We start from the raw sequence: 116,524 nt of genomic DNA on the forward strand, positions 1-116,524 counted from the left end.
TTGCCAACGCAAAAACTTCATCGAAAAAACAGAGTTTTGGCAAAATTATCGTTTTTCCTTTAGACAAATTTTTATGCGCAAGTTATATTCGTGCAAATTGAGGGTCAATGGAAAAGCAAGTTATATTAGCTATTGCACTTAAGAACCCTATTGTTAACCATCAACCACCACTGAGGCCAAATACTGACTAGTCTACCTCTATTTTCAGTCAAACTTTCATTTTAACTAAAAGAAGTGATATACAGTAGTTGCAACAAAAATACAGAATGATTTAAGCCACACAAACAAAGTTACTGTCTGCAACTGACAAAAATGAGGATGTGTCTGCACATGGCACCTTGTTCCTTTTAAAACTCTTCTTCTTCGTTTGTTGTAATGTCCGTCAGTATCCATGTTTTTTGTTCAAGTGACTCTAGTTGCAGAAAAAGGTCTTTCCATTGCAGTTTTGTGTGATATACCAATTGCTCTACAGCCGAAAAAAGCACCTCCTGCCAGCGCAAAAATTTGTAATTAAAAAACGAGTGTTTTGGTGAAATTGTCGTTTTTCCATTAGGTAAATTTTCATGCACAAGTTATATTCGCGCAATTTGAGGGTCAATGGAAAAGCGACTATTGAAGCTAATACGGGAAATATTTTAAAGCAGGGGTGTCAAACATACGGCCCATGGGCCAAAACCAGCCCTCCAAGGGTTAGATGAGACCCACAGGATGAATTTTCAAAGATAGTAACAGTCGAGTGTCACAGAGTCTTGAAATGTTGTATTGATCATAAAGTTAATGCTATATTTTTCAGTTTTAACATGTGTCAACATCCAGGTTTTTTTGTTCATGTGACTCTAGTTGCAGAAAAAGGTCTTTCCATTGCAGTTTTGCGCGATATACCAATTTTGCCATCCCCAAAAAACTACCTCTTGCCAGCGCTAAAACTTTTCATCGAAAAACAAGAGTTTTGGCAAAATTATCGTTATTCCATTAAGCAAATTTTTATGCGCAAGTTATATTTGTGCAATTTGAGGGTCAATAGAAAAACAACTAGTGAAGCTAATAAGGGAAATATTTTAAAGCAGGGGTGTCAAACATACGGCCCATGGGCCAAAACCAGCCCTCCAAAGGGTCCGATGAGACCCACAGGATGAATTTACAAAGTGCAAAAATTACACACAAGAAATTAACATTCGAGTGTCACAGAGTCTTGAAATGTTGTATTGATCATAAATTTAATGCTATATTTTTCAGTTTTAACATCTGTCAACATCTGAGTTTTTTTGTTCATGTGACTCTAGTTGCAGAAAAAGGTCTTTCCATTGCAGTTTTGCACGATATACCAATTGCACTACGCCCAAGAAACCACCTCTTGCCAACAGAAAAATTTTTCATTGAAAAACGGGAATTTTGACAACATCATTGTTTTTCCATTAGGCAAATTTTTATGCGCAAGTTATATTCACGCAATTTGAGGGTCAATGGAAAAGCGACTTATGTCAGTTATTGCACTTGAGAACCCTAATGTTAACCATCAACCACCACTGAGGACAAATACTGACAAGTCTACCTTCATTTCCCAGAGTTTCAGTCGAATTTTCATTTTAACTAAAAGAAGTGCTACAGTTGCACAAAAAATACAGAGTGATTTAAGCCACACCTCCGTAAAGTTACTGTCTGCAACTGACAAAAATGAGGAAATGTGGTTGAAGAGATGAAAAGGGAAACAGGTTTTAGAGACGGCAGTAAAGCGATAAGGAGACTGTGAGTCACAACAGGAAACTGGTGAAACTCGTCCAAATCTTCCACAAGGAAAATATTTTTCGACTGGGAGTCACCACAAAAATACTTCTAAGTCTTTAAAAGTTCACGACCATTAAAATTAAACTATCTTCTAAACATATGTGAAATATTAGGGGGTTGAATTGGGTATGATTGTGACAAATTTCCACAAATCAATAATCCTAGTCCGTCCTGTGGGTCCACATCCACCCATGAAAACACCTTCAGTGGAGCCTTATCTCCAGACATCACATGACCTGAGCATCTGACTGATGATGGAAGATAAAGTCGAGTGGATCTGACGTGTTGGTGTATTATTAGACCATATTTAAAGTTATGTAACATGTGGATGTGGTTCACATTTACTCCAGTGATGTCCCTCCAATATTTGTTTGCAGAACATATTAAGATTTAACACCATTTTCATGCTTAATAAGACGCATATTTTCATTTTTACTATTTCATGACAAAAATTCCGGGCTTTATTTTTTGCAGAATTCAATGAAATTCAGTCCAGAACTAAACTATTTACTATTCGGCTAAAATTTACTTAGGGGGTCAAATGAGTGGTCGTTTTTGTCAACAAAACAAAACAAAAATTAGTAATAAATGTATAGAACTGTGTTGAAATAATGCTAATCCATTTGTGCACAGACTACTGATATTATTTGACAGTGGAAGCGATATTTTCAGAAATATTGGATTTTCAATAGCACGTGTATGTGAAAACTTTTGCTGGTGGACAGACGTGACATTACCCATGATGCTCTGGTCAGTACCAGTACTTTATTAGTAATAAACTTATAGACTTACTATTGCTAATTCTCCTCTTATTCAGAAATGTTAGTATTAGGGCTGTGTGTTGGTAAGAATTTGGCGATACGATATAAATCACAATACTAGTATCACGATACAATATATCACGATACTGTTAATGAGGTGATATTTTTTGTTTTGTTTCTTTTTTTTTTTAAAGTTTCTTTCCTGGAAAAACTTACATTTCAGCATTTGGATCAATTAAGTTGTAACACGCGGCTTTACCAGAACAAAAAAAAAACAAAAACAAAAAAAAACACACAAAAAGAAATAAATAAATCAATAATGTTTTACAGACATTACAGTTTAAGATCCTGCTTAAATGTTCGTATTCTATTGCGAAAAGAATCCATAATGTTCAGTCCCTGAATTTTCCAACATCAGAACATTATTTTTGTGCATTCCCAATTTAAAAAAAAAACATTTTTCTCTTTCAGACAGTAAAAAGTGCTTTTAGGATGCTTGAATTATCCATTGTTTAACAAAACAGCGTTATCAGTTTCAAAAAACTACATTTATGACCTGCAGTATCACAATAGTACTTTTGTAGTATACAAACAACAGAACAAAATACCCATGTGAATATAGAAATAAAAGAGTAAAATACCCATGTGAATATAGAAATAAAAGAGTAAAATACCCACGTGAATATAGAAATAAGAGTAAAATACCCATGTGAATATAGAAATAAGAGTAAAATACCCATGTGAATATAGAAATAAAAGAGTAAAATACCCACGTGAATATAGAAATAAGAGTAAAATACCCATATGAATATAGAAATAAAAGAGTAAAATACCCACGTGAATATAGAAACAAAAGAGTAAAATACCCATATGAATATAGAAATAAAAGAGTAAAATACCCATGTGAATATAGAAATAAGAGTAAAATACCCATGTGAATATAGAAACAAAAGAGTAAAATACCCATGTGAATATAGAAACAAAAGAGTAAAATACCCATGTGAATATAGAAACAAAAGAGTAAAATACCCATGTGAATATAGAAATAAAAGAGTAAAATACCCATGTGAATATAGAAACAAAAGACTAAAATACCCATGTGAATATAGAAATAAAAGAGTAAAATACCCATGTGAATATAGAAATAAGAGTAAAATACCCATGTGAATATAGAAACAAAAGAGTAAAATACCCATGTGAATATAGAAACAAAAGAGTAAAATACCCATGTGAATATAGAAACAAAAGAGTAAAATACCCATGTGAATATAGAAACAAAAGAGTAAAATACCCATGTGAATATAGAAATAAGAGTAAAATACCCACGTGAATGTAGAAATAAAAGAGTGAAATACCCACGAGAATATAGAAATAAGAGTAAAATACCCACGAGAATATAGAAATAAAAGAGTAAAATACCCATATGAATATAGAAATAAAAGAGTAAAATATCCACGTGAATATAGAAACAAAAGACTAAAATACCCATATGAATATAGAAACAAAAGAGTAAAATACCCATGTGAATATAGAAACAAAAGAGTAAAATACCCATGTGAATATAGAAATAAAAGAGTAAAATACCCACGTGAATATAGAAATAAAAGAGTAAAATACCCATGAGAATATAGAAATAAAAGAATAAAATACCCATGAGAATATAGAAATAAAAGAGTAAAATACCCATGAGAATATAGAAATAAAAGAGTAAAATACCCATGAGAATATAGAAATAAAAGAGTAAAATACCCATGTGAATATAGAAATAACAGAGTAAAATACCCATGAGAATATAGAAATAAAAGAGCTGGAAAAACAAAAAAACTAAAAAGAACCTCCGCCATGTCTGCATTTGAATAAATACCTAAAAATATCGATACAGTATCGTGAAGTGAAATATCGCGATATATTGCGATACCGATATTTTCTTACACCCCTAGTTAGTATTGCGGATCTAAAACAATAACAGCTGACACAAAAACACAAAATGTGGCAGTGGACGGATGTGACATGGTTGTTCTGGATCCCATCATACTGATGCTCGGCAGCCACGTCACCGTTTACACTAATGATCCCTGTGCAAAAACTAGGATCAGAATTATTTATTGTATAGTTTATCATCATACTAAAACACAGGTGTCAAACATGCGGCCCGGGGGCCAAATCCGGCCCGCCAAAGGGTCCAGTCTGGCCCTTTGGATAAATTTGTGAATTGCAAAAATAGATATTAAGAAATTAACAATCCTTTTAGTTCAGGTTCCACATTCAGAACAATTCAATCTCCAGTGGGTCAGACCAGTAAAATACTATTATAATAATCTATAAATACTCACAACTCCAAATTTTTCTCTTTGTAAATGTAAATATTTTCATGTATTTACTCTAAAACAAAGTATAATTTTTGCAAAAAATGTGAATAACCTGAACAAATACGAACAACCTGAAATGTCTTAAGAGCAGTAAGTACAATTTTAATAATATTCCACCTGTTACGAAATGTTTTGTGTATTTGTAGATCCAGTACAATCTGTAAGTTATAATGTACATGTGTAAATGACAAACTGAGGCAGAATATTGTTAAAATTACACTTATTTTTTCAGTTTGTTCATGTTATTCGAATTGTTTGAAAGGATAGTTTGTAGATGTAAACATTTTCGTAACGTAATTTTACTTTTTTTACTCTAAAACATAGAGGAAAATTTGGAGTTGACATTATTTATACATTATTATATTTTTATTTTACTAGTTTGGCCCATTTTAGATCAAATTTAGCTGAATGTGGCCCCTGAACTAAAATCAGTTTGACACCCCTGTACCAAAGAGTAAAAAACAATATAGAATTGTTATTTCTTTATAAAAATGAAAACTATTGATTTAAAAAGTGACATGTGACATTTTTAATATATGTATTGGCGTAACATAAGCAGGATGGATCAGCACCATACTCCATACTGCAACCTGTAAAAATAAAACATGTGATATGTAGGATAGAATCTTGTAAGAAAAACTGGGGAATCTAAAAGAATAGAATATTTGTTTTTCAGGTAAATTCAGTTCAAATATAACTTGTCCATTTGTGACATGAAAATATAGCATTAACCCTTTCATGCATAGTGGTCACTACAGTGGACAGCTGATCAAAGGCGTTTTCTTGAATATTTATGGATTTGTTGTTTTGTGCTTCATTGCAAATACTGCAATTCATACCATCACTGTAACTTTACTGTAGATAAACCTGATCTGCAGTAACATGTTCGAATGGAAAAAATTGCGAATTGTTACTAGACTGAAATAAACAGTTTTGTTTTTTTTGTTTTTTTTCTAAACAAAAAGCTGTTTGTTTTTTTGCTTATTATCTCCATGCAGGTATGTTAAATGTGAGAACACATCAGATTAGCAGAATTAAAAATGTTTTTTATTTCATAGTTTTCATGTAGTTCTAAAATTAAACGGATGGTGTCCAGTTGAGTGGACATTTTTGTAACTCTGTGATTAACCCTTTCATGCACAGAGGTCAGTACAGTGGACAGCTATTCTACAGCTGTTCTCTTGTATAATAATAATAATAATAATAATAATAATAATAATAATAATAATAATAATAGCTTTATTTATATACAGTCTACTCTCGTTAAACCGCCCGCCGTTATACCGCCATTTTCGCTCACCGCCGACCAAAACCATTGCACAAAAATCCCCAATGCATTATTCCATTAGCTACCGCCGTTTCCGCCTATCGCCATCCGCCAGCCCAGTTCCACGCACAAACAACACTTATACCATTGATTTCCCGACCGTTATACCGCCAGCGTGATTGCCATCGAGTACACATAAATTTTAACAATGCACTGAAACAAACGCGCCAGACGCTGATCGCGACAAGCTACGAGTAGGTCTACAGAACGGCCACCGTTCATTTATCGCAGAACACTCAGTAGGTCAGGATGTCGGGAAGAGGACGTGGGATTAAGCCAAAGCCTCAAGATGATGGGGTGTCATTTCCCGACACAGTATAATAATGCTTAAAATGTTTCCCCACTTTAAATGATCCCTTACAACATAACAGAATCAAGATTTATTTAGAAACGCAATTAGAACGGGTTAACGGAGGCAGCATAGACATCATATAGTAAAGACATGCACATTATGGACGCAACCCGTTGTAACGCCATTTTCGCTATACCGCCAATTTGGCCGTGAACGGAAGTTGGCGGTATTACGAGAGTAGACTGTAGCACCTTTTAAAACAAAGTTTACAAAGTGCTTTGACAAACAAGTAAAGGGCACAACAGCAGGATACACGATGTAAGTAAAAACACTAAAATAGAAGCAACATAATGGGAGAGATGTGTACAACAATGCAGAAACAAGACACTTTGAAGAGATTAAATGAATCGGAATTAGGAGGGCAGGGGTAACGTAACATGATGCTGTTAAATCAATGCAAAAGTAGAGGCGTGAGATAAAACAACATCATGTATAAGAATATAAACCAACAATCAAACAGGATAAGATTCCAATTTTTAAAAAAATTAAAATTTAAAATTAAAAGGGGCAAACATCACATAAAAGCAAGTCTATAAAAGTATATTCATGGGTTTTATTGTTTTAGTTCCATATCAGTTAACACAGTGGACACTTACGCATCATCCCATACAGTGCATTTCATACCGTTACTGTAACTATGCTGTTCCTGATAAACCTGATCTGCAGTGACGCATGTTTTAGTGTAAATCAACAAACAAAACAGTTTTTTTTTTTTTTTTGCATATTATCTTCATGAAATGAATAATAACTAGTAGTAGAGTAAGTTAAAATGTGGGAAAACATCTGATTAGCAGCATTAAAAATGTTTTTATTGCATACTTTTCCATATCACTTTCTGATATTAGGTTTTAAAAACATATTTCTTTGCTTGAAAAATTAAATGCATGGGGTCCGGCTGAGTGGACAGTTTTGTAACTCCTTAAAAAAAAGAAACAAACCTAAATCGCATGGTTTTTTCATGCCTAAAGAGCAATAAAAACACACAAATATTGTGACCAAGGTTCTCATAATTGCATGAAAGGGTTAAAACGATTCATAAAAAATCTGTTACTTTTTTTTTTCATGCCTAAAGAGGAATAAAAACACTCCAGAAAAAAATCTTGATTAAGGTTCTCATAATTCATGCATGAAAGGGTTAATTGGGATGAAATTAGACATTTTTGACCTGAAAACATAGTTCATATGACCATCAACATGTTGCAGCACAACTGAAATCCTGTTAATTTGCAGAACTTGCATTTACCAACACAAAGTTCCTTTGTGGATTCACTTATATTGATTTCTTATGTACAAAGACATAAATAAGATAAGACCTCTACACAAATTTTAGCCGTAAACTACATTTAAAGGTAACATGTGGATGTGGTTCACATTTACTCCAGTGATGTCTCTCCAGTGTTTGTCTGCAGAAAACATTGATATTTGAATTATTATTATTATTATTCAATAAGTATAATTCAAATAGAGCTAAGATAATGTGTGGGGTTCCTCAGGGTTCGATTCTTGGGCCTCTCCTTTTTTTGATTCACATCAATGATCTCCCTATGGTATGTAAACATGTCTTGCCTGTTTTATTTGCTGATGACACGTTTGGTTATATCACATGAAAATTTCAATACACTGATTAGAGAAGCAAATGAAGAACTATCGTGTATTTCTAGATGGTTTCAGATGAATAAACTCTCTCAATACCCAAAAATCTCATTACCTCCGCCAAGGAGGTTATGTTTTTGCCAGGGTTTGTTTGTTTGTCTGTTTGTTTGTTTGTTTGTTTGTCTGTCCGTTAGTGTGCAACATAACTCAAAAAGTTATGGACAGATTTTGATGAAATTTTCAGGGTTTGTTGGAAATGGGATAAGGAAGAAATGATTAAATTTTGGTGGTGATCGAGGGTGGGGGGGCCCACGGGGGGGGCACAGACCACAAAATTTCATCAAAATCTGTCCATAACTTTTTGAGTTATGTTGCACACTAATGGACAGACAAACAGACAGACAGACAGACAAACAAACAAACAAACCCTGGCAAAAACATAACCTCCTTGGCGTGGGGGGGCCCACGGGGGGGGCCACTGATCAGCCTTGGCGGAGGTCTGTGCTCTCCAAGTGCTTCTAGTTTTATCATATTTTGTAACAAAAATTAGAAGTATAACAAGGAAAACAACAAAATATTCATAGATAACTTTGAAATAACCCAGGTATCTTATGTTAAATTTTTGGGTGTTATTGTAGATGAAAAATTGAACTGGAAATCTCATATTAATCTTGTCTGTAAAAAAATCATGAAGTCATTTGGCATTTTGAACAGAGTTCGTTCATTGAGAAATCATTCTTGTTTCTTGACTTTTTATTATTGCTTAATTTATCCTTACATTATTTATTGCAATACTGTTTGGGCGGTAACCTGTCCCACGTATCTCAATAAGATTCTCTTAATTCAAAAGAAATTTTTAAGAATGATCAGTTTTTCTAAGAGACTCGACTCATCTGCTCCTCTTTTCCAAAAATTCAATCTTCTCTCAGTTTTTGATGTGAACGTTTACCAGACCTGTCTTCATGCACAAATACGTTCACTGAACTCATATTCTTCCTAAAGTTTTTCACAATTTCTTCATGCTGTCTTCTGTTATTCACAACTTTCCGACACGATTTTCAAGCAAATTTTCTCTTCCGTACTGCCGAACTTCAGTCTGTCGGTATTCTCTGAACTATCATGGACCAAATCTGTGGAATAATCTACGACCTGAACTTCAATCAACATCTACTTTATCATTGTTTAAAAAGCATCTGAAAAGGACTTTAACTCATGAAAAAATGTAAGGCTGTGTATCACTTGATTTGTATTTGATGATTTGTCATGTGGATTACATTTTTATTGTTTTTACTGTAGTTTATTATTTCAGTTATATTGTATTTTTTAATTCTTTTTTTTGTGTATTGTTTATTTCGAGGGAGGTATTCATATAAGCCTTCTTTTGGGCTTCTAACCTCTCCTGCACAATTTTGTTACTTGTTTAAATGTTGTTTTTTCTATTGCTGTTTTTATTTTGTGCAAAAAAAAAAAAAAAAAAAAAAAAATTCAGATTTAACCCCATTTTTAGGCTTAATAAGCCGCATATTTGCCTTTTTATTATTCCATGACACAAATTCCAGACTTTATGTTTTGCAGAATTCAATGAAATTCAGTCCAGAACTAAACTATTTACTACTACTTATGCTCAAACCTAACTCTTAGTGCATGTACATTTGACTAGTGCATTTCCAGTTTGACCACTAACTGTCTGCAGCTCCTGCAACAATCTGGCTGTGTTGCATTCACAGACCGTCTGAACACACAGTACTTCTTTCCTAAACTGTCAGTCAGCAGCTGGTTTCCAGGCACAGATGTGTCAGCCTGAGGTATCTTATCTATGCACCGACAAATGCTCAGCTCAAAACTCTGTCTTCCTATTTTCTGAAGCGGAGCTAGGTCACAGTTGTTCGGTTTTTACTCTAACTTTTTTTTTTTTTTTTTTAATGCTTTGTGGAGCAGCAGATGGGTGGGCGTTTCCATTTTGGGCAGCAACAAAAGGCCGTGACAGATACAGGATATGCAGAATTTGGATGGTATTTTAATGTTTTTACTCTCTTACTTACATAACCGCCCACCCTTCCCGTCGGACAACAACACTTAACGCAGGGGTGTCAAACGGATGGCCCTCGGACCAAAACCGGCCCCCCCTTAAGGTTAGATCCGGCCCGCAAGATAAATTTAACACCGACAACATTAACCCATAAAGACCCAAACATCCACCATCTGCTGATCTAAACAGTTTCATACCTGTTGATCCACTAATACTATTAATACATGTAAATAATTGGTGTAAAATACAGTTTGTCGTCTTTTCATGGTCATCAGATATGACCCATTTGGACGTTCAGAGGCTCCGTAGTTACCGTGGAAACACTGTCATCTTCTACAACACTGATTCACCAGTAAAACCCATGGAGTTGGATCAATGACAGTGGATGGAGACACTTGTTTTATGTTCAGTTGATGATAGATTTGAGTGAAAAAGTTGTTTTTCTGCAGTTTTCTCTGCTTTTAATACAATAATATACAACTTTAATCTGAGCTTTTATGAACATTTACATGATCAGTGAATTAAATCCAGGAAAATACCTGATTTATACTGATAAAATGCAAAATACAGAGGATAATATTGTAAAAAATGGTAATAAATCACTTAAGAAAGGTTCAATATAGAGAAAACTGACATAGAAGTAGCACTTAGTAACAGGCAGAAAATTGTTAAAACTGTGCTTGATTTTCTTTAGACATTTAAGGTTGTTCATATTTGTTCAGGTTATTCATATTTTATTGTTTCAGAATAGTTTGTAAATGTAAATATTTTCCTAATTTAATGTTATTTTTTGCACAAACAAAGAAAAAAAATGTGAAGTTGTTAATTTAAGATTTTTTTGCTTAATTCAATATTTTTTGCTACATTTAAGATTTTTTTTGGCTTAACTACAGATTTTTTTTTACTTAAAGATTTTTTTTGCTTAATTCAAGATTTTTTTGCTAAATTTAAGATTTTTTTTGCTTAATTGAAGATTTTTTTTGGCTTAATTGAAGATTTTTTTTTTTTACTTAATTGAAGATTTTTTTTTTTTTTGCTTAATTCAACATTTTTTGCTAAATTTACTCTAACTTTTTTTTTTTTTTTTTTTTTAATGCTTTGTGGAGCAGCAGATGGGTGGGCGTTTCCATTTTGGGCAGCAACAAAAGGCTGTGACAGATACAGGATATGCAGAATTTGGATGGTATTTTAATGTTTTTACTCTCTTACTTACATAACCGCCCACCCTTCCCGTCGGACAACAACACTTAACGCAGGGGTGTCAAACGGATGGCCCTTGGACCAAAACCGGCCCCCCCTTAAGGTCCGATCCGGCCCGCAAGATAAATTTAACACCGACAACATTAACCCATAAAGACCCAAACATCCACCATCTGCTGATCTAAACAGTTTAATACCTGTTGATCCACTAATACTATTAATACATGTACATAATTGGTGTAAAATACAGTTTGTCGTCTTTTCATGGTCATCAGATATGACCCATTTGGACGTTCAGAGGCTCCGTAGTTACCATGGAAACACTGTTATCTTCTACAACATTGATTGACATTGAAATTACAGCGTCATTTATCATGTACGGACCTGATTGAGACCTAGACCCCTGAAAAATCTACTAAATACTCACGTGAAGGGGTGAATACTTCTTTAATCACTTATTTTACGTTATATATTTTAACCCATAAAAACCCGAACATCCACTGACGACCAAAACCATCTACTGATCTAAACTGTTTAATACCTGTTGATCCACTAATCCTATTAATACATGTAAATAATTGGTGTAAAATACAGTTTGTCATACGGGAAAATACCTGATTTATAGTGATAAAATACAAAATACAGAGGATAATATTATAAATAAATGGTGATAAAGACCCAAAGCATCTACTGATCTAAAAGGTTTAATAACTTTTTAACTAATAATTCTATCAATTCATGTAAATAATTGGTGTAAAATACAGTTTGTCGTCTTTTCATGGTCATCAGATATGACCCATTTGGACGTTCAGAGGCTCCGTAGTTACCATGGAAACGCAGTCAACTTCTACAACATTGATTCACCAGTAAAACCCATGGAGTTGGATCAATGACAGTGGATGGACACACTTGGTTTATGTTCAGCTAATGTTAGATTTGAGTGAAAAAAGTTGTTTTTCTGCAGTTTCCTCTGCTTTTAATAATAATAATATTCAACTTTAATCTGAGCTTTTATGAACATGTAGGAAAAAAACAAAAACTAATTAAAAAAAACTAGCAAACCTACTCTAAAAACTCATTAAAACTAACTGAATTAGAGAAAAAACTAATTCAAAACTAAATAAAACTAAACTATAATGAAAAATCCAAAACTATTATAACCTTGCATCAGATATGACCCATTTGGACGTTCAGAGGCTCCGTAGTTACCACGGAAACGCAGTCATCTTCTACAACACTGATTCACCAGTAAAACCCATGGAGTTGGATCAATGACAGTGGATGGAGACACTTGTTTTATGTTCAGTTAATGATAGATTTGAGTGAAAAAGTTGTTTTTCTGCAGTTTTCTCTGCTTTTAATACAATAATATACAACTTTAATCTGAGCTTTTGTGAACATTTACATGATCAGTGAATTAAATCCAGGAAAACACCCAATTTATACTGATAAAATACAAAATACAGAGGATAATATTGTAAAAAATGGTAATAAATCACTTAAGAAAGGTTAAATATAGAGAAAACTGACATAAAAGTAGCACTGGATCTTTATGGGTTAAACATCAATGGTGTTGAACTCCTTTTATTTCAGGGGCCTGATGTGATTAAGTAAAACCACAGCATAATAACTTATAAATAATGACATTTTGTTTTCTTGGTTTAATGTGATAAAAGCAAAATTACATTATGAAAATATTTACATTTTTCACAATAAAACGGAATAACCTGAACAAATAAGAACAGCCTGAAACTTCTAACGAACAAGTGGTTCCAGGCACAACAAACCCCGCCCCTCGCATGCATTGTATCTTATTTTGGCATTGATCCAAAGAAAAAAATTTGAAGTTGTTAATTCAAGATTTTTTTTGCTTAATTCAAGATTTTTTGCTAAATTTAAGATTTTTTCGTATAATTCAAGATTTTTTTGTCTTAATTGAAGATTTTTTTTTTTTACTAGATTGAAGATTTTTTTGGCTTAATTCAAAAATTTCCCTTAACCCTCCGGTATCCGGGTGCGTCTTTTAGGCACACTTTGCACTTCGTGTTAAAAAACTTCATATTATTTTTCACAATTTAAATAAGGTTAGAATTCAAAAGTTTTTCATTTTTGCATGATCTTTAAAATTCTGGCCACCAACTAAAATGTGCACATTGTAAACAAAAGAAAATTACAAGACTAGCATCTGTCTGCCAAGTGTACCTAAAACGCACTATTTCTTCCATTTGATATGTATGATTAGGACTGACCTGGATTTACAAAAATAAAATCAAATTACAGCAGAAAAATAAATCAATAAATACAATTTTATAGTTTGATTTATAGGTGTGCATTTTTGGCACACTTGGTGACAGATGCTAGTATTTTTGTACATTTGACCTAGCGCCAAAAATAATAATGCAAATTAACCAATGTTGGAATTAATCATTGACATATGCCAGGATGAAAAAAATCAAATAATATGTGATCCACTTTTTATGTAGTACATTGAAAAAATATATTTTTTTGTGTTTTTTGCATCCAAAAAAATGGTTTGTTTACATTACAAACATGGCATTTAAAGGGCTAAAAAATGTGACAATTATTGAGTATTTGGTATTTTTATTTACGGCTCAAGTTGATGAAATAGAAAAAAAGTGTAAAAGAATTAAAAACAAACTGTATGAAATTTTTTTGACATTATTCCACCAGTGTACCAAAACAGCACACTTGGTGCTTAGTAAGGGCCTTACTGGACGGGATACCGGAGGGTTAATTCAAGCTAAAATTTTTTTTTTTTTTTTGCTTAATTCAATTCCAGACTGTGGAATTTTTGACTTTGCCAAAACATCCCACGGGCCAGATTGGAACCTTTGGCGGGCCGCATTTGGCCCGCAGGCCGCATGTTTTAGACCCCTGTTGTATATTGTCCCTGTCCGATAAGAAATAAAGTAAAGTAACCCTGAACTAAAATGAGTCTACCACTCCTGATTTAGCACCTATTCTGACGTACTATCTGGACCCGGCCTGCATCAGCTGGGGTTAACATGAGACTGCGACTGTGTGCGTGGTGCCTTCACTGTCCCCTCTGATTCAGGATCGTGTCCACGGCTCGGGCCAGGTCATCCACGGTGCCGTCGGCTGTCACAGTTGGGTGTTTCTCGTCGCTGGGTCTGAGGGTGGAGATGCAAACACACACACACACACACACAAACACACACACATACACACAAATACACACACTTCAGGATAAGTCGTGCAGGAAGAAACAGGAACAAACAGCATAAGGGCTGGTAAACAACAGGGCTCAGCAGTTTGATGCTATCACACACACAAACAATGTAGAGTAGAAACTGGAACAGAGCAGCAGGAAGGCGGAGAGACGCAAAAACTAGACAACAAATGCACAAAATAACTCTAAACCAAAACTGTCAAACACAGTTTAGCTCAGGGGCCACATTCATTCTAATCTGATGTCAAGTGGTTCAGACCAGGTAAATAAATAACACCAAAAAAGGAAAATAACTTTACATCTATGCAAGGCAAGGCAAGTTTATTTATATAGGACATTTCAGCAACAAGGCAATTCAAGGTGCTTCACACAGGACACTGAAATACAACGACAAGGGAAAAAGAAACACATTTAAAATATTACAAAAGAAACATGTAAAAAGGTGATTAAAAATTACCGGCCAAATTAAAAGCTTTGGGAAATGTATCCAGATGCCATTTATTATCACCCAGTTCTGTGTATTTATTCTATTACAGAAATAGCCCATGTTTTGCTCATATTCCAATCAGATCTGTAAAAAAATTCAAATTCCAACTTGATATCATTGATACTGATTTATTGGATCAATCCACGTCCTATCTCTTATAATGGGAACATTTTTCAAAGTTGCACCAAATCCAGAATCAGATCCGGATCGAAATAATTTCACTACCTTGTGCTGACATCATCATACAGAAGCTGTATACCAAGTTTGAAGTCAATCAGAACTGGAGTTTGGGAGAAAAAGACGATGGAAATGTTTTCCCCATAAGAGCCCATGTGAAATTTTCCGTAAGTTCCCGGATCCAGAAGAAGATCCTGATCAGCATGTGGACATTATGTTTTGGTCATCTCCCCATCAGGGCTGAACTGTAGAAATTTACACTGGATATCATTTATATTTACTGAGTTATTGCATCGATCCACTTCCTAACTCTTATAATGGGGAAATTTTTCAAAGTTGCACCAAATCCAGAATCAGATCCGGATCCAAATAATTTCACTAACTTTTGTTGACGTCATCATAAAGAAGCTGTATACCAAGTTTGAAGTCAATCGGAATTGTAGTTTCAGAGAAGAAGACGATTGAAATTTTTGTAAGACAGACAACGCAAGCTACAAACTAGCAAACCTGCTCTAAAAACTAATTAAAACTAGAAAAGCACTCTGAGAGCGCAGACCTCCGCCAAGGCAGATCAGTGCCCCCCCCCGATCACCACCAAAATTTAATCATTTGTTCCTTGTGCCAGTATCAATATTTCCTGAAATTTTCATCCAAATCTGTCCATAACTTTTTGAAAGATCCGGATCAGTCTTTGTCATTTGATAGAACACCTCATTGTAAATCCCTGAGTCAAATTGCATGAGATTTGCACAATTCCCCCATATTGTGATTTCCACCATAAATATTAGTCCCATATTTATTTGACCTATATTTTAAGATTCCTTGACCATGAAAACATACCATTAGCAACTGGATTCATAATTATATCCTTATTAGTTCAGTAGTTATTCACGAAAATCACATTTCTCGTAATGGCGGTTTTCTTCTGGATCTAGCTCCTTAAGTATTAAAGCTACATGAAATCCGGTGGCATACTCCCGATGCGGAACTGACTGAGCTACACGATGGCGCTTGTCAGAAATTTCTACCTTTAATATTAAAGGCACAGTAGGCCAAAAAGTAAGGGCACCCCCATTTTTTGTAGAAATTGAGATAAAATCCGCCTTCTGGATCAGATCCGGATCAGCCTTTGAAATGTGATAGAGGACCCCATTGTCAATTCCTGAGTTCAATTTCATGAGTTTTGGTCTCTAATTAAGCGAGATATTGGGAAACAAAAATTTTGGCCCCATTTACCACAATGTTAACGAAAATTTCAAAGTGATCCAGAATCCAGGATTTTTTCCGGATCACCCCCAAAAGTTAATCATTTCTTCCTTATCCCATTTCCAAAAAAACCCTGAAAATTTCATCAAAATCTGTCCATAACTTTTTGAGTTATGTTGCACACTAACGGACAGACAAACAGACAAACAAACAAACAAACCCTGGCAAAAACATAACCTCCTTGGCGGAGGTAACTAACTGAACTAGAGAAAAAAAGAGTCAAAACAAAATAAAACTAAACTATAATGAAAAATCCAAAACTATTAGAACCTTGGCGTGTGTGTGTGTGTGTGTGTGTGTGTGTGCAGCTGTTTTCCACAGCTCCTGCAGTGCAGTGCATGTTTTGTGTTTCTATCACCAGCTGCCACATTGTATTTCACACTCTTTCAGGAGACTAAAACAGACCAACCAGGGACTTTAATTAGCACCGCAGAGTCCAAAAACAAGCTTTAAATAGAAACAAAAACTCATATTTATGTTACGCTTTCCTAACCTTTGTCCAATATTGTTTTTTTTCACACATCTTCCCACCGCTGAACTCGTATTATTACACAACGTGTTGAAATGTCGTCAGTTTTCTGGAACCGATTTACCGATTTGAACATATGATATTAACCCTTTCATGCATTAATTATGAGAAGCTTAATCAAGATTTCTTTTTCCTTGGTGTTTTTAATTCCTCTTTAGGCATGAAAAAACAAACAAACAATGTGATTGAATTTTTTTATGAACATATTTTTCATGGTGTTACAAAAATATCCACTCAGCTGGACACCATGTGTTTAATTTTAGAAGCAAAGACACATGTATTTACTGACATACTGCATAAAAACTATGAAATAAAAACATTAATACTGCTAATCTGATGTTTTCTCACATTTTAACATACCTGCAGGGAGATAATTTGCCAAAAAAAAAAAAAAACACAACCTTTTTGTAAAACTACCAGAAAATATCAGGTCTGCTGAGAGTCTGAGTTCTTTTAAGTCCAGGTTAAAGACTCACCTGTTCACTGCTGCCTTTGACTAAAAGGCTTTTGACTTTTTAAATTTTATATTCTCTTTGAAACTCTGCACTGCAACTTTTACTTTAATATGTGTGTGTTTTTATTTTTATTTTATTCTATTTTCTTTTCTTTTGATTTTATGTGTTGTTTTCTTACTTGCTGTTTTTAATCACCTTTTACATGTTTCTTTTATAATGTTTTAAATGTGTTTCTTTTTGTTTATTTTATTTCAATGTCCTTTGTGAAGCACCTTGAATTGCCTTGTTGCTGAAATGTGCTATACAAATAAACTTGCCTTGCCTTGTATAAAAATAAATAAATAAATAAAAAAAAAAGGTTATTTACAGTCCAATAACAATTAGAATTTTTTTTACACTTAAATATGTTTCTGCAGATCAGGTTTATCTAGAACAGCAAATTTACAGTAATGGTGTGAATTACAGTGTATGGGACGATGCATACGTGTCCACTGTGTTGGCTGATATGGAAATAAACCAACAAAATCCATAAATATACAAGAGAACAACACCTTTGAACAGCTGTCCACTGTAGTGACCACAATGCATGAAAGGGTTAATAACCAAGCTGATAAAAGAGAAGAAAAAGAGATTTGATCCTCGTTTTAACGTCTCATGACCCAAAAATATGACTTGTAATGTGGGGGTTGGGTGCACGAAACCTGTTTGCAATACGACCGGTATTGCAGGAAATGATTCCTGCCTGTGGCCACGAGACGGTTTATATGAGGGACAAAAAATAGGCCCATTCCCACCGCAGGAACTTTTGCAGGAACTTTCTATATTACCCTGAACTTTCAAAGTTCCTGGTGCGTTTCCACCGAAAATTACTCTGGTAACTGACCCTCCCCCGGCCCCGAATTTACCCCGAAGAAGTTCCTGGTTAGGAGGTAGTACTTTCCAGATTACCAGGAACTTTAAGGGGCGGGGCTGTGTGCTGCAGAAGGCTGAGCGGTGGACTAGACTGGCAGCATTTCCGCATTCTGTTCACCGCCAATATTTAACTCATTTAATTTCCACAAGCTTTGAATTTTGATAATTCGGAAAATGGACCAAAAGAGAAGCTACAGCAAGTGGATGGACGACGAGGAAATTCAGACGGACTTTGAATCGCCAACACGAAACGAGCGAGTAAAAGCTGTTCGGAGCCAAATATAAGACCCAAGTCTAACGAAATATGAGAAGAAGAAGAAGAAATTTATGCAGAATTAAAAGAAACTAAAGGACCACAACGGTTGCAGCGGATCTGACTGTCGAACAAACCAATGGTATATACAGGGTGGGGAAGCAAAATGTACAATATTTTGAGGCAGGGATTGAAAGACAGTGTATGACCAATTAGTTTATTGAAAGTCATGACAATTTATTTGCCACAAGAAAATGTACATAATAGAAAATGTTTTTATTCTATGTGTCCTCCTTCTTTCTCAATAACTGCCTTCACACGCTTCCTGAAACTTGCGCAAGTGTTCCTCAAATATTCGGGTGAAAACTTCTCCCATTCTTCTTTAATAGTATCTTTAATAAAGTCGACATTGCTGTGTGATGTTCTATTGGTAGCATGTTCTAAAACGCCCCAAATAGCAGAATCCAGAGGGTTTAGATCTGGGCTAGAAGGCGGCCATAAACATGATTCCCAAAAATTGCTAAAGTTGGATTTGTTGCTGTTGTCAACAAGTGTTTTGGTGTTCTTGTGTAAGATTTTAACTTCCAATCCTATTTTACTGCATTTCTAACGCTCTTGTTGTCTACCTCAAGTTCAATTGCCATTTTTCTCATGGATTTGGTTGGATCCTTTAGGATTTTGGATTTGAGAGCTTTAATAAAAGCTTTGGTACGCTTTTTGTTGCTTCCTCCACTTCCAGACTTTCTCGTAATAGTTTTGCTCATAGTCATTCTCTTCTTTCCATTATAAACAGTCTTTATGGACACTCCAACTATTTTTGAAATCTCCTTTGGTGTGACGAGTGCATTCAGCAAATCACACACTCTTTGACGTTTGCTTTCCTGATTACTCATATGGGCAAAAGTTTGTCAAAAGGTATGGATAATAGTGTTAGGTATGATTATGACATCAATATATGTTTGGTTTCAAAACAATTGACGTAGTGCCTGCTGAGAAAAAACAACTAAATGTTCATTGTAAATTTTGCTTCCCCACCCTGTATATCAGAAATATTCACTGTTTAGTTGGTTCCATGCTGTAACAGTAGTCAGAGGCATCAGCTGTTTAGTCCAAAGTGAAGTCCGGTTCACCTAATACTAACTGGTCAACAGTCTGACACTAAACCTAAATCACAGAACTGGATGGATTTGTCTTGTCCCGGTGAGCTGAACACTGATTTATTCTGTACGTTTGTGATTTCCACCTGAAATGGACCGGACAGACTCGCCTCTTTTTCTGAACCTGCGGCTCATTTGTGTCCTGGTCCATCGTCTACTGCTGTTTACAACGGCCCAGGTAAGAGATTGGACATGTCACATCACACTGGTAGGAATCTGTCATCATGTGTTCTGTTATTCATTTATGCATTTTTATTACTTTTCCTGTAGGAAAGTGAAAAAGGGACCGGGACCATGGAGTTCCACACCAGCTGTCCTGGACTAGCTGGACCAGACCCTGGTCCAAAAGCCTGAACTTTTCACACATGTTTGTTTCCCTTTTAATCTCAAGGCACCTTTGTTTTGTTTCGATTTTTAATAAATAAATAAAAAAATCTAACCTAATACTGTCTGTTCATTTACAGCGCATCAAAATATGAGTATAAGTACTTTTATCAGTAACATGCAGTCAAATTCAATGCAGGCATTTGAGTAAATCTGTCTGACTTTAGGGTTGAACCTGGACTAAATCTGTAAAACAACAGAAATGAAACAGAACCATCCATCACAGAAAGTTAGATGTGATTTATTTTAAGGAATGAGAAGTTGAAAATACACGTTCTGCCATTTTTAAATACAAATTAAGGATCTGTAATGATGGCTAACTTCATTTAAAATGTATTCCAGATGGATTAAGTGATTCAAAAACTAGTAAAATGTTAAACCCAAACTCTCCACTTAAAGTAGTGCGTCATTTTATTGAACTAGAGGTTAGTTTGTGAATGTACATGAACTGGACGACAGTTTCTTTTACTGTTACCTCATACATCATCAATCTGATTTGAATAAATTACCCTGAACTTTCAGGTGCGGTGGAAACGCAGTTACCAGGAACGTTTTTTACCCAAAAAAGTTCCTGGTAAATAAGTTCCTGGGCCTTTTGGTGGGAAAGGGCCTTATGACATAATTAGAAAGAAAAAAAAAAGTGCAAATAAACAAATAAATGCAGAAATACATGTGTAAATAACTAAATAAATACTTGAATAAATAAATAAATAAATGCACAAATACATAAATGAATAAATAGATAACTAGAAAAGCACTCGGACAGCGCAGACCTCTGCCAAGGCAGATCAGTGGCCCCCTGCCCGATGTTTGTCTGTCTGTCTGTGTGCAAGATAACTCAGTTACGGGCGGATTTGGATGAAAATTTCAGGAAATGTTGATACTGGCACAAGGAACAAATGATTAAATTTTGGTGATCGGGGGTGGGGGGGGCCACGGGGGCCCACTGATCTGCCTTGGCGGAGGTCTGCGCTCTCTTTCCTAGAAAAGCACTCGGAAATTTACTTTGAGCTCCAACAAAAATCTACATATTCAGTGCATTAAAAATAGGAAAATAGTGGAATTTGACAAAATAACAGTGGGCGTAGACATTTGTTTTATGATCAGTTAATGATTCAGTCACTTTTTCTACAGTCTTCTCTGTTTTGATACTGTTTACTCTGAGCTTTTATTTAATATCAGTGAATTAAATATTTGGAAAAAACATGATTTTCACTCAAAAATGCAAAATCCAGATGCTAATGTTATCATAAATTGTAATAAATCACTTAAGAAAGGTTAAATGGAAAGCGAAATCCACCAGTGAAACAGTTGCAGGCCTTTCAGGGTGACATCAGTCACTATTATTACTTCTTCGACATCAAATTGGAGTATGAACATATTTGTTGTTTTTATGCTCTTTTAATGGAATATTTTGCTGAAAAAGTCAGTTTTGGTTCAGTTTTCCCTGTTTTGTTATATAATGACCTTCAAATTTACTTTGAGCTCCAACAAAAATCTACATATTCAGTGCATTAAAAATAGGAAAATAGTGGAATTTGACAAAATAGCAGTGGGTGTAGACATTTGTTTTATGATCACTTAATGATTCAGTCACTTTTTCTTCAGTTTTCTCTGTTTTGATATAATAAGCTTCGGATTTACTCTGAGCTTTTATTAATATCCACATGATTAGTGAATTAAATAATGGAAAAAACAAGATTTTCCCTCAGAAATGCAAACTCCAGATGCTAATGTTATAATAAATCACATTAAGTCACTTAAGAAAGATTAAATGGAGAGAGAAATCCACCAGTGAAACAGCTGCAGGTCTATTATTAGTACTACTTTGCCCACATGTTGGAGTATGAACATATTTGTTGTTTTTATGTTCTTTTAATGATATATTTTGTGGAAAAAGTCAGTTTTCCCTGTTTTGTTATATAATGACCTACAAATGTACTTAGAGCTACAAAAATCTACATATTCAGTGCATTAAAAATAGGAAAATACTGGATTTTCACTATAAAATGAAGAATAGTGGAATTTGACAAAATAACAGTGGTTGTAGACATTTGTTTTATGACTAGTTAATGATTCAGTCACTTTTTCTACAGTTTACTCTGTTTTGATATAATAACCTTTGGATTTACTCTGAGCTTTAATTAATATCTACATCAGTGTTTTTCAGCCTTGGGGTCTGGACCCCACATGGGGTCGCATGGAATTTCTAGTAATTGATAAAAATAAAAACTTAAACATTAATTTTAGACGACATTTAGGGTATATAATGTATATTACTATGGACAGAGGGAGTTTGTCATGTCTTTTATGTATTGTCATTGTCTCTCTCGACTCACCATATTACATGATCAAAAACAAATTAATTTTAGCAAAAAAAAAAAGAAGTCTCCGTTTTGAATGTCTGGGGTCGCCAGAAATTTGTGATGTTAAAATGGGGTCATGAGCCAATAAAGGCTGGGAACTACTGATCTACATGACCAGTGAAATAACCTCCTAAGACCCACTGTCCACATTTATGGACTAGAGTTTCACAACTTCATACAAAAAAAAAAAAGAAAACATTCCACCTCAAAAGACATTCCATGAAAATGTTAAAAACCTCATCTGAAAAAACTATTGCATCATGATGTTTCCAATATAGGCACTTATTTAAAAAAAAACAAAAACAAAAAAGCTTGTACTTTGCTGACATGTCCTGGGTCTTAGGAGGATAAATACAGGAAAAAACATGATTTTCACTCAAAAATGCAAAATCCAGATGCTGATGTTAATATAAATCATAATAAACTTAAGAAAGGTTAAATGAAGAGCGAAATCCATCAGTGAAACAGTTGCAGGTCTTTCAGGGTGACATCGTTCACTATTATTACTACTTGGACGTCATGTTGGACTGATGGCTTTGGCTGGTGTTGGCTGTGATGATGAGAGTATTTTTACTGCCAGGACAGTTCAGTATGTGCTCATTAATAGCAAAACATATCATCAGAAGCCAGAAGGGAAAGGAAACAGGCCTAATCTACACGCTTTCCACCTGGTTTCCTAAATAGTAAAAAAACTATAGGGGGCTTTTCTGCCTGCCCCCACCTCCCCCCCACCTCCCTTCCCACTTGGCCTTGCCATTATACGTCCCTGGCTCCAGCGATGGATGCAGATATGGCTGTTTAATCAGCTGGTAGGGGAAATGTGATCCATTTGGCGTGGCACCAAGCCCCCGTCCGGGCACACAAGACCCCTTTTCCTCCCCGTCAGATCAAAAGACAAGAGACGCCCACTTCATTCAAATGCGGGACAGCCCGGGACTCATTTATGATGCCTGTAGATCCCCTCTGTGTGCTAGCGCTGTCCCCCCGGTCATGGTGTTGGAGCTCCAGATGGGCCGGCTTTGTGTGGCCCCCGGGCGTGCGGCACACACCGCCATTAATCCTGCCCTCTGAGAGCTCGCGAAGGACCACGACAAATATTTGTGAGCCGCCCAAGTGTAACGGCCGAAAGAAGAGGAAGGTGGGGTGGGGGGGGGATGAGGAGAGGTGTTGAATACTGAAGCGGCGGTGAATACGTGGAAGCTGTGCCATGTGTTTACGCACGTCTGTCAGCCGCCGGCGTTGGGTTATGTGAGCCGCTCCGCTAATGGTCGGGGTGTTATGTCTCCTGTGCTGGATTACTCCCGCACCCTTTTTTTTTTTTTTTTTTGCTGGAGGACTGATTGAGTTCACACGAGTACCGACGCAAGCGAAGATATCTGCAGATAGACACATCACCGCTCTAATGTTTCAAGAGGTGAAGTCGACGGCATCAACGGCGCTGTCTCGCTAGCCCGCCTCCGACCCCGACGCTCCCCTACGTCTCCGCCGTTAGATATGCATGCATGTGTATTCATTTTGCTGCTTTCCTCCCGTTGCCATGAATAATGAAGAAGTAACCAGGTCAATGTGACCATGCAAAATTCAGCACAATGCGGCTTGTGTTACCGATGAGGTAATGTGCGTGTCCTTCGTGGGTCGATGCAATATCAATACACGTGAACACAGATAGGTTCGAGTTCGGTCGCCGGGTCTGAGTGACGGCGCGCGGCCTTCGTGTAAGGGATGAGGTCAGCTGTGAGGTGGGAGGTGGACGACGGCCAGGAATGGAGTTGGACGCAGCTGCTGCCAGACAAGACAACTTCATCAGAAAGTTAAGGAGGAAATGACTCAGGGTTAGGATGAGCAGAAAAGAACGGAGCGGTGTCCAATTAGAGAACAACACTGGAAATCCAACAACTCATGTGGAGTGGAAAAGAATATCGCACTCCACAGGAAGCGTCCCGTGAAGATGACTAGAATCCATTCATAACTTTTCTAAACTTAACCCATAAAGACCCAGTGCTACTTTTATGCCAAATTTTCTCTCTATTTAACCCTTAAAGCACAGGTGTCAAACATGCGGCCCGGGGGCCAAATTAGGCCCGCCAAAGGGTCTAATCCGGTCCGCAGGATGAATTTGTGAAATGCAAAAATTACACTAAAGAAACTAGAAAAGCACTCTGAGAGCGCAGACCTCCGCCAAGGCAGATCAGTGCCCCCCCCCCCCCCCCCCCCGATCACCACCAAAATTTAATCATTTGTTCCTTGTGCCAGTATCAATATTTCCTGAAATTTTCATCCAAATCTGTCCATAACTTTTTGAAAGATCCGGATCAGTCTTTGCCATCTGATAGAACACCCCATTGTAAATCCCTGAGTCAAATTGCATGAGATTTGCACAATTCCCCCATATTGTGATTTCCACCATAAATATTAGTCCCATATTTATTTGACCTATATTTTAAGATTCCTTGACCATGAAAACATACCATTAGCAACTGGATTCATAATTATATCCTTATTAGTTCAGTAGTTATTCACGAAAATCACATTTCTCGTAATGGCGGTTTTCTTCTGGATCTAGCTCCTTAAGTATTAAAGCTACATGAAATCCGGTGGCATACTCCTGATGCGGAACTGACTGAGCTACACGATGGCGCTTGTCAGAAATTTCTACCTTTAATATTAAAGGCACAGTAGGCCAAAAAGTAAGGGCACCCCCATTTTTTGTAGAAACTGAGATAAAATCCGCCTTCTGGATCAGATCCGGATCAGCCTTTGAAATGTGATAGAGGACCCCATTGTCAATTCCTGAGTTCAATTTCATGAGTTTTGGTCAATAATTAAGCGAGATATTGGGAAACAAAAATTTTGGCCCCATTTACCACAATGTTAACGAAAATTTCAAAGTGATCCAGAATCCAGGATTTCTTCCGGACCACCCCCAAAAGTTAATAATTTCTTCCTTATCCCATTTCCAACAAACCCTGAAAATTTCATCAAAATCTGTCCATAACTTTTTGAGTTATGTTGCACACTAACGGACAGACAAACAAACAAACAAACAAACAAACCCTGGCAAAAACATAACGTCCTTGGCGGAGGTAATTATCAATCAATGTTCTGCCTGCAGACGTTTACACCCACAAAGGAGACACCGTCGAGGTCGTGCATTCTTGCCTTCTGGTGGCTAATGCTAGGTTTACTCACTGCAGATTCACCGGGTTTGTGTAAATCTGCAGGATCCAGAATGAGGTTTAAGATGAACGATTCCTGCTTTCGCCAAAGTGCAAGGATGTAAACTTTGGTCAGCATCTTGGAAGAGTCACAGTTGGCCTTTTTTTGTGCCTACATGAAGAATTCCAGACAAAAACATGACTGAAATATAGTTTTCTGCAGCAAAACTACAGGTTGAATACACTGGTTTACAAGGAAAATGCTTCCAGAATAAAAGTAAGGAAATTTTACCACATGAGAGTCACTGATAAAGAAAAATCAAGTCAAAAATGCTGGTTGGCTGAACTTTCCAAGATACAGCCTTGGGTCAAAATGTGACATTCAAGAATTAACGAGAGAATGGGTTTGACTCAAAAGGAATATTTGTCTCAGAGCTACAAGATCTACTTCAAAACACTGTCTGCACATTAGAATACATTCACTTTACAGGTTCTATTTAGTGGAAGATTTATAAAACTATTATATAAATGGACATAAACCAGTATATATGTGTAATAACAATTAATCATATACCTTGAAAACATCAGCAAACCGGCACTTTTGTCATTTATTTTCCAATTAATCTTATTAAAATACGTAACATTTAGCACATTTAATCTCTGAAGCAAACCATTTCTAAAAAATTGTAGACCAGTGATATAAATGAAAGTCCATAAATGACTTCCTACCAGTGCTCAATAGGACCTATATTGATATCTGGGAATTTTATCCAGAATTTTTATATGTTTTAGTTAGTTTTGTAAGCACACAATACAGTTTCATTTAGTTATCGTTTTTTTCTTTTAATTATAGGTTTTATTTATTTCAGTTAACGAAAATGTTTTTTCAATTCCAGTTTTCGTCATTTCGTTAGTTTTTGTTAACGATAATAACCTTGGACAGAACACTCCAGAATAAGCCAACCAAAAAAAGAAAAAAAACTGAAAAAACAAACATACAACATAATGTTGTTCTTTGATTGTGGCTCCTTAACAATACTTTATGTCCAAAATGGAGGAGGAAGAAGCCGAGTTTATATTGTCTTACCCCAATTTTACATATCTAATATAAACAGGGTGGGGAAGCAAAATTTACAATGAACATTTAGTTGTTTTTTCTCAGCAGGCACTACGTCAATTGTTTTGAAACCAAACATATATTGATGTCATAATCATACCTAACACTATTATCCATACCTTTTCACAAACTTTTGCTCATATGAGTAATCAGGAAAGCAAACGTCAAAGAGTGTGTGATTTGCTGAATGCACTCGTCACACCAAAGGAGATTTCAAAAATAGTTGGAGTGTCCATAAAGACTGTTTATAATGGAAAGAAGAGAATGACTATGAGCAAAACTATTACGAGAAAGTCTGGAAGTGGAGGAAGCGACAAAAAACGTACGAAAGCTTTGATTGAAGCTCTCAAATCCAAAATCCTAAAGGATCCAACCAAATCCATGAGAAAAATGGCAATTGAACTTGAGGTAGACAACAAGAGCGTTAGAAATGCAGTAAAATATGATTTGAAGATTTAAATTCTCATGACTTTCAATAAACTAATTGGTCATACACTGTCTTTCAATCCCTGCCTCAAAATATTGTAAATTTTGCTTCCCCACCCTGTACATGAAAATGTTTACATTACCAAACTATACTTTTACAAAAAATGTGAATACCCTGAACAAATATGAACAAACGGAAAAGTCTGAAGAAAAGTAAATGCAATTTTATCAATATTCTGCCTGTTACTAAATGTTTTGTGCGATTGTAATGCACATGTGTAAATGATAACCTGATAAACCGTGGCAGAATATTGTTAAAATTGCACTTAAGACAATTCAAGTTGTTCATGTTATTCAGATTTTTAAGGAAACTTTGTACATGTAAACCTGATCAGAATATAATTTGACTTTTTTCACTGTTATTTTACTGGTCTGGACCACTGGAGATCAACTTGGGCTGAATGTGGAACTGAACTAAAATGAGTTTGACACCCCTGCTTTAAAGTGATTTATCACTATGTATTACAATATTATCCTCTGTATTTTTGCATTTGTCAGTGTAAACCAGCTATTTCAAGGCCAAGGTCAAGATAAACCTTATTATCCCCGAGGGGCAATTTGTTCTTCAGCCAGCAGTTTCACACGGACAACAAACCAACAAGAAATACAATAAATAATCCATTAAATACAATAGCACCAACACTACAAAGAATTATTCAGCAGAACAATGGCTGCCGGAACCAAAGAATTCCTCATCCTATTGGTCCTACATTTAGGAATACTGTATCTGGGACCTGACGGAAGCAACCTGAACACATCATAAAGGGGATGACTTTATTTTCCCCTATATTAATTTACTGATTGTGTAGATGTTCATGAAAACTAAATTTAAGGTTATTATTTTCCAACAGAAAAAACTGAAAAAAAAAAAAAAAACCCTGACTTTTTCAGCAAAAATATCAATGACTGAACATAAAAACAATCTTAAAATGATTTATCACCATTTATTTATAATGTTATCCTCTGTATTTTGTATTTCATCAGAGTAAATCAGATACTTTGACGTTAACTAAAACCAGTGGCGGCTGCTCGTCTTTCAGACAGGGGAAGCTCATTGTCGGCTTACATAAAAAAAAATTGTCAAGTTATTTAAACATAAATTCGGCCCTCCGTTCCATTTGCATTGTCTGCCATCATGTGCACCTTACTAGATAGCTAGTTCACTCCGACCTAGCCAACAGTATGATTGATTTAACTCTCTACGAAATGATATTAAACTTGGGCAAACTTGGGGTAGGGACTTATGTTAAGAAAGGCAGTAAAAATGTACACATTCTATGATGCATCCACGTTATGCTGTTGAAAATCCACAAATAAAATTATAAAAATTAAAAAAACATGTTTTCTTTTTTTTCACAATTTTTTTCTCATTTCAAAATACATTTCCCTGAAAAGTAATTACCTACCCAAAAATATAAGTTTGGTGTAGATTATTGTGATTTCGTTTTTTCTGACCAGATGCTAACCTTCCCTTGACTTCGCCCTGGAACGATGGGTAAAACTAGGTCAAAGGACGAGGTCAAAAAATATAACTTTATGCCAAAAAAGAAAACTAGCGGGTGCTCGGAAATAGAATCCAGGTACATTTTGATCTTAATCTTTGTGCGACTGTCTATAGATGGGTATATTTATGTGTCTTGTAATTCTTTGTAAATCTCCTTCAATTAAATAAAAGTCTTTTAAATTTAAAACTAGGTCAAGAATATTTACGTTTTTCCAGGTCGGTTCTTGCTTTTGCTCTCTTTTCAAGCAAACAAACAAACAAACAAAAAAACCCCCACGTCAGTCAACAAGTGATGAACAGATATAAGCGTGTCTAATCCCCTTCGAGTGCGGTGACATGACAGTGGATTAAACATTCGTGTCAGGTGCACTTGAGTACATGAGTATCAAGTTTATACTGGACACGCAATATAAGATTATAGTGGCTTACAGTGTCATATGGGACGATATATAACATGATCCTTGGCTCTATATAACACAGAGATACATTTTATAAGGGCAGACAGCACCTGCACTGAATGAAAGAGGACACCCATGACTCATCCAGTCGTAGAGTGTGTTTGTGTGTGAAAGTCAGCTGTTTGTCAAACAAAGACACGCACAAGGCGAAAGAAAGGGAAGATGTGGGTGTTTAACGTTTGGATTTGAGCGCGACTCCACCTTTGTTTAGCTGGGGAATGCAGATGGGTGACGAGCGAGAGGAAAAAAACCCGCCACTTCTGTGTGTTGACTCGGTTGCGAAGGTAACTGACCGCGAGGCCGCCGGCACCGCAACCTTCCCACGGGTTAATACTTAACGCTCGACACAAACTCTAAAGACAAACATTAGAGCAGAGGAGGAAGCAAAACTGTCACATGTCTCAGTTTTCGATTTCCAACCCCCCCCCCCCCCCCACGGTCTTCGTTTTTTCGCTTTTGCCGAGTAGGCGTTTTTTTTTTTTTTTTTTCCTCTGACGCGGCAGAAGTAACGCAGATAAGAAGCAGATGAGGGAGAGGACAGAAAGACAGTTGTACCTGAGACGACGGTGTGTGATGTACAGACAGGGAGGATGTTCGGGGTGAAAAGAAGCGACACATAAAAGACTGATACAACGCACACGAATCTTGTTTTTGGGAAACAAGTTGTGGTTGTGATTATAAATGATCGACAGTACGTACACAAAAGGATCAAAATACAGGGTGACACAAAAAAACGGGAACTTTTTAACAATCCAATAAAACCTAGAGTGATGGAAGAAAAATATTTTATTCATAGTAATTGAAACCTTAAAACATGCCATTTAAGAAACAATGATGGAATTTTCATTTTCTAAAAATGACTTCCTGTAGATGGCGTCCTCCTGTACGAATGCATTCTTGAAATCTGCTGTTGAGATTCCTCACTGACTGCTGCAACGTCTCAGCTGGGATACTGTGAATTTCATCCTGAATTCTCTGTTTTAACTCATCCAGAGTTCTTGGTCGAGTCGTGTACGCTTTACTCTTGAGATAGCCCCACAAGAAAAAAATCACAAATGGACAAACCTGGCGATCTAGGGGGCCAGGGAACGTTACCGAATCTTGAGATCACACGGTTACCGAACAATTCTCGCACAGCCGCCAATGGTTACTAAAATGGGGGTGTGTTTACTTGCTCAAGGTCACTGTCTCGCAGTGCTGCCACTTGCTCATGTCTGCCAATACGCACTTCAAAAATTCCCATTTTTTTGGGTCACCCTGTACTTGTACAAGGTGACCATTGTAACCATTGGCGGATGTGCGAGAATTGTTCGGTAACCGTGTGATCTCAAGATTCGGTCGGCAATTATGAGAACCTTAGTCACAATATTTTTCCTGGGTGTTTTTAATTCCTCTTTAGGCATGACAAAAACATGCGATTTAGTTTTTTTTTTTGTTTTTTTTTTTTGTTTTAAGGAGTTACAAAAATGTCCCCTCAACCGGAACCCATGCATTTAACTTTTGAGGCAAAGAAACATGTATTTAAAACCTAATATCAGAAATATGGAAAACTATCCAATAAAAGCATTTTTAATGCTGCTAATTAGATGTTTTCCCACATTTTAACATACTCTAATAGTAGTTATTATTCACTTCATGGAGATAACATGCAAAAAAAAACCCTGTTCTGTTCGTTGATTTACACTATAACATGTCACTGCAGACTAGGGTTATCAAGAACAGCATAGTTACAGTAACGGCATGAATTGCAGTGCATGGGATGATGGTGCATTAGTTTCCACTGTGTTGGCTGATACGCTACTAAAACAATAAAACCCATGAATATACAAGAGAACAGCTGGAGAAGAACTGTCCACTGGAGTGACAACTATGCATGAAAGGGTTAAACAAAAAAAACAATGAGTGTTGTATGTATACCAAGGGACTGCAGCTCAACATAACTCAACATGTGGTGGTGGTGTTTGTGAGTGTGGCTGTGGGCACGGCCATCACAGTGGGCAACAAACGTCCTGACCCCTCAGATAAAAGTTTCTGTAGGTAGTGGAAAGGAAATTGAGTTGCACAACAGTGGGAGACAGAGGTAGGGCTGCTCGATTATAGAAAAAAAAAAAAAAAAAATCACAATTATTTTAGCAATAATTGAAATCACGATTATTAAAAACGACTATTCGTTAACCTTAAAGTTGTTTATTTTTTTCTTGCAAAACAATGTAAAATATACTCCTTAAACATAAATAAAGCTTTTAACCACTAAAACAAAGTATGTTCACTTTTGTACGAAACAAAAAAATCTTTGAACGCAAATAAGTGTACTGTAAATTCAAGTATGTTTCCTTTTGTAAACAAATAGTGCACTGGAATTAAACTGCTACAGACTTGCCATAGAACTGTAGCAATTTAAAAAAAAAAAAAAAAAAAAAGCTCATGTAAAGTGCAAATTATAAATTCAAGTATGTTCAATTTAGTATGAAACATAGTAAATTCAGTGGCGTGCCGTAAGGTTTCAGTTAAGGCCTTCTGTATACATCAGCCATCTAGAATACGTACGTTAGGGTTATACGGGTTAGGTTAGGTTAATACGGGAGTTGCAGCGTAAAGAGATTCGGAGACTGAAGATTGCATTGCGGATGAAGTTGTTTTTATGTGTTTTAGTTTTTCATAAGATTACGATAAAGGTGGCGGTGGTTAAACTTTAGATGGTTACAAAGGTTTGTTGTGTTAGCGGTCGGTGTGGACACAACGACGAAACACTTTTTGCACGTGATGTGTTTTTGCTCTTCGTCTTCTTCATCAAACCCAAAGTGATTCCATAAAATTGAATTTGACTTGCCTTTTTTGTTTACCAAGCACTTCTGCTGTGATTCTCCTGCTATTTTTCCAGACCGCTAGGTACAACTTTCCTCTTGGGGTGGACCTGCCGGCTAGCAGGCAGCAGTAGCTTAGAGGGGGGCGGGGCAGAGCAGCTCCTGGTAGCTTACGTGCGCGTGAATTAAAACAACTCAAAATTAATAATCGTTTTTTTCTCGATTACATAATTTTTGTAATCGTTGCGTGTAATAATCGAAATCGTAATTGAATTTCGATTAATTGCACAGCCCTACATAGAGGAATTAGTAAAACATCTTAAGTTTCAGTTTTACTGTACAGTGCAACCCCCACCACCACCACCACCACCGGGCCCGGCGTCATCTATTATTATTATTTGTACAGACTGGATATGTTACATTTTCTGTGGAAAAGGAAATGAAGTGCACAACAATGGGAGCGGAGCAGAGTCGAACCGGTTAGAGGAATTAGTAAAATGTCTTTTGTTTCACTTTCACCATACCCCCCCCCGGCGTCATCTGTACATATTGTATAGTTATATTTTCTGTGCAGAGATGGAAATACAAAAGACAGTTGATGCAAACACACCTGTTTGTACTCTTTTAGTCCCTCACCCAATGAGAATCGATAAGGAATTGGATCGATAAGCAAAATTGATAATGAAATTAATTGGTAGGGATGCACCGATACCACTTTTTTCCAGGCCGAGAACAAGTACTTACATTTGAGTACTTGCCGATACCGAGTACTGATACGAGTACTTAATATTCCCATTCCAGTTGTTCGTTCCTTTTGTAAATGTGCTTTATTGTCGTTGTCATTAGTCTGACTGGAACAAAGTGCTGCTACTGACATTTAATGTGTTGGAATGAGCGTTTCTCAATTAATCCACCAGAGGGCGCCGCTCTTAATTAACCATACTGGACAAATACCACGAAGAAGAGAAAAGTTTTTTGAGAAGAAGAAGAAGAAAGTTAGTAATAACAAACATGGAGACGACAGAGGTAACACTAATGTGATACTAATATTGCAGTGTTTTCACTGGTAAGGTTTAACAGCTTAGCTTCAGCAGGAAGAGAAAAGAGAAATGAGTGATACGTTTGGTTTTCACTTCCGCTGGCGGGGGTCCGCACTGCTCCGTACTCCTGCTGGTATTCTCCGTCTGGGTACGCATCCGCCAACACCTGGAAAATGGATGGAATGTACGCAGAGGACGGACAGAACGCTGCGTCCGTATCTGTGTCTGTAACGTTACTTGCAGTCAGAGTTACTTTTATCACCGTCATTTATTTTGAAAAATCTCCACTCTTCACACATTATTCTACCTGTTATTATTGTACCTGCTGCACTGAACTGTGAATGTCAGACAGCCGTAAGTGGTATTGGTGCATTTGTATTGGATATCTTTTACGAGCACAAGTACACACACTGAGTATCGGAGCTGATGCTGATACTCGTATCGGTATCGGTGCATCACCGCTCTGAATTAACCATACTGGACAAATACCACGAAGAAGAGTAAAGTTTTTTGAGAGGAAGAAAGTCAGTGATAAGAAACATGAAGATGACAGAGATAACACTAGTGTGATACTATACTCAGTGCCAATGAAAACACAACACTTGAATGTGTTTTATTGTTCCTGAGCTGCATCAGTATGTTTCAGTTTCACCTGTATAAGATAATTCCAGACAATTTCTTAACAACCTGAGACGGGTTGAGCTATCGTCACGCTTGAATGAACTTGTCTGCATTCATAAGACTTGTTTTTCTCATTGCTCAAGAATGAACTGTTCAACTTAAGGAACTGTGGTCAGTTAAGGAGTGGTCATGTTCTGTATATAAAGCCAAGCTGAAAAGCACCAAAATCATTTGCAATAACTCAGCGATGCCCAGACTGACACATGACCACAGATGCCATGCTATGGGGCTCCTGGAGGCCGGAATCTCTGCTCGGCAGGTGGCGTGCCGTTTTGGATGCAATGTGTCCACCATAGTCAGGATGGAACAGAGGCATGAAGAAACTGGACAACTGCAGACAGACCTCGTCCTGGACGAGCACGTGTGACCACGCCACAGCAGGATCGCTACATTGAGCTGCAGCACCTCCGGGACCGCTTTGTGACTTTTGGTTTTGGGGGTCCTTGAGTTTCTTTCTTTATCTTTATTTTTTGTCAACAAATTTGGATGTGATTTTTTATTTTTACTGTATAGAAATGGCCTATGATTAATTCCAAAGAGCTTATGGAATAAAAATCCTCATCGATTTAAAAAAATATAAGAATCTTCAAGTGTTGCGTTTTCATTGGCACTGAGTATAATATTGCAGCGTTTTTGCTGGTCAGGTTTAAAAACAGGTAGAGAAAAGAGAAATGAGCCATAAGTTTCGTTTTCACTTCCGCTGGCGGCGGTCCGCACCGCTCCGTACCCCCGGCCCAGCCCTGGGTAGTTGTCATAAATGTCAGTAGTTTTTCTCTAACTCACACAGTGGCTCTTTGAACAGATCCTCTACCTCCACAGTTCCAAGTGGTATTCTCTGTTTGGGTACGCATCCGCCAGCACCTGGAAAACAGATGGAATGTATGCAGACGACGGACAGAACGCTGCGTCCGTATCTGTCCGTGTATTTAACGTTACTTGCAGTCAGCGTTACTTTGATCACCGTCATTTATTTGGAAAAATCTCCACACATCATTCCTCCTCCTCGTTACTGCTGCACTTAACTGTGAATGTCACACAGCCATAAGTGGTATCGGTGTATTTGTATCGGATATATATTACGAGTGCGAGTACAAGTACACACACTGAGTACACTGGTCTACGAGGAAAATGCTTCCAGAATAAAAGTAAGGAAATTTTACCACGAGAGTCACTGATAAAGAAAAATCAAGTCAAAAGTGCTGGTTGGCTGAAGTTTCCAAGATACAGCCTTGGGTCAAAATGTGAAAGTCAAGAATTAACGAGAGAATGGGTTTGACTCAAAAGGAATATTTGTCTCAGAGCTACAAGATCTACTTGAAAACACTGTCTGCACATTAGAATACATTCGCTTTACAGGGTGGGGAAGCAAAATTTACAATGAATATTTAGTTGTTTTTTCTCAGCAGGCACTACGTCAATTGTTTTGAAACCAAACATATATTGATGTCATAATCATACCTAACACTATTATCCATACCTTTTCAGAAACTTTTGCCCATATGAGTAATCAGGAAAGCAAACGTCAAAGAGTGTGTGATTTGCTGAATGCACTCGTCACACCAAAGGAGATTTCAAAAATAGTTGGAGTGTCCATAAAGACTGTTTATAATGGAAAGAAGAGAATGACTATGAGCAAAACTATTACGAGAAAGTCTGGAAGTGGAGGAAGCAACAAAAAACGTACGAAAGCTTTGATTGAAGCTCTCAAATCCAAAATCCTAAAGGATCCAACCAAATCCATGAGAAAATGGCAATTGAACTTGAGGTAGACGACAAGAGCGTTAGAAATGCAGTAAAATATGATTTGAAGTTAAAATCTTACACAAGAACACCAAAACACTTGTTGACAACAGCGACAAATCCAACTTTAGCAATTTCTGGGAATCATGTTTATGGCCGCCTTCTAGCCCAGATCTAAACCCTCTGGATTCTGCTATTTGGGGCGTTTTAGAACATGCTACCGATAGAACATCACACAGCAATGTGGACTTTCTTAAAGATACTATTAAAGAAGAATGGGAGAAGTTGTCACCTGAATATTTGAGGAACACTTGCGCAAGTTTCAGGAAGCGTGTGAAGGCAGTTATTGAGAAAGAAGGAGGACACATAGAATAAAAACATTTTCTATTATGTCCATTTTCTTGTGGCAAATAAATTGTCATGAGTTTCAATAAACTAATTGGTCATACACTGTCTTTCAATCCCTGCCTCAAAATATTGTAAATTTTGCTTCCCCACCCTGTACAGGTTCTATTTGGTGGAAGATTTATAAAACTATGATATAAATGTACATAAACTAATATATATGTGTAATAACACTTAATCATATACCTTGAAAACATCAGCAAACTGGCACTTTTGTCATTTATTTTCCAATTAATCTTATTAAAATACATAACATTTAGCACATTTAATCTCTGAAGCAAATCATTTCTAAAAAATTGTAGACCAGTGATATCAGAGCCGATGCCCGATACTGGTATGGGATCGGTGCACCCTGAGAAATCGGACTTGTTAAAATCTTATCCCTCCACACTAGGGTTGAAATGTTGAATTTCTGAGTATTTCAATGAGTGCCCTATAAAGGGTTAAAACCAACTAAAATGAAATTCAAGACTTTTTAGTATGTGTTCGTGCCTTTTTTGAGGAAAATCAATGACACTTTTAATATCGCCGCAGCCGCCACAAAGTGGGCGCAAATCAAAGGGAGTTTGACAATGACAAATCCACACGTCCCATTTATCGGCGCCATGTCAACGCTGAAGGGGAAGGAGTCAGTTTGCCGACCACGGAGGCCGTATAAGTGCTTTTTTTTTTTTTTTAATACTAGACTTGTTGAAAGCACAATCAGCCAAAACATTGCCGTTTCTCACACTGGAACAGACTGCACAAACCCCAAGGAGAATCTGGCCTGACAGTAACTGCAGCCTTTAAGTTGAGCCAAGCCTTGTGGGTGACATAAGACACCGACACAAGACAAAGCTTTCTCCCTGGCCTCGGGGTAGAAGGTGTGTAACGGCATGTATTTTCTGCCTCTGTGTGACGTCGCAGGAGTCTGGGCCTCCAGGGTGCAAATGTGATCACAGATTGACTGGCTGCGTTATAAATAAAAGGTCATGGGACGGATTGATGGTGTTTCAGGAACCTCAGAAGAGGACTGGAGCTGATCCAACATGGATTAGATGATGATGATGATGATGATACACTTTATTTTAAACATAAGTAGAAATAAAATATAAAGGCAAACAAAAGGCAAAGAGAAAGTACAAATCTAGACAGAACAAAGGTTATAATAGTTTTGGATTTTTCATTATAGTTTAGTTTTATTTCGTTTTGACTTTTTTTTTTCTCTAATTCAGTTAGTTTTAATGAGTTTTTAGAGCAGGTTTGCTAGTTTTTATTAGTTGTCATTTTTTTTTCTAAATGCTTAGTTTAGTTTTAAAACTAAACTAAAACTAAGCATTTAGAAAAAAATGAAATAGTATTAATTTTAGTTTTGTCGTATCTTTTCTCTTCTTCTCTGTCGTATTCAAATAAATCCCGTACAGGACTCTTAAGGACACGGTGCCGAGTCAGCCACCAGCAGCAAACCAACGCACACTGCTGTGCCTCACCAAACTCCCTGCCAAGCATGGATAAATGTTTAAAACTTAATAAATGTGAAAAGGACATGTTAATGTCTGCATTTGTCATTCTGTCGTGCAAATCAGACTGGAAGAGATCATGAGGACCCTTTGTACACCTATAGATTGAAGCAGAAATCATTATGAATCAAACTGTTTTGAATCAAAAATCATTTTGAATCAAAAATCGATTTTGAATCGAATCGTAGCCCCAAAAATTGGAATCGAATCGTGAGATAGGAAAAGAATCCCAGACCAAGGTTATAATAGTTTTGGATTATTCATTATAGTTTAGTTTTATTTAGTTTTGACTTTTTTTTTTCTCTAATTCAGTTAGTTTTAATGAGTTTTTAGAGCAGGTTTGCTAGTTTTTATTAGTTTTCATTTTTCTTTTTAAATGCTTAGTTTTAGTTTAGTTTTAGTTTCTTTATATCTTTTCTCTTCTTCTCCGTCATATTCAAATAAATCCTGTGCAGGACTCTGCTGCTTTCTCCCAACTTTAGTCTCCATGTTTCCAGGTAGAGTGGGGACCAGAAGACGACTGTAGAAGCCAATGATGTAATAACAACCGATAACGTAATAACGGCCGATAACCTAATAAATTTGCCATTTTTAAAACGTAATAGGCCAATAACATATTTGGCCAATAATGTAATAAAAGTCCTGAACCGATAATGCAATAGCTTTTGGCCAATAACGTTATAACTTATTACGTTACTGGCTCAGTTATTACATTTGCAAAGAATTTTTTTTTACAAGGCCAATAATGTAATAAGCAGCCAATAAGTTATAATGTTATTGGCCAAAAGTTATTACATTATCGGTTCAGGACTTTTATTACATTATTGGCTAGATATTACATTAATGGCTTATTACATTTTAAAAATGGCAAATTTATTACGTTATCGGCTGTTATTACATTATTGGCTTCTACAACGACTCTAAACCACAAGTGACGAGAAGTGACAGATCATTAAGTACCGTATGGTGCCGCTAGCTAAAATTGCTAGAGCGAAATAAATCGTTTTCGTATCAATCTGACACTGACAAAGACGAAAACGAAGGGAATTTTATCCATAATTTTTATATGTTTTGGTTAATTTTGTAAGCACACAATACAGTTTCAGTCAGTTATTGTTTTTTTCTTTTAATCATAGTTTAAATTTATTTCAGTTAATGAAAATGTTTTTTCAATTCCAGTTTTCGTCATTTCGATAGTTTTTGTTAATGATAATAACCTTGGACAGAACACTTCAGAATAAGCCAACCAAAAAAAGAAAAACAAAAACAAAAAACATACAACATAATCTACAACTACCTCATTGTGGCCAAGGTTATAACTAGGGATGTCCGATATTGGCTTTTTTTCCAAAAACCGATATGCTGATATTGTCCAACGCTTAATTTCCGATTTCGATATCTACCGATACCGCTGCCGATATATGTGGGATATTAAACTAATTTTCGGTAACATCACATATCTCCTGTCATGGAATTAACACATCATGCCTAATTTTATTGTGATGCCCCATTGGATGCATTCTCAAATGCAACAAGGCTTTCAAAATGTAAACACTGTCTGTGCACAGAATACATACTTCAACTGAAGTTGTGGAAAAAATGCCATATTTATTTATTTTCTCTCCCTCCCTCCATGAGTCTATTACAGTGTGGCAACTCTACTGTACAATTTTGAAAACTGCACATTTCTTTCAGCTACAAACAATGCTTCATTTATGCGTTGGTAAATGCCGGCGAAATCAAGGCATTATTTTATTGGTTTTAATGATAGGCAAAAAAACCGATAACGATATTCACCGATAATACATTTTTATGCCAATATCGGGCCGATAATATTGGTGGGCTGATATTTTAGGACATCCCTAGTTATAACAGTTTTGGATTTTTCATTATAGTTTGACTTTTTTTTCTCTAATTCAGTTAGTTTTAATTCATTTTTAGAGCAGGTTTGCTACTTTTTATTAGTTTTCATTATTTTCTAAATGCTTAGTTTTAGTTTAGTTTTAGTTTTGTCGTATCTTTTCTCTTCTTCTCCGTCGTATTCAAATAAATCCCAGACAGGACTCTGCTGCTTTCTCCCAACTTAAGTCTCCATGTTTCCAGGTAGAGTGGGGACCAGAAGACGACTGGAAACCACGAGTGACGAGAAGTGAAGGACCATTAAGTGCCGTATGGTGCCGCTAGCTAAAATTGCTAGAGTGAAATAAATTGCTTTCGTATCAATCCGACATTGACAAAGATGAAAACGAAGGGAATTTTATCCATAATTTTTATGTTTTAGTTAGTTTTGTAAGCACACAATACAGTTTCAGTTAGTTATCGTTTTTATCTTTTAATTCTAGTTTTCATTTATTTCAGTTAACGAAGATGTTTTTTCAATTCTAATTTTCGTAATTTCGTTAGTTTTTGTTAACGATAATAACCTTGGACAGAACACTCCAGAATAAGCCAACCAAAAACAGAAAAAAAACAGAAAAAAAAAAACATACAACATAATGTTGTTCGTTGATTGTGGCTCCTTAACAACACTTTATGTCCAAAATGGAGGAGGAAGAAGCCGAGTTTATACTGTCTTACCCCAATTTTACATATCTAATATATACAGGGTGGGGAAGCAAAATTTACAATGAACATTTAGTTGTTTTTTTTCTCAGCAGGCACTACGTCAATTGTTTTGAAACCAAACATATATTGATGTCATAATCATACCTAACACTATTATCCATACCTTTTCAGAAACTTTTGCCCATATGAGTAATCAGGAAAGCAAACGTCAAAGAGTGTGTGATTTGCTGAATGCACTCGTCACACCAAAGGAGATTTCAAAAATAGTTGGAGTGTCCATAAAGACTGTTTATAATGGAAAGAAGAGAATGACTATGAGCAAAACTATTATGAGAAAGTCTGGAAGATACTATTAAAGAAGAATGGGAGAAGTTGTCATCCGAATATTTGAGGAACACTTGCGCAAGTTTCAGGAAGCGTGTGAAGGCAGTTATTGAGAAAGAAGGAGGACACATAGAATAAAAACATTTTCTATTATGTCCATTTTCTTGTGGCAAATAAATTCTCATGACTTTCAATAAACTAATTGGTCATACACTGTCTTTCAATCCCTGCCTCAAAATATTGTACATTTTGCTTCCCCACCCTGTACAGTCCATAAAAAACTAAAAAAAAACAACCTGTCAGACACTAAATTACTGAAAAAGTGCACATACTATAAATTAGAATATACCACAGAGAACAAAACCAAACAAACCAATCACGCTGTATTTCCGTCTTCAAACACTTCCATGACCATCCTGGATTAAACTGCTGTTCCTCATCCTCTTTATATTTATTTAAACATTTTATTTTATATATTCCTTTAAACTGATTTATATTTTTTACTTTGCTTTAAACTCCTGAGATCCCGGAAATTACAAGTTTTGCCTTTTTTTAATTCAACGATTGCCTGTATTTGAAACATCATAACGCAACAGTTTTTTCAGATGCATTTTTAAACATTTTTATGGATTATTCTTTGTGGCAGACTGGTTTTTTTGGAGGGGGGGTTTAGTATAAAGCTGTGAAACTCTTGTCCACAAACATGGACAGAAAACCCATAGCTGGACATTAGGAGGTGAATTCATCAGGTCTTTAATCCAGATGTTGAATGTCAGTGGACTTCTGTCTTTCCATTTAAGTAGAATGAGCTGAGGAGGTATTAAAGTTGTCAAGGCAATGATGTTCTTAAATTCTTGTTGAGGCCTGTATTCTGTGGAATCGCTCCAAATATCGCAGTGAGTACATGACACTCTATTGGGGTTTCAAAGATCTCTGACAAGAAATTAAATATTGGTTGCCAGATATTGCTCAATTTGGTGCAAAGGTTAAAACATGTGTGAAAGACTTCCTTTTTACATCTGTCACATTTAGAACCAGTAGTCAACTTTAGTTTGGCCAGTTTGGCTTTAGACCAGCATTCTATTCTATTCTATTCTATTCTATTCTATTCTATTCTATTCTATTCTATTCTATTCTATTCTATTCTATATTTATGAAACTGCCACAGAACACAGATAACACCCTTGAAATAGGCTCAGTCTCTGCTAGTCCTTAAATCACGTCTAAACATGCACTTTTTCTCATTGGCTTTTAATCAATGAGTGACTTGTTTCGTTTTTTATATTTTTTTATGCTGTTTTTATCAGATTTTAATTTGTCTTTGTTTTTATGATGGTTGTATTTTGTTGTTCTTAGCCCGCTTTGCACCCTGTGTTATCACTGTTTTTACTTACTTATTTACTTATTTAATCCCTTGTTTTATGTTTCGTGCACGGCACTTTGGCCAGCTGTAAAGTTCTTAAAGTGCATTATAAATAAAGTTGGTATGGTATGTATTATTATAGGTTCAAGCAGAATGAGCTGATGAAGTATTAAAGTTGTCAAGGCAATGATGTTCTTAAAATTCTTGTCGAGGTGTGTATTCTGTGGAATCACTCCAAATATCACAGTGAGTTCATGACATTCTGTTTGGCTTTCAAAGATCTGTGAAAAGAAAATAATATTGGTTTACCAGATATTGCTCAATTTGGTGCAAAGGTTAACCCTTTCATGCATAGTGGTCACTACAGTGGACAGCTGTTCAAAGCTGTTCTTTTGTATATTCATGGATTTTGTTGTTTTAGTTCCATATCAGCCAATACAGTGGATACACTTACGCATCATCCCATACACTGTAATTCATACCATTACTGTAAATTTGCTCTTCTAGATAAACCTGATCTGTAGTAACATGTTTGAGTGTAAAAAAAATTGCTATTTGTTATTGGACGGACAAAAAGTTTTTTTTTTGCATAGTATCTCTATGCAGGTATGTTAAAATGTGAGAAAACATCAGGTTAGCAGCATTAAACATGTTTTTATTTCATAATTTTCATGCAGTATGTCAGTAAATACATGTTCCTTTGCTTCTTTAGCTGAGTGGACATTTTTGTAACTCCATGAAAAATAGGTTTATTTTATTTTATTTATTTATTTATTTATTTATTTATTTTTTCATGCCTTAAGAGGAATAAAAACACTCAGGAAAAAATATCTTGATTAAGGTTTGCATAATTTATACATGAAAGGGTTAAAACATGTGTGAAAGATTTCCTGGTTACATGTGTCACATTTAGAACCAGTAGTCAACTTTAGTTTGGCCAGTTTTGCTTTAGACCAGCATTCTATTCTATTCTATTCTATTCTATTCTATTCTATTCTATTCTATTCTATTCTACGAGGGGCGACTGAAAAGTCTTGAGCCTAACATGGAAAGGATTAAGATATGAAGCCCAAATTTGGTCCATGAAATCTTTCACACATCTTAATCCTATCCACTAAATTTCTTGGTCGTGGCAATCTTTTTCCCTTTTTTCACAGGTCCCGGAACTTTCTGTATCAGGTATTTCCTGAAAAATGGACAAACTTGAGTATGGGGCTGTCATCAAGTACGCGTACGACCTTTGCCTTCTTTGGGGTTGATGACATGTGATGTTTCCTTTGTTCTGACTGCTCCTTGGTCTCAGGCTGATAGTGACGGACCCAAGTCTCATCCATAGTCACAAATCAGCCCCATACTCAAGTTTGTCCATTTTTCAGGAACCATTTGATACAGAAAGTTCCGGGACCTGTGAAACAAGGGAAAAAGATTGCCACGACCAAGAAATTTAGTGGATAGGATTAAGATGTGTGAAAGATTTCATGGACCAAATTTGGGCTTCATATCTTAATCCTTTCCATGTTAGGCTCAAGACTTTTCAGTCGCCCCTCATATTCTATTCTATTCTATTTTACGAGGGCCAACTGAAAAGTCTTGAGCCTAAGATGGAAAGGATTAAGATATGAAGCCCAAATTTGGTCCATGAAATCTTTCACATATCTTAATCCTATCCACTAAATTTCTTGGTCATGGCAATCTTTTTCCCTTTTTTACAGGTCCCTGAACTTTATGTATCAAGTGTTTCCTGGACAAACTTGAAAATCGGGCTGTCATCAAGTATGCGTACGACCTTTGACTTCTTTGTGGTTGTTGGGGATGTTTTCATTGTTTGGACTGCTCCTTGGTCTCAGGCTGATAGTGATGGACCCAAGTCTCATCCATAGTCACAAATCAGCCCCATACTCAAGTTTGTCCATTTTTCAGGAAACATTTGATACAGAAAGTTCCGGGACAGGGAAAAAGATTGCCATGACCAAGAAATTTAGTGGATAGGATTAAGATATGTGAAAGATTTCATGGATCAAATTTGGTCTTCAAATCTTAATCCTTTCCATGTTAGGCTCAAAACTTTTCAGTCGCCCCTTCTATTCTATTCTATTCTATTCTATTCTATGAAACTCTTGTCTACAAACATGGACAGAAAACCCATAGCTGGACATTAGGAGGTGAGTTCATCAGGTCTTTAATCCAGATGTTGAATGTCAGTGGACTTCTGTCTTTCCATTCAAGTAGAATGAGCTGAGGAGGTATTAAAGTTGTCAAGGAAATGATGTTCTTAAATTCTTGTTGAGGCCTGTATTCTGCGGAATCACTCCAAATATCGCAGTGAGTACATGACACTTAAATATTGGTTGCCAGATATTGCTCAGTTTGGTGCGAAGGTTAAAACATGTGTGAAAGAGTTCCTTTTTACATCTGTCACATTTAGAACCAGTAGTCAACTTTAGTTTGGCCAGTTTGGCTTTAGACCAGTGCATTCTATTCTATTGTATTCTATTGTATTCTATTCTATTCTACGAGGGGCGACTGAAAAGTTTTGAGCCTAAGATGGAAAGGATTAAGATATGAAGCCCAAATTTGGTCCATGAAATCTTTCACATATCTTGGGTCCATCACTATCAGCCTGAGACCAAGGAGCAGTCCAAACAATGGAAACATCCCCAACAACCACAAAGAAGTCAAAGGTCGTGCGCGTACTTGATGACAGCCCGATTTTCAAGTTTGTCCAGGAAACACTTGATACATAAAGTTCAGGGACCTGTAAAAAAGGGAAAAAGATTGCTATGACCAAGAAATTTAGTAGATAGGATTAAGATATGTGAAAGATTTCATGAATCAAATTTGGTCTTCAAATCTTAATCCTTTCCATGTTAGGCTCAAGACTTTTCAGTCGCCCCTTCTATTCTATTCTATTCTATTCTATTCTATTCTATTCTATTCTATTCTATTCTATATTTATGAAACCATCACAGAACACAGAAAACACCCTTGAAATAATACAGCTGCAGCCTCTTCTGAAAAACACCTTGGCATGAGTCGGGGGGGAAACCACCATGTTATTTGCATGTTATGGCAACAGAACTGACAGATGCAACACAGCAACGTTCACATCCTTTGCCGACTGTGTGACCACACATGCAACGTTTATCGTTTTACTGCACTCAGTCTGTAGAATGTTGAGTCATGCTCGGCGAACAGCTGCAGTGCGCTTTCTCAGCGCAGATCAACGGTTCTTTCCAATCCAGAAAGCGCACAAAGGGGATTCCCTGTTCACAGCCTGATGAGACACTTGATTTTCTTTCCACTCTGCAGCTCTATGAAAATCTCCTGTGAGCGATACTGCTTCTGCTGCTAGTGTGTATATATGTTTGTGTGTGTGTGTCCTGAACTGTCAAAACCACCCACTGGAAACTTTCTGCCCCCCCACTGACCGCAAATACATCCGATACTAAACGAACAGGAGGTAAACTGTGAGCATACGCTTACAAGACCTGACTCTTTAACCCTTTGTTGGGCAAGTGACTATTTTTGGTAATTTCCGCAGGCATTACAAGACAGTGACATCAACAGTTCCAGTGAGGACAGTGAGTCAAGCTCAGGTCCAATGTGGTCTCCAGGGTCTGTAAGGTCCACCTCTGCACCGGTACCATGAAGTAATGGTACTAACGTAAGGAATGATGTTCAAAGGGATCATGCGGATGTGGACAGGGGTCTGGATCAGCACTGATGTTGGTCTAATGTTTGAAAATACACACTCCTTTCACCTTACATGTGTATTTTTTTGATATTTACTTCTTGGATTTTTTGTTTGTTGCCACTTATAGGTAAGGAACCAAATATGGTAACTTCATTGACCTTGATTTTCTACATAACAATACAAATTTCGAAAAAATTCACAAGTAATAAAGTCTTGTTATGTCCTCCAATAACACACTGAGGTTGAAATTTAGGATTTTAGAGTATTTCTACGAGTGACCCATAAAGACCCAAACAGCCTCTGGTAGCAAAACCATCTACTGATCTAAACTGTATAATACCTGTTGATCCACTAATTCTGTCGATACATGTAAATAATTGGTGTAAAATACAGTTTGTCATGTTTTCGTGGTCATCAGATATGACCCATTTGGATGTTCAGAGGCTCTGTAGTTACCATGGAAACACCGTCATCTTCTACAACATTGATTCACCAGTAAAACCCATGGAAATGTCACTTTTTCTTCAGTTTTCTCTGTTTTTAATATAGTAACCCTCAATTTTACAGGTGCGGGAGACTTTTGTGACCAATTTTTCATCAAATCTGTCAAACCTCAGTCATATCCTCAGTATCACGAATCTGTAAGTCTTTCTGTGATTACTCACCTAAATCTCTTGCACTACGGTGAACAATTTCGCAGTGACATCCACCATAAACAAACCATGTGTTTACAAACAGAGCCGGTAGGTAACTTGGGCATCTTCAGAATTTTGTTGGGACGCATTGTGGGAAGCGAAGGCTCACGCAGCCACCTGACAGACACAACCTGGAAGTGGCAGGAGCTCCCTTCCCTCCATGCATATTCCTCCACCGTTTCCGTGTCGTATTTGTTTCATCCATATAATATCATACTGTTATGCTGCTGCTACAGGCTGCTGCGTGAACCTCCCTTTCCCACAATGCATGTCGAGATATGGTTTGTTTACGGTGGATGTCACTGCGAAATTGTTCACCGTAATGCAAGAGATTCAGGTGAGTAATCACAGAAAGACTTACAGATTCGTGATACTGAGGATATGACTGAGGTTTGACAGATCTGATGAAAAATTGGTCACGAAAGTCTCCCGCACCTTTAATCTGACCTTTTATGAACATCTACATCAGGGGTAAAATGAGTGAAAAAAGTAAAATTACATGAGGAAAATGTTTAAATCTACAAAGTTTCCTTGAAAATATGAATAACATGAACTACCTGAAATGTCTAAAGAAAAATAAGTGCAATTTTAACAATATTGTGCCTCAGTTTATCATTTACATATGTGCATTATAACTTCCAGATCACAGTGGATCTACAAATACACAAAACATTTATTAACAGGCCGAATATTATTAAAATTGCCCTTTTCTTTCAGATTTTTCAGATTTGTTCAAGTTGTTCACATTTTTTTGTGAAACGATAGTATGTAAATGTAAACATATTAATGTAATTTTCCTTTTTTTTTCTTTTAAACTCTAAAACAAGTGTAGTTGTCATTATTTATAGGTTATTATAATAGTATTTTACTGGTCTGGTCCTCTTTAGATCAAATTAGTTTGTAAGTGGAACCTGAACTACAATAAATTGAACATCCTTGATCGTTATTATCTTCAATGTAATTTTTGCATTTCACAAATTCATCCGACGGGCCGGATCAGACTCCATGTTTGACACCTGTGATCTACGTAATCAGTAAATTAAATATAGGAAAAAACATGATTTACATAAAAAATGCAAAATACAGAGGATAATATAAGAATAAATATTGACAAATCACTTAAAAGAGATTAAATAGAGACATAAATTCATTTGGGAACTGACACAAAAGTAGTACTGGGTCTTTATGGGTTAAACATGCTACAAGTCTGTATTTTGAAAAAGAAAAAGTACATGTTGAGTTGTTTTCTTGGGCTGAGTTGAAAGAGTATGTAATCACAGATACTTTGTTGTACAGTTGAGGTTGGTTTCCTGGTATAGTCGGCCTTTAATGCTTAATGTGATGGATTAAACAACTCTGGTAAACTTCAGGAGATTAAAGAGATCCAAAGGAATTTCCACCATCAAAAGATTAGCTCCGATTACTTCAAGTGGGTACTTATGCACGGTCAATGTCTGATCAACAGTAGGTTTGCATAGTGGAGAAGCAGAAAGGACTACTCTCACTAAGCATAATGATGACTTGAATCTGAAAATGCTACGTTTAGTGGGTCATTACTTTTCAAATATTCATCAAATTTTCAGAGGTTGTTCTCAAATATACAGGGTGGGGAAGCAAAATGTACAATATTTTGAGGCAGGGATTGAAAGACAGTGTATGACCAATTAGTTTATTGAAAGTCATCACAATTTATTTGCCACAAGAAAATTGACATAATAGAAAATGTTTTTATTCTATGTGTCCTCCTTCTTTCTCAATAACTGCCTTCACACGCTTCCTGAAACTTGCGCAAGTGTTCCTCAAATATTGGGGTGACAACTTCTCCCATTCTTCTTTAATAGTATCTTCCAGACTTTCTCGTAATAGTTTTGCTCATAGTCATTCTCTTCTTTCCATTCTAAACAGTCTTTATGGACACTCCAACTATTTTTGAAATCTCCTTTGGTGTGACGAGTGCATTCAGCAAATCACACACTCTTTGACGTTTGCTTTCCTGATTACTCATATGGGCAAAAGTTTCTGAAAAGGTATGGATAATAGTGTTAGGTATGATTATGACATCAATATATGTTTGGTTTTAAAACAATTGACGTAGTGCCTGCTGAGAAAAAAAAACTAAATGTTCATTGTAAATTTTGCTTCCCCACCCTGTATAATGTTTTTACCCTTTGCAAAAGAAGATCCACAGCTGCAGATTTGAATTGCAGCTTGAATGAATTAAAAAAAAAAAAAAAATTCAGACCAATTTCATCCTGTTGTATCTGCAGATTACACTGGGTTACAAAAAAATGTTTTTTGCAAGTTGTCTGGGTTTTTTCAACTGAATTAGGACCATTTTGCACCACTAAATCCAAAAATGACATCTGTTTTTCTCAATCAGGTCAGGTTTTTTTTGCTAATTTGATTTTGAAAAATTTGATCTTCTCACAAAATTGATTACATTTTTGTAAACTTTATCTTGGTCACCAAGTTTAATACCAAAATAAGATTGGTAAGCACACTTTATGAAACTTGTGACTTGATTCCTGTTAGGTACAATGGTGTATTCAGCACAGATGTAGCAGAATACATCAGGCTTATTTTTGCAAGATCTTCTAGTCGAAGCCATTTCATTCACCTGTAATATTAAAAAAAACATTAATCATAAATTGGCAAAAGTAAAATCTTCAGAACTCGTTTATTGCAAGAAATATGAAAGAATTTTGTATCATATGATGTGAAAATGCCCATAAATGTAAGCAAAAATGTTAAAAAGCCAATACGTAGCATAGTTCAGAAAGTTGACCTGATTGAGCAAAATTAATGTGATTTTTGGATTCAGCACACCAAAATTATCCTAAATCAGCTCAAAAAACTGAAACAATAAATTTGTTGTTGACCAGTGTAATAGAACATCAGATCTTCAAAATTTTTAGGTGCTTCTGGTAGTGATTAAGATTTTTTTTTTTTATAAAAGCAATAACATTTTCAGATTTATGAGGCCTTAAAAATGAAACAAACAAAAAATTAATACCTATATTTCAATGATTAATGCTAGTGTATTACAGTAATGGCTTTTCCATTGGACATCTGCGCAAAACTTTACCGATATTTGCTAAATGTTGAAAAAAACAGAAGTGTGTAATGTCCATTTTTCTATTAAATCATTTATTAATTTAATTTATTATCGCAAGATGACACGAGAAGTCATTCCATAAACATGGCGACGAACATAAATATCATGTTGATTTACAGATATACTTATTATTATTATATATTACCCCTCTATCCCGTACTAAATCAAAAAATTATTGGGTTTCCTGGTGTGTCCACACATACCACCATGTTGCTTTTAAAACTCTTCATCTTTGCTTGTTGTAACGCCCGTCAACATCCGTTTGTTTTTTTTTAATTCACGTGACTCTAGCTGTGGGTGTTTCCATTGCAGTTTTGCTTGATATACCATTTGCACTACGCCCAAAAAAACCCCACCTCGTCAGTGCAAAAACTTTTAATCGACAAAGGAAAGTTTGGGAGAAATTGTTGTTTTTTTCCATTAGGTAAATTTTTATGTGCAAGTTATATTCGCCCAATTTGAGGGTTAATGGAAAAGCGACTAATGTCTACAAGAAAAACCAATTAAAATACTGGTAATGGCATTTCTGCATTAATATATACACAAAATATAAAGTTGGTACCTTTAACCACACTGTATTTATTAGAGTTTCGACAACACGTGAGTCTTGTCTTGTTTTGGGGATTTTTGGTTGAGACTGTTTATGATCTGCAGCACGCACAGGTATGTTCAGGTTAACAAACAAGCAAAACTATTTTAAAGGATCTATATGTAGTATTTGTACTTTCAAATATTGAATAAACCACCTAAATTACACTGGTCAACAACACATTTATTGTTTAAGTTTTTTTAGCTGATTTAGGATAATGTTGGTGTGCTGAATCCAAAAATCACATTAATTTTGCTCAATCAGGTCAACTTTCTGAACTATGCTACATATTGGCTTTTTAACATTTTTGCTTACATTTATGGGCATTTTCACATCATATGATACAAAATTCTTTCATATTTCTTGCAATAAACGAGTTCTGAAGATTTTACTTTTGCCAATTTATGCTTAATGTTTTTTTAATATTACAGGTGAATGAAATGGCTTCGACTAGAAGATCTTGCAAAAATAAGCCTGACGTATTCTGCTACATCTGCGGTGAATACACCATTGTACCTAACAGGAATCCTGTTAGAAAATGATTTTTTTTCTTCTCTTAAAACCTATTTTGGGTGAGAACTATATAAAAAATCAACTGATAAAGTCACAAAAATGTCATCAATTTTGTGAGAAGATCAAATTTTTCAAAACCAAATTAGCAAAAAAACCTGACCTGATTGAGAAAAACAGATGTCATTTTTGGATTTAGCGGTGCAAAAATGCTCTTAATTCAGTTGAAAAAACCCAGACAACTTGCAAAAAACATTTTTTTGTCACCCAGTGTTATCATTAGAATGTTTAGAATAAAGAGCTCTGAAGGTCTGGCAATTGTAGAGATATGAACTGAATGTTTTTTTAAGCATCAGAATTGACATGAGAACCATGAAGAAACAACAGAAAGAGCTGCTAAAAGTGATTTGGTGATAAAACATAGAAGCATTGTTGTTTTCTCCACTGGACACAGCTGTAAATGAAAAGAATGGAGTTTGATGCTGAAATGTCAGTGTTTCTACAACACAGATGAGTTTGATTCTGAGGTTTATGAAGGTGGATACTGGAGGTGGATTTCCCCTGTTGTCAAAACTAGTGTGATACCTGTTTATTTCTTAAGAACACTAGCTTGACTAACTCCTGTGTTACGTCATGCTACTTTCCGCCGTTTCACCTTTGAACTGAAACTCGAACAAAAATACCTCCTGATGCCACTTAAGTATTTTTGTACCTACTTAAAATATAGTCTGTAGACCAGTGTTTTTCAACCTTGGGGTCGGGACCCCACATGGGGTCACCTGGAATTCAAATGGGGTCGCCTGAAATTTTTAGTAATTGATAAAAAAACCAAAACAAAAAAAAACCTAACTAATAAAAAATATATGTTGAGTTGACAGAGGCAACCCCAATCCATAAAAGACATGACAAACTGTGAAGCTAAAACTGAAGCACTGTGGTTCTGTTTATCTGTCAAATGTTCATTGTGGTCAGTTTCAGATGCTGCAGCTCTTTCATAATTCATAGTTTGAGTTCTTGTTTGTTCAGTATTAATTGTCAGCCTTGTAAATACAAGCTGGACTGACTGTACATATCCTGACCAAGGAAAATCAAATTCTCACTTTGTGCAGTAATCTACACCTACATTTTCTGCTTCTGTCCATAATAATATACATTATATAGGCTTAATGTCATCTAAAATTAGCATTTATTTGCAACGTAATATAGCAAATTATTACATGATCAAAAACAAATTAATTTTAGCAGAAAAAATGTCTGGGGTCGCCAGAAATTTGTGATGTTAAAATGGGGTCATGAACCAAAAAATGGTTGGGAACAACTGCTGTAGACCATTTAAGACTGTTCATAGAAATACATGGATATAAATACTGTTATTCATGCTAATACATACTGTTTATACTGTTCATAGATACACATACTGTTTATACTGTTAACTGTGCCTATTCATATTTTATCCAGTTTTGTTTATTATTCTACTAAGCTCTATTCTTAAGTTACTTTGTTATCTGCACATTTTTAAAACTATATATTTTTTGTAATTTCACATGAATATGTAATTTCATATTCAATCTTATCCTATCTTATTTTATCTTAATCTATTGTTATTTCTGTAGCATGGGTGTCTGTAAATATTGCTGCACTGATTGGAGTTGGACTCCTAATGTCATTGTACACACAGTGACAATAAAGGTTATTCTATTCTATTCTATTCTATTCTATTCTATTCTATTCTATTCTATTCTATGACCAACAAAAAAGGCAAATGTGTATCTGTAATTGGACTAAACTTATCATCATCATCAATCACTAAATTTAAAAGGATGTTTGTCCAATCTAATCCTGAACATATTTTACCAACACAAAGTCTCCAAAGTGCTGCACAGAGTACAAATTAACAGTAATTGCAAAAATAAATAAATAAATAAAAACATATTCATATGCATACGATCAACAATATATATTTAAAACAAAGGTATTATATTAAAAAATATTAGGATAAAGTAAGCCAATTTTAGTATAAATCTATGATTTTGCTTAGATTTATATTATTTGTTTCATTTATATTATTGTTTACAGCTGTTCTTTTCCTCCATATTCAATGAGTACCGGTTGCATTGTAACAATCTAGAAACTAATAACTTTTTTTTTTTTGCCTTTTTTTTTTACCAGTATTTTTATTATTTTTTATATATATACAATACTCTATTTTACAAGTGTGTATTCGTGTTTGTCTGTGCAATAACTGTTTTTATATGTTTTAGCTGTGTTTATGTTTTGTTCCTTTTTTTTTTTTAATTATTATTATTTCCTTTTATTTTGTGCTCGAGAAAATATTGTGTCAGGGGTAACAAAGACAAACAAACAAAAGAGAATTCATAAGACACAGACATTAAGTAAAACAAAGATGGGTGCAAAGAAAGGGCTATTTACAAGTGTGTTTGTGTGCATGTGTGCGTGTATTAGGGCTGAACGATATGGACAAAATTTCATATCTCGATATTCATGCCGGATATCTCGATATCGATATGATACGATACGATATGACTACGGGTTTGGTGAAAACCAAGCATTTTTCAGAAAAATACTAACATCATAATACAAAAGAATGTGGAAAGTGCAGTTTTATTTATAAGAACTCACTGCCAGTCATCAACATTAACATAAAGTACAAATAAATTAAATTTGTTGTGACTTCCAGAGCTGTACATGCAAGGCGAGCACGGGGGAAATCTATATCGTTTATATCGTTGCTTTTTCTATATTAATGTCTTGAATGTTCATATCTCAATATCGATACGATAACAATATATCTTTCAGCCCTAGCGTGTATGTATGTCTATATGTGTGTGTTGTTATTGATTTATTTATTTTGTGTGGGTTGTGCATATTCAGGTGAAAACAGAAGAGAGAATGAGAACAAAATTGCAAGTGTAATAAGTAAAAGGGTTAAAGGATATGCGTATATAGAAGTGAGAAATCAGAAAAGGGTTTTAAATAATAGTATAGAAAGAAGCTTAGAGGGACAAGGAAATAAATAAATAAAAATAAAGTAAAGAAATTAAAAATAAATAAATTTGTTATAGTGCAACCGACACTCATTGAATATGGAGGAAAAGAACAGCTGTAAACAATAATATAAATAAAACAAATAACATAAATCTAAGCAAAATCATAGATTTATACTAATAATTGGCTTACTTTATCCTAATTTTTTTTTAATATAATACCTTTGTTTTAAATATATATTATAAAGTTGATTGTGTGTATACGAATATATTTTCATTTATTTATTTATTTTTGCAATTACTGCTAATTTGTACTCTGTGCAGCACTTTGGAGACTTTGTATTGGTAAAATATGTTTAGGATTAGATTGCATAAACACCCTTTTAAATTTAGTGACTGATGTGCATAAGTTTAGTCCAATTACAGATACGCATTTGCCTTTTGTGTTGGTCATAGAATAGAATAGAATAGAATAGAATAGAATAACCTTTATTGTCACTGTGTGTACAATGACATTAGGAGTCCAACTCCAATCAGTGCAGCAATATTTACAGACACCCATGCTACAGAACTAAGAATATACTGAATATGAAATTACAAAAACAGCAAAATCAAACAGCAAAATCAATAATCCCAAATACAACAATAGTTACAATCTTTTCTCTCTTCATCCCTCGCTCTCCTTTATGTTAAGTTTTCTTTCTGTTTTTTTTCATGTTTTTTTTTATTTTTTTCCTTTGGATTCCGTGACTCAGAGAAACGCACAAGAACTCCAGTGTACCTATACTGCATTGTATCTGTGCAAATGGCAAATAAAGTCTATTCTATTCTAACGGGTGAGGGGTGGGGTGTGTGAGTCATTCCAGAGCTTTAAACCCTGGTTCTCACCTCCCAGCTGCCCCTTCTCTGTTCAAGCTCAATATGCAGAGCTCAGTATGACCTAAATCTAAGCACAGTCTGTTCATCAGCATGTTATTCTTAGCCCTGCTGATGCACACTCGCAGTCTTTGTGTATGTGTTTGGGTGTATCTCACAGGGCTTTGTTAGAGCTGAGGCAAGACTGAGTCACCTGCTTCTGATACTGAGAACACACACACACACACACAACACAACACAAGCCATTAAGAGGAAAAATGGCTCCAGAAGAAACCAGGCAAGGGCCCAAGTCCCCCCAGCCAAGAAGCCCCGTCTATGGGTAATTGCAAGAGGGATTGGGTGCCCATTGAAACGGCTAAGGGCCTGTGTTCATGTGTTTAAGAGGCAGTGCTATGTTTCAGTCTGCCATCTGTGGGCTTTAGCTCTCAGTTTCTCTCCCACTCTCACTCACTTTTCTTTCTTTCTCTTTCTCTCTCATGGGTGGAAAAGTACTGTCGAGGGGCTCGGTGACCGGGGCCCGGCCGGCTCCTTTGTCTCGCCGTGGGAGTCTGGTCTCGCTGTGAAAAAAGCTCTGGTTAATTATTAATATCTCATTGACTTATAACGCACGGCAGGCCTTAGAGGAGCCTGCAGGCAGGGGAAGCTGTCACCCCGGGGTGCTGAGGGATGGTAGGCCGGGCTCTTTAACCTCTTTGTGCACTTACTGACACATTCATTTTAGACCTGCAGTCGGTCTGATAAGGTCCGGTTGCACCTCAGACCGTAGGACGCTGTAAATACAACGGGCCATTAGTCCCAGTTTGAGCAACTTCTGTCACGTTACGGTCCGTCCTTTACATCAGGGAAGTCAGAGTCGTTTTAGTTCCACATTCAGCTCAATATGATACAATAAAATAACACTGGGTGACAAAAAATTTTTTTTGCAAGTTGTCTAGGTTTTTTCAACTGAATTCGGACCATTTTGCACCGCTAAATCCAAAAATGACATCTGTTTTTCTCAATCAGGTCAGGTTTTTTTGCTAATTTGATTTTGAAAAATTTCATCTTCTCACAACATTGATTACGTTTTTGTGACTTTATCAGTTGATTTTTTATATAGTTCTCACCCAAAATAGGTTTTAAGAGAAAAAAAATCATTTTCTAACAGGATGTATTTATCATTTATTATGTATTCACCGCAGATGTAGCAGAATACGTCAGGCTTATTTTTGCAAGATCTTCTAGCTGAAGCCATTTCATTCACCTGTAATATTAAAAAAAAACATTAATCATAAATTGGCAAAAGCAAAATCTTCAGAACTCGTTTATTGCAAGAAATATGAAAGAATTTTGTATCATATGATGTGAAAATGCCCATAAATGTAAGCAAAAATGTTAAAAAGCCAATATGTAGCATAGTTCAGAAAGTTGACCTGATTGAGCAAAATGAATGTGATTTTTGGATTCAGCACACCAAAATTATCCTAAATCAGCTCAAAAAACTTAAACAATAAATTTGTTGTTGACCAGTGTTTTAGACCTGCAGTCGGTCTGATAAGGTCCGGTTGCACCTCAGACCGTAGGACGCTGTAAATACAACGGGCCATTAGTCCCAGTTTGAGCAACTTCTGTCAGGTTACGGTCCGTCCTTTACATCAGGGGAGTCAGAGTCGTTTTAGTTCCACATTCAGCTCAATATGATACAATAAAATAACACTGGGTGACAAAAATTTTTTTTTGGAAGTTGTCTAGGTTTTTTCAACTGAATTAGGACCATTTTGCACCGCTAAATCCAAAAATGACATCTGTTTTTCTCAATCAGGTCAGGTTTTTTTGCCAATTTGATTTTGAAAAGTTTGATCTTCTCACAAAATTGATTATATTTTTGTGACTTTATCAGTTGATTTTTACCTCCGCCAAGGAGGTTATGTTTTTGCCAGGGTTTGTTTGTTTGTTTGTCTGTCCGTTAGTGTGCAACATAACTCAAAAAGTTATGGACAGATTTTGATGAAATTTTCAGGGTTTGTTGGAAATGGGATAAGGAAGAAATGATTAAATTTTGGTGGTGATCAGGGGTGGGGGGGCCCACGAGGGGGGCCACTGATCAGCCTTGGCGGAGGTCTGCGCTCTCCGAGTGCTTCTAGCTTTATATAGTTCTCACCCAAAATAGATTTTAAGAGAAAAAAAAATCATTTTCTAACAGGATGTATTTATTAAGTGTTACAAACTGTAGCAGAATAAGTCAGGCTTATTTTTGCAAGATCTTCTAGTCGAAGCCATTTCATTCACCTGTAATATTAAAAAAAACAATCATAAATTGGCGAAAGTAAAATCTTTAGAACTCGTTTATTGCAAGAAATATGAAAGAATTTTGTATCATATGATGTGAAAATGCCCATAAATGTAAGCAAACATGTTAAAAAGCCAATATGTAGCATAGTTCAGAAAGTTGACCTGATTGAGCAAAATGAATGTGATTTTTGGATTCAGCACACCAAAATTATCCTAAATCAGCTCAAAAAACTTAAACAATAAATTTGTTGTTGACCAGTGTTTTAGACCTGCAGTCGGTCTGATAAGGTCCGGTTGCACCTCAGACCGTAGGACGCTGTAAATACAACGGGCCATTAGTCCCAGTTTGAGCAACTTCTGTCACGTTACGGTCCGTCCTTTACATCAGGGGAGTCAGAGTCGTTTTAGTTCCACATTCAGCTCAATATGATACAATAAAATAATAGGTCAAGGTCAGATGTATTTGTACAGCACATTTACAACAACCAACAATGCCCAAAGTGCTTCACAACCATAAAGTGCCATTGCAAAAGTTAAGAACACTAAAACAGTAAATCAAATACAATAGGCAAATAAAACCAAATAAAAACACCCAGAATGTCCTGCTCCGCTTATGTAAAAGCCAGCGCAAACAAATGAGCTTTTAGGTAAGAGGCCTAGTGCAATTTAGCTGTTGCAGCTTACCTCTAGTTCCCTTAGCTGTAGGACTGACTGCCCATACTGTCCACGTCTGGTCAACCAATTCCTGCACCAAACACATCGTCGTCTTTTCTTCTTTTTTGATTCCCCGCAGATAATGGCACATGTTGCCAAAGCAGCTTGTTGGTTTTTGTTTAGCACTACCATTTCGTGACTCACGCCAATACACAATCGTCTATGCACTTCCAGATTCCTTGGTATTTTACCGTTGTATTTCCGGATACAACACTGGAACGTGTGGTGCGTCCTCTGGTGTATGGTCCTACAGTGTGAGCAGTCAGGTCGCATACGAGCATCGGTCCGTACAGTGTGAGAACATGAATCATGAGCCTGACTTAATGATTGATTCGCACAGTTTGAGATGGAGCTGCGTGCAACAATCGAAATAATCGCACAGTGTATGGCCGCCTTAAGACATTTCAGGTTATTCACATTTTTTCCGAAAAATTGGATGTAATTTGACTTTTGACTAAAACGAAGAGAAACATTTGGAGTTCTCATTATTTATAGCTTATTATGATAATATTTGACTAGGGATGTCCGATAATATCGGCCCGATATTGGCATAAAAATGTATTATCGGTGAATATTGTTATCGTTTTTTTTGCCTATCATTAAAACCGATAAAATAATGCCTTGATTTCGAAGGCATTTACCGACGCATAAATGAAGCATTGTTTGTAGCTGAAAGAAATGTGCAGTTTTCAAAATTGTACAGTAGAGTTGCCACACTGTAATAGACTCATGGAGGGAGGGAGAGAAAAGAAATAAATATGGCATTTTTTCCACAACTTAAGTTGAAGTATGTATTCTTTGCACAGACAGTGTTTACATTTTGAAAGCCTTGTTGCATTTGAGAATGCATCCAATGGGGCATCACAATAAAATTAGGCATGATGTGTTAATTCCATGACAGGAGATATGTGATGTTACCTAAAATTAGTTTAATATCCCACATATAGCAGCAGCGGTATCGGTCGATATCGGAATTGGAAATTAAGTGTTTGACAACATCAGCATATCGGTTTTTGGCAAAAAAGCCAATATCGGACATCCCTATATTTGACTGGTCCAACCCATTTGAGATTGAATTGGGCTGAATGTGGAACCTAAACTAAAATAACTGTTAATATCTTCAGTGTAATTTTTGCATTTCGCAACTTTATCCCAAGGGGCCAGTTTGGACCCTTTGTTTGGCCCGTTTTAGCCCATGTGCTGTATGTTTCACACCCATGCTTTATATATTGTGAACCTTACACTGGAAAAGAACTCCAAGGAACAACCACAGATGGGTGACAAATGGGAGTGGTCTGAAAAGTGAGTATGAAAATTATGCAAATCCTAACTTCTCATCATGGGAGATTTTGGAGCGACACATCTAACAGCACTCTCCACCAGCATCATTAAAACTGTACAGTTCACAGACTTGCAGAATCCATGCCAAGGAGCACTAAAGCTGTTCTGGCAGCACATGGCGGCCCAGAGAAAATGAAGTGAATATGAAAGGTTCTTAAATTGTACTATAATGGGGACTAAATGCTGGCTCCAAAAAGCCCAGACTCCCTCAGACTTCCACTGAACTTTCCTCTAGAAAACCCTCCTGACACCGGTCTGGTAGAACTTAGGGAAACTCCACGTTGTTGTTTACTTTACAGACATTTTACCCCAGAAACCATGTCCAGACTCATTAATAACAGGCATACATGTCATTGATCTGATGGATTTGAGCTTGGCCTTTCTGTGAATGGGTCTCAGTGCTGTGCTGTGCTGTGACATGAGCTTTGTAAATCTGCAAGAAAAATGCATTTTAAAGGCTTATTTATGCTCGCGTTATATACGTCAATAGGTACGTCTGTTTCTAATGTTATCAAGCATCACTGCCTTCATACTTCCATACGTCCAGTGTGTTGGAATGAGTGTTTTTGAATCAATCCACCAGAGGGTGCCGCTCATAATTAACATGCTGGCCAAATACATGTTCCTCTGTCCAAGATTGTTATGATTGTTGAAATTTGTATTATTACCTCTGCCAAGTGTAACAGCAGAGGTTATGTTTTCATCGGGGTTTGTCTGTCTGTCTGTTTGTCAGTCTGTCTGTCAGCAAGATAACTCAAGAAATTACCGACGGATTTTCATGAAATTTTCAGGAAATGTTGATACTGGCACAAGGAAGAAATGATTAAATTTTGGTGGTGATCGGGGGGGGGGGGGGTTGTTTGTTTGTCTGTCTGTTAGCAAGATAATTCCAAAAGTTATAGACGGATTTTCACAAAATTTTCAGGAAATGTTAATACTGGCACAAGGAAGAAATGACTAAATTTTGTTGGTGATCTGGGGGGGGGGGGGTTGTTTGTTTGTCTGTCTGTTAGCAAGATAATTCAAAAACTTACAGACGGATTTTCATGAAATTTTCAGGAAATGATACTGGCAAAAGGAACAAATGACAAAATTTTGGTGGTGATCTGGGGGGGGGTTGTTTGTCTGTCTGTTAGCAAGATAATTCAAAAAGTTACCGACGGATTTTCAGGAAATTTTCAGGAAATGTTGATACTGGCAAAGGGAACAAATGACAAAATTTTGGTGGTGATATGGGGGGGGGGGGGTTGTTTGTCTGTCTGTTAGCAAGATAATTCAAAAAGTTAAAGACGGATTTTCACGAAATTTTCAGGAAATGTTAATACTGGCACAAGGAAGAAATTATAACATTTTGGTAGTGTGTGTGTATAGGGGGGTTGTTTGTTTGTCCGTTAGAGCAACTTTGAGTTTGTGAAAACCTAGCGACATATTTATGGCAGCTACCCTTCTCAATATTAACATTAATATCCACATTAGTCGCCATGTTTGTTATTACCTCCGCCAAGGGGGTTATGCTTTCATTAGGGTTTTCAGGAAGTGTTAACACTGGCACAAGGAAAAAATGAGGGGGGGGACTGATCTGCCTTGGCAGAGGTCTGTGCTCTCTGAGTGCTTTTCTAGTTATTTATTTTGCTTGTGCGCATATGTTAAATTTCATTGCATGCTCGGAAAAAAAAAAATCAGTAAAAAAAAAAAAAAAAAAGAATACCTCGAAGAATAGTAAAATGTTTTGACAAGAAGAAGAAGAAAGTCAATAACTAGAAAAGCACTCGGAGAGCGCAGCCCCCCCCCCCCCCCCCTCCCCTCCCCCCGATCATCACCAAAATGTAATCATTTGTTCCTTGTGCCAGTGTCAAAATTTCAAGAAAATTTAATCAAAATCCTTCCATAACTTTTTGAGTTATTTTGCCCGCGGACAAACAAACAAAAAGACAGACAAAACCAGATGAAAACATAACTCCCTTAGCGGAGGTAATAACAAACATGGGAACAACAGAGGAGGTTTTACTAATGTGGATATTAAAGTTGATATTGAGAAGGGTAGTTGCCATAAATATGTCGCTAGGTTTTCACGAACTCACAGTCGCTCTAACAGACAGACAAACAAAACCCCCTCCCCCGATCACCACCAAAATGTAATCATTTCTTCCTTGTGCCAGTATCAACATTTCCTGAAAATTTCCTGAAAATCCGTCCATAACTTTTTCAGTTATCTTGCTAACAGACAAACAAATCCAAATGAAAACACAGCCTCCTTGGCGGAGGTAATAAAAACACTTTGAACAAAAAAAGAATAGGGTTTAGGTCAATGAATAATTTCCACTCATCACTCTGGTCTCATTCACCTTGGACTCTGATAAGTGTAGTTGTGGTCCATTTGTGAATTTCTGCTCTGTTGGTACGATTTTACGATGAATGAAAGCTTTGACATCCATTATGTGGGATTTGACTGACAGATGAACTGCCTGCTGAGTTTGAGTTTCCCACTTGTTTGCACCGATATTGAATAATAATAATAATATACATATTTTTTGCTAAAAGACACCTCTACTTTGATAAAAAAAAAAAAAGTCACAACATGTTTCACAAAGGTTATCATTTAACAGTTATTTAGTCATCAATTTACCAGGAGCATTAACTTTCCTTTTGTAATTTCCCAACTTTACCCATTTGTCCAAAAATACACTGTAAAAAAATCTGTATTTTAACAGAATTTTCACTGTTTCTTTTACAGATTTTTCCTGTATTTTTAAGATACAGGAAAATATCAATGAAATTACAAAAGTAGACTGCTATTTTACATGTCAAATATAAAATAACACGAAAAAACTGTAACTGTGAATAACCATAAAATTTAAATTTTTTAAAATAATTTTTTTCCTTTTTCACAGAAAAAGAGTTAAAATACATTTGCAAATGTATCATAATTTCACACATATTTCTTTTCTATTTATGAGATTAAACTGTTAATTTAAAGTTTAATACTGTAAAAAAAATTAATAAAACGAGATAAAAATTACTGACAATTAACCGTAAAAGAAGTATTTGTTCTGTAAGTTTAACAAGACTTGTTTGTTAATTGACAAATATCTTGTGTAATTACGGGAGGTTTCACAACAAAAATGTTGAATAAATGTATTTTTGTGAATGTATAACATGTATAAGCACTGATAAACTGTCCAAATACAGTTTTTATCAGTGGATTGTACAACTTAGTCTCATTGAAAATTATTTATATACATATTTATAGATAATTTGATTGTTTTAATACATGAAAATATTCTTTATCAAACATTAAAAAGTCAAAAAAATATGCAAAATCTCATGTGAAGTTAGGGCAAAAAACTGTATTTGAATTATGGAAAATTACCGTATTTTTATGAGATGGTTATTTTCCGTTATTTTACAGTGTTTTTTCAGCACCCCTGCTGCCAGAATATTACCGGTTTTTTTTGTTTTTTTTACAGTGTATATAAAAAGTCAAGATAGTGACCGTCAAAACAAATGCTACTTTGTCCACTTTTATACAGATTTTACCTGGTTGTATTTAAGACAGCATGGGCTACAATAAGAAAAAGATATTAGTACATGTACAAAAACCACTCCTCCATGTTTCAGCCTCTGCATCCCTTCAGCCAATCAGAGGTCGTAGTTCAGATGGATATTTGTAGAGAAAAACGAGCAATTGCTTGTTGCATAAGGCTTCTATTTCCCTCCTTTTTAATAGATCACAGCTGGGTTTTCCTCACTGGATCATGATTCCACCTTTTTTAACCCTCGTCTTTCTTCTCCAGATGACAGTGATGTTGGTAATTTCAGCGTTCACATCATTACCAGTGATTAGACCGTTGGATACGTACGAGTTTAGACAGTTTAATTCACTTTGCTAATTTAATTTTCTTCACCGCAAACATGTAAGCTGAATTACATAAGAGTTGAAGTCATGGATCCCATTTACCGTGACTCCATACAGTTCAGCTAATTAACTTAGAGACTCGTCTATGTTCGCATCCAATTCCCATGGATTGGAATCGGCAGCTTTGTGAGGAATGTAAACATAATCAATTCTGGGGATAATTTCCTGCAGCAGCCAGTGCGCTATTGTTGGCTTTAGATCCAACACTGGATTGTCTTTTTTTCTCTTGGTCTCTGTTTTTTTTTTTTTACACTTACTTTTATGTTTATAGCTTTATATTTGCAAATGAGTATTGTCCTGAAATGTTTGAAGCTTTAATGCCGGTAAAAGCTTGATCTCAGCAGGAAATGTTTATACTCAGAACAATTACACTGGTCAACAACAAATTTATTGTTGAAGTTTTTTGAGCTGATTTAGGATAATTTTGGTGTGCTGAATCCAAAAATCACATTAATTTTACTCAATCAGGTCAACTTTCTGAACTATGCTACATATTGGCTTTTTAACATTTTTGCTTACATTTATGGGCATTTTCACATCATATGATACAAAATTCTTTCATATTTCTTGCAATAAACGAGTTCTCAAGATTTTACTTTTGCCAATTTATGATTAATGTTTTTTTTAATACACTAGTCAACATTTGCTAGGGATCAGGACTATAACTTTGCTATATTCGGGGGTGTAATTCTGGAAACTTGACAGTTTATTTTCCCAGTGGAGTACAGCCTGCGGATGCGGATGGTGGCCACACACATTATTGACATCACACCGTATGTGTTTCAGAACATTCTGAGTGGTTTCAGTGAAAACAAAATTGGAAGAGTAATTGTTGTGAACTCTAATTTCTAGGGTTGTATCACCCTTTTGCCTGAAAATGCAATAAAAATTTATGTTTTTTTACCTTTTGGTCCATTTTTCTTTACATGACTAGCCAAAGTACACACATAATATATGAAGTCACCCAAAATATTATACAACATCAATTATTGTGCAAATATAAAACTGATCCTTAGCAAATGTTGACTAGTATATTACAGGTGAATGAAATGGCTTCGACTAGAGGATCTTGCAAAAATAAGCCTGACGTATTCTGCTACATCTGCGGTGAATACACCATTGTACCTAACAGGAATCCTGTTAGAAAATGATTTTTTTTCTCTTAAAACCTATTTTGGGTGAGAACTACAGGGTGTCCCATAAGTCTCCATACATAGGAGACATAATACATATTGTTCTAACATGTATTTCTTTATATTTCTTCTTTATAGTTCTTCAGCAGTGGAGGACACGCATTGAAATGTGTTCCCGACAAAATGGCAGTCATATAGAACATATTATATAAATAAAAATGGTTTATGCCAAGAAACGTTTCCAAGGGAAAAGCCACTACTGTCATACATTAGCATTATGCATTGAAATAGTTTTTTTTTTTTTTTTTAATCCTCAAATCAGAAAATGTTATTGCTTTTATAAAAAAAAATCTTAATCACTACCATAATACTACAACATGAGAAGTGCATAAAATATTTTGAAGATCTGACGTCTTCTAATCTGCAGAATGATTTAATGGAAAAACCAATATTACACACTTCTCTTTTTTCGACATTTAGTAAATATCGGTAAAGTTTTGCGCAGATGTCCAAGGGAAAAGCTGCTACTGTCATACATTAGCATTATGCATTGCAATATAGGTTTTTTGGGTTTTTTTTAAGGCCTCAAATCAGAAAATGTTATTGCTATTATAAAAAAATCTTAATCACTACCATAATACTACAACATGAGAAGTGCATAAAATTTTTTGAAGATCTGATGTCCTCTAATCTGCAGAATGATTTAATGGAAAAACCGACATTACGCACGTCTCTTTTTTAGAGATATAGTAAATATCGGTAAAGTTTTGCGGAGATGTCCAATGGAATAGCCACGACTGTCATACATTAGCGTTATGCATTGAAATACAGGTATTTTTTTTTTTTTTTTTAAGGCCTCATAAATCAGAAAGTTAAAAAATTCTTAATCACTACCATAATACTACAATATGAGAAGTGCATAAATTTTTTTTTAAGATCTGACATCCTCTAATCTGCAGAATGATTTAATGGAAAAACCGATATTACCCACTTCTGTTTTTTCGACATTTAGTAAATATCGGTAAAGTTTTGCGCAGATGTCCAATGGAAAAGCCACTGCTGTCATACATTAGCATTATGCATTGAAATATAGGTATCAAATTTTTTTGTTTTTTTTATTTTTAAGGCCTTATAAATCAGAACATGTTATTGCAACATGAGAAGTACATAAAATTTTTTGAAGATCTGACGTCTTCTAATCGGCAGAATGATTTAATGGAAAAACCGACATTATGCACTTCTCTTTTTTCGACATTTAGTAAATATCGGTAAAGTTTTGCGGAGATGTCCAATGGAATAGCCACGACTGTCATACATTAGCATTATGCATTGAAATATAGGTATAATTTTTTTTTTTTTTTTAAGGCCTCATAAATCAGAAAGTTATTGCTTTTATAAAATAATTCTTAATCACTACCATAATACTACAACATGAGAAGTGCATAAAATTTTTTGAAGATCTGACATCCTCTAATCTGCAGGACGATTTCATGGAAAAACTGATATTACGCACTTCTCTTTTTTCGACATTTAGTAAATATCAGTAATTTTTGCGCAGTTGTCCAATGGAAAAGCCACTACTGTCTAGAGGTGGGTAATCCCAGCTCCATAGAGTAAAAATCCTGCCATGAATTGATTCTACCTGTTCACTTAACACAGGTGATTCCATTAACTATCCCTTCATCTACCTGGATGAGGAGTTGTGCTCATCAAACTGGCTGGTTCAGAGAGTGGTTGGAACAAATACATGGCAGGACTTTTACTCTATGGAGCTGGGATTACCCACCTCTGCTACTGTCATACGTTAGCATTATGCATTAAAATATATGTATTCATTTTTTATTTATTTATTTATTTTTTTTAAGGCCTCAAATCAGAAAATGTCATTGCTTTTATAAAAAATCTTTATCACTACCATAATACTACAACATGAGAAGTGCATAAAATTTTTTTAAGATCTGACGTCCTCTAATCTGCAGAACAATTTAATGGAAAAACTGATATTACGCACTACTCTTTTTTCGACATTCAGTAAATATCAGTAAAGTTTTGCACAGATGTCCAATGGAAAAGCGACTACAGAGTCAGCAGACATATGCAAACGGAGATAACTTCACTTCCTTCCCACAACGACCAAACTAACGCCTACAGCCGTTTACAGGGCAGGGCGCAGGACTGAGTCGTTGTAGTACACATAATAAAATACCTCCTGTCTGAAGAGAAAACAGGTCGACAAAGATGAGTGCGGCAAAACTGTAATTGAGGAGCGTGGAGGAAAAGTTGTCAGTCAAGCATAACCTGAAAAGAGGCCCGACTACAAACAAAAACAGATCCCATAATGGGAAATAATAAATCATTATCACGTCTAAAGGGAGATTTCATAAGTGTCTGGGTGATCTGTACAAATAAGGCTTTGAAATACAGTCTGTTGCATACTCCCTGTCTGACGGGCACACACCTGAAACCATGTACATTATCACAGCCATTGGGGCTATAGGACACCGGTCTGAAAGATAAGCTTGGCTGAAATACAGTATGTACCTGAGAGCCATCCCAGGGGCAGCTTATGAAGGAGATTAAGCTACAACCAAAGCCATCCACAGAAGACACAGTCAAGGTTCAGTGTCACAGATCTGCGAGGACAAAGCCCATCCATACACCCAACACTGCCGGCCGTTAACTCCGATCTCCGTTCTGTTCACAACGACTGAGATCTGATAGGTTGTTTATGTCAGTGGCTTTTCTGCAAACACATAATGCATTGAAATGTTGACGCTTTCAGTCAGTCATTCAACCTCTATTTACACAAGGCGGAGAGCTGTTAACTCTGTTTTGCATTGGCACCCTGTGTACGCCGGATAATAAAAACACAGGTATAGTGTGTCGCAAATAGTGTCAGTACAAATAAGATAAGCAAACTGATAGTAAGACATGCAAAGCAGCAACTGGACCGAAGAGAAGAACTACAGGAGTTCATGACAAGGGGATTTAAAAAGGGCGATGTGTCGTATTTTTTTTTACAGAAAACAATAAAAAAATTAGCTAAAAATCTCAACTGTTAAACTTTCATGATATGTAAAAGAGATCATTGCTTTGTATTGATGATGAATTCAGAGGCCAATTATGTAATAACAACCGATGATGTAGTAAATTTGCTATTTTTAAAATGTAATAGGCTGATAACATAATAAAAGTCCTCAACCGATAACGTAATAACTTTTGGCCAATAACATTATAACTCACAGGTGTCAAACATGCGGCCCGGGGGCCAAATCCGGCCCACCAAAGGGTTCAAATCCGGCCTCTTGGATGAATTTGTAAAATGCAAAAATTACACTGAAGATTTTAATAATCAAGGATGTTAAAATCATTTTAGGTCATCTCAATCTAAAAATGATCAGACCTGTAAAATACTATCCAAATAACCTATGAATTATGAACACTGTCAATTTTTCTCTTTGTTTTAGTGTAAAAAAAGTTACATTACACAAGAATATTTACATTTATAGACAAGCCTTTTGGTAAAAAAAAAAAAAAAAAAAAAAAAAAAAAGTGAATATCTGAAATCTCTTAAGAGAAGTATGTGGAATTTTAATAATATTGTCCCTGTTCTTAAATGTTTTGTGTATTTGTCGATCCACTGTGATCTCTTACGTTGTGATTCACATGTATAAATGATAAACTAAGGCATAATATTGTTAGCATTGCACTTATTTTTGTTAAGAAGTTTCAGGTTCATATTTGTTCATGCTATGTTCGAGCACAATTCATACATGTAAACATTTTCATTACGGAATTTTACTTTTTTCACTCAAAAGTTCTTATCCGATTATTTATATTATTTTACTGTTCCAGCCCACTTTATATCATATCAGGCTGAATGTGGCCCCTGAACTACAATGAGTTTGACACCCCTGTTACAACTTACTACATTATTGGCTGGTTATTACGTTATTGGCCTGGTAAAAAAAAAAAAAAAAAATCTTGGTTTGATGCTGAAGTTCAATGTACACTGAACAAAAATATAAACGCACCACTTTTGTTTTTGCTCCCATTTTTCATGAGCTGAACTCAAAGATCTAAAACTTTTTCTATGTACACAAAAGGCCTATTTCTCTCAAATATTGTTCATAAATTTGTCTAAATCTGTGTTAGTGAGCACTTCTCCTTTGTCCTTTGCTGAGATAATCCATCCACCTCACAGGTGTGGCAGATCAAGATGCTGATTAGACAGCAGGATTATTGCACAGGTGTGACTTAGGCTGGCCACAATAAAAGGCCACTCTAAAATGTGCACTTTTACTGTATTGGGTGGTCCAGGGGGGTCAGAAAACCAGTCAGTATTTGGTGTGACCACCATTTTCCTCGCACAGTCTTCTTCATGAATTCTCTGAAACAGCTTTGGAGATGGCTTATGGTAGAGAAATGAACATTCAATTCACAGGCAAAAGCTCTGGTGGACATTCCTGAAGTCAGCATGCCAATTGCATATTCCCTCAAAACTTGTGACATCTGTGGTATTGTGCTGTGTGACAAAACTGCACATTTTGGAGTAGCCTTTTATTGTGGCCAGCCTAAGGCACACCTGTGCAAAAATCCTGCTGTCTAATCAGCATCTTGATATGCCACACCTGTGAGGTGGATGGATTATCTCAGCAAAGAAGAAGTGTTCACTAACACAAATTTAGACAGATTTGTGAACAATATTTGAGAGAAATAAACCTTGTGTGTACACAGAAAACGTTTTAGATCTTTGAGTTCAGCTCATGAAAAATGGGAGCAAAAACAAAAGTGGTGTGTTTATATTTTTGTTCAGTGTATGACCAACATTTTCCCAGTATCTGTCACCATGTCAGTCATAATGTAATAAGTTATTACGTTATTGGCCAAAACTTATTATGTTATCGGTTCAGGACTTTTACTACATTGTTGGGTTATTACATTTTAAAAATGGCAAAGTGATTGCGTTGTCTACCATTATTACATTATCAGCTGTTATTACAGGGTGGGGAAGCAAAATTTACAATGAACATTTAGTTGTTTTTTTCTCAGCAGGCACTACGTCAATTGTTTTGAAACCAAACATATATTGATGTCATAATCATACCTAACACTATTATCCATACCTTTGCAGAAACTTTTGCCCATATGAGTAATAATAATAATAATAATAATAATAATCTTTATTTATATAGCACTTTTCATACATTAAAAACTGTAGCACAAAGTGCTTTACATATCAGTTTAAAAATCAGTACCGCCCCCCACCCACACCCACCCACTCACCCGCACACACACACACACACACACACACACATATACATGCAAACCCACAAGCTCACACATACTTAAGAAGACTGACTAAGCACGGGTAGACCAGAACAAAAATGTACAAGTAAAGGTAAAAGATCAATTTAGGAGGCGCTGTCTCAGGGAGCCATCCGCACCAGGAGGCAGCCGCCGACCCCGGCGACCAGGCACCAGCAACCCAGCCCCGCATCCCAACTAGTGGGAGAGGGCCAACTGGGACCCCCACCCACCAGAAAGGAGCGGACCCCAGTGAGAGAAGGTGCCACAGCCCCCGGAGTCCACAGCCGCCCCCCGGCATGGAGGGCTCCCTCTGATGAAACACCGGAGAATAAGAAACATTAAAAAGATATAAAAGAACTGATTAAAAGAAGCTAAATTTAAGACATATATGAAAATAATAAAAATATTAAACATTAAAATGATAAAACAGAAGCACTGGTTAAAAGAATCTTAAGATATATATATTAAATATAACTATAAAACCTTTGCGTAGATAAAACAGAAGCATCAGTTAAAAGCCAAATTAAAAAGGTGGGTCTTGAGCCTGGTTTTAAAAATTTCTACATTCTCTGCGGCCCTGAGGTTCCCTGGCAGGCTGTTCCAGAGGCGAGGAGCATAATGCTGAAAAGCTGCCTCTCCATGGGTTTTTGTATTGGCTTTTGGAACTGTTAAAAGGCCAGTGCCAGAGGACCTCAGGGTCCGCGAGGGTTCATAGGGTAAAAGCAAGTCTTAAAGATAAGAAGGCGCAAGACCATTAAGACATTTAAAGACTATTAAAAGGACCTTAAAATCAATCCTGAAACACACGGGGAGCCAATGCAGTGATTTTAAAACCGGTGTAATGTGAGCCCGCCTTCTGGTCTTCGTCAGCACTCGAGCGGCTGAATTTTGGAGAAGTTGGAGTTGTGAGATTCTGTCTTTGGGAAGACCAGAAAGCAGGGCATTACAGTAGTCAATCCTACTGGAAATAAAAGCATGCATCAGCATCTCTGTGTTGGCTCGAGAGAGAACTGGACGGACTCTGGCTATGTTCTTAAGATGGTAAAAACCTGTTTTTACAATAGATTTAATGTGTGGGATGAAAGTGAGCTCAGAGTCAAAGATAATGCCCAGGTTTTTTACTTGTACCGATGGGTTGAAAGAGTATGCTTGTAATTTTGGTAAGTATTTCTCTCTCGTAGCCTCAGGACCGATAACTAAAACTTCAGTTTTGCCCTGGTTGAGCTGTAAGAAGTTTTCTGCCATCCAGGTTTTAATATTTAAAATACAGTTAAAAAGGGCATCAACTGGCCGAGTGTCTTCAGGAGACATGGCAATATACAGCTGTGTGTAGTAACCAGGAAAGCAAACGTCAAAGAGTGTGTGATTTGCTGAATGCACTCGTCACACCAAAGGAGATTTCAAAAATAGTTGGAGTGTCCATAAAGACTGTTTATAATGGAAAGAAGAGAATGACTATGAGCAAAACTATTACGAGAAAGTCTGGAAGATACTATTAAAGAAGAATGGGAGAAGTTGTCATCCGAATATTTGAGGAACACTTGCGCAAGTTTCAGGAAGCGTGTGAAGGCAGTTATTGAGAAAGAAGGAGGACACATAGAATAAAAACATTTTCTATTATGTACATTTTCTTGTGGCAAATAAATTGTCATGACTTTCAATAAACTAATTGGTCATACACTGTCTTTCAATCCCTGCCTCAAAATATTGTACATTTTGCTTCCCCACCCTGTACATTATTGGCTTCTACGCATGTGGTCTGAATATATTGCAAATTTTAACAAAATTTTCAGCGATTTTAAGCTGTTATAGGAATATAGTCAGGGAAAAAATTATTAGACAAACAAAAGTCATCAAAAGCAAGTTATGCAATCAAGTTCTAACTCCTGTGTGTATCATGTGACTAAAACAGACAGAAAAAAAAACATGGAATGCCTAAAAGCACTGTTTTTGTCAGTACAATGCCATAGATATTGATGTAAGAACTGAAATGATTTTGGTTATTATCAAGAAAACATGGAAAATGGATAGACATCACCTCTGAAATTAAACTACTACGAGCTATTTTTAATGTTATCATTATATTTGTCCAAACAAATGTACCTTTAGTTGTACCAGGCACAAAAAAGAGCAAGAAATTGAAGAAAACAAAAGTGGTCTAATAATTTTTTTCCCGTGACTGTATTAAGAGCTGGTTCTTCATCATCGCTTTTTAAAGTTTACTCAACAGATGCACTATGTTTTTCAATAGTGCACTACCTGAGCTGTTAATTGAGGCATTGATAGATATACAGGGTGAGTCAGAAAAAAACGCTCTTTCCATTTAAAGAAATTGTACTGCTAAAACGGAAACACTGATTTTTCTTTTGACCATACAGTCATATTGATGTGGTTATTGAGCATGTCTGGTGATGTAGTCATAGATTTATTGCATTGCATAAGAGAGAGAAGGTCCATTGTTTATTGGGCACTGAAATACCTGCCAACACAATGTATGCCACAGTGAACAAACTTGAAATTGACAACAATTACAGGAGTCGGGGCTTTGCTTTCACACTCAGGACATAGGCCTACATGAAAGTGCCCAGGGAGTTTTCATCATGGCAAGACCACAGCGATTGCAGGTATTATTTCCTCATCGAGTTGTCTGTTTGGGTCAGGAGACAGAGTGGCCACCTAGATCCCCGGACTTGACCCCCCTTGATTTTTTCTTGTGGGGGTATCTTAAAAACCGTGTGTATCAGACTGTTCCACAAACTCTTCAGGAACTCCGAAATCGCATCACGGCTGAAATCCAAGCCCTACGATGAACACAAATGGCGAGAAGAGCTGTGTTAGAGATGCGACAACGAGCACAGATTTGCATCAATCTGAATGGTAGCCAGGTTGAAGGTCGTGCCGGACGACTTCGTTGAGACAAAACATTTTGATGGCGAGTAAACATGCTGTAATGGTTGACAATTTCAATTTCATTCACGGTGGCATAAACTGTGTTGGCAGATATTTCGGTGCACAATAAACAATGGACATTCCCTCTGTTATGCTATGCCATAAATCAATGATTCAATCGCCAGACATGCTCAATAACCACATCAATATGACTGTATAATCAAAAGAAAAATAAGCTTTTCCATTTCAGTGGTACAATTTCTTTAAATGAAAAGAGCGTTTTTTCTGACTCACCCTGTAGTTCTGTAAATAAATGATTTTCTGTACCCTGTATAATACCATTACAAACTCAATAAAGCTTTCTTGTTTAGCGAGTCTTTCTATACCTCTTCATACATACATGTATTCCACTGCTGTTTTCCACCTTATATAATCTTTCAATTTCTCAATTTAAGTTAAAAAATTGCTGCAGTTTCCTCATTGCTCCATGTGCAGACACAATTATTTGCTAAATCTTTTCCCATTGCACTTATTCTATGTATCTTTTATCAACATTTCAGCTTTTCCGCAGCTACATTTCAAGGTCTGATGTTAAGCATTTGGGATTTTTTAAGACACAAATTGCTAGATGGAAACATACCTACAATAGCATTGAGTTTTCCCTCAATCCAACATAAGGAGGAGTAGCAAACAAAGAACATATACTGTAAAAGCAATGACACTGAAATCACCAAGGGCACCTGTTCTTACTACAAAACAAAGTTCAATAGCAAAGAAAAGCAGAAAAGTTTACATTGTGTTGCTTTCCACTGCTGGAGGCAGCTCTTGGAAAGTAAAGGAATGAAATCTGATGTTGAACTTGCAATGATTCTTCTACAGTGGCAAGCACATAATGTAACAGTAGTTTCTAAAAAGGTACTTACAGTTGTTACCTGATATGTCAGCCGGTTGTTGATGGGCTGTACAGACAAGTCATCTCGCAAGGTGAGGTAAGCAAATACACCAATCAAGTCGTAATCGATAGTAGTCGATTATCTCATTGCAATGGAATCTTTCAGTAGGAATGATAACACTAGGTTACAAAAAAATGTTTTTTTGCAAGTTGTCTAGGTTTTTTCAACTGAATTAGGACCATTTTGCACCGCTAAATCCAAAAATGACATCTGTTTTTCTCAATCAGGTCAGGTTTTTTTGCTAATTTGATTTTGTCACAAAATTGATAACATTTTTGTGACTTTATCAGTTGATTTTTTATATAGTTCTCACCCAAAATAGGTTTTAAGAGAAAAGAAATCGTTTTCTAACAGGATGTATTTATTAAGTGTTACAAACTGTAGCAGAATACGTCAGGCTTATTTTTGCAAGATCTTCTAGTCGAAGCCATTTCATTCACCTGTAATATTAAAAAAAACAATCATAAATTGGCGAAAGTAAAATCTTTAGAACTCGTTTATTGCAAGAAATATGAAAGAATTTTGTATCATATGATGTGAAAATGCCCATAAATGTAAGCAAAAATGTTCAAAAGCCAATATGTGGCATAGTTCAGAAAGCTGACCTGATTGAGCAAAATTAATGTGATTTTTGGATTCAGCACACCAAAATTATCCTAAATCAGCTCAAAAAACTGAAACAATAAATTTTTTGTTGACCAGTGTTATGAACACTTAGTCATAGAAGTTGATGTGTTGGAAAGAGCAAACAGGGTTCTAACAGGTTCCTACAAGTTAAATTCAAGACTTTTTAAGACCTTTTTAAGACTACTTAGAACAGAATTAAATGCCTATTTCATGGCCATATCGGCAAAAATTCGTGACTCCTAGAATCCTACCATATAATGCATGTTCTGTGTCCATCCGTCCGATCGATGTCTGATCGATGTTGCAGCACAGGAGGGCGTTTGTATGGATTTTCCTCAGCCTTCACACATCCGACCACCACCAAACTCGCCAAATGAATAGAAACATTACCTGACTTTCTACTAGGCACAATTTTATGTCCGTATTCAAATGTTGTGAGGTATGCTAGGCGATTTTAGCCTCTCATGCTATCGTACAATGGCACCACGGGTACAATGCCGATAGTTTAGGAAAATGTAGTTATTTACTCCAATGTCTTGATACCCAATATCCTGAGTAATTTCTCACCAGGGGGCTGCAAAGTTAGCGATAACTGGTTCCTAATTTCAATATATATTATTGCGTTGGAATGAGTGCAACTGAGTCGACTAATGTTACTTTCTGTGCAGCTTGGACATTTTCCAGACACATTTAAACACAACACAGCCAACAAGGTTATGGCAACAAAACTTAAGACCTACCATATCAAACTGAACACATTTTAAAGACATTTTTAACCCATAAAGACCCAAACCGCCAAAAGCATTCACTGATCTAAACTATTTAATACCTGTTGAGCCACTAATCCTATCAATGCATGAAAATAACTGGTGTAAAATGGAGTTTCTCAGCTTTAAATCATATTCAGATATGACTCATTTGGACGTTCAGAGGCCCCGTAGTGAACGTGGAAACACAGTCATCTTCTACAACATTGATTCACCAGTAAAACCCATGGAGTTGGATCAATGAAGTGGATGGAGACACTTGTTTTTACATTCAGTTATTGATATCTTTGCAGAGAAAAAATGACTTTTTCTTTAGTTTTTTTCTGTTTCTGATATAATAACCTTTGAATTTTCTTTAGGTTTTCATGAACATCTACATGATCAGTGAATTAAATGTAGGAAAATACATGATTCACATTGAAAAATGCAAAATACAGAGAATAATATTAGCATCAATGGTGATAAATCACTTCAAAATGGTTAAATATAGAGAACATTTTATTTGGGAACTGAAAGAAAAGTAGCACTGAGTCTTTATGGGTTAAGGTAATAAATGCAGATTTGTAAATTCAAGACTTTTAAGATTTTTTAAGACCCCGCAGGAACCCTGGGCCAAAAAATGTAAGCATAAGAAACAGAGGGACTTTGACAACGTCCATACTGGTGATGACTGGGTCAGAGTATCTCAACAATTACAGGTCTTGTTGGGTGTTCTTGGTCTGTAGTGGGTAGAATCCATTCAAGGACAAAACCATCCGATTCCAACTGAGCATGTGTGAAAGGTGGGGGGTGCTGCTGGACACAAACACCCAATCGATGGAGGCCTCATGTCACAACTTAGAGCATTATATGGATTTTCTCGTAACATCTTGATGCCAGACGCCACAGATTCGGAGGTCTTGTGGAGTCCAGGTTTCGGGTCAGAGCTACGGGGACCAACAAAGTACCAGACAGGTGTTAATGATGTCATGTTCCCACAGATGCTCGACTGGGTTGAGGTCCAGTTGTCCTACTTTTGGTAGGATGTGAACCGGTGCAGACCAGGAACACCCAATAAGACCTGGAGTTGTAGAGATGTTCTGACCCAGTCATCACCGTTACAATATGGACTTTGTCAAAGTCACTCTGTTCCTTATGTCTACCTTTTTTTTTTTTTTTTTGCTGTTTCCATCACATCAACCTCAATGACTACATGTTCATAACCATTCCTCCTATTAAAACATTTCACTGTAATGAGATAATCAACTACTATTGATTACAACTTGATTGGTGTTGGAGTTGGAGATGTTGTGTCCCAGTTATTTGACCATCAAAAACTGGGCCATGTCATGGTCGCTTAAGTACTTGTGCTGCCAGTTTTGTGACATCCAAGGCAACAATTTCATCAACCAATGCCTTGTCCACTGTAATATGGATATTTTTTCAAATAGGTGTTTTTCTCCTCTGTTTTATGCAGTTAATATCCTGATTTATACACCTATATCACCTATATTTAATGTTTGAGGTCTTCTAAACTCGTAATTTTCCATGTTCACAAAGGTACATTCAAACCAGAATTGTTGTTGTACCTTTGGCGCCTTCATCTGCAATCACTCAAATGTATAAACTGCAGCAAAAGCAAGCACATTGATAGATAAATAAGAGTTTTAAGAGTTTTTATTACCAATTCAGAGACAATATAGTCGTCCTGTTCATGTCACACCATATCAACAAAAACAAGTGATTCCAGGCACAATAAACCCCGCCCCTCGCATGTATTGTAGCTTATTTTGGCATGGATCCAGCTGATGTCATCATGTCTATGTGGTGATGTCAGCATATCAATTGTCTCTATATATGTGCCAAGTTTAAAGTAAATTGAAAGAAAATTCATGTTTGTACAGACATTTGAAATTTCGCCCATTATAAGTAAATGGGCGAAGAAAAAAGATTTGTTAAAAAAAAATCAAAACAAATTAACTTTGACCTACTTTTCCCAAAGTGTAACCAGATCTATTCTGGGTCACTGGCAATCTGTAAATCCAATTTGGTATGAATTCAACCAATAGTTTTGCTGATACAGACATTTGAAATTTCACCCATTATAAGTAAATGGGGGAAATGTTTTTTTTTTTTTTTTTTAAATTCTTAAAAAAATTTAACTTTTACCTACTGTTCTGAAAAGGTAAAGAGATCTATTCTGAGTCACTGGCAACCTATAAACCCAATTTAGTATAAATTTAATCAATAGTTTTGCTGCTACAGACATTTGAAATTTCGCCCATTATATGTAAATAGGGAAAAAAAAAAAGAATTTAAAAATTCATTAAAAATTTGAACTTTGACCTACTTTTCCCAAAATGTAACCAGATCTATTCTGGATTACTGGCAATCTATAAACCCAATTTGGAATGAATTCAACCAATAGTTTTGCTAATACAGACATTTGAAATTTCGCCCATTATAAGTAAATGGGGGGAATTTTTTTTTTTTTTTTTTTTTTAATTCTTAAAAAAAATTAACTTTGACCTACTGTTCCAAAAATGTAAAGAGATCTATTCTGGGTCACTGGCAATATATAAACCCAATTTGGTATGAATTCAACCAATAGTTTTGCTGCTACAGACATTTGAAATTTCACCCATTATATGTAAATGGGGGAAAAAAATGTAAAAAAAAAAATCATAAAAAATTTTAACTTTTACCTACTTTACCCAAAATGTAAACAGATATATTCTGGATCACTTGCAATCTATAAACCCAATTTGGTATGAATTCAACCAATAGTTTTGCTGATACAGATATTTGAAATTTTGCCCATTATAAGTAAATGGGGGGAAATGTTTTTTTTTTGTTTTTTTTTTTTTTGTTAAATTCTTAAAAAAATGCAACTTTGACCTATTGTTCCAAAACTGTAAAGAGATCTATTCTGGGTCACTGGCAATATATAAACCCAATTTGGTATTAACTCAACCAATAGTTTTGCTGCTACAGACATTTGAAATTTCACCCATTATAAGTAAATGGGGGAAAAAAAGATGTAAAAAATTCATTAAAAAAATTTAACTTTTACCTACTTTTCCCAAAATATTACCACATCTATTCTGGGTCACTGGCAATCTATAAACCCAAATTAGTATAAATTCAACCAATAGTTTTGCTGCTACAGACATTTGAAATTCCGCCCATTATAAGTAAAAGGGGGAACTTTTTTTTTTTTTAAATTCATAAAAAATTTTAACTTTGGCCTACTTTTCCCAAAATGTAAACAGATCTATTCTGGGTCACTGGCAATCTATAAACCCAATTTGGTATTAATTCAACCAATACTTTTGCTGCTACAGACATTTGAAATTTTGGCCATTATAAGTAAATGGGTAGAAAAATTTTTTTTTAAATTCATTAAAAAAAAAATAAATAAATAAAATAAAATGAACTTTGACTTACTTTTCCCAAAATGTTACCACATCTATTCTGGGTCACTGGCAATCTATAAACCCAATTTGGTAAGAACTGAACCAGTAGTTTTGCTGCTACAGACATTTGAAATTTTGCCCATCATAAGGAAATGCGGGGAAATTAAAAAAAAAATAAAAAAAATTCATTGAAAAGTTAAACTTTGACCCACTGTTCCTAAAATGTAAAAAGATCTATACTGGGTCACTAGCAATCTATAAACCCAAGTTGGTAAGAATTGAACCAATAGTTTTGCTGCTAGAGGGTTAACAAACAAACAAACAAACAAACAAACCAAACCAAACACAATACCCGTTCCCTACCCTTCAGGGGGGTGTAAAAATTTAGATATAATACCTCAAATACAGAAAAAAAACAACTGATTTGAACAACCTGCACAAATTGTTAATACTAGTTTGTTATCCCTGTTGAAATTGTGAATGTGGTAGGAAATTAGAAACCCTAGAGACATTTAAACACTTCAGTCAATAACATATGGTATATATCGACAGGATGACATTCTAGTCCACGCGAATAGTTTTAGTGCATATGTAAGAGGCTAAAGTAAAATAATATTCAAGTGGCCATTAATGATTTATTGCAGTGTATTATATTAAGCTGAGAGCAGAGATCTTTTCCGCTGTGGGAGTTGTCCCTGGACCTTACACTGTGTTTGCTCAGCCTGATGGGCCATTTGCTTTCTTAATGAGCTATCCTTCCTTCTCTTCGCTCCAGTTTGCTGATAATGGACCAGTGGAAAAATTCTGGATTTCCCCACTCATCGCCGCTCACGTGTCATTCATGCAGATTCAGGAGAGCGATTCCCACCGGCCCGAACGTGAACTGGACTGACTGCTAACAGGTTATTGGTGTCAGGAGACATTAGAAACATCCAGAACACTGAACACATACTGATTCCCCGCTAACCATTCAGCCCTGAAATAACAGGTTTTTTTAGTAAATGCACTGTACCATACCCACATCATTGCATTCTGGGAGCAATTTGCCAGCGGGGACGTGGGGGATATGAAGTACCCACTCCCACCCCCACCCCCACCCCCTCTGGTCTATATATCCCTGCCTCTGCTGAATTATTTTTATCTCCGCTGGGAACAACATGTATCCACCCCTCGTAATGATTAATGCCACTTCAGCGAGCGAGCATGTAAAACACCTAAAATACACATGTATTCTTAAATATATCACTGCACTAGTTGAAGAGTCTATTTTACAAACAATATAATCAGAAATGGACTTTTACGGTAAATGCTGGATGTTGTGCGACAACAGAGACGGGGATGTTTCTAGGCTACGTGATGATCCTGGTTCCATTAGACCTAAACACATGGAGCTTTTCATACAGTCACAAAGGAACTGTTGTCTATTTATACAGCACCATCCACACTGTAAGCCCGGAATTTGTATTTACTAAAATGCTTTAATTACAATGCACTTAAATGATTGAAGTTTTATGATGTTACTATAAAATGTTCAGTATATTCCACTAATTTGTAGACATAGTTGAAAGTACGAAAAAGTTTAAGTTGAATGGAATTAAATCACTAAGTTTTAGTCATGACCACACCTTTTTTATCTTCGCATTGCATTGTGGGTATTGGGCATGTTGTTGAAAATGTGTTATTTTTCTGTGCAGGGGTTCAGCAGGGTTGTGGTGTTACTGTTAATTTGGATTTAATGTGTGTATGGCAGTGTTTATTGGCCTTTTGGTGTTTGTTTTTGTATTTCTGTAGAGCTGCACCATGAGTCAGAGCCAGAGGAAGAACAATGGTTTTCCTGTTCATCTATAATTGTTTTGGTTTTATGTGAATCTTTATACTTTGCCAAACTGAAGGCACTTCCTGTACTGGCAAATTACTTTGAGCAAACTTCCTGCCTAACTTCCATACTTGCTACAATGTATTAAATTGAATAAATAAAACAATTTATATTGCAAAATAGTTCAATTTAAATCCACTTTGAATTGAGTCCAATGAACTGATGATATTAAGTCTAATGATTAAACAAAGCAATGACACTGCAACAAATTTTAAGTTAAATTAACTTGGCATTTAGTGTGTTGTACTTTAAAAAGCAATTCCATTCAAATCAAGCATTTAAGTTTAATACACTCAAGTTTTCATTACTTCATTACTTACATTTTTTAAGGTAACCGGTTTAATAAAATTTTTAAAGTAAACTCAACTTACTCAGTCTTACAGTGTAGTTTTTGTCATTTCATTAATGATAATAACCTTGACACACACACACACTTATGAAACACTCGTAACACATTCTTGACAGCTTCCAGATTCCTCAAACCACTTCACCATGACACTGACTTTCTCGTACATGGAGGATGTTAGGTAAGTAGGCAGTCCTTCAATCTGTCCCAGGATACACTGAGTTCACATTCCAGGGAGAATCTGGAAATATGAGTCCAAAATAACCTCAGAGTACGTTATCATACATCATGAAAGGGCCAGATTGAACAGATTTTGGCCTGAAGGTCATAGGTTTGACACCTGTGGTCCAACAGGTCCAAAGTCTACACAGAAACACCATTTATGATTCACTTCCTGGAGCGCCGATAAGCGGGGGGGGGGGCATGAGAAATTCATGGGGCCCAGCATTTGTGGGGTGCCCACAGAGCAGAGAAGGGGGTCCGGTGGATACAGGTTATATGTTGTGAAAATGTCCTGTAAGATCTGCTGTATAACAGAGACATAGAAGTCAGGAATCGGACGTTCAAAACATGTTAAGTTTCAGTTTCGTTTAGTAAAAGTGATGTTTTGTGTGGATCGCGCACACCCCACCTTCCACTCCCAACCCATCCACAAGGGGTGTGTATCGGCAAGAATCTGGCGATACGATAAAAAAATAACAATACTAGAATCACGATACGATATATCACAATATATCACGGTACTGTTAAAAAGGCAATTTTTTTGGTTTCTTTTTTTAACCCTTTCACGCACGAATTATGAGAACCTTAATCAAATTTTTTTCCTGAGTGTTTTTATTCCTCTTTACACATGAAAAAAACACAATGCGATTGAAAAATTTCTTCTGAAAAATAAAAAAAAAAAAAAATTAAAAATAATTCAAAAAAATTCAAAAATACATAAAAAAAAAAAAAAAATAAAAAACAAAAATTCTTAGGAACCTATTTTTCATTAAGTTGCAAAAATGTCCACTCAGCTGGACACCACATGTTTAATTTTTGATGCACAGAAACATGAATTTTAGTGATAAATTGTGTGAAAACTATGGGGAGGGCTTGTGATTCTGGGGGTTTATGCTCAGGAGAGATCTACAAATTGTTACCAATTCATGTCAGAAAAGACGTGTAGTGTCTTAAAACTTTAATAAAGATATGTGTAAAAAAAAAAAAAACAACAACAACGAAAACAACAACAAAATCCATGAATATACAAGATAACAGCTAAAGAATAGCTGTCCACTGTAGTGGCCAGTATGCATGAAAGGGTTAAAATGATTATTTTCTTGAAGAATTAAAATATATCAGAAATATGCACAAATACTAAACACATTTTTATTTGATCAGAACAGGATCTAATGCTATATCACAAAATGTTCCTGTGTTCAAACTTCAATAATGTTTTACAGACATTAGTTTAAGATCCTGTTCAAATGTTCATATCGATGGCCAAAAAACAAAACCTCCTATCTGCAAATTTTTTGATTTTGAGTTTTCACATTAAATGGACTGCACTTTGGGAGGCATAAATACCTAGTATGCATTGTTAACACATAATATTGAAAGAGAGTCTGAGAACAGTAGTAGTAGTAGTAGTTTTTTTTTTTTGTTTCCTGAAAAAAGTGTTTTTTTTCAGATAGGAGGTTTTGTATTCTGGCCATCGATATTCTATTATTTCATAAGTAACATCATAACATTATTTTTGTGCAATCGCAACAAAGGAACTAACATTATTTAATAAAAGACGGTTTAATAATAAAAAAAATGTAAGAAAAAAAGAAAAACAAAAAAACAAAAATGAACCTCCACAATATCTGCATTTGAATAAATACCCAATAATATCGATATAGTACTTTTTAACCCTTTCATGCACAGTGGTCACTCCAGTGGACAGTTCTTCTCCAGCTGTTCTCTTGTATATTCATAGGTTTTGTTGGTTTAGTTCCATATCAGCCAACACAGTGGCTGTTCACGCACCATCCCATACACTGATATTCAGACCATTACTGTCACTTTGCTCTTCTTCATAAACCTGATCTGCACGAACATGTTTGAGTGGAAATCACCTGTTATTTGTTAGACACAAAGGTTTTTTTTTTTTTTTTTGCATGTTATTTCCATGACGTGAGTAATAACTAGGACTAGAATATGTTAAAATGTGAGAAAACATCAGATTTGCAGCATTAAAAATGTTTTTATTTCATTGTTTTCATATTACTTTCTTACGGAACAGGATTAGGGCCACTGGACTTTAATCTCAGAATTCTGACTTTTTTCTCAGAATTCTGCTTTTTTTTCCCCTCAGAATTCTGACTTGAAACTCAGAATTTTGACGTTAATCTCAGAATTCTGACTTTTTTCTCAGAATTCTGACTTTTTTTCTCATAATAATAATATAAGAAATACATTTTGGACTTTAGTTTATTCTATTTTTTTTCCAGTGGCCCTAATCCTCTTCCGTACTTTCTGATATTGGGTTTTAAACACACGTTTCTTTACTTCAAAAATTAAATCTATGGACATTTTTGTAAGTCCATGAAAAAAAAAATGGATCCCTTTTTTTTTTTCATGTGTAAGGAGGAATAAAAACACTCAAGAAAAAATCTTTACTAAGGTTCTCGTAATTCGTGCATGAAAGGGTTAATATCAATACAGTATTGTGAAATTAAATATCGCGATATATAGCAGAACTGATATTTTCTTACACCACTACCCACAACGTTTAGCTGTCATGGGGCCCACAATTGGTAGCGACACCCCTGTTCACTTCTAGGAATAAAACTGTTCCTAAAGCATCCTCTTCTGACTTTTTTCCCCAAATTGCACCGTGACTGACTACATATGAGGTCTTAATAGGGCACATTAGAGTCCTCCATCATGGCATGGAGCCACGTCCTCTGATTGTCGTCTCACACTGTCTCCAGACCTGCTGGTTCTGATGGCTCTGATTACACCGGCAGCAGTTACTGTGATAGCCGTGAATATTTGCATATGGACCATCTGCCGAGTGCGGCCCGTTCTAACTGATATTAGTGCGTGCATAATACAGCCTGTGATTTTTGCATGAATCTAACAGCTCCGTTGATATTGCAAGGCGTGTAAACTATGGGATGGCTGAAATAATGCATGAAGACTCCCAACCTGCCACGCTGTAGGGAGAGTTCTCTGTTCTGTTTAGTGTTCCTGTGATGGGATTTCAGCGTAAAACCAACAGCCTAATGGAAGAACAACCAGGCATGTTTGCTCTGCTAAACCAGTCTTTCTCAAATGGGGGTACATGTACCCCCAGGAGTCCTTGAAAGAAGCCCAGGGGGTACTTGAAATGTTTTTGGAAATATACATTAAATAAGTCATCATGCACTGAATACAAAATGAATAATGCTGAAATATAAAACACTCCTGACCTTATTTCATTTCAATATTTTTATTTTTTATATTATTCTTGTCAGTCATCATGTTTAAGCTTTGGTAACATTTTAAGAACATTTCTATTTCATATTATCCAACATGAGTTTATTTAAATAATTACAAAATTATTTTTATTGGTGAAAGGTTCATTTATTCATCAAACTATAAGGACCCAGTGTGATATTTGTGTCTGTTCCCAAATGATATTTTTCTCTAGATTTAACCTTTTTTTAACCGATATATCACCATTTATTGTAATATTATCCTCTTTAGGTTGGGTTTTTTCAGTGTAAATCATGTATTTTCCTATTTTTGATTCACTGATCGTGTAGATGTTAATTAAAGCTCCGAGTAAATTCAAAGGTTGTTTGATCAAAAACAGAGAAAACTGAAGAAATAGAGAGTTTTTCAGTAAAATCTAGCATTTACTCATCATAAACTGTCTCCTTCCACAGTCACTGATCCAACTCCATGGGTTTTACCGGTGAAGCAATGTTGTAAAAGATGACGGCGTTTCTACGGTAACTATGGAGCCTTTGAACGTTCAAATGGGTCGTATCTGATAATCATGAGAAAATGATAAACTGCATTTTACACCAATTATTTACATGTATTAATGGATCAACAGAGATTAAATTAAACAATTTCAGTAGATGTTTTTGGTAGATGGTGGATGTTTGGGTCTTTATGGGTTAATGAGCATTTCATTTTTTTTTCTTATCAATGAAAGAGGGCACACAAAATTTGCTTATAAAGATTTATTTCTAATCTATTAAAGTTAAATATATGTTGTTTGTTTACAAAGTTTTGACACTATTGGTATAGGAACACATTTCAAACTAAGTTTTACTATCAAAAATGCTGAAATAAGAGTTGGGGGTACTTGGCTAAAAAATATATTTCAGGGGGTACTCCACTGTAAAAAAAAAAAAAAAAAAAAAAAAAGAAAAGTTTGAGAACCACTGTTCTAAACTGTGAGAGTTTGGAGTAGAAGTGGAAGGGCAATACAGTCGCAGCAATACGACGGCGTATTAGGGCCACATAAGAAAAAAAAACGCTTGTCACTACGAGAATAAAGTCGTTATTTAATGAGAATAAAGTCGTTATTTAACAAGAACAAAGTCGTAGTTTTAAAAAACTCATTTAATGAGAATAAAGTCCTTATTTAACGAGAATAAAGTCGTAGTTTTAAGAAACTCATTTAACGAGAATAAAGTCGTTATTTAACGAGAACAGTCATTATTTAACGAGAATAAAGTTATTTAATGACAATAGTCGTTATTTAATGAGAATAAACTCATTTAATGAGAATAAAGTTGTTAATTAACAAGAATAAAGTCGTAGTTTTAAAAAAAAAAATCATTATTTAGCGAGAATAAAGTCATTATTTAATGAGAATAAAGTCATTATATTTCGAGAATAAAGTCATAATATAATGAGAAGTTGTACCTGCTCATCAACTAATGTAGAACTGTGAACATTTAGTGCAGTTCTTTCATTTGGGGGTTAGACAAAAAGGCCAAATACTGAGTCTGTCCTCCATTAACACATTAGTCTAAGGACTTTGAAGAGAGTTTGCACACATTTGGGTTTGTTGTAAGAACCAAACTGATTTGTAGCAAATTTCCTCTTTTGTGGAGGAGAAACTGATGAAGTGGTCATCTATCGCAGGACTATCAGTGGAAACACCAGAACTAAACACAGAGGGTTTGTGTTTCTGAACAAACTGTGGGGATTGTACTCCCGAGTTTTTGAGTCCAACAGAAGGGAAAGTCTGGAAACTGTCGGATTTTCAAAATAATACAAGTTTAATCTCAAAGTACAACTTTACTCTTGTTAAATAATGACTTCATTCTCGTCAATTAACGACTTTATTCTTATTAATAATGTCTGTTTTAAAACTACGACTTTATTCTCATTAAATGATGACTGTTTTCTCATAGTGACAAGATTTTTTTTTTTTTTTCTTAGGTGGCCCTAATACGCCATCGTACAACAAAGACAAATACTAGAGACTAGAGAAAAACTCCTCTCTGACCCTCCCCTGCAACGCCGACTTCCTGTTGCGTCCCTAAGTGATGACAAAAGGGCGAGGACCAGAACCAGGACCAGGCTAGTTCATAGCTTTTACCATTTGGGACAGTTCTCTCTGGGGAGGTTTAATCTGGCTCAGGTTGACTAGAAAACACTTTGCCAACACACACATTAGCAGTCAAGTGTTGGTGACGGGGAGAGGTTCACAATGTAAACCATTCTGAAGATGAGCGCCGCTGCTCGGTAAATGTTTGCTGTGTTCTCTTTGCCAGGTTCCAAATGGAATCCGGTGCGTCTCTGGTCCGCACTCAGAAAAACCCTACATAGTATGTCGACATCTGACAAATTACTGAACTGTTTTCTTCTTGTGCCGACAGTAAAACTAAATCAAACGCCTCAATTTCGACCTCTAATCTGACCAATCCCAGATATGTAATAGCGAGACACCAAAAAGGCTCCAAAACTAAACCCAGCAGCTAGCAATAGCAATTAAACCGGGTCACACACACCGTTCGTAAGAGAAAAATATGCTGTGAACCTGCTTTTATGCTGCTCATTGAAGATAAGATGCATGAAAGAACAAAAAGGAAAAGCTGCAACGACAGGAAATGATGATTCGAAAAGACAACATACAAGATTTATCTGTAAAACACAAACACCACAGACTGTTGGAACGGCATTTTTGGCCTGTTCTGTGCAATTTTAAGAGTTTGCTCATAAAGAACATTAAACTGTGTTTTTTGTGTAGTTTTTATAGAGTATTGGTAAGAATGTGGGTAGACTGCTTAAAAGGTATGTTTTGAGGGAAAGAAAAAAGAAAAAAAAAAGAGAGAAAAGGCTGTCACTATTATTGTATTTGGGATTATTGATTTTTTTTTTCCCCTAAATGTCTTTCTATACTATTATTTAAAACCCTTTTCTGATTTCTTCTGTATACTCATATCCTTTAACCTTATTACTTATTAAACAGGCAATTTTGTTCCTATTCTCTCTTCTGTTTCCACCTGGATATGCACAACCTGCCACAATATTTTGTCTGGCACTAAATAAAAAAGAATTTAAAAAAAAAGCATGTTTTGTAGCAGATGAAAAAAAAAGAGAGCATGTTAGATGTTTTGCCCCCATAATGCAACAAAATTGAAAAAAGATTCAATAAAAAGAAAAAATGCAGAAAAAAAAACAAAATAAGTAACTAAATGAACAAAAAAATGACACAAATATTTACAAAATAATAAATAACGTGGAAAAAATATGGAAAAAATGAACTACAATGACGTTTAAAAAAGAATAAAATAAGCAACAATTTGGACCCACTAGTTTTTGTTTTGGGCTCTTTTCTAAATCAGTTCAGCTGCTTTTTGACACCTGATTGAACTTCCAAAAGCAGTTACACAGTGATAAAAAAAGAAAAAAAGAATAAAATAAGCAACAAAGTGAACAAAAATGAATAATAAACCAACATATTAACATGAAACATGAACAAAATAAGCCACAAACTGAACAGAATTGAAGAAAAAAGTAATACAATAAAAACTAAATGCAGAAAAATAGCAAAATAAGCAACTTCAGGAAAAAAATTACAACAATATTTACAAAATAATATGAAAAAATGAACTACAATGAAGTTTAAAAAAAAAAAAAGAATAAATCAAGCAACAATTTGAGCCCAGTAGTTTTTGTTTTGGGCTCTTTCTTTTCTAAATCAGTCCAGCTGCTTTTTGACACCTGACTGAACTGAAGCAATAAAGTGAAAAAAAATTAATAATAAACCAACAAAATAACAAGTAACATCAACAAAATAAGCCACAAACTGAAAAGAATCGAAGAAAAAAAATACAATAAAAAACTAAATGCAGACAAATAACAAAATAAGAAATTAATGAAAAAAAAAAAATTACAAAAATATTTACCCAAAAAATTAATTATATGAAAAAAATACGTAAAAAAAAAAAAAAAAAAGAAAGAAAAAAAAAAAGAACTACAATGAAATTAAAAAAAAAAAAAAAAAAAAAGATTAAAATAAGCAACAAGTATTTGAATTTTGGCCCAGTACTTTATGTTTTGGGGCTCTCTTTTTTTCTAAATCAGTCCAGCTGCTTTTTGGCACCTGGTTAAACTTCAAAAAGTAGTTACACAGTGATAAAAAAAGAAAAAAAGAATAAAATAAGCAATAAAGTGAACAAAAATTAATAACAAACCAACAAAATAACATGAAACATGAACAAAATAAGCCATACACTGAACAGAATTGAAGAAAAAAATAATACAATAAGAAACTAAATGCAGAAAAATAATAAAATAAGCAACTTAATGAAAAAACTTACAAAAATATTTACAAAAAAATAATAATATGAAAAAAAAAAAAAAGAACTACAATGAAGTTTAAAAAAAAAACAAAAAAAAACAATAAAATAAGCAACAAGTATTTGAATTTTGGCCCAGTACTTTTGTTTTGGGGCTCTCTGTTTTTTCTAAATTAGTCCAGCTGCTTTTTGGCACCTGGTGTAACTCCAAAAAGCAGTTACATGGTCCACAAAAAAAAAAAAAAAAAAAGAATAAAATAAGCGATAAAATGAACAAAAATTAATAATAACCCAACGAAATAACACATAACATGAACAAAATAAGTCACAAACTGAACAAAGTTGACGAAAAAAATAGTAGAATAAAAAACTAAATGCAGAAAAATAAACAACATAAGCAACTAAATGGAAAAAAAGAGGTATGCTTCGTAGCAGATGAGGAAGAAAAGAAGAAAGAATGTTGGATGTTTTACCCCATAATGTATTTGGTTGAAACATACATACACACACACACACACACACACACACACACACACACACACAACAACACTTCACATATTATTACATAGTAAAACACTATTAAAACAATGTTACAACAGCAATTTGTATAATACATACTAAACAACATTTAATCAATATGATAATTCAAACAAATACACATAATCCATTTCAATGGCCTGTTTTTCATCCTCATATACCAGGCTAATCTCTGCTAACAGCTGCAGATGAAGGTGTATATTTTCTGGTGTTTTTCCCTCATTTCCTGCTGCTTTGGCTTCTCCACTTCAGTAACTGTTTTATTCCACCGCCGCGCTTTTCGACACCACCGTGCTAATGTGCGAAGCGTTCCTTAAGCAGAATAAACTGACAAGTCAATCCTGTGGCCGTTCAGCAGTAGTACCGGCTGAGCTGGGCTTCCTCTGGCGTTCCTGCCTCTCAACACATAACCACAGAGCTCAAAGCCTGCGCAGGAGTGCAGCCAGATTGTTCCCATGCAGACGATTAGCATCAGCAGTCGCCTCTCCGTACTGCCAGTCTAATTTCCAACCACTTTTTGGTGTTGGCCCCCTGTTTTTTCCCCCCCCAAAACCTGTTCTACATTAAAGAGCAAAGGCTTCTCGGGCTCCCCTGGGGGAAGTGCGCCAATTTAGGCTCATTATTTAGGAACAGAGAACACTGACTGCTCACAGAACGTTTGACAATTATCCCCAAAGCCTGTCGTTTCAACAGCCACTATCGGCAGACGCTGGAAAATCACTTCGCTGCTTGCATTCGGCCTGCATTCTTGATTCGGCTCTAATCTGCTGCATCCATCAGAAGAACATTAGGACGAGCCGTGCATTATGGGAAACAAACCGTGGCAGTGTCATGTGTGAAATCCTCTTAGATGGTTGTGACATGGGATCTACTTTCAGGGCCTGACCTCCTTGGACTGTTAGTGTTGCATCATATTATCTAAATCTGATTACACAATGCACATTTTAAACTTCTCTACGGGGAGAATTCGTGTAAATGCAGCTGAAATGTTGCAGGAGTTCGCATGAAAACATTATGGAAGCGTGTCTGAGAAATGAATTTACTTGAAAGCATCTTAAGGTATAGGGCTGGGGTGTCAAACATGCAGCCCGAGGGCCAAAATCAGCAAAAATTACACTGAAGATATTAACAATTAAATGTATCAAAATGGTTATAGCTCAGGTTCCACATACAGACTAATATGATCTCAAGTGGATTAGACCAGTAAAAAATTAACATAATAGCCTGCAAATGATGCTAACTAAAAATTTTCCAAAACTGTTTTAGTGTAAAAAAGTACACTCACATAAAAAAAAAAAAAAATTACATTTAAAAACTGTCCTTTCATACAAAATGGGAAAACCCTGAATAAATATGAACAACCTGAAATGTCTTCAGAAAATAAGTGCAATTTTAACACTTTTTTTTCTAAAATCAGTCCAGGTGCTTTTTAGCACCTGACTGAACTCCAAAAAGCAGTTACACAGTAAAAAACAAAACAAAACAAAATAAAAGAACAAAATAAGCCACAACCTGAACAAAACTGAAGAAAAAATGATACAATAAAAAAAACTAAATGCAGAAAAATAAACAAAATAAGCAACTAAATGAAAAAAACAACAACCCAAAAATATTTATAAAATAATAAATAATATGAAAACAATGTGTAAAAAATGAACTACAATGAAATACTACTACTACTACTACTACTACTAATAATAATAATAAAAAGAATAATGAAAGAATAAATTAAGCAAAAAAAAAAAAAAAAGTTGAATTTTGGTCCAGTAATTTTTTGTTTTTTGGGGCTGTTTATTTTTCTAAAATCAGTCCAAAAAGCAGTAACAGGAGAAAAAAAAAAAAAAAGAATAAAATAAGCAAGAAAATGAACAAAAATTAATAATAAACCAACAAACTAATAAGTAACAAGAACAAAATAAGCCTCAAACTGAACAAAATTTAAGAAAAAATAATACAATAAGAAACAAAATGCAGGAAAAGAAACAAAAGAAGCAACTAAATGAACAAAAATGACAGAAACATTTATAACATAATAAATAATATGAAAAAAAAAGAATAAAATAAGTAACAAGTATTTGAATTTGGCCCAGTAGTTTTTGTTTTGGGGCTGTTTTTTTTTCTAAATCAGTCCAGGTGCTTTTTGGCACCTGGTTGAACTCCAAAAAGCAGTTACAGGGAAAAAAAAAGAATAAAATAAGCAACAAAATGAACAAAAATTAATAATAAACCACCAACTAATAAGTAACATGAACAAAATAAGCCTCAAACTGAACAAAATTTAAGAAAAAATAATACAATAAGAAACAAAATGCAGGAAAATAAACAAAAGAAGCAACTAAATGAACAAAAATGACAGAAACATTTATAAAATAATAAATAATATGAAAAAAAGAATAAAATAAGTAACAAGTAATTGAATTTGGCCCAGTAGTTTTTGTTTTGGGGCTGTTTTTTTTTTTTTTCTAAATCAGTCCAGGTGCTTTTTGGTGCCTGATGGTCAAAACTCACTAAAAACACAGTAAAAAAAAGAAAAATCACAACAACACTGCAAACAGCAAAAACAAAAAAAACACAAGGAGAATAGTGTTTTAAAAAAAAAGTCTAAACCATCTATTTTTTACAGTGAGTTGGTTTCATTCACTATGCCATTCCACAGGTGGCTGGGGGTGCACTGAGCATGCTCAGATGTCTATGGAAAGAACAAGGTCTATTCTATCTGCACGTTTTGAAAATGTTCCTATTGACTTTTAAAGACAAATGTAAACAAACAAATCATTCAATCAGAACGCTCAGCACAGACACGTCAGGGCTTAAAGGGTTAAATATGACATAACCCTTATTCTTCCTGTGTCATCCAAAGCTCTGCTGAGTAACTGTACCACGTCTAATCCAAAGCTCTTCAATAGAACCCAGTCTGATTCAATTGGTCTGTCTTTCCCTTCCTGTCTTGTCACTGGGCCCAGGTATGTGGAGCGGTCTTTCTCCGGGCCTGATGGGAACTGGAGGCCTGCGTAGCATCTGGTTGACTTGGAAACAGCTGTGTTTTTGCAGATCTGACCGAGGGTTTACGGCCGCTCCCAGCAAACCCGGGTTCACTGGGCCTGTTCGGCTAAACAACGCTAAATCTCACGTCTCCCCCCTCGCTCGGCTCCCACGGACCCGCCTGCCGCTGTCACTGTTTCTCTTCGGGTTTTCAGGAAATGTATATAGTCTGTGGAGTTGGTTTGGATCTGGAAAATTCAGAGGTGTACGTGTTGAATGAATAAGTGACAGATCGTGTTAGAGGCCAGGGACTCCAGTCTGACTTTTACTTCCTGCTTTTCTGGTCGTGGAGAAAAAAGACTGGGATGCTTTATTTTAGTTTTATGTTGTTTTTGTCTGGTCTCTTGATACCTCTTTTGTGTTTTTTTTTTTTTAAATATTTTTTCATTCTCTACTTGTCGCATCTTTTACATACTTTTCACGTTATTGCATCTTTTGTGACTTTTCAATTTTTTTTCGTCATGTCTTTTACATCTAATTCATCTTTTTGCATCATTTTCATGTTGTTATGTCTTTTTTCAAGTCTTTTATGTGTTTTGTCATAAATATTTGTTACGATTATTTCATGTTTTGTCTTCTCCATCATTGTCATCTCATCTTTTGGTTTTCTTCTTGTCGCATCTTTGACATAATTTTCATGTTATTGCATCTTTTATGACTTTTCACATTTTTTTCGTCTTTTGCGTCTTCATCTTTTCGCATTTTTTTCATCTTGTGTCTTTTGCGTCTTCATCTTTTTGCATTTTTTACATCTTGTGTCTTTTGTGTCTTCATCTTTTGACATTTTTTTTGTCTTGTGTCTTTTGCGTCTTCATTTTTTCACATTTTTTCATCTTGTGTCTGTTACATCTTCATCTTTTCACATTTTTTGTCGTGTCTTTTGCGTCTTCATTTTTTTGCATTTTTTTCATCTTGTGTCTTTAGTGTCTTCATCTTTTCGCATTTTTTGTCGTGTCTTTAGTGTCTTCATTTTTTCGCATTTTTTTCATCTTGCGTCTTTTGCGTCTTCATCTTTTCGCATTTTTTGTCTTGTCTTTAGTGTCTTCATTTTTTCGCATTTTTTTCATCTTGCGTCTTTTGCGTCTTCATCTTTTTTGCATTTTTTTCATCTTGTGTCTTTTGCATCTTCATCTTTTCGCATTTTTTTATCTTGTGTCTTTTGCGTCTTCATCTTTTGTCATTGTTTTGCTGGATGTTTAGTATCATTTTCATGTTACGTACTTTTTTTAAAAAAATTTATGCATTTTTTGCTACATAATTGTACAAGTATTTTGTTTTGTGGCTTTTCCATCACTGTCATCGCATCTTTTGTTTTTCTTTTTTACATAATTTTCATGCTCTTGCATGTTTTATGACTTTTCACATTTCTTTCGTCTTCATCTTTTCCAATTTTTAGTCATGTGTCTTTTGCATCTTTATCATTTCGCATTTTTTCATCTCGTGTCTTTTGTGTCTTAATCTTTTCGCATTTTTTTCATCTGTGTCTTTTGCATCTCCATCTTTTCGCTTTTTTTGTCTTGTGTCTTTAGCGTCTTCAACTTTTTGCATTTTTTTCATCTTGTGTCTTTAGCGTCTTCATTTTTTCGCTTTTTGTGTCTTGTGTCTTTTGTGTCTTCATCTTTTTGCATTTTTTTCTTCTTGTGTCTTTAGCGTCTTCATCTTTTCGCTTTTTTTGTCTTGTGTCTTTAGCATCTTCATCTTGTCGTATTTTTTCACCTTGTGTCTTTTGCATCTTTATCTATCCACATTTTTTTCTTCTTGTGTCTTTTGCGTCTTCATCTTTCTGCATTTTTTTCATCTTGTGTCTTTAGCGTCTTCATCTTTTCACATTTTTTTCATCTTGTCTTTAGCGTCTTCATCTTTTTGCATTTTTTTCTCATTTCCTCTTTTATATTATTTTTGTTTTGTTGCATCTGTTAAATATTCTGTCTTGTGTCTTTAACATGTATTTTACATGATTTTCATCTTGTTTTTTGACGTGTTTAAAATAATCTTCATCTCATCGTGTCTTGAACCTCTTACTCATCTTTCTGCAACTTTGCATAATTTTGTTTTGTTACAACTTTTGCATAATTTTCATGTTGTGTCTTTTACATTACGTTCATCTTACGTCTTTCGCGTCTTATTCATCTTTTTGCATTGTTTTGTTGGATCTTTTATATTATTTTCATGTTATTGCATCTTTTTTTTTAATCTTTTATGTTTTTTCCTGAATATTCGACGTTTCTTTTTGCATCTTTTACATCACTTTCTTCTTGTCTTGTTTTTTCCTACTGTTACATATTTGATATTATTTTTGGTTTGCTGCATCTGTTAAGTATTCTTTGTCTTGTCTTTAACATTACCTTCATCTTGTTTGTATTTTACATTACTTTCATCTAGCTTTTCTGACGTGTCTTTTATGTTGTTTTTTTTTCTTCAACACAGTTTTCCTGCATCTTTAAAATCCTTTTCATCCCATCATGTCTTTAAACTCTTACTTCTCTTTCTGCAATTTTGCATCATTTTGTTTTGTTGCACCTTTTGCGTAATTTTTGCCTTGTTATGTTTTTTACATCCTTTTTTTCTTGTTTCTTGATGTTGTTTTTTCCAACTTTTATGCCATTTTTCACTTGTACATATTTTATAACATATTTATGTAATCCTTTCCTTTACAGTTCTATTACTGTCCTGGATCCAGAACCTTATTTGAGTAAAAGTCTATAAGTATTATGGTCATAGTGGTTTTTCCTGTGCAGTTATATGGTCCCTGTCAGTGTTTTATTATTATATGTGATGTTTAAAACTCCTTTTACTACTGTAGATGTTTAATGTTAAGCTCATTTGACCTACTTTATACATTCTTTGTAGTTCAATCTACAGCAGTGTGTCATATTCTGTATCAACATGCCTCCATATATTGGAGAATGACGCATCTTTAAAAGGACAACATTCCATGACTTCAGCTTTGTGACAAAGCAGCAGGAGTTTATTTCCTTTAGGAAGAAGAAAAACCTTCAACTCAGACCATAAAGGGAAAAACGTCAGCCTTCAGTTTATGACAAACCTTTAAAGGACTGATATTTTGCTTGTTTTTTAAAAATGGAATTATGCATTTTAAATCACTCCCCTGTGGTCTACATAAACTGTAAATGCTCTGCTTGGGTCTGAATTCTTCCTTCATTCAACTCCACAGGTCCATCTTCAACCCTATTTCTGAGTAATGACACCAGAAAGGTGGTTATGAGTGCTGGCCCTTTAAATGCACATGAGCCACTTCAGGCCCCGCCCCCTCCAGCTGCTCTGTCCCGTTCAACCAACAACTGAACATTTTCGGTAATCGGCTCGAAGTTTGGACATATTTTCAATTTTTACTACAACAGCTGCTGCTGACTTACAATATGTCGTACTCTGACAAATGTTCATCGGAAGTCTTGACCTTATATGTGCAAATATCGTGATGTAACTACTTATAGACGTGACAAATTAAGCAGGAACTAAAACGGGTTGTAGAAATCCACTGGATTTTTGCCCAAATGAATATAAAGATAGCTTTGCAGCACCTGGAGGGTTCAAATTCAGACTTCATGAACTATTAGGGTCTAAATACACAAATAAATGAACGTATAATGACACCAGAAAGGTCATTTTGAGCGCTGGCCCTTTAAATGCACATGACTCCGCCCCCTCCAGGTTACTGACCTGCTTTCTGTCCCGTTTAGCTACTTGTGTTCGTTATTACAACCAACAACTGAACATTTTAGGTAATTGGCTCAAAGTTTGGACATATTTTCAGTTTTTACTACAACTGCTGCTGACAAACAATTATGTCGTACTCGGAGAAATGTTTGTTGGAAGTCTTGACCTTATATGTGCAAATGTCGTGACGTAACTAGTTAATAAAACGTAAGAAATTAAGCAGGAATTAAAACAGGTAATAGAAATCCACTTGATTGTTGTCACAATGAATATAAAGATAGCTTTGCAGCACCTGGAGGGTTCGAATTCAAACTGTAGGAACTATTAGGGTCCAAATACACAAATAAATGTATGTATGACACCAGAAAGGTCGTTTTGAGCGCTGGCCCTTTAAATGCACATGACCCCGCCCCCTCCAGGTTACTGACCTGCTTTCTGTCCCGTTTAGCTACTTGTGTTCAGTAATTACAACCAACAACTGAACATTTTAGGTAATTGGCTCAAAGTTTGGACATATTTTCAGTTTTTACTACAACTGCTGCTGCTGATAAACAATTATGTCGTACTCTGAGAAATGTTTGTTGGAAGTCTTGACCTTATATGTGCAAATGTTGTGACGTAACTAGTTAATAAAACGTAAGAAATTAAGCAGGAATTAAAACAGGTTATAGCAATCCACTGGATTTTTGCCCAAATGAATATAAAGATAGCTTTGCAGCACCTGGAGGGTTCAAATTCAGACTTTATGAACTATTAGGCTCTAAATACACAAATAAATGAACGTATAATGACACCAGAAAGGTAGTTTTGAGCGCTGGCCCTTTAAATGCACATGACTCCGCCCCCTCCAGGTTACTGACCTGCTTTCTGTCCCATTTAGCTACTTGTGTTCGTTAATACAACCAACAACTGAACATTTTAGGTAATCGGCTCGAAGTTTTTACTACAAGCGCTGCTGCCGACAAACAATTATGTCGTACTCAGAGAAATGTTCGTCGGGAGTCTGGACCAAGGTTATAATAGTTTTGGATTTTTCATTATAGTTTAGTTTTATTTAGTTTAGACTTTTTTTTCCCTCTAATTCAGTTAGTTTTAATTAGTTTTTAGAGCAGGTTTGCTAGTTTTTATTAGTTTTCGTTATTTTCTAAATGCTTAGTTTTAGTTTAGTTTTAGTTTCTTTACATCTTTTCTCTTCTTCACCATCGAATTCAAATAAATCCCAGACAGGACTCTGCTATTTTCTCCCAACTTAAGTCTCCATGTTTCCAGGTAGAGTATGGATGAGAAAATGACTCTAAACCACAAGTGACGAGAAGTGACAGACCGTTAAATATCATATGGTGCCAGCAGCTAAAGTTGCTTGAGAGAAATAAATCAATTTCACATCAATCCGACTTTGGCAAAGACGAAAACGAAGGGAATTTTATCCATAATTTTTATATGTTTTAGTTAGTTTTGCAAACACACAATCCAGTTTCAGTTAGTTATCGTTTTTTTCTTTGAATTATAGTTTTTATTTATTTCAGTTAACGAAAATGTTTTTACAGTTCTAGTTTTTGTTATTTCGTTAGTTTTCGTTGACAATAATAACCTTGGTCTGGACCTTATATGTGCTAGTGTTGTGACATAAGTAATTATACAGGGTGGGGAAGCAAAATTTACAATATTTTGAGGCAGGGATTGAAAGACAGTGTATGACCAATTAGTTTATTGAAAGTCATGAGAATTTAAATCTTCAAATCATATTTTACTGCATTTCTAACGCTCTTGTTGTCTACCTCAAGTTCAATTGCCATTTTTCTCATGGATTTGGTTGGATCCTTTAGGATTTTGGATTTGAGAGCTTTAATAAAAGCTTTGGTACATTTTTTGTTGCTTCCTCCACTTCCAGACTTTCTTGTAATAGTTTTCCTCATAGTCATTCTCTTCTTTCCATTATAAACAGTCTTTATGGACACTCCGACTATTTTTGAAACCTCCTTTGGTGTGACGAGTGCATTCAGCAAATCACACACTCTTTGACGTTTGCTTTCCTGATTACTCATATGGGCAAAAGTTTCTGAAAAGGTATGGATAATAGTGTTAGGTATGATTATGACATCAATATATGTTTGGTTTCAAAACAATTGACGTAGTGCCTGCTGAGAAAAAACAACTAAATGTTCATTGTAAATTTTGCTTCCCCACCCTGTAGACATAACAAATTAAGCAGGAATTGAAAAAGGTTGTAGAAATCCACTCGATTTTTGCCAAAATGAATATAAAGATAGCTTTGCAGCACCTGGAGGGTTCAAATTCAAACTTTACAAACTATTAGGGTCCAAATACACAAATAAATGAACCAAAGACTAATAAAAGTGGGTTTATCACTCGTTTAAATTATCTTTCTAACAAAGATGAATAGGCTTCAGTTAATGAAAATAAAGAAAAAACTTTGAAAAAATGCTAAAAAATGACCAAAAATACAGTAAAACTCATGTATCTTTACTCTTCAACAAGGACCATGATGATGAAACCGCCCAAACCATGTGGTCGTGGCAGATGCAGCCAATAACTGTTCGTATCAGAACCTGAGTGAGGCCTTCAGGGTCCTCACAGGACTGGAAAAGCCAGCGCCGTTCTCCTTAGGCCAAGGGTTTGACATTTTTCCCACACACTTTGAGTTTTTACGATTCGACTCAGATTCTTTATAAAAGGACAGCAGATGGTTTGAAACAAAATGTAGGAGTATAAAGTCAAATAAAATAGAAAAATACTTCAATAAAGGGTAAGTACATCATATTAGTATTTAAGTAGAAGTTTTTTTTACACACACACTTGTAAAGTAAGGTAACCTATTCACACAAGAGATGATTCTATATTTTATTTTTTGCACGCAATACGAAAACATCTGTGATTTTGTTCTAAAAATGCAAAAACTACTATTGACAGATTATAAAAACGCCTAAAAAATTTGGATTTACCTCAGTCTAAAAACCACCCTGGGAACTGCACTCTTCTGAACAAATATTATGTAATAACTCTTAATAAAAGAGCCATGTGTTTTTCCGTTTCTTCCACTATATAAACTTTTTTTTTCTTCCATCAGTCTATAAATCTCCACTAGAGCGAAACAACACTGATTACACATGCGCTAAACACGTGTTCCCTCCTGTGTATAATTACAGGACATGGGTGATATCATTTGATCTGGTTTTATCCGACACAAGTACACGACAACATGTATGTCGGACACAAACGAGGGTGTGGACAGAGATGATACAACAGGGGTGTCGAATTTATTTTAGTTCAGGGGCCACATTTGGCCCAATATGATCTAATAAAATAACAATAAAATAATACATAAATAATGTCAACTCCAGACTTTCCTCTATGTTTTAGACTGAAAACAGTAAAATGATATTATGAATACATTTACATCTACAAAGTATACGTTAAAAAATGTGAATAACATGAACAACCATGACAAAAATAAAATTTATTAAAAGAAATAAGTGCAATTTTAACTATATCACCTGCACATTACAACTTACAGACAACAGTGGATCTAAAAATGCACAAAACATTTAATAACGGGCAGAATATTGGTAAAATTACACCTATTTTTCTTAAAACATTACAGGTTGTGGATATTTGTTAATGTTTTTCTCTTATTTTGTGAAGATATTTTTTAAAATGTAAAGATTTTCATGTAATTTAACTGTTTTTTACACTAAAACAAATAGAAAAATCTGGAGTTTTCATTATTTATAGGTTATGATGATAGTATTTTGTTCAGGCTATTCACATTTTTTTGTGAAAAGACAGTTTGCACATGTAAAAATAATCATGTCAAAGTGGATTTGGGGGGCTATTATTAAGACCACCTCAAATAAAGCCCATAAAGTACGAACACACTAGTATTAAAAGTACTTTAATATGATTTTTATGCATATTTAACCCCAATATTTGAGTTTACAGTAATTCTTCTTTAACCCATAAAGACCCAGTGCTGCTTTTGTGGTTGTTCCCAAATGATGTTTTTCTCTATATTTGACATTTTTTAAGTAATTTGTCTCCATTTATCATAAAATAATCCTCCATATTTTGCATTTTTCCAGTGAAAATCAGGTATTTCCCAATATTGAATATACTGATCATGTAGATGTTCATAAAAGCTCAGATTAAAGTTGAGTGTTATTATATTAGAAAACTGAGAAAAGTGAAGAAAAGTGACGTTTTCAGTAAAATCTATCATTAACTGAACATAAAACAAGTATCTCCACCCACTGTCATTGATCCAACTCCATGAGTTTTACTGGTGAATCAATGTTGTAGAAGATGACGGTGTTTCCACGGTAACTACAGAGCCTCTGAACGTCCAAATGGGTCATATCTGATGACCGTGAAAAGATGACAAACTGCATTTTACACCAGTTATTTACATGTATTGATAGGATTAGTGGATGAACAGTTATTAAACAGTCTAGATCAGTAGATATTTTGGTCTACGGTAGATATTTGGGTCTTTATGGGTTTAAACATTTCAGGTTATTCACATTTTTTGTGAAAATATAGTTTGTGAATGTAAATATTTTCATGTCAAACTGGATTCAGGGGGTTATTTTTAAGAACACCTCAAATAAAGCCCATAAAGTACTAATACACTAGTATTAAAAGTACTTAAATATGCCTCTCCTGTTATTTTTGTTCTATATTCTACTTAAAAACTCGGATTAGCAACTCTCTCTTACATTCACATTTGAGGTGTGGACATTGAATTGTACCTAAAAGGGAAGCTTTGTATGATTTGCTTCTTTGAATAAAAAAAGAATAGAAAAAAGTACTTAAATATGATTTTTATGCATATTTAACAGCAATATTTGACTTTACAGTAATTCTAAACAGATAATCAGAATAGCATGGGTGTAAATAGAGGCAGTAATGTATGAGTGAAACATAAAGACTGGAGTTTCTCGTCATCTTCAGCTTTAAGTACAAATATAAACACCTACAAATGAACGCTTGATGTAGTTTTATGCAAAAAAAAAAACATTAAAAATACCACTTATGACATGACCATGAGAGTATATTATCATGCATATTGGTTAAACACTCTCTGCTTTCCCTCGGTTTCTTTCTCTTCCTTGACACTGTATGAACTGTATGAACCTCATATTTCTTCTAAAATAATCATCCGTATGTGTGTGTAATTACAGCATGTGAACAGTGGCCCAGTCATCTCTGAACTCCAGACTATAAATCCATCCACCACTACGACCTTGTGGGTGACGAGCTCTCAACATGTGGAGGGAATAAAACTATTTTCAGGAAGATTCTCCAGAAAATAAACACAAAAAATAAAAAATTAAAAAAATCAGGGGGAAAGAAGATCGAGTCATTGACAGGAGGTTCAAGTGTCTCTGAGGCTGACTCCTGGTGTGATGCTACCCTCTACTGGTGGAAACTGAAACTGGTTTTAAAAAAAAGCTGTGAAGGGTTTTTACAGTGTTTTCACACATATGCAAAGGTGTCAAAATCTCGATAAACACTTCTCAGACTTTGCACTTTTGCACACTGTTTCAACTTTAAACCCGTGTGTCCAAAATGCAAAACAAACCCGACACATTCAAGACTGTTTTTGTTAACTACTGACATGTAATTTTCGTTTCACAGCAACACATTGCATTGATTTCTGCACAATAATTCCACTTTTCTGTTTTTTACACTGATAAAAAGCTGCACAGACAAAAAACAGATCAATATTTTCTGAAGTATTTGTGTTTCTGAGTTCATAGAAATGCCAGTAGATGTAATAAACTTGATCTTTGACAGAAGTATGAGAACATTAGTATCAGAGTAGTGTTGTTGCTTTGTGAAATGGTGCAGAAGTGTGTGTGACGACGGCGACAAAACGGCATCTTGATGAAAAAGATTATTAGGTTTTGCTTTTACAATAAAGTGAGATGTTTATCTGCAAGTGGTGATGTTGTTTGGCTTTGACACAATGAGATATGGATGAGAAAAGAAAGAAAAGAAATGTTTTTGTTTAAATTATATATTCATTTGTATTTGTAATGTTGCCCCGAATGTTTTCTGATTTATTAACTGAAACACCTGAAAATATAGAAAGAATAAAAATAAGAAAGAGAAATTAACCTAAAATATAATGTAAATCACATTTTAAAGTGATTTCAGGGAAAGAAAGAAAGAAAGAAAGAAAGAAAGAAAGAAAGAAAGAAAGAAAGAAAGAAAGAAAGAAAGAAAGAAAGAAAGAAAGGAAATCAAAGAAAAAAGGAAAGAGACTGAAAGAAACAAAGACAGAAAGGAAGAAGGAAAGACAAAGAAAGAAAGAAAGACAGAAAGAAAGAAAGAGACAAAGAAAGACAAGACAGAAAAAAGAAAGAAAGAAAGAAAGAAAAACAAAGACAAAACAGAAAGACAAAAAAGACAAGACAGAAAAAAGAAAGAAAGTCAAAGAAAAAAGGAAAGACAGACTGAAAGAAACAAAGACAGAAAGGAAGGAGGAAAGACAAAGAAAGAAAGAAAGAAAGAAAGAAAGAAAGAAAGAAAGAAAGAAAAGAGACAGAAAGACGGACGGACGGACAGACAGACAGAAAGAAAAGAAAGAAAGAAAGACAAAACAGAAAGACAAAAAAGATAAAGACAGAAAAAACAAAAGAAAGAAAGAAAAGAAAGAAAGAATACAGACAGAAAGAACCTGCTTATTTATCCATATATATTTATTTTACTGTGAAAATTGATTCGCAGATAAAACAAAAAAAGACAAGAGATAAAATGTTTTTGAAAATATTCTGCTCTGAATATGTTCAAACTGATCCTGAAAAGTTGAAAAACAAAGAAACACAAATATTTGCCAGTACACGTCCATATTAACAGTAAAAAAAAAAAATGAAATACTGGGAAAATGAATGGTTATGGTTATGGTAATGATTATGTGAAACAGGAGACGGAGTCTGTTTTTTTTTTTCACTCTTATGGACGATTTAAGACTTAAATCAATCATTTTCTGGTCACATGACCTGAGGACAAATCATCAGTCAATAATACTGTCTTTACTAAAACAATATGTCATAACAATCAATACATTACAGGAAGAAAACAGGTTATACCGTGAAATTCTATTGAACTGTTACATTAATCTCTTGTATATTTCTAGTACATAACTGCATAGCATTGTTTATTGTTTATTTTTTTCCTTGCGCTTGAGTTGCTTTCTTTCTGTACTTTAACAGTAATGCACAAATTTCCCCCTCAGGATTAATAAAGTATTTCTGATTCTGTTTCTGAAAGTCTCCAGAATAATCTTGATTTAGGCATTTTTCACCATTTTCACATTAATTGAATTATTTTGACGCATTCCCAGCCTGAGTTCAGTCCAAATCTAAAGTATACACTCTTTTAATATAATTCACTGAATAAACATCGTCTTCGTCTTAGTTTAATCTTCATATTTCAGCTCAGATAAGTGGATTTATTCAGATACTTTTTAATTCCTTCCTTTTTCAGATGAGGTTTATCCATTATCCTCAGTTTTCCCTTATATTTCCAGTTTCGGGGCTGATTCTGCAAACTCACCTGTACTTTCCGGTCCGTACTTGTACGCCTTTCATTCCACAGCGTTGAGCTCCGCCCACATCGTTTACCAGATCATCTCCGATCATCAGCGCCTGCAGGTCAAAAGGACAGGTTTTACACACAGTTTCACAGTAATTACACACAAACATATGGAGGATTATTTTAGAAGAAATATGAGGTTCATACAACGTAAAGGAAGAGAAAGAAACTGAGCGAAAACAGCCAGTATTTGACCAACATATATTATAATAATCAGTATGTAATGATCATGTAGTAAGTGGTGTTTTTTATGGTTTTTGTACATAAAACTACATCAACCCTTCATTTATAGGTGTTTATATTTGTACTTAAAGCTGAAAATGATGAGAAACTGAAGTCTTAAGGTTTTACTCATCGGCTAAAATTGACTTAGGGGGTCAAATGAGTGGCCATATTTGTCAAAAAAAAAAAAAAAAAAGCTGTAATAAATGCATAGAACTGTGTTGGAATAATGCTAATACATTTGTGCACAGACTACTGATATTATTTGACAGTGGAAGCTCTATTTTCAGAAATATTGGATTTGGAATAGCACGTGTATGTGAAAACTTTTGCTGGTGGACGGGCGTGACAGTGGACAGACATGTTATGACCTTGGGTCATAATGTGTCTATTTATATGTATATGTACAAGGTGGGGAAGCAAAATTTACAATATTTTGAGGCAGGGATTGAAAGACAGTGTATGACCAATTAGTTTATTGAAAGTCATGAGAATTTATTTGCCACAAGAAAATGTACATAATACAAAATGTTTTTATTCTATGTGTCCTCCTCCTTTCTCAATAACTGCCTTCACACGCTTCCTGAAACTTGCGCAAGTGTTCCTCAAATATTGGGGTGACAACTTCTCCCATTCTTCTTTAACAGTATCTTCCAGATTTCCTCGAAATAGTTTTGCTCATAGTCATTCTCTTCTTTCCATTATAAACAGTCTTTATGGACACTCCAACTATTTTTGAAATCTCCTTTGGTGTGACGAGTGCATTCAGCAAATCACACACTCTTTGACGTTTGCTTTCCTGATTACTCATATGGGCACAAGTTTCTGAAAAGGTATGGATAATAGTGTTAGGTATGATTATGACATCAATATATGTTTGGTTTCAAAACAATTGACGTGGTGCCTGCTGAGAAAAAAACAACTAAATGTTCATTGTAAATTTTGCTTCCCCACCCTGTATATATATAGGTGCATCAGTAAATGCATTTGCCAATAGTGTCTGTGGAGTTGACGCTTCCTGAAACTTGCGCAAGTGTTCCTCAAGTATTCGGATGACAACTTCTCCCGTTCTTCTTTAATAGTATCTTTAAGAAAGTCGACATTGCTGTGTGATGTTCTATCGGTAGCATGTTCTAAAATGCCCCAAATAGCAGAATCCAGAGGGTTTAGATCTGGGCTAGAAGGCGGCCATAAACATGATTCCCAAAAATTGCTGAAGTTGGATTTGTTGCTGTTGTCAACAAGTGTTTTGGTGTTCTTGTGTAAGATTTTAACTTCAAATCATATTTTACTGCATTTCTAATGCTTTTGTTGTCTACCTCAAGTTCAACTGCAATTTTTATCATGAGTTTGGTTCCTTCAGGATTTTGGATTTGAGAGCTTTAATAAAAGCTTTGGTACGTTTTTTGTTGCTTCCTCCACTTCCAGACTTTCTCGTAATAGTTTTGCTCATAGTCATTCTCTTCTTTCCATTATAAACAGTCTTTATGGACACTCCAACTATTTTTGAAATCTCCTTTGGTGTGACGAGTGCATTCAGCAAATCACACACTCTTTGACGTTTGCTTTCCTGATTACTCATATGGGCAAAAGTTTCTGAAAAGGTATGGATAATAGTGTTAGGTATGATTATGACATCAATATATGTTTGGTTTCAAAACAATTGCCGTAGTGCCTGCTGAGAAAAAACAACTAAATGTTCATTGTAAATTTTGCTTCCCCACCCTGTATATGTGTTTTCTGTTTAGTGTGTGTGTTCTCCCCCGTCCTGTAGGTGTGCTGTGCCCTTTTGTGTCTGTTTGTGTTGCAGGAAGCGGATTGGTGGAGAGTGATTGCCCGGCCCCTTTAAAAATGGCCCCGGAGCTTCCGTTCATTCTCTCTCTTGCCTCCTGCCAGCTCTCAGCCCTGTGTTTTGTGTGTGACCATCAGTCTTCATGTGCTCGTGTGAAAATTTGATTGTATATAGTTGTAAATAGTTTTTGTAAATTGAACCTTATCCTGGTAGGGGAGGCCGGCTCTTTTGTTCTCCCGTTTTCTCCTGTTTTTTGGTTAGGGAGTTTAGGTTAGTTTTCTGTATTTTTTTTATTGAATTTATTTTGGAGTAGGTAATTTAGTGTGAACTCCCAAGAAGATATTTTGTTTGCTGTTTTAGCCGTGTCCTCCCCTAACCCTTCTATAGTTGCTTAAAAAATAAATACTGTGAACTTTAGTTTCGACTGACGTGTGTCCTTGGGAGCTGGGAGGGGACAAATTGAGCATATTATGTTCGCCCTGGTGAACCCCTAGGCCGGGGCGTAACAGACGTGACATTACCCATGATGCTCTGGTCGGTACCAGTACTTTATTAGTAATAAACTTATATACTTACTATTGCTAATTCTCCTCTTATTCATAAATGTTAGTATTGTGGATCTAAAACAATAACAGCTGACACAAAAACACAAAATGTGGCAGTGGACGGATGTAACATGGTCGTTCCGGATCCCAACATACTGATGCTCGGCAGCCATGTCACCATTTCCACAAATGATCCCTGTGCAAAAACTAGGATCAGAATTATTTATTGTATAGTTTATCATCATACTAAAGAGTAAATAACAATATAGAATTGTTATTTCTGTATAAAAATGCTTATTATTAGAAAACTGTTGATTTAAACAGTGACGTGTGACATTCTTAATGTATGCATTGGCGTAACATAAGCAGGATGGATCAGCACCATACTCCAGATTGCAACCTGTAAAAATAAAACATGTGATATGTAGGATAGAATCTTGTAAGAAAAATTGGGGAATCTAAAAGAATAGAATATTTGTTTTTCAGGTAAATTCGGTTCAAATATAACTTGGCCATTTGTGACATGAAAATATAGCATTAATTGTGAGGAAATTGGACATTTTTGAGCTGAAAACATAGTTCATATGACCATCAACATGTTGCAACAGAACTGAAATCCTGTAAATTTGCATAACTTGCATTTACCAACTCAAAGTTCCTTTGGGGATTCACTTCTATTGATTTCTTATGCACAAAGACAGAAATAAGACCTGTAAGCAAATTTTAGCCGTCATACATTACTGCCTCTATTTACACCCATACTATTCTGATTATCTGTTTAGAATTACTGTAAAGTCAAATATTGGGGTTAAATATGCATAAAAATCATATTTAAGTAGTTTTGTTTGTTTTCCTTTTTCCATTCTTTGTTTATTTGGAGAAGTAAATCATACAAAACATCCCATTCGGGTACAGTTCAATGCCCACACCTCAAATGTGAACGAAAGAGTGAGTTGCTAATCCATGTTTTTTAGTAGAATATAGAAAAAATACAACAAGTGGGTGGGAGGAGAGGGCTTACTCTGCTTCTTCATCAACAAAATAAAAAAACATTAAGGTGTGTATGTTTACTCTAAGCTAAACAGAAATCATGTAACTGTTTTCACATAACTGATATATTCAATTCTTATGTATAATTATGTTATGCTCCTTCTCACTCCTTTTCAAATATGACTCGTTTCTCTTTTTTCTTTTTTTGTGTATTATTATTTTTTGCTTCCTTGAATTTTCATTTCTACATTATGTTGTGCAAAGCAGTCATTTAGTAGCAATCAGGAAGCTTGTACCATTTCCATATTCAAACTAAATCAATAAAAACAAACCAAAAAAAAAAAAAAATTATACATATTATGTCTGCTAGTTTAGTGAAGTTCTTTATATGCAAGTACAGGGGTTGGACAAAATAATGGAAACACCTTAAAAAATCAACAAAATATAATTTAATATGGTGTAGGTCCGCCTTTTGCGGCAATTACAGCCTCAATTCTCCGAGGTATTGATTCATACAACTTGTGAATTGTTTCCAAAGGAATTTTAAGCCATTCTTCAGTTAGAATACCCTCCAACTCTTTTAGAGACGATGGCGGTGGAAATCGACGTCTTACTTGAATCTCTAAAACTGACCATAAATGCTCAATAATGTTGAGGTCTGGGGACTGTGCCGGCCATACGAGATGCTCAACTTCATTAGAATGTTCCTCATGCCATTCTTTAACAATTCTAGCTGTATGGATTAGGGCATTATCATCTTGAGGTGAAGGTGTTTCCACTATTTTGTCCAACCCCTGTATGTACGGCAAGAAAAACTAAAGTTTAATGGGAAAAAAGCTTCTATAAACCAATTTAAACTCATTTAGCTCTGATTTTTGTGTGTTTTTTAAGCCTGTGCACACATTTCCTGTGTTTTCTTCTTATATCTGAGGAAAAGAGAATGAAGAATAAATGTGTATACTTATTTCAACCCTGAAAAAACAACAAAACCACTCAGTTTTTCCCAGTCCTGTTGATCTAAAGCGGCTCCTCACTGCTGTTAAATAAACATTAATGTTACCTCCTGTGGTTGAATTCCCATGTCACTGAGGACGCTGTTGAAGAAAGCTGCAGATGGTTTTCCAATGACTTCAGCTTCTAAATCACAGGCGTACTAGACACAGCAAGAACAGGGTATTAGTCATGTTTAAAGAGTCCTATTCTGTTATTAATTAAAGCTGGATATTAATGCACATTCACCTCCAGAGCCTTCATGTAAACTCCGACATCCAGTTTCAGTCCGTCTGTCTCCTTGTAGTATCTCCTGTGAAGAAACCAGACAGAACCCATCTGATAAAGGACATTTAAACTGATATTCTTGGTCTGGTTTAAGTTTATTCAATCAAAAAAATAAAAAATAAGTATAATAATTTTTTCAAAAGTGTATTCAGTCATCATCTATAATACAAAAAATACAAACAATGAGGCTGATTTTAAGTTAACTGACTGAATTCTGAAGACTGAACAGACTTAGGCAGAAGCTAAACACTTATATACACCTCGCCTACATTCAAATCAAAATCAGTTTGTGTTTTTTTTACTAGATTTTGATTAAGATGTGATATTGTTAAGGCTAACTCTGTTAGATATAGCAATACATCATCTGCATATAATGATAGTTTATGTTCCTCATTATCAGAATTCCTTTTATATTATTATCTCTAATGAGTTGGGCAAATGGTTCAAAGCTGATGGCAAATAAATTAAAATCAGTTTTATTCTACCAATCAAAATACTGAAAATCATTCCTCCTTGTATCCCCTGAAAATATCTTTACAAATCAATGTTTTGGCTTGAATTTATAACTCTTGGGTAGTTGAACTAGCTGTTGAATTAAAGGAAATGGACCCTGTTACGAGGTTATTCTGGGTGTTTTTATTTTTATTATGTACATTCATTTACATTGTTGAAGTTGTGTAATAATACAGGTTGTTTGCTCTTCATCCATATAAAAATTCCAAACTTTTCCAAAATTGCTATTTTTTCCCCAGACATTGACTTTATGTAGTTTTATACTTGTGTTCCTACTTTTTTGGTTGAGATTGTACCTGTTGTGTGTCATAGAAAATTTATTTTAATGAATGAATGAATGAATGAATGCAAAACTCGCAGTAAATTGTGTTTTTTTATGACAGAAACATTTTCAAAACATATGAAAATCACAAAAGCGTATGGCTACCACACAAACAAGTTTCACTAGAATCATTCCAAAACCGACAGATCAAGTTTTTTAATACAAGTGTTGCAAGTTCCTCCCATTCCTTTTCAAATATGCAAATGAAGTCATATTTTGTTTTCATGTCTATATATCAGTTTTTCATGTTTTCTTGCAATCTGTTTTATTTCTAAGGACTAAAATAGGATTACTTTATCTTGTTGTATATTCAAAATAAACTAAAACTAAGTAACTAATATGCTTTCTTCGTGTATTTTTATTTACTTTACATGGCTAAGCGCCTTTGAGCATACTTGAGAGAGACTGTTTTCCAAACTTCATTAAGATTTTCACACAAAATTCTATACCTTTTAAGGCTTTCAAGACCTGCACAAGCACCCTGACTTTTTTGTTTTTTTTCCCCTTTTTTCTTTTAATTGTTATTGACTTTGTCTCTGGGGATGTTCGATTGTACCTAAAAAATCTAAAAATACAAAATAAAAAGTAAAAAAAAAAAAATCTGTTCTTCTTCCTCTAATATCATATGAGTATGTGGTTAAACTGTGTTACCCTTGGCCTAAGGAGAACAGCACCGGCTTCTCCAGCCCGATGAGGACCCTGAAGGCATCGTTCAGGTTCTGGTATGAGAAGTTTTCGGCTGCGTCTCCGATGATAACGCAGTTTGGGTTGGTTTTGTCGACGCCGTCAAACTCTGGGAGGAGACCTGCATAAGAAAAAACAAACAACTCATAAAGATGTGTTCAGAATTATACGCGAAGAAACTGACAAACCAGAAAAAAAGTTATTAAATTCTGTCACAGCTCATTAAAAAACTATTTGGCATCAATTTAGTCGAGCAAACTTCATTACAGACTCAGGTCAGTCAAATAAGTTGATAATTCTATGTTGTCTAATTCACTATAAATATCATACTGATGACTAATATTAACGTTTATATCTCAAATTATCATGAACAGGACATTTTACAGCTGTAGACATGATGTGTCCCAATATTTTTGTCCATATAGTTTATAAACATCAATATTTCTGTAAAAATTTAATGGGAGATTTATCTTCTTAAGTGAAATGTGAAGAAAGTAGATGGTTAGTTGTGGTAAAAAATTAACATTTACAGTCCAAGAACAAAGAATATTTTAGAAATTTAGAGGTAGAACATTTAAAAATCATAGTCATGGATAAAAAATAAACAAAACAAAATGCCAAAAAAATAAATAAAAGGCATTTTTGGAAGCAATGATAACAATTTAAACCAAGCTAACCAATGCCATGATATTTATCCCAATATAAAACTATATTATGTCCATATAGTTTATAAACATCAATATTTCCTTAAAGTTTAATGGGAGATTTATCTTCTGAAGTGACATGTGAAGAAAGTAGATGGTTAGTTGTGGTAAAAAATTAACATTTACAGTCCAAGAACAAAGAATATTTTAGAAATTTAGAGGTAGAACATTTAAAAATCATAGTCATGGATAAAAAAAAACAAAACAAAACCCCAAAAAATTAAATAAAAGGCATTTTTGGAAGCAATGATAACAATTTAAACCAAACTAACCAATGCAATGATTTTTATCACAATATAAAACTATATTATGACATTATTAGCTATAAGGATATATATATATATATATATATATATATATATATATATATATATATATATATTCAAATCCATATTTATATATATATATATTTTTTTTTCTATATTTATAACCATTGCACTACATACCAAAGCATATTTGCACTCTCCTTTTTTAAACACTTTTTTTCTTTTATTCAAATTTATATGACTGTCTGTTTTACGTGAATGTGTATGTTTATGTGCATGTTTCTATGCTGCTGTTAACACTGTGAATTTCCCCATTGTGGGATCAATAAAGGAATATCTTATCTTATCTTATCTCTTATTTTGCCATTATTTTCTGTATCCCACACCTCTGAAACACCAGAATTCAACGTGTCCCAATATTTTTGTCCATACGGTGTATGACTTCGGCAATTATGCTATAAGGCTATAAAATATAGATATAAAATACAAATTAATGGGGTAAAAAAATGAATCTAAAACATCATCTTTAACAGTAAAACACCAACAGAGTCTATTTTACTACACAATTACTACTTGTGTCTCTTATTTTAACTATATTTACTTAAATTTTTACTTATAGTGGATTATTTTCTTAGTAAAAGGGGATATTTTTTCACCACTGGTCTGAATAAAAGACATGCTACAGCCTACAAAAGGACAGCTGCACCAGTGTGTATTACTACGTCTAATATTTGACCATGATTTGAAAAAGAATCCCTCATATGTACATTAGACTTGTACAACACACAGTAGGCTGAAGTGAGGAGTTTAAACAAGGATTATCATGAGTGACTTTAAGTCTGTGTACACTTTGTTTTCTGTAGTTTGACCACAAGTATAATATAATGTGAACAGAGACACATTAAACAGGGATATGATGGTGTTTTCTTCATCATCGTCATCATTCATCATCAGTGTTGTCTATTATATTACTCAGGGCTGTAACATCGCATTTGCAACTAAAAATCATTACACTGGTCAACAACAAATTTATTGTTTAAGTTTTTTGAGCTGATTTAGGATAATTTTGGTGTGCTGAATCCAAAAATCACATTAATTTTGCTCAATCAGGTCAACTTTCTGAACTATGCTACATATTGGCTTTTTAACATTTTTGCTTACATTTATGGGCATTTTCACATCATATGATACAAAATTCTTTCGTATTTCTTGCAATAAACGAGTTTTGAAGATTTTGCTTTTGCCAATATATGATTAATGTTTTTTTTTTTTAATATTACAGGTGAACGAAATGGCTTCGGCTAGAAGATCTTGCAAAAATAAGCCTGAAGTATTCTGCTACAGTTTGTAACACTTAATAAATACCTCCTGTTAGAAAATGATTTTTTTTTTCTCTTAAAACCTATTTTGGGTGAGAACTATATAAAAAATCAACTGATAAAGCCACAAAAATATCATCAATTTTGTGAGAAGATCAAATTTTTCAAAATCAAATTAGCAAAAAAACCTGACCTGATTGAGAAAAACAGATGTCATTTTTGGATTTAGCGGTGCAAAATAGTCCTAATTCAGTTGAAAAAACCTAGACAAGTTGCAAAAAACATTTTTTTTGTAACCTAGTGTTATGTGCGAAGAGATATATGCAGAAATATGCTTCATGGGGGTTGTAGCTCACTAAGTGTGTACTGTCCTTCTCAATCTGAATACAAATGAACTACATTTCCGGGTAAACGTTCCTCTTCTTGCTGATGTGTGCCGGGAAACCGCAACATTTGTATAATTTTTACATTACAACTAAGAACAAGAAGAAACCTCAAGCAAACTGAAGAGATATTTTTCTGTTGTTTCTACGGGATTCTCTCGCTCTTGATCGAACAGTATAAACCCCAAAGTAAGTAAACATGATGAAATGGACAGAGTTTAATTCTGATATGTATATTACTGCTAAGAAATGGACAGTTTATTTTGATTTGTGTATTACTGTTATGAAACGGACAGAGTTCATTTTTATTTTTAATAGGCTATGTGTATTATTACTGCTACAAAAGGGACATTTTACTTTGATGTGAAATGCTGTTGCAAAATGGACAGAGGCTATCCTTGAAATGTACAGAATACGGGGGTTGGACAAAATAATGGAAACACCTTCACCTCAAGATGATAATGCCCCAATCCATCCAGCTAGAATTGTTAAAGAATGGCATGAGGAACATTCTAATGAAGTTGAGCATCTCGTATGGCCGGCACAGTCCCCAGACCTCAACATTATTGAGCATTTATGGTCAGTTTTAGAGATTCAAGTAAGACGTCGATTTCCACCGCCATCGTCTCTAAGAGTTGGAGGGTATTCTAACTGAAGAATGGCTTAAAATTCCTTTGGAAACAATTCACAAGTTGTATGAATCAATACCTCGGAGAATTGAGGCTGTAATTGCTGCAAAAGGCGGACCTACACCATATTAAATTATATTTTGTTAACTTTTTAAGGTGTTTCCATTATTTTGTCCAACCCCTGTATTTGTGTTTAGTCAGAATTTAGTCCGATATGTGTAGGATGTTTGAGTTACTTATGGGATCTGACAAAGGAATTTAGGGTAGGTAGAAGGATGGGGTAAGGCACAGGTGTCAAACATGAGGCCCGGGGGCCAAATCGGCCCGCCAAAGGGTCCAGTCCGGCCCTTGGGATGAATTTGTGAAATGCAAAAATAGATATTAAGAAATTAATCATTTTAGTTCAGGTTCCACATGCAGACCAATACAATCTCCAGTGGGTCAGACCAGTAAATTCTGTCATAATAATCTATAAATACTCAAAACTCCACAATTTTCTCTTTGTAAATGTAAATATTTTATGTATTTACACTAAAAGTATAATTTCACAAAAAATGTGAATAACCTGAACAAATGTAAAGAACCTGAAATGTCTTCAGGAAAATAAGTGCAATTTTAACAACATTCTGCCTGATATGAAATGTTATGTGTGTTTGCAGATCCACTGTGATCAGTACGTTATAATGAACATGTGGGAATGATAAACTGAGGCAGAATATTGTTAAAATTACTTTTATTCTTTCAGTTTGTTCAAGTAATTCACATTGTTTGAAAGGACAGTTTGTAGATGTAAACAATTTCATTGTTTAATTTGACTTTTTTCGCAGTAAAATATAGAGAAAAGATTGGGGTTGACATTATTTAAATAGTATTATGTTATCACGGGGTGGGGAAGCAAAATTTACAATATTTTGAGGCAGGGATTGAAAGACAGTGTATGACCAATTAGTTTATTGAAAGTCATGAGAATTTATTTGCCACAAGAAAATTTACATGATAGAAAATGTTTTTATTCTATGTGTCCTCCTTCTTTCTCAATAACTGCCTTCACACGCTTCCTGAAACTTGCGCAAGTGTTCCTCAAATATTCGGGTGACAACTTCTCCCATTCTTCTTTAATAGTATCTTCCAGACTTTCTCCTAATAGTTTTGCTCATAGTCATTCTCTTCTTTCCATTATAAACAGTCTTTATGGACACTCCAACTATTTTTGAAATCTCCTTTGGTGTGACGAGTGCATTCAGCAAATCACACACTCTTTGACGTTTGCTTTCCTGATTACTCATATGAGCAAAAGTTTGTGAAAAGGTATGGATAATAGTGTTAGGTATGATTATGACATCAATATATGTTTGGTTTCAAAACAATTGACGTAGTGCCTGCTGAGAAAAAACAACTAAATGTTCATTGTAAATTTTGCTTCCCCACCCTGTATTTTACTGGTCCGGCCCACTTCAGATCAAATTTAGCTTTACGTGGCCCCTGAACTAAAATGAGTTTGACACCCCTGGCGTAAGGGGACGGTAGATTATAAATTAAACTTCATCCTGCTCCTTTTTGAATGTTTTCCTTTCTTTTTATATAACATCTTTTTTGTTATTTGGTTTTAATGTTACATTCAAAACAAATAAACTTTATTCTGGTAGTGACAAGTGTTTTTATTTCCTTATGTGGCCCTAATATGCCATTGAAGGTAAAAAACAAACAGCTCAGTGTATTACCGTCGTGCACCAGCAGGTGGGGCCGCAGACCTCTGTGTTTGAGGACAGACACGGCTGCAGGAGCAGGAGAGAAAACCTCACACACTGAGATGTCAAAGCCCAGTCTCTGCAGCTTGGCCACAAACTTCTCTCTGGAGGCCTGGGTCTCGTTGGTGCAGAAGCGAAGCTGCAGGTTCGACGCCTTCAGCCTGTAAACAGTGAAAAGAACCTGGGCTCAACCTGTTATTCTTCCACACTGACCCAGTCCTGCACACACACCTGCACTTTTCTGTCAAATCTAACACTTTACGGCAGAACAGGTGCCGACAGATGATAAAGTTAACCCGCTACAAGCTAAATTCTACTCATTTAGCGATTCACCTTTTGACAGCTTCAACCGAACCGGGTATTGCCACCCCGTCGCCCTCTCCGCTGTCATATAAAACTCCACACATGTCCAGAATAACACCTTTTAAACTCTGCACACAATCTGGCCAACCCCCGGCAGCCATGATGGCAGCAGACACTCACTGCGCATGCGCCAGAGGTCACATGGGACTACCCGGAAGTTGTGTTTTCATCAAGAACCGATCATTATCAATTTATTTTTTCTGATAGTTGAAATAGTTGTGTTTAATCATTCCACCATGTCTCAAATGTATTTCTATATTTCTCTTTTGTAATGTTTATCCCATTCTTGTTCTGTAAATTTGCTTTGTGCCATAAAAAAAAAAAAAATCAATTTATTTAATTAGTATAATCGATTCATAGATACATTAGTGAGAATAAATGACCAAATAAATTACAGCTGTAGTAATTCTGCTGATATATATATATATATATATATATATATACATATACACACAGGGTGGGGAAGCAAAATTTACAATGAACATTTAGTTGTTTTTTTCTCAGCAGGCACTACGTCAATTGTTTTGAAACCAAACATATATTGATGTCATAATCATACCTAACACTATTATCCATACCTTTTCACAAACTTTTGCCCATATGAGTAATCAGGAAAGCAAACGTCAAAGAGTGTGTGATTTGCTGAATGCACTCGTCACACCAAAGGAGATTTCAAAAATAGTTGGAGTGTCCATAAAGACTGTTTATAATGGAAAGAAGAGAATGACTATGAGCAAAACTATTACGAGAAAGTCTGGAAGATACTATTAAAGAAGAATGGGAGAAGTTGTCACCCCAATATTTGAGGAACACTTGCGCAAGTTTCAGGAAGCGTGTGAAGGCAGTTATTGAGAAAGAAGGAGGACACATAGAATAAAAACATTTTCTATTATGTCAATTTTCTTGTGGCAAATAAATTCTCATGACTTTCAATAAACTAATTGGTCATACACTGTCTTTCAATCCCTGCCTCAAAATATTGTAAATTTTGCTTCCCCACGCTGTGTGTGTATATATATATATATATATATATATATATATATATATATATATATATATATATATATATATATTTTTTTTTTTTTTTTTTTTTTTTTTTTTAATTATTACTATATCCTGCTATGCAAAACCATAGAATGGTGTACTTTCTTTTTCTCATGACTGTGCATAGTTAACTGTTTGCAAAATGGAGATCATAGTAAGAGTTGGGAGGTTCAGCCTGTGTCAGAAGAGGGTGTGCAGATGGAAAAGTACTGACACAGGATGGTACTGGATGAAACGCTGCAAATGTGAACTTCTGTACCTCCAGGGAAGAAAATGTAAGCCAAAAAATAATCAGAACTGAAACTGTTTAGAGATGTGTGTAGTTTAAGTCAAAAGTCTGGAAAAACAGCCACAGTTGCATCAGCCTCAGTCTACTGTTTATGGGCGGGCCTTAAAGTCATAAAGTGTTCGGTGCTCAGTGTTGGGGAAGCTTCTTTGTAAGTGTAGCCTGTAAAACTACAGCAGTTCATCATGGCAAAAATTCAAACAAACTAGATTTCTACCCCTGTTTGTAAAACTACAGCTGGAAAAAGTAGTTTTAGCAACTACTTTTTTATTTCAGTGTTAAATTGAGAATGTACATGTGGTGCATATGAAAACAAATACGACCATGGTTGGGGCGGTACGTCGCTATCAGGTTGGCACTGGCAGGAGGGTTGTCCATGGTGGTGACAGTCAGATGACGTTAGTAATGATCACACATCTGTGAAGCATTGTAGTACTGCAAGGGCAAACAAATTAGAGGCAGTGTAAGCTGTCAGGTCATGGCATGAGCATGGCTTTAATTCAAGATGAAAGAAAAAGGGATGGTCTGTGTTCAATAGTGAAATACAATTTATATTACAAAAAATAAATAAAAAAAAAAAACTTCATTTTATGTTGTTTCCTAAAACTGTAGTTTGCTAAATGAGTAGATAAACTACAAAAAAAAAAAACCTAAAAAGTACATGATCTACCTGACGTGACACAAAATATGAAAGTAGTTAAGGAAAGGAGGAACAATACATATTAATCCTTTATCGGGCAAGTGACTATTTTTGGTAATTTCCACGAACATTTATTTATTTATTTATTACCTCCGCCAAGGAGGTTATGTTTTTGCCAGGGTTTGTTTGTTTGTCTGTCTGTTTGTTTGTCTGTTTGTCTGTCCGTTAGTGTGCAACATAACTCAAAAAGTTATGGACAGATTTGGATGAAATTTTCAGGGTTTGTTGGAAATGGGATAAGGAAGAAATTATTACATTTTGGTGGTGATCGGGGGTGGGGGGGCCCACGGGGGGGGCCACTGATC

General features: G+C 35.3%; 1 protein-coding gene across 1 annotated transcript; it reads right to left on the reverse strand.

Annotated features, from left to right (window-relative positions):
* Positions 1 to 14,183: 14,183 nt before the first annotated feature.
* Positions 14,184 to 114,300, reverse strand: lhpp (phospholysine phosphohistidine inorganic pyrophosphate phosphatase). The gene is made up of 7 exons (XM_030122690.1): positions 114,160 to 114,300; positions 113,800 to 113,987; positions 108,745 to 108,898; positions 107,220 to 107,283; positions 107,041 to 107,133; positions 102,393 to 102,484; positions 14,184 to 14,568 (listed from the first exon to the last, which is right to left on the reverse strand). Exons 1-7 carry the CDS (start codon positions 114,288 to 114,290, stop codon positions 14,472 to 14,474), a joined length of 819 nt encoding a protein of 272 aa, XP_029978550.1. The 5' UTR covers positions 114,291 to 114,300; the 3' UTR covers positions 14,184 to 14,471.
* Positions 114,301 to 116,524: the final 2,224 nt, after the last annotated feature.

This window comes from Sphaeramia orbicularis, chromosome 19 (genome assembly GCF_902148855.1).
Source record: "Sphaeramia orbicularis chromosome 19, fSphaOr1.1, whole genome shotgun sequence".
NCBI lineage: Eukaryota > Metazoa > Chordata > Actinopteri > Kurtiformes > Apogonidae > Sphaeramia > Sphaeramia orbicularis.

Coding starts and splice junctions, on each gene's coding strand:
- lhpp (XM_030122690.1), bottom strand. CDS start 114,290: ATGGCTGCCGGGGGTTGGCCAGATTGTGTGCAGAGTTTAAAAGGTGTT. Junction 107,284..108,744: donor CTGTTCTCCTTAGGCCAAGG/GTAACACAGTTT, acceptor GTTTCTTCACAG/GAGATACTACAAGGAGACAG. Junction 14,569..102,392: donor GTACGGACCGGAAAGTACAG/GTGAGTTTGCAG, acceptor CTCCACCCTCAG/ACCCAGCGACGAGAAACACC.